Source organism: Lutra lutra, chromosome 13 (assembly GCF_902655055.1).
Source record: "Lutra lutra chromosome 13, mLutLut1.2, whole genome shotgun sequence".
In the NCBI taxonomy this organism is placed as follows: Eukaryota; Metazoa; Chordata; class Mammalia; order Carnivora; family Mustelidae; genus Lutra; species Lutra lutra.
In genome coordinates this window covers 7,921,030-8,065,208 of record NC_062290.1, presented here as the reverse complement: position 1 = coordinate 8,065,208, position 144,179 = coordinate 7,921,030, and the positions used below count along the sequence as shown (strand labels likewise).

At 45.0% G+C, this 144,179-nt stretch overlaps 2 protein-coding genes across 2 annotated transcripts in view; one reads left to right on the top strand and one right to left on the bottom strand.

Moving 5' to 3' along the window:
• KCNV2 (potassium voltage-gated channel modifier subfamily V member 2) overlaps window positions 1-18,527 on the top strand; it is a 19,035-nt gene extending 508 nt beyond the window's left edge. Inside the window, exons 1-3 of the mRNA XM_047700901.1 lie at window positions 1-890; window positions 11,093-11,370; window positions 18,442-18,527. The exon at window positions 1-890 is cut by the window's left edge and continues 508 nt beyond it. Coding sequence (XP_047556857.1) covers window positions 1-890; window positions 11,093-11,370; window positions 18,442-18,499 — 1,226 coding nt within the window. The 3' untranslated portion in view covers window positions 18,500-18,527. The remainder of the gene's footprint in view (window positions 891-11,092; window positions 11,371-18,441) is intronic.
• A 36,779-nt stretch (window positions 18,528-55,306) lies between these two features.
• Window positions 55,307-103,649, bottom strand: PUM3 (pumilio RNA binding family member 3). The gene is made up of 18 exons (XM_047700029.1): window positions 103,522-103,649; window positions 98,056-98,147; window positions 96,476-96,694; window positions 93,834-93,969; window positions 93,167-93,242; window positions 91,419-91,512; window positions 91,083-91,149; window positions 90,120-90,294; window positions 89,060-89,163; window positions 88,004-88,082; window positions 85,674-85,772; window positions 84,768-84,821; window positions 80,886-80,966; window positions 72,093-72,235; window positions 63,693-63,915; window positions 62,294-62,381; window positions 59,873-59,963; window positions 55,307-55,593 (listed from the first exon to the last, which is right to left on the bottom strand). Exons 2-18 carry the CDS (start codon window positions 98,138-98,140, stop codon window positions 55,461-55,463), a joined length of 1,947 nt encoding a protein of 648 aa, XP_047555985.1. The 5' UTR covers window positions 98,141-98,147; window positions 103,522-103,649; the 3' UTR covers window positions 55,307-55,460.
• Window positions 103,650-144,179: the final 40,530 nt, after the last annotated feature.

Below are 144,179 nucleotides of genomic sequence, written 5' to 3'. Positions count from 1 at the left end.
ACGCGTCCGGGGTGCTGCTGGTGCTGGACGAGCTGTGCCCGCGCGGCTTCCTGGAGGAGCTGGGCTACTGGGGCGTGCGCCTCAAGTACACGCCGCGCTGCTGCCGCATCTGCTTCGAGGAGCGGCGCGACGAGCTCAGCGAGCAGCTCAAGGTGCAGCGCGAGCTGCGCGCGCAGGCGCAGGCGGAGGAGGCCGAGGAGCTCTTCCGCGACATGCGCTTCTTCGGGCCGCAGCGCCGCCGCCTCTGGAACCTCATGGAGAAGCCCTTCTCGTCCGTCGCCGCCAAGGCCATCGGCGTGGCCTCCAGCCTCTTCGTGCTCATCTCGGTCGTGGCGCTGGCGCTCAACACGGTGGAGGAGATGCAGCAGCAGGCGGGGCCGGGCGCGGGCGGCGGCGACGCGCGGCCGGTCCTGGAGCACGTGGAGGTGCTGTGCATCGCCTTCTTCACGCTCGAGTTCCTGCTGCGCCTCGCCTCCACGCCCGACCTGCGGGGCTTCGCGCGCAGCGCCCTCAACGTGGTCGACCTGGTGGCCATCCTGCCGCTCTACCTGCAGCTGCTGCTCGAGGGCATCACGGGCGAGGACCAGCGGCAGGGCAAGGGCTCGCCGCGGGAGCACGACATCGAGGCGGTGGGCCGCGTGGGCAAGGTGGGCCAGGCGCTGCGCGTCATGCGCCTCCTGCGGGTCCTGCGCGTCCTCAAGCTGGCGCGCCACTCCACCGGCCTGCGCGCCTTCGGCTTCACGCTGCGCCGCTGCTACCAGCAGGTGGGCTGCCTCATGCTCTTCATCGCCATGGGCATCTTCACCTTCTCGGCCGCCGTCTACTCCGTGGAGCACGACATCCCCAACACCAACTTCACCAGCATCCCCCACGCCTGGTGGTGGGCCGCGGTGAGTACCCACGCTCCGGCTTCCCGCCCCCTTCCCCAGCCTGGAGGAGGCCAGTCGGCCCGGTCCTGGGCGATCAGCGGCCTGCCTTGCCTTGTTCCCCGACTTTGTCCCTGCCTGGGGTAGGGGCCCCTGCTCCCTCCAGGGCTCTGCTGCCTCCGGCAAACAGAACCAAGCTGGAAAGACAAAGTCCCGTAAGTAACTGAATTCAGCTCGGTCCTAGGAGCTTCCGAATCTAGATTTATTTTTTTTTTTAAGATTTTATTTATATATTTGAAAGACAGAGATCACAAGTAGGCAGGAAGCAGGCAGAGAGGAAGGGAGGCAGGCTCCCTGCCGAGCAGGGAGCCCGATGCAGGGCTCGGTCCCAGGACCCTGCGATCATGACCAGAGCTGAAGCTAGAGGCTTTAACCCACTGAGCCACCCAGGTGCCCCCCGAATCTAGATTTAGTCTTACGTCCCTGGACAGGCTGATTTTAAGAAGGATTCCTTGTTTATGTATGTGGGACCCATCCATCCTCCTCATTCTTATTCACCACTTACCGAACACCTGTTGCTGGTTTGTAAATTTTATCTGATTCAGTATGACAACCTGTGAAATGGTTAGGATCACGATTTTTTTTTTTTTTAAAGAGGACAAATTGGAACTGGCTTCAGATTCGAAGGAAAGTAAGTTTATGCAGGGAAGAAGTGAGACTCGGCTGACCCGTGTCCATCCTAACTGAGGTCCCACTGCTGCTAGCCAATCCTGAGTGTGGAGAGAAGCATCTACAACCCAAACTTGATCCAGGATCGCTGAAGTTCCTTTAGGGCCTGCTGTTCTTGCCCCATTCTACAGCTGGAGGAGTCGAGGTGCAGAGGGTTTGAGTGTAGACACCCACCTAAAGGTAGCAGAGTGAGGACCCAAACCTAAATTCATCCAAACTAAATCCATGCCCTTCCTACCCCCAGCAACTGCCTCTTTCAAGCTTCACGTTTAGGGCGTGCCTTGCCTAATTTGCAGTCTTTCAGTCATTTTTGTTGTTTTCTTTGGCATTTGCCTCTCTGTGGTAATATATGCCATTTGCTCAAATATCCACATTTCTGCTATGCTAAGCTAAATCCCTGGGAAATCCCTGAATCACTGGACATGCTGATGGATAAGCTGACATTTGTGCGTAGGAAAGAAATGGGTGTGTCATTTGTCTATTTTTAAAAGTAGATGGTTTGTAATGCTGTTAGAAACATTAAGCAAACACAACCAGTTTTTCCCATGTAAGGAACTGGTTATTTTCAGCATTAACACTGGGTTTGTTAGAACCTCGAGTCTGGTGTGGATTTCTGAGATGAACCAACCCAGGGCTACTAACAATGTAGTTCAGCGAGATGGAAGATTTAAATTTAGATTCTAGTCCCTGATCTGCTAATAATTAACTGTGACCCTGAATAATTGTGAAACCTCACTCTCTTACTCCCTGTCCTAAGTTTTCTTGTCCCTAAAAAAGGGTGGCTACAGAGCCCTATAATGCAGTTAGTCTTCTGTCAGGGAAAAGTAGAACTCCTATGTCAAATAGGATTTGTGGGCTTTCTTCAGTGATGGGATGACATTAGGCTCTTCCCCATGAGCTAGCCCAATGCCACACCTCCGATCACATTCCTGGTGACAAAAGGTCATCCCCATAGTAGATAAACCATGTGTACAGATGGAGCTGATAGAGGATGCTTTGTCCCCAGCAAGTGACATTTACTTTGGAGGTGAGTAAAGCAGTAAGGGAGAAGAACAAATCCGCATGCTGATGACACATTACCAAGTTCAAGAGTCAAGTTTCCATTTAACCAAGTATCTTAGAAGACCAGCGTGTATGTAGGTGGGGCCTAGGGGACATTCTATACTATACTTTCAACCCAGAAAACTTTTTAAAATGTTGTGTATTAATACAAAAATTGGTAAGAATTCTATTGCTAGTGAGGATTTTTCTTTTAAAAAATTTCTTGAAGTGAATGCCTATTGATTCCATTTAATTTTTTGATCTATGTAATGTACAATGACCCTCAAAACTTTGAAATTACCCCCTTTTTATGTTAACTAAAACAGTTTTAGTCAAAATCAGTTTTTTCCATAAGTTTTCCAATCAAAACTAAAATCACCATTTAATTTTTATCAGTAACACATTTTAACGATTACTGCTTTTGCCAAAGCGTGTTTTCTTTCGTGGACATTATCTCCATCAGGCACTATTTTCACAAGCCAAAATTTGCACACTTCTGCTTCACTGTTGACCAACCTCAACCTTTACCAGTGGACTTTGTCCATCTCATTCTGAGAATTTCAGAGACTAGTAAAAATCATTATGAACTAATCTATGTTTCTAAACTAATCTATGATAACAACAGGAGCAGATCCCCCCTTGAACATTCAAACACTGCTTTATGCCCCAGGACAACAGAGATTAAGAAAGTTCTTCCCCATCCTCCTGATGGCATGCCACACTGTGTACCAAGGGTCCATATTCTCATAGAGCAAAGAGAAGAGAATGTTGCCAAAATGATGCACACAGAACGCCTTGTTTCCCTATGTAGATGCCAAATAAAAGATACAAAACGTGAAGATGAATTCTTCATGAGAATCACAAAATCCATCTTACACATTCATTGAGCGAGAGTTCTTTGATCAATTCCAGGGCACCAAGTGGGTGATATAAACACTAGGGATATTGGGTTATCAATAGAACAAAACCCCCCAAAAGATGACTTTCTTTCTCTCACGCAGTTTACATTCTGATGGAGAAAGAGAATATATAGTTTCAGCTACTGGTGTGTCTCATATGAGATAACAGGATAGAGAGAGCTGGGTGTGGAATCCACCTTTAATAGGATGGCCGGAGAGACCTTCCTGGAGAAAATGACACTGAGCTGAAATTTTAAGGGTGAGAAGAAACCCATCTGTACAGACATGACTGAACAGAAATGAGAGTAAGAAGTGGAATCCCAAAACGAACTCCGACACAGCTGTCTCCACGTCTTTTACTGATCACACGCCTCGTAATTAAGATTTTTTTGAGCACACACCCATGATATATATGTGTCCAGCTATTCATAAATTATGTTATTTATTGCTATAATAATGATGCATCACGAACTACCCCAAAACTTAATCGCTTAAAATGTCAAGCACTGATTTAGTTATGAGTTTGCAAGTCAGCAGTTTGGGCTGTTTTCAACCAGAAGGTCCTTCTCATTTGGGCTGGTGCCAGTCACTCATATGTCTGATGATCAGCTGGGTGACAGCTGGGATGAAAGGGGGGACTAGGCCACATCTCCTCCATCCTCCAGCAGGCATTCACCCATGGCCATGGCAATGGGCAGGAGAGGGGATGCAGTTTCAACCATGTGAGCACTGTATAAGTTTCTGTTCATGTCATTTGCTCAACCCATTGGCCAAACCAAGTCACAAGGCCAAATTCAGAGTCCAAGAGCAGACTGATTAGCCCACCCAATCTAGGAAAGCACTGAAAGGTTTTATGGCAGAGACTTGGATGCAGGAAGATAGAAAGAATTAGGTCCACTGAATCGACATTTTTCCAAAGGAGATGCACATATGGCCAACATACACATGAAAAAAAAAAAATGCTCAACATCACACATCATCAGGAAAATTCAAATCAAAACTACAATGAGAGATCACCTCACACCTGTCAGAATAGCTAGAAAAAGACAAGAAATAACAAGAGTTGGCGAGGATGTGGAGAGAAAGGAATCCTCATGCACTGTTAGAAGAAATGCAAACAGGTACAGTCACTGTAGAAAACAGTATGGAGGTTCCTAAGAAAAAAAAAATTTTTAAATAGAAATACTGTACAATCTAGAAAATCCGCTACTGTGTATTTACCCAAAGAACATGAAGACAGTAATTTTGGAAAGATACATGCACCCCTGTGTTCACTGCAGCATTATTTACAATGGCGTAATTATGGAAGCAGCCCAAGTGTCCATCAGCAGATGAATGGATAAAGACAAGGCATGTGTGCACACGCATGCACACACACACACCCACACACAGGATATTACTCAGCCATAACAAAAGAATGGGATCTTGCCATTTGCAACAACATGGACAACAACAGAGGACATTATGCTACGTGAAATAAATCGGAGAAAGACAAATGCCACATGATTTCACTTATATGTGGAATCTGAAAAAAAAGTGAACAAACAAAAAAGCAGAAGCATATCCATAAATATAAAAAACCAGAGGTTGCCAGAGGGTAGGATGGTAGGGGGGGATGGGTGGGTAAAATGGGTGAAGGGCAGCGCGAGGTACAGGCTTCCAGTTACGGAATTCTAAATGACGGGGATGAAAGGGACAGCATGGAGAACGTAGTCAGTGGTGCTGTCATCAGGTTGTATGGTGACAGATGGTCGCGTAACAGAATGTGCAGACCTGTTGAATCACCATATTGTTCACCTGAAATTAATGTCACATCGTGTGTCCACTATATTTCTATTAAAAAAAATTAGGTAATACAATCATTCTACTGTAGTAAGCTGTTCCTGCTCACATATGTACACATCAGGAAACACATCCTCACACAGATTGGTAGTATCCCTGACTTCCGTGCTGTCTGCCTTGTACGCTCAGCCTCATTACAGACCGATTTTCCAAGCCGTTCTTCCGTGGGCTGCTGCACTTGCAGACAACCCCCGAATCCAGCTTGCTTTTCATCATCTTCCCTCTCTCTATGCCAAGGATCTTAAAACCTTCCTCTGTAATTCAGCTCAAGGTTTTAAGAGGAATACAGTAATTTTCATCAGGGTGAATACTTCTACAGCTGCAGAACAACCCCCTGTGGACATTCACGTCTGCAAATGCTCCCGCATTAGGATTTAAGAGCCCCGTCCTACTCGTCTGTCAAATGGAGATCATTTGTAAGTGCTAATGTAATAGGAAACATATGTAAAATGCTAGCCTGTAGTACATCCGCCATAAATAGAAGCTACCATATCTGTCTAGTTGATACTCTCTATCACGTGGAAGCCATAACCTTTGCTTTCAGATTCATTTGGGGGAAAATAAAAACAGAAGTGATTCCCTCTCTACTGGAAAAAGAGAGGCTGTAAGACATATGAAGGGGCCAGCGCTTCTCTCCTGGGAGAGCCTCTGAGTGCCCAGATGAATAGGTACGCACCCAGGGCAGCTCCAGTCATGTCGGGCGCCCCCTTTACCCCTCCCACCCCCCACCCCGGCTCCCGGGGGGTAGGAAATGCAGGGCCTAGCTCGGCAAGAACAATCAGCTCTGTGGAGACACCGTCATCACTGGCCGCCAGTGTGGCTCTGTTTTAAAGCAGAAAAGGGCAACTAGACTGTTTAACGGGCCATTTCCTTCTGAGCCTCAAGAGTGACTTAAAACTATAGAAACCAAAGAGAAAACTATGTCATGAACTCATTCCTGCAAAGACTAACAAAACTTTTCAAAAAGAAGATTTATCTCTAGCTGATTAGGCAGATAATTGTCCACAGAGACCTTGCTCCTATCTTTGTTTTCCCAAAGCATGTTATCATTTCCTTGCAAATAGGTGGCACTTAGGAGATCACCGAGATGTTATTTTATTTTAATGGATCGATGGCTTGCTTTAAGAAGACCCATTTAGGGGGCGCCTGGGTGGCTCAGTGGGTTAAAGCCTCTGCCTTCGGCTCAGGTCATGATCCCAGGGTCTGGGGATTGAGCCCCACATCGGGCTCTCTGCTCTGTGGGGCTCTCTCTCTGCCTGCCTCTCTGCCTGCTTGTATTCTCTGTCAAATAAATAAATAAAATCTTAAAAAAAAAAAAAGTCCCATTTAGAAGTTGCATCAGCCAAGTTAGGAAAACAGAAAAGAAAAGGTGGGGGGGATATTTTAAACAGAAGGAATGTGACACAGGGTTATTGATACACACGTGTTAGAGGGCTGGAAGAGCAGTAAGGGGAAACAGAGAACCCAGAGATCGGTTCCTGCGGGGAACAGTGGCCAACCTTAAAACTGGAGGAACAAATAGAAGGTCAAGTTACTGGAACCCACAAGAACAGAGAAGGAGCCTCTGAGGGGCTGTCACAGGAACTCCTTGGACGACATCATGAGATTAGTGTTCTCTGAGCCAAAAGACGCCTGAGCCACGGCTATCTGCTTACTGGAGGGCGGTGACAGCCAGCAGAAGTGGGAATCCAGACGCTTAGCTCCTCACCCACCTCCAGTGTCCCAACACTATCTTATTTGCCGAACACAACCAGAAACCAGTGAGCAAGGAGGTCTGGGAAATGTAGTTTGCACACTCCCAGCTGCGAGACTATAGGAAAGAGTGCAGAGGGTGTCTCGCTTGGGACTGAGAGACAGTGGGTCGATGTCTGACACACAGCAGTAAGGGAGGCGGCATCCTCTTAGATTCTTCAGAAATAGCAAAGGAGCCATGAAATGGGGCAAAGGCTCTTAGGCACTACTCTAACTTTTTGCTCCTGTGGACTCCTGACTCTGGAGTGGTCCCCTTTTAGAACTGTGGTCCTCCTGTGGGCCGGCAGGACTTGTGGGACATGACGGAGCTGTAGAGGACAGGGAAAGTACCAAGTAAACCGTGGGTGAGTTTATGGCATCATTACAGCATGCCTTTCTGCGGCTGGAGGAATAGATCCCACATTTGCCTTAGCTTCTGCTACCTTCTCCTTAATTGCACAATTTCCATGCACATCAGGACTTTAACATACAGATGAGGCAGGTTGGTTCTCGTAAGGTCCTGTCCTCACCCATGACCTCATTCTAACAGTGCTTCTACCCCTCAAAACATTCTTTGAATTCCACTGAGGAATTCTCTTTGGAGACTGTGATATGTCCATTTACTACTTTGTAATCGTGCCAAATCTTCACCTTTTGGAGGGAGGATTTGAAATTTTGAGATACAGTCAGGTCCCTTGAGCTTAAGACTGACATCTGGAGTTAACCCTTGAGGCGGCTAAGACTGCTTGTTCCAAGGTAATGCCACTGAATCCTCTGTGCAGATTAAAATTCAAAGAGGAATTCCTCAAATATTTGTATCCACAGCAACATGGATAGGCACGTATAGCCTTTGAAGATAAATCCTTTAAAGAACATGCATTAAGGTGTGTAATAATTTTAGCCAGAAATCACAAGTCTTCTACACCCCAAATTGTTTGGGAATGCTAGAAGAGGCGTTCATTATTTTGAAAAATCAGTTGTGTTCCCTGGGCTCCTACGTGCATGGATTTCTGGGTGCCAAGATTTCATCTATACCTCGCTCATTATGAAGGAAACAAACATTCCTTGCTGAAGGAGAAATTTCAGTATAGTCATTCTGAAGTTTGAGAGAAAAACTGGATGCTTGTCCTCCTTGTAATGTTTAGGAGGCCAAGATTTGCTGATTAATGGGTGAGCTCCTCGGGGAAGGTCACATTCTGGCTTTTGGGACCCAAAGGCTAGGGAAAATATGTAAGCCTTCCATGGAATGGGACATTTCCAGTTTATGGAGTGGCTGAGCGAGCCAGTGTTTTCAGGATATTAAGATGGATTGCAGGGATTCTGGTCATATTTCCAGACCCAGCCCCTCCTAATGTGAGAATGCACTCCGGGATCACATGTGTCAGTATAGGGCTTTCCATTTTTAATGTTCATGAAGGGAGAAATGGGTTTGGGCTGTGGAACATGGAGAAAAGATCCCTAAAGCCAAGGAATTCTGCATTCCTCGTGGAGCCAAGGAGCAAGAACCACGTCACTGGTTGAGTCAAACTGTCCACAGAACAGACAAGGCAATGATGAGCTGTGAGTTTTGAACAAATTCTTCAGGACCCGTCACACAGAGCCTCCTAGCAGAAGAGATCTTTTCTCTAAAAATAAAGACCCAAGATATACAAAAATATTTAGACCATATTATGAGCATCAAGTATGTCTTCTCCCTTAAGCCAACAACACTCTTTGCTTTTGACTCTCCAAAGTTCAGCCAAAAAAAAAAAAAAAAAGTCGAGTTGGGAATGCAGTAAACCCAGTGAGGGACTGATCAGAAGTTTAAAATAGGCACTTGGTCTCAGTTCTCTTCCTCTGGATCCTCCTAGCCTCCTGCCTCCCTTCTTCCTTTTGTGGAGGCTTCCTGAACTACTCCTTCCTGTCACTCATCCCTGTTCCCAGATTCCCCGTAGGCTCCTTCCGGGGCAAGCAGACGAGCGATTCAACATTCATCCAGAGATACGAGGGCTGTGCTTCGTGACCTGTGGAAGCCACGGTTCAGTTCAGTGTACGCGGACAGAGACCTGACTCAGGCTCTTTTTCTCTGGGTATGGACAGGGATGAGTGAGAGAGAGAGAGAGAGACACACACACACGGAGATTAACCCATGAGTGAGATCACTGTACCACTGCCTGTCATCATCCTTTGGTGCCAAAATCTGGAGCCAGAGTGTCCCCCACCCTATTCCCCTCCCGTTCAGCAGGATCCAAGCAGGGGCCCATTTCCACAGCCCATCGGGCTAATAAGCATGAGAACTACTAGCCTTATCACTCGGACCCTGCACCAAGCTCTCCTTCAATCCCTTAACACCCCTGTGGGGTAGGTACTGCTATTCTCCCTGTATTTCACAAGGAGAGACAGAGGGTATGCAGGAGACCTGCCCAAGTCACACAGCTGGGAGGGGGATTCAGAGCCAGGTACCCGGATGCCATCTGTCTCCTTAAGCTGGTGTCCGCCATCTTGCCTCTCTTAGGTGCTTGCGTGTTTTCTTCCCCCGGGGGAAGGGACAGCCCACCCTCAACAGGTCCCTCGCAGTCAGAGGTGGTGTCTCCCCCAACCCCGAGAGGACGTCAAGCTTTCAGTTTTTTATGGTCTGGGTGGAGCTGTGGTTCTTCTCAGCAACACCAGATTAGCCCAGCTGGCCTGCTTCTCCATTCCATCCTAACTAACCAACCACACTTATGTTCAAACCGACCCTTCCGTCAAAACAGAAGCGTTTACTAAGCTAAACACCACCTTGGTACAGGTCAACAGGCTAACTGTGCATTCTAGTACCATCTGCCAGAAATTTGTGGCAATGCCACAGATCGATGCAGCAAACAGTGCCCCCTGGAGTTGTGCAATGCACAGGGTTTTTTGGGGTTTTTTTGTTGTTGTTTTTTTCCAACTAAGCAACTAAGCCCTGCCTACAAGCCTTCTAGTCATTTAGCCACTAGTCTGAGGGCTGACGGGAGGCTCAATACATGAGGCTTAGAAAAACGGGCCCCAAGAGATTTTCCCAGGTTTTCTCTGGCTCCACTGACTGATAACTAGTCCCACGGGTATCTGCATTTTAAAACAGAAGCTTGTTAACCTAAATACATCTCTAATTAGTGGAATTCAAGGCAGTGTGCAAGAGTGATGGGAAAAATTTCATGCAGGATGAACATATTTTTGGTCTGTGATGTCTTACGGAAAAGTCCCTTTGCAAAATAATGAGTGTGTTTCTCCAGACATTTGCAATTAGAGCACCTTCATATACGATACCTCATTTGAATGACACAACAACTCCGAGAAGTATTATAATTGTCTCCATTTTAAAGATGAGAGAAGCACCACAGAAGAGGTTGCTCACTGCCTTTTGTGGGCCTGATCCTGGGTTAAGTGCTTTATACTCCTTTTCTTATTTAGTCTGCAGGAGAAGATGAAGAGTTGGCTATGATCCTCCAATTTTAGATGAGGAACCAAAGCTCAGAGACTGAACATTTTGCTCGTGGGTGTTCAGCGGCGAAGGGTCAGAATTAGGACTTGGACCCATGTATGGCTGGTTCCAAGCCCGAGCTCTTTCCGGTACACCTATTATATGGGCAAATCCAGGGTCCCTGGTCCTAAAGCCAGCCCCTCTGAGGGGAGACAGAAGCTAACATTTATTGAAGCCATGCTCCCCGGGAACTTTACACACTGCAGCTTATATGCTCTCCACAACCCCTTAAGCAGCTGTGATCTCCCCTGTATTGTGTGTAAGAAAATTTGTAATAGTCAGGATCCAAGCCCAGGACTCCCAGCCCTACAGCTTGTGTTCTTTCCATGACACAGATCCTGCAGGCAAACTTCTGGTTCCCCCTAAAGCTGGCTCTGTGGGAGCCGTTACCTGACCTACATGTACCTTCAGGGAGACAGAGGACACTTTCCTGCCTGGTTCTCTCCTTGTCTTCTCCCCTGTCACACTGCTAACAGTTCCGTCCCACTTTCTTTCCCACGCAGGTGAGCCTCTCCACTGTGGGATACGGAGACATGTACCCAGAGACCATCCTGGGCAGGCTTTTTGCCTTCCTCTGCATTGCTTTTGGAATTATCCTCAACGGGATGCCAATTTCCATCCTCTACAACAAGTTCTCTGATTACTACAGCAAGCTCAAAGCTTATGAGTATACTGCCATGAGAAGGGAAAGGGGAAAGGTAGAGTTCCTGCAAAGAGCCAGAAAGAAGATGACGGAGTGTTTTGCTAGAAGCGTCCTACAGCCCCAGCCAAGGCAAGCGAGGTGATGTTCCGGAGGACACATGGCTAGTAGACCCTGCGAACCTCAAGGTTTTAGTCCTCCTTTGTATTATCGGAATGGACAGTACAAGAACACAGGAGACCATCATACACAGCGGGCATCCAGCTCAGAGTTCTACTCCTGGAAATGTCCATTTTGGCCCAAACTGGGACTGCCTCCTTTGTTCTTTAACCATGTTGTGGGAGTCTGACCTCCCCAGTGACACTGGTAGCGAAAACTTGAGAGGAGCAACATCTTCTCATGGCTTCTCAGTAAGTATTTCTGAACTTGAGTTGACATGAGAAGAGTTTCTTGAAGAAATAAAACTCCTGTTTTTCAGAGAGAAAGAGAGGCTTTTGCAGCATGAGCTTTAGTTAGACCAAGCTGAAAGGCCCAGACCTACCGGATATAGGGTTTAGGGAAGTTGCTTTAACGGTCTCAGCCTCGATTTCTTCAATTGTAAAAAGTAGGTAATGAGACTGACCTTGTGAGATCAGCATGGGCATTGAAGATAATAAATATTCAATAAATGGTAGCAGTTAAAATTGTGAGTGGTTCTTGTCTAGTACTCTCCAGACAGGTGGCTCTCAGCCCAGGGGCATATGGCACCTCCAGAACCCCTTGCTCCTGGGACATCTGGCCATGTCTAGACATGTTTTTGACTGTCACCACCGTGAGGGAGGAGGAGAGTGGCGACAGGCATTTCCTAGGTGGAGACTTGGGTTCCTACTGCAGGTACCAGACAGCCCCCTAACAAAGAATCATCTGACCCAAAAAGTCAATGGAGCCGGGGCGCCTGTGCGGCTCAGTGGGTTAAAGCCTCTGCCTTCGGCTCAGGTCATGATCCCAGGGTCCTGGGATCAAGCCCCGCATCGGGCTCTCTGCTCGGCGGGGAGCCTGCTTCCTCCTCTCTCTCTCTCTGCCTGCCTCTCCACCTACTGTGATCTCTGTCTGTCAAATAAATAAATAAAATCTTTAAAAAAAAAAAAAAAAAGTCAATGGAGCCAAAGCTGAGAACCCTCATCTAGAATGACCCAAGGTGGCCCCAGACCCTCCCTGTGAAACACACCCAAGCGTGCCGATCACTCTCCCTGCATAGGCACCCTGACATGCCCTCCCCTCTCAGGCCTCCTCTCCCTCACCTTTCCAGGCAAAGAAAAAAAAAAATTTTTAAATCCTGCCCCTTGGACACATGTTCTGGACCAAGCACTGAAGGAAGGGAATTTAATCCATGTGGCTCTCTGCCCTGGGCTGGTCTGTGGGTCAGAAAACCAATCCCCACTGGGTCCTGGTACTTTCTTATCCTGTCCCTTCTCCTTCTAGTTCCTTCCTCCCTCCATGGGACTGCTGGAAATTGCATTTCTGGAAATTGCAGCTTTGTTTGAACTGAGCAGAGGTCACTCCTGTAACTAGGGCTTTTGCCGTGCCGGCCATCAAATTTGTCTCAGGGCACCAATGGGCCTCTCTGTATGAGGAAAGTGAGAGTAATTGTTCTGTGCATTCTTACTGTGACAGGCACTGTGGGTTTTACTTCATAATCTGTAACTTCATTTCATCCTAATACATCCCTAAATAAGGTATTATATTTCAGTTTGGTTAGGAAGACATGTGTAGGCTCAGAGAGGGTAAGTAATTCTGCTGACACAGTCAGTAAATGGTGGGACTGGGTTTCAAGCCCAGGACTGTCTGATTGCTCAGAGTCTAAACTTGTGGTTCTGTGTCTTGATAGTCAGAATGCTGAGCCCCACCGCCCAGAGTGTCAGATTCACAGGTCTGGGTGGGACATGACAATTTATTTGCATTTCTACCAAGTACCAGGTGATGCTGACATTTCAGGTCCAGGGACTGCATCTTGAGAACCGTGAGTCTGAATCACCTCACAAAGAGCTAGGACTACAAAACCAGATGTAAGTCTCCCACTTATTCCGAAGTGTCCTTAACACCATCATAAATGACCTGGAGTCTGAAGGGTGGGCAGAAGTCCAATCCTTGGAGGGTAGCTAGATAACTACAGGACATCCAGGTAAATTTGCTTTTCAGATAAATAAGTACTTTTAGTAGAAATATGTCCCAAATACTGTATCATATACACTTCCACTAAAAAATTATCTAGTGCTTCTCTGCAATTCAAATTTAACCAGGCATCTCATATTTTTATTATCCAGGCAACATTAATCTACTGTTTCTGAGATATGGAAGTTCCTCATAGGGATGGAAATTACCCTCGAGTCCTAGAACCCCACCAAAACAGCAAGACCCTCAGCCAGGGGACACTTCTCTCTCCTCTTGCTAAATAAAAAGAGGGAGGAGTTTTGAATCTGACCCCTTGCCTTGACATGAAAGCAGAGTCACAGCACGCAGGAGGTCGGGAGCAGAGCTTACAGAGCCACCTGACATGCTCAGGACAGCAGCAGCCCCTCTGGTCCACCTCCAGCCTTCCAGCTCTTTCTGAGGTCTCTGGTGGAGGGGTTTGTTGACGAAGTACATCTGCTGGGCTCTTCAGGGCACAGGGATGCCCTAATGGAAAGAAGTGGGGACTGGCCGGGGATATAGGCAGGGGAGCCTGGTGGAGCAGAGGAGCTATTCCAGGTCCCCGGAGGGATCCAGTAAATGGCAGTGTACCACCCCCCACCCTGCCTCACTAGGCACATCTGTTCAGAGAGCTGTGCTCCTACCTTCCAAGACAGCAACAAGAACAGAAGGGAGTTAAAACCCAAGAGACTAACATTCCAAAAGCCCCACTGTGTGCCAGGCACAGAACCAAAATTTTCACTGGACCCTTTGCAGCCCTAGGAAGTGGGTTTCAAGGTTGTCACTTACAGATGCTCGGCCACACTGACCCTGACATAATCCTTGGATCTAGATTTGAACCCTGGCTCTGTCATTTGCTAGGAGGTTGAATCAAAAACATCTGAGGGTTGGTGATTCCCTATGGTTCAAGCTAGTAGTTGTATGATCACTTGATTTCTCTGGGCCTCTGTTTCTGTATCATTCAAGGGGAGATCATAGTGCCTTTGTCGGGCTGTGTGGTCACCACACAACAATGTATTAGCAACATTTGCACACATATCAAGAACTAACTAAATGTTAGCTGCAATGATCACCAGCAATTTTCTGGCTGCACAAGGAAATGGTACGAGCCCAGAGAGGGTGACATCACCTGTTACCAAGGAAAGAACCCTGCAGGTGAAGACAGTTCAGTTTTTGAATCCTGTTTCCAGCCCCCTGCCCATCCAAGGCCCCCGAGAAGGATCTAGACCAGTTTGTCTGATGGGACTTTCTATAATGCTGGGAATGTTTCATGCTACGCAGCCCGTGGGACTGTTGAGCACTTGAAATGTGGCTACTGTGATTCAGAAGCTAAATTTTTAAATTTCATTTCATTGAAAAATTTTTTTTCCAGATTTTAAGTCTCCGCTCTACCCAGCATGGTGCTCAGACTCACAGCCCCAAGCAGCAAGGGTCACGTGCTCTACCGACTGAGCTACGGGTGCCCCTCACTTCTTGGAAACTGTAAATGGTCACACGGGGCTACAGTCCGCCATACTGGGCAATGCAGTCATGCACCTTTCTTCTGCCCGCATGGGGGCATCCACTCTGAGGCTAGAAGGGGCGTTTGGCTTTAGGGAGGGGAGTGGTCCTGGGAAAAGAAGAAAATGTGGGTCTCCTGTTCTGGCTCAGAGCTGGAATGGGTTTCCAGGACAATAAGGATAGCATTGGAAGTAGAAGCTGACAATCTGACTTGTGGTCTGGAAGGGCCTCTTGAAGAGTGAAGAAGAGAAATCCAGCAAAGCATGCACAACAGAGAGCGCTCTCGAAGGACCACGTCTGTCATTTAAGTGGGTCGCAGGCTTCACCCTGAGGAACTTCTGGGCTCCCTCACTTGGGTCAGCCCAAGACCATATACCATTTCCTTCAACTTCTAACCCAAACTGGATCAAAAACACTTCCCTTATTTTACCTCAGCTTCAAGGATATAAGCAGACATGTTCACAAGAGACCTTTCTTAAAAATAAGGGAAAATATCGGGGCACCTGGGTGGCTCAGTGGTTGAGCCTCTGCCTTCGGCTCAGGTCATGATCTCAGGGTCCTGGGATCAAGTCTCGCATCGGGCTTTCCCGTCTGCAGGGAGCCTGCTTCCTCCTCTCTCTCTCTCTGCTTGCCTCTCTGCCTGCTTGTGATCTCTCTCAGTCAAATAAATAAAATTTAAAAAAAAATAAGGGAAAATATTAAATTATCACCTTAAAACGACCATATTCCCCAGGAGGCTAGGTCCAGGAAAGTAGGTTTAAGTTTTGTTGAGCTTCAAATTTGCTTCTCTTAGGCAGATGCCCTGACTCCCTGAATCAAGATGAAGGTGGTTCCCTCTCACTCCTCCCTCTTTTCCCTCCCTGTTCCACTCCGATGGGACTTTACAGCTCATGAGTATTCTACCTTACATGTCTCTTCTTGTGTGCTGGGCCTTCTCCATTTGTTCTTCTAGACTCGTTATTCACCCTTGCTGCAGCGTCCAAGAGGACTGAATCCTGCATCTGTACCACCCAGGCTCCCTTGCCCTCTAGTAGAATATCAGCAGTTGAGATGAGAGAACATTCTGGGCATTACTCCCCACCCTGTGTGTGTGTGTGGGCACCAGTTTTCTGGGCAGCATCTGAGTTCCTACAGTCAGCCAGCAAGTGAAACAGCCCTCCTGTCCGGCCATAGCACTCACAGGTTCCAGGAACACCTTCCCCTCCAGTTGTCCCTTCAGGCCTATAAGTGCTAATGGCCTCTTGTTGTTGCTTGTCACTGAGTGTCTCACCATTCCTCATTGGTCCCCTTAATCCTTGACACACCTCTGTAAATAGAATACTATCTTTCTGAAAAACCCTTTGAGTGTGCCAACTATTTCCCATTGGAATCCTGATTGGCGTCTCTTGAGAAAAATATATTGCTCTATTCTTCCAGTCACTACTGTAAAGATGACTCCCAGGACATCATTCCAGACTGAGAAGCACAGCCCTTGGATGTACAGACGAGGAGCCTTTCCAGCTCACAGTTGTTTGTAAGGCAGTGATGACTGGCATCCTTAAGTGCCAATAAATGATTCATGCTTCCTGCCAAAGGCCTCCAGTTCTGCTCTCCTTGGGAGTTTTCAATGACAGCCTGTGGAGCTCCCTTCCCCAGCCCCATCCCATACATACTAATGGATTTTCATGACTCCATGACGGAACACTGTGCATAAGATAAATGAGAATATACGCACCTACACACAGACGTGTTGGTGTCCTCTGAAGACATCAAGAAACCATCTTGCCCAGGCTCCTATCTTTACTTTAGTAAGTTTTTATTAACCTTGTTTTGTAAGTGATAGAACTGAAACCCAGAGAAGCTAAGAAAAATGCCCAAAGATGGCAAACATTTGTTTGCCATGCTGCCACCCCCTTTCTATGCCCACAGCAGACATTCTTAATCAATCACATCCCTCCTTCCCATTAGGAAAGCTTCTCATCATGGTTCTCTAGCAGCCAACTTGGATCTGTCAGAGCTGACACTCAAGACCTATTTGCCATCCTAGCACATGCTCGATTTCCAAAAATTAAGAAATCCATCTCTGTAGCCTTCTAGTGCATTCTTCTTTTTGAAGGATTTCCCTACAAATCCAGAAAAACTGCAGACCATGCTCATGCTATCCTTGATACTATTAAGCCTTGGTAAATGAAATTCCCTGAGTCCCAGTTTCCTCATCACAATACAGAGATTATCAAGACCTTCTGGGGAGGATTAACTGCTATATGAATGATAAGCACCCAAAACAAAACTCATCCTATAGTAGGTGCTCGGTTCATGGTAGCTTTCATCATTCACTTTCCATAAACAGAATGTCAGCGATGTTCATCGGCCAGAACACGCCCCTCTGTGGTGATTATTAGTGTCGGCGGTCACTGGGCTGACCACAAATATTTGAGCTCTCCTTGAATATGAGCATAGTAGATTGCATCCCTCCACCACATTCAACTTATATGGGGCCAAGTGGCTTGCCTTGGCCAAACAAATGTGAGCAAAAGAGATGCATTTTACTTCTGCATAGTTACCAGTCTTGCTTTTTTCTGTGTTGCTAACTATGGAAACATGTTAAGCTAAAACATCCATCTGCCAAGGTCTGTGAATAACTACGATCAGCAGAACCCCAGGTTGACCCCACTGGATGTGTAGTTTAAAAGAACTATGCCTCCTTTGGGTCAAGTCACAGATTCTGGATTGGTTCTTTCTGCAGCCATAACTCATCCATTTGGTGAATACTTGTCTTTTGTATCAATATTCTAGGGAAGCTGAAATTTCTCCATCTTACTCTAGAGAAGGGACTTGAAATATTCATGTGTTTAAATGTTCATGTCTCCCCAAGTCATTTTCTACAAAGGGCTGGATGGTAAGTCAACTTAAGATTTATCAATTACACACGATGGGCCAAGCATCATTCTGGTCACTCTATGTGAGCTAACGTGCACACTTCACACAATGTCTGTCCCATAATAAATATCCAAATTCACGTTAATCATCATGTCATCATGGTTGTCACTATTATGCATCATCTCCAGTCCTTACGACCACTCAGTGAGGCAGAGACTGGTATCTCCACTTGACAGAAAAAGAAACTAAGGCACAAAGCAGTTGAGCCATATTTGAAGCCACAAGGCTTCAAAGGTAGAAAATAACGTAGCGAGGATGAGAATTCAAGTATGCCTGAAACCAGAGTCTTTGTTCTTCCCACCTGCTCCATACACTGCCCAGTGAAGACTACCCATTGTTTGCAGAGCACTTCCCTGACACCTCTACTTCCCATTGGTGGGGTGGGTACTCACCATCAGACCTATCCTTTGATTTTACCAAATACAACTATTATAGGTTAATTCATCGAGGATAGAGAGAAATTGGCCTCCCCTAGGTCAGCTCAGGCATGGAAATTAAAACTTGGCATGCGGAAAAGAATTGTTTTTCTGCCAGCTTCAGAATTCACTATCAAGAGGAGTTTCTCCCTCCCTCTTCCTTCAAATTTCTTTGGAATATCTAGGCTGTCACTTATTTCTACTTCAGACATGGCACAGGGCAAGGGACCAGTGAGAAGTTTGCCCTATCCTGCCCGTCCCCCTAGAGCTGAGGCCAAATAGGGAGGAAGAGAGAGAACCCAAACACGGGCAGACCCACCAACAGACCTCAACTCACTACATCTTCCTTCAGGCCATTTATTTCATTAAAGCACAGGATGCTCAAGGGAACCTCAGGAAAGGGGACAATTTCATTTTCCCCACACCTTGGAAATTAAAATTCTTTCCAAAAAATAATTTGCTTTGTTCTTCAAATAAGCTAAGGAGAGGAGAAAAGGGGTCAAGGAGTGAGAAGAAAATGAGAGCAGGAAGGAATGGAGGGAGGGAGGGTGGGAAGGAAAATAGATACATAAAACAGGGGAAGAGAGGGACATTAAGATGGGAAAGAACAAGGACACAGTCGAAGAGCAACAGGACTGATTCATGGTTTCATGAGATCAGTAACCCATCTAAATTTCCATCTTTTTTCAAAATTTTAATTGGTTATATATTGCCTGCCAATCTCTCATATCTGGAGTGCTTCTTGGGGTTCCCTTCCCTGAGCTCCCACCCACGCCCTCAGAAAAGGCTCAATGGCTCTCACAGTCTAGTTCATAACTGTGATTCATCTTGAAAGGACACAAAATAATGGGAAGGAGTAACCTTCCAGTCCAACTGACTTGGGTTCAAAATGCAGCCCTAGCGTTTACTGTAGTTTACTATAGCCCTAGCGTCTCTTTTCCAACAACAAACATTGATAAGCATGCATGGGCCAAGCACTGTTCTAGATACTGGGCTATAGTAAACTAGATTCCCTGCCCTCATAAAGCTTCCATTCCACAGAAATAAGAAGGAAAATAAGTGATATTTTAGTGATAAGTACATTGAGGTAAATAATCCATAGAGAACAACAATATCAGGGGAGGGTCGCTTTTAAATGAAAGATCGTGGCAAAGCATGATGCTGGGGCAAAGCCTTGGAGTGGAGGAGTGAACACTGCAGCTATTTGGGGGGACAGAGCAAACGCCAAGTATAAACACTGGGCCAAGATCATATACTTAGCTGAGCCTCAGGATCGACGGATTGTAGGTCCTGATGCTGTAGAATTTTCGCAGTTCAGACATAACAGTGAACTGGAAAAATAGGAAGTGATGAACAAAATGTACGACATTGGACATTGACTTTAAGGTACAGCTTTAGTTCCCTTAGCGACATGTTGTAGAGTAAAAGGACGTGCCTGAAGATCTGAAGTAGAAGATAAAACCATTGGAGGAATTCAGAAACCAGCACATTCGAAGGGTCATCTGTGTAGGTGTTACCATCACCAAGAACTGAACCAGAGTGGTGTTGAAGAGAATAAAGGGGAAACTGGGTCCTACTCTTCAAGGAATTCGAGGGAGGGCCCGGAGATCACTAGAAGGTTATAGTAAGAAGGGAGAGGGATCTGAAGATTAGCAATGCCAATCTGGTTTGGAACAGAATGACCTGGAGGCAGCAGAAAGGAGCAACGAGGACACCTATCTTACCCCACGTCTACTAGGTAACGGCTGTTGGAATGGAAACCACCACCACCACCGCTTGAGAGGACTGCAAGGAACAGGGTCCTCAGGGGAGAGCCAGATACCAGTGAGCATCACCATGTCCCCGGAGGGAACCACGGGTACTTAATGGGCAAACGGCCCACGGACACTAAACAATGTACATGGCATAGAATAGCCCATAGCTGACTGGCCCACCCAATGGTGCCTGCATTACAAAACATGGAATACATTTAGGAAATGAGTGCATTCAAAATTCAAAGAAGAGGTTAAGGGTACAGAGGGAATTACTGACGATTGACGCTAGTTCCAAGGCCCCCAGGGGAAGTGTTGTAGAATTTGGGAAGGGTAACAGTTGGGTCAGAACAGGGCGTGTCGGAGTAAAAGTTCAGGCACTGATCCCGGACGCCCAGGCTTCACACAGTAACTCTCATAAACATGGATGAGGTGGCAGTGAGACTGTCTGGCTGTCTCAGGGCAGGTGGTAGTGGAGCTGTGGGTACAGAAGGTGGGGGGGCGGGCATGAAGTCCTGGATCCACCGCGGGCTCACACTGATGGGAGCATGGCGTGGGGGCAAGAGAGAATCTGATCTGGAGCCTCCAGTGCTTAGAATTCCCTCTTGGCCCTGGAGACTGGCGGAAGGCAGACCCTACATTCCAAACTCCTCTGGACTCCTGCCCTGTCTAAGCTCTGTGTCCTTGGGCCAGTTACTTAACCTTGCTGAGCCAGTTTCATAATCCATAAAGTGCCCAGGAATACCTACCTCACAGGGTTGTTGCAAGGCTTAAAATGAGACAATGTACATCTAGAAGATAGAGTCTAGCATGTGATGGGTGCTCACTGATATCAGGCCCATGGCCTGTGGCTCAGGTTACACATATCTGAGTTCAGATCCTGACTCTGCCTCTCACCAAGGGTATGACCTGGGGCTACTTAACCTGCCTGAGTCTGTCTTTCTTTCTTTTTAAGATTTTATTTATTTGACAGACAGAGATCACAAGTAGGCAGAGAGGCAGGCAGAGAGGGAGGGGGGGAAGCAGGCTCCCTGTTGAGCAGAGAGCCTGATGCAGGGATCGATCCAAGGACCCTGAGATCATGACCTGAGCCGAAGGCAGAGGCTTTAACCCACTGAGCCACCCAGGCACCCTTGAGCCTCACTTTCTTGCCTGTAAGATCAGGAGAGTGATACCAGGTACGCTGGTCTCCTGTAAGGAATACATGGAAGGATGATAGAAAGAGCTGGAAGGCCTTGACTTCTCCTTGCTAGAAGAGACCCCAAAGCACAAGAAAGCAATTTCCTTCTTTTCACCCCTATTTCTCAAGTGAGTCCCCAGGCCTCTGTGTTCTGGGCTCCCCTGTCCCAGGGAGAATTAGGAACTTCTTAAGCTGTTTTTGGTGCTTCTACCCGGGCCTTTGTGTGGGAGGCTCAGCGCACGAAGGGTTAAGGTGGGATCATACTAAACTGGAGGGCAGCAGAGCCTGGAGTCAGCGGTTGACACTGCATTATCAGGAGCCCAAACCCAGGACAAGGGAGGGGAGTTTTCTGGGATGAGGGACAGAAGCAGCCTGGGTCTGCAAGGAGAGGACAGAGGCCCAGATGGCTCCTAAGGCAGACATGGAGAGGTATGGGACTACTCCTGGGATAGAGTCTTCAATCTTTATTTTGCCCCCAGCCCCGCCACACTGGTGGCCGTTTCCGTAGCCTGGAAGTCAAGGGCACCCTGTCATGGGTAGAGCAAGCATGCTGCCTATTTCTTTCCATCTTGTTCTTTGCTCAGAGCACAGCAGCCCTTCTGCTCCAGATGCCATTCGATAGTTAGGAGTCAAGGTCGCTCTGCCCACAGGTGGCCCTGGAGATCATTTACCGTTTCAGCATGGGGTGGGGCCACTGCCTTGCCAGACATCCTGGGTGGCTGCAATGAAGTCATCCTCCCTCTAGGGTGGCCTACTTTTCAGTTTGCCCTCAACCCAGCCTCCGAATTTCAAGCTCTTGCTTTCCACTCTTTTCTTGGTGCCTTAGAATCACTCATCCAGATAAAACTCACTGAGGATTAGTTTGTTCCCCCCTGTAAAATGGGAAGAATTCCTATGACATAGGATGGTTTTGACTCATACGGATAATACAAACTCTTGAGACAGATCCTAAATGAATGGCAGAGGTGGTTGTGGCGAGTAGAGCCAGTAGAACTGGTGGTAACAGTAACCACCATGACAACAGGTAAAGTGCCAGCCGGCCCAGATTTAACCAGTACCATGCTCCTTGGTATTCAGCTCCCTGCTCCCAGCTTCGCCAGAGAGTACCTTGGGTGACTTGTGTTAATGCCCTAACTCTCTGCCTTTGCTTCCCTATCTGTCAAATGCAGAGAGTTCCATTGATTTCAGAAAATGCCCTTGCAGTTATAATGGTCCCTAGAGAACATCTGGTCTCCTCTTTTCTCCTCGGGCCCCCCATATTACAGAGGCAAAATTTGAGGCCAAGGACACAGGCAGCCTGCCTCATTCATTAACCGAACACTCTTTCCAAACCCACATGAGCTTAGTCTATCTTTGCTCTGTTTTGTTTTCTGGTGTGGGCTGGGAGGGTAGGGGTTGGGGGACGAGCCAGCGATCTGGAAATGTAGCATTCTCTTTCCTTGAGAGGCTTTTGATTTATTAAGACAGCAAGATAAATCCATGCAAAAAGAAAAACAAAAATACAAAAAACTCCAAAAGCGAAGTTTAAAAATGAGATAAAGTATGAGAAGTTCTCTGAAAAAATGTAAGGTATTTGTATAGACAAATTGTGGTCATTTCCCTACAAGATGGTTCAGTGACCCCACTTCTGGCTCTTCACATCCTTGCATAGTCTCCTCCACATGGTACCAGGGCTCATCGGGGTGATGAACAGACTCTAGCAGGAGTAACGGTGGGCTGCACCAGACCTTAGGTAACGGAAGACCGCAGCTTCTGTCTTGGGATCTCTCTGAGCCACCTGCTCTCGAGGAAGCAAACTGCCATGTCGGGAGGACATTCAGGAAGTGGCCGAGAAGCCCATGTGGGTGACCCAATCAAAGCTAGAGAAGAACTGAGTCCTACTAATAATCCCACCCTTTTGACTGAGCAGATCCACCAGCCCTTGGTGCACGCCTAGGTGACAGCCTGACAGCAACGTTATGAGAGATCCTAAGCTAGAACCCTAATCTTGCCTGGATTCCTATTGCACAGGAACTATGAGATAATACATATGTGTTGTCTCAAGCTATTAAATTTGGGATAATTTGTTACGCAGCAATAGAATGCTAATACACGAGCACAGACCACCATCATTCTGCATCAAGTACCTACTGTGTGCCAGCCCTGTGCTCCCCAAAGAAAACATATCAAAGACTCAAGACAGAAGGTCCAGCTAGGAATTATTACAGCATTGGGCTGAGCCTGCCCTCGGACTGGTCCCTTGGGAAAGGGTGGGCCACACTGATGGAAAGAAAGCAGATTCCCCAAGAGAGCTTATCAAAGGAAAGCCATGGTTTCTTCCCCCAGATGAGATCACAAGGTTCCTATGTGTGCCTGTATATGAAAGAAAACGACACCTGAGGATCATGATGGGGTGGGGCTCCAAGACATGGCTGCCTTCTATATGGCCCTTAGAAGGAGGCAGATTCTAAAAAGTTCCCAAAAAGGCAGAAATAAAACAGCTCCTGTGGAGCAGAACTTTTAGCTGCTCCCATGGAAAAGTCTGGCTGCTTCTGTGAACTAGGTCTGAGCTCTACCTACATCCCTTAGGTCACTTGCCCATCCCCGAAATGGGAATAGAACCTTTTCTACCATCTCAAAAGGATGCAATGAAGGTGAGACAAGAAAATGCTTTGCCAACTATAGAACAGCAAGTATGATAATGACAACAGAGTGAGATCTTGTATATATAGATCCCAAAACAGGGCCTGGCTCACCATACTGAGTCAACAAACGGTAGGGTGCTTTCCTCTTAATAGGCTCACTTCCAGGAAAAATATCAAGTAAAATCATGGTGGAAGGTATTTTCTGTTTGTGCCTAAGTGTCACTTTCCTCCCAGGAAGCCATCAGTTCCCTGAAGCATCCCCACATGTCCTGTCCCTCCTCCACCCAGGACTCACCCAGTGAAAAGCAGAGGCCTCTCGGGACCTCTGCTGTGCTGAGAACAGGCAGGATTTGGATCCCAAAGCAGGGAGCCACAGGGCAGAGGAGGGCCGGACAATTTTGTCTCACTAGGATCTGAGGACGTTCAGACTGCCTAAAGGCATGGGATGGAGTGATAAGGACCAGTAAGACAGAATGGGTAGGAAAAGAAATACAAAGTCTTTTTTTTTTTTTTTAAATCCCTCTGTCTAGGGCCTGGGTACGGATTTCAACTTCCAACTCTAGGATCAACGGGGCAAGGCAATGCCCATCGGCACACAGCCCTGCTTGTCTTGCGAGAACACGAGTTGAGGTCTACTACAGGCTGAACTGTGTCCTCCCAAAAGGTGCTGAAGTCTTTACCCACAGAGTCTGTGAATGTGTGTGACAGAGGAAGTCTCCTGTTTGCATTAAAAGTCTTCCAAGGATGGAATGGTTGGGCGGAGGCCAAGTGTGCCATTTAGCACAAGACATCTCTGCAAGTCACAGAATTTGAGTTTTGTGTATCAGCTTCTTCCAACTTCCCTAGGGGTGAGCAGAGGATACAAGTCAGTAGGTACATTTCTACAGGGGCCAAGACACTGTGTTCCAGACACAGTTCTCTTTGGATAGGCCTGTCTAGCTCCAAAGCTCAAGTCTAGACTATCTGTCTTCAAGAAAAATGAATGGAATTTTTTTTTTTTGTCTAAATATGCCCAAGTATGTATATGGGGAGGGGAGTATTTTCTCGTGCTTGACCACTGGACAGTGGGTAGCTGATAATGACTACATTCTCTGCCAAGCTCTTGGTGTACAGAATTTTGCCTTGCAGATTCTAAATCCATACAATTTAAATCTGTCAGGAAAAATAGTGAAAAATTTTTTTAATGGGCAAAAAGGTGATGAAGTGTCCTTTTGAAAGAATGTTAGGTATTCAGAGGAACTTTCCAGGGTTATCTGATTCTGAAGAAGTCTGTCCCTTTTATGGACTGTTTTGCAAGTCTGTAGAGCTAGAAGCTAACTTCTGGAGGTCTAACAGGATGCAGATGCTTCTTGTTTACAGAAATGCAAAAAACTGGAGATGAAAATACAATGGATTGTTACCTTATGGGTACTCAACATTTGGATCTTCTTGTAGCATATTTTGGTAACATTTCATTCTATCGAGAAAAAGAATAAGCCTCTCTCCCCATTATTCCTTGAAGAAAAATAAAGATTTTTCCCTTCAAAGAAAAGGAACGGGGCCTTGAGATATACTGCTAGCTAAGGAAGGGAACCACAGTCACCGAGGAAGGATGGAGGTGAACCTTTGCTCAGAACAGGCGAGAACAGGGTGATCCTTCACCGGCAGCCTTTACCAGGAACACAGGAACACATAAAATTCTACACTGCCAGTATGAGACAGCAGAATGAAGCCATAAGGGAAACCTCTCTCTCTTGTTCTAAAATTACAAACAAATCCAAACTTTAGACCTAACATAGCTGGAGCACTAGTCATCATAATACAAAGTAGTCTTTTTTGGAAGAAGTTCTTCTTTGATAGGTGAAAGATTCAAAAATACCTGTATCAGGAATTTAGAGTCACTTTAAATTGATATTTTCTCATAAATTTGGAAGTCCTTTGATATAAAATGTACCCAAAGTATTAATTGACTAGTATCTTTTATAGCACATGACTCCTATAAAGCTAAAGAAAAGTACATTTTTCAAATTTTGAATTGATTTTCTATATTAGTTACGAGGTCTTGTATTTTATGGGCAATTCTTTGCTTTATTCAAGATCTTTTTCCTTTTGTAGAGTATTTTTAGGCTTCCCCTAATTTTTAAACAAAGTTTCCATAACTGCAGTGTTTTTTTTAAACAATTTCTCCATGGAAAAATATTTGTCAAGTCTCTACCAAAAACTATAAGAATAAATGAATTCATTGAAGTTGCAGGATACAAAATTAATATACAGAAATCTGTTGCATTCTATACACTAATAACAAACTAGCAAAAGGAGTAATTAAGAAAATAACCCCATTTACAACTGCATCAAAAAGAATCAAATATCAATGAATAAATTTAACCAAGGAGGTAAAAGATCTAAATTCTGAAAACTGTAAGACACTGAAGAAAATAACTGAAGACACCACAAATAAATTGAAAGATATTCCATGCTCACGGATTAGAAGGATTAATATTGTTAAAAGGTCCACGGTAATCTATAGATGCAATGCAATCCCTATGAAAATACCAACAGTATTGGGGCACCTGGGTGGCGCAGTCAGTTGACATTCAACTCTTGGTTTCGGCTCAGGCTACGATCTTGGGGTGGTGAGACTGAGCCCTGCGTTGGGCCCCATACTCGGCACACAGTCTGCTTGAGTTTCTCTCTCCCTCTCCCTCCACCCCACCCCGCCGTGCACTCTCTAAAATAAATATATAGAGGGGGGACAAAAACCATAGTATATTTCAGAAAACTAGAATGCTAAAATGTGTATGAAACCACAAAAGACCCCAAATAGCCAAAGCAATCTTGAAAAAGACCAAAGCTGGTGCTACCACATTCCATGAGTTCAAGGTATACTACTGAAGCTACAGTAAACCAAACAGGCACAAAAATAGATCAATGGGACAGAACAAGATCCCAGAAACGAACCCAAGGTATATGGTCCATTCCTCTACAATAGAGTGGGGGCTAACAGTCTCTGGACTAAATGCTGGACAGCTATGTTCACTGCACAAAAATGGAAACTGGCGGGTCCCATGGGAGTAACACAGGGAGGCATGGACAGGGGCCACACACGGTGCATTTGGGTCAGGTTGAGAAAGCCAAAGCTCATCATGGGGGACAGGGAAATCTGCTTGACTCTTACCCTCAAAGGAGGTATTTTTCTTATGCTACATGATAAAAACATTTTCCTTTTGACTTAGAGATGCTCTATTTAACAAGGCTGTCTACTACTCAAACACTGACAAGTGTACCTGAAAAGCCTTTGGTATTTTTGTCCCAAGATGTGCAGAAATCCACGTGACCCAAAGAACTGTCCCCTTGTGATCACGATATACGTCTAAATATGTCAGCACATATAATCTTGTGTATACCTATCCCATCATTATCACAAATATGAAAGCTGACACTGATTCCATAATTTCATAATTCCAACAAGTCTTTAATACCAAGCCTATATTAAAACTTCTCCCATTACCCCAATAATCTTTTTTATGGATTTTTTTTTTTTTTTTAAGTGCAAACCAGAAACCTTTCAAGTTTAACAACTACTTTGGTTGTTTGATCTCTTTTATCTCTGTCGGGTAGAGCATCCCCCCCCTTTTTTTTTTTGCAAAAACAAAACAAAAAACAAACAAACCCTCACATTTTGAATTTGTCTGATCACTTTCCTAGAAGATCATTTAACCTGCTCCTCTCTCCCATGTGTTGCTGGTAAGTTAGAAATTAAGTCTAGACCCTCAGTTCTATACAGTGGCTAAGTGAACACAATAATGAAAAAAAAAAAAAAGATACTGAGTCTAGAGATCAGCTTCAGATTAATCCATTTGGACATTCATTTTAAGTGCAGTGAGAATGCATCAGATCAGAAGGCACAGAGTGTCAGGGTGTCTTGTTACTAGTGATACTAAGTTTGACTACTTGGATAAGATGACAACTGCACAATCTGTCCTTCAAAGTTACCATTTTCCCTTAGAAACCTGTAAGAAATCTGAGCTCTAATTCTTTTGGCATCAAGAAAACCTCCTATTCCCTTAACACCTCTTGATGTTTAATATCTATTGATGATTTACCCCTGAATGAATTCTTACACTGGGGTTAGGCTTTGCTACTAATTATCAAAGCCAAGCTTTTAACATTAAAAGAATGCAAGAATAAAAAGAAGGGATGGAAGAATCGGCAACAAGTCTCTCTACCTATAAAAATGCTAGCCTCTTACATCTGACCACTGTGGCTTTCAAGATCTCATTTTGGAACACTAAGTCAAGAATTTTACTTTGTCATTAAAGGTCTCTAGCCTCCATCCTTGGTCACCAGTGGAAAGAAGACACAACCAAGAGGAAGAAAAGAAGGAAAAGAAATCAAGAAGGAGGGGCGCCTGGGTGGCTCAGTGGGTTAAATCCTCTGCCTTCTGCTCAGGTCATGATCTCAGGGTCTTGGGATCGAGCCCCGCATTGGGCTCTCTGCTCAGTGGGGAGCCTGCTTCTTCCTCTCTCTCTGCCTGCCTCTCTACCTACTTGTGATTTGTCAAATAAATAAATAAAATCTTAAAAAAAAAAAGAAAAAAGAAATCAAGAAGGAAAAATACATCAGGGAGTACTTCAAATTGAAGAACAGCCCTTTGTATGGTAGAAGTAGAAAGTAATTAATGGATACTAACACTACTAAGCAAATGTTTGAAGAGAAACCCAGTATTTACATAGTCTCAGCATGCACCACCGTTATCAAATTATTTATTAATTTAATATGAAAAAAGGAGCTTTGAAGTTGACAACAGACCCTCCTTAACCAATCGAAGGCAACACCAGCAGCAGGACAAACCGAAGGTGATGCCCCCGGGACACAGCCTCACTTCCCAGCTCATCTCACCCAAGATGCAAACTCCGGATTGCATTACACAAACCCAAGTGGAAAGGCATGCTGGAGTAGCTCTTCTGTGCTCTTTAAAAATGGAGGACAAAGAAATGCTGAAGGACGATTCCAGATTAAGGACACTAAAGAGGTACCACAACTAAATGCAGTCTGTGATCCTGGACTGGACCCTGAGCCGGGGAAAAAAAGAAAAAAAAAAAAAAAGGAGCCATCAAGATCATTACTGGAACAACTGACAAAATTGGAGTATGGGCTGTGGATCAGGAAACAGTTTTATAGCCATGCTAAGTTTTCTGGTTTTGAGAATCGTACTTTGTGTGTGAAAATGTCCTTGTCTAAGGAAAGACCCACCTACATAGTTAGGGACAAAGGGAGATCTAATTTACCCTCAAATAGTTCTAAAATATACATAATATGCACACACATCAATATAGTAAAAGAAAGAAAGAATGGAGCAAATATAAACAATTGGTGATTCTGGGTAAGGAATGGATGTAGGATTCTTACAACTTTGCTGTGGGTTTTCAAATTTTATTCTCTTCACCAAAATAAAGCAACTCTTGTTTCTCTCACTTTCCTTGCTTTCTGCTTTAAAGTTCCCGTGGGGGAGAGAGAACTGGACCAGAGACAGGAAACCCGGTTATAATCATCACATTCAACCAGACCTTGTGGGGGGATACCTTGGTCTAGACCCTCTCTCTCTCTAGGTTTTTTTTTTTTTTTAAACATTTATTTATTTGAGAGAAGAGAGAGACAGTGAGAGAGAGCATGAGCGAGGAGAAGGTCAGAGGGAGAAGCAGACTCCCTGTGGAGCTGGGAGCCTGATGCGGGACTCGATCCCGGGACTCCAGGATCATGACCTGAGCTGAAGGCAGTCGCTTAACCAACTGAGCCACCCAGGCGCCCGTCTCTCTCTAGGTTTTAAATTTTGCATCTGCATAAACATGAAGTCAGCCTCCAAGGTTCAAGGATTCCAGGACAGGCTGCCAAAATGGGAAGCCCTGCATGTTTGTTCTCTTTCTGGGATTTTGCTACCCATGCTTCCAGATACAGCCTTCGTCTCCAATTCCCATCTATTTTTCCAGCTGCCTGTGAAGCTCCCCAAGTAGGTCTAGCCAGCTGCTCTTGAGTTTTTCATCTCAAGACGGATCAGGCAGACTGATGTTTCTTGTCTCAAGAGACAATGTCCCTAAGAGGACAGTTTTGTGCCTCAATTGTCCAAGATATGTCAGAATTCCCAGGACTTACTGCTTTCTGTGGGGTGGGTTGGGGCTCAGACAGAAGATGGAGGTTACTTGCTCAAGGGAGCTACCAACTGCAAAGCATCTCTCAGATTGCTGCTCCCATCTCAGAGTATCCAGGTAAATTTCACCTACACAGTTTTCTTTAAATTTCCGGGCTGAGCATGTCTGAATATAATTGAGAAATTAAACTCCCAAAGTTTAACATCATTGACCATGGCTGTAATACTGTTGAGCTAGGAAGGTGGGGGGAAAAAAAAGAAAGATTAAGAATAAGACTTCTAGGGATGCCTGAGTAGCTCAGGCGGTTGAGCGTCCAACTCTTGATTCTGTCTCAGGTCATGATCTCAGGGTCCTGGGATGGAGCCTTGCAATGACCTCTGCACATACCGTGGAGTCTGTTTGAGATTTTCTCTCCCAGTCTCCCTCTGTACCTTCCCCTACTTGTGCACACACACTCTCTCTCTCTCTCAAATGAATAAAATCTTAAAAAAAAAGAAAAGAAAAGAAAAAGAAGACTTCTAATTGCTCTCTCACTTTTCCCATTCTGAACTTTTTCTGTTAAAAAAATTAAACCTATGGGGGCGCCTGGGTGGCTCAGTGGGTTAAGCCGCTGCCTTCGGCTCAGGTCATGATCCCAGGTCCTGGGTTCGAGCCCCACATCGGGCTTTCTGCTCAGCAGGGAGCCTGCTTCCTCCTCTCTCTCTGCCTGCCTCTCTGCCTACTTGTGATTTCTCTCTGTCAAATAAATAAATAAAATCTTAAAAAAAAAATTAAACCTATGGAGTCTGGAAATTTAGCATAATTAGAAATTAGCTAAATATTAATAATAGTTAAAAATTAGTTTGAGTAGGGGTGGAAATTGCTACACCTAAACGAAAGCACCGTGTCCTAGACCAATCTCACCCTGTGCACATGATTTCCTAAGGACACTCACACTCAACTTCAAGTCATCAAATACTCCCATGGTATTTGAGAGAGTGATAATTTGAAGAACTACACATTAACTTCATAGTGGAGAAAGTTAAGCTCTATAGTCTAGACTATGATATTAAGGTATCTGAATCTAGTTTCTGAGGGGTTCTTGTTAAGAGAACAGACCCAAATAGCATTATGAATATTCCCTCCCCAAGTAAACTTAATAAGCAAAAAAGAGGGCTACCCCAACCAAAACAAATAAACAGCTCTCTAATAAGAAAAGGTACTTTTTAAATATATAATAAAACTTACAAATGAGGAGACAATTAACATAAAAAGGTAAAATCTGGAAAGAAACAAGTGAGAGGCATATTAATTTCTTTTTTCTTTTATTTTAAGATTTTATTTATTGGAAAACAGTGTGGAGATTCCTCAAAAAATTAAAAATAGAGATACCCTATGACCTGGCAATTGCACTACTGGGTATTTATCCCAAAGATACAGATGTAGTGAAAAGAAGGGCTATATGTAGCCTGATGTTCATAGCAGCAATGGCCACAATAGTCAGACTGTGGAAAGAGCCAAGATGCCCTTCAATAGATGAATGGATAAAGGAAGATGTGGTCCATATACACAATGGAATATTACTGATCTGTAAGAAAGGATGAACACCCAACTTATGCATCAACATGGATGGGACTGGAGGAGATTATGCTGAGTGGAATAAGTCAAGCAGAGAGAGTAAATTATCATATGGTTTCACTTACTTGTGGAGCATAAGGAATAACATGGAGGATATTGGGAGAAGGAAAGGAAAAGTGAGTTGGGGCAAATCAGAGGGGGAGATGAACCATGAGAGACTGTGGACTCTGGGAAACAAACTGAGGGTTTTGGAGGGGAGGGGATGGGGGATGGGTGAGCCTGGTGACAGGCATTCAGAAGGGCACGTACTGCATGGAGCACTGGGTGTTGTACATAAACAATGAATCCTGGAACACCGCATCAAAAAGTAATGATGTATTTTACGGTGACTAACATAACACAATAAAAAAAAGATTAGAGAGAGAGAAAGACTGCACATATGTGTGAAGGAGGTGGGGTGGGGAAAGGATATGAACAGACTCCCAGCTGAGCACAGACCCCAACATGGGACTCAATCCCACCACCCTGATATCATGACCTGAGCTGAAATCAAGAGTCAGATAATCCCCGACTGACCCGGCATATGAATATCTTAATACTGTTGAGAAGTTACTGCAAATTTAGTGGCTTAGAACAGCATAAACTAATCATCATACAGTGCTCAAGGTCAGAAGTCTGCCATAGGTTTCACTGGGCTAAGAGCAGGGTGTTCATAGTGCTGTGTCCCTGCTGGAGGCTCTAGAGGCGAATCCATTTCCTCATCTTTATGCAGGTGAATAAATGTTTGTAAAGTTACTTATTTATTCACCTGCGTCAGAGCCCAAAGCGGGATTCTAAAAATTAGGTAAGGGGACGGGGTGCCTGGGTGGCTCAGTGGGTTAAAGCCTCTGCCTTCAGCTCAGGTCATAGTCTCAGGGTCCTGGGATGGAGCCCAGCATCGGGCTCTCTGCTCAGCGGGGAGTCTGATTCCCCCCACCACCGCCGCCCTGCCTGCCTCTCTGCCTACTTGTGATCTCTGTCAAATAAATAAAATCTTTTTAAAAAATTGGGTAAAGGGTATGAAGAGCAAGATTATAAGAATTAGGGATAAGATAATAAAACAAACCAACTACAAAACTAATGAATCAGGAATACCAAGGAATTGAAAGGACCACACCACACTGACAATGAGAGGGAAGTCTTGAGCTAAGCATGAGCACCTATTACAAAGAAAGGAATTACTTCAGTAAGTGAAGGTACTGACAAAGAGAAAGGTGATCCAAGATCAAAATGACTGGTTTTCTGAAATGGAAAATCCAAAACATGGACAGAAGATGGGTTAAAAAATATAAAAAAGTCATCTTCAGATCCATGGGCACGCTGTAATTAAAGAAACTCTGGATGAAGCTCCCTCTTAAGCTACTGAATACACAAAATAAAGAAGGCAAGCAGAGAGGCAGAAAAACAAACCCCTGCAAGGGTTGAAATTCAACCTGTCTCCAGACTCCTCCGCAGCTCCATTTTAATGCTGGAAAGGAGCAAAGCAGTTTTTACAAAGTGTGGGGGGGAAAGAAAGTATAACTCGGTGATATTATACCCAGCCCAGATATTCTCCAAAAAACAAAGACCGCAAACAAAATACCTTAATAAATGAAAGATGTCAGCCAATACAGAGCCAGTATCCAGCTACTTAAGAACAAATCCAGAACTGAGCAGTGAGGATGCAAAGACAAAAGTGGGGACTAAATAATGAATCACACAAAATATGCAGCTAATCCCAGAGGGCACAGGAGTGGCCACGACAGACGGCTGAGCATCACGAAGCCAGGTGTTAAAAGCATCCATTCATTCCTACGTAAACCAACAAATGTAACAAAGTCAGGGGTTTGAAGAATGGGCAATAGAAGGAAGAATCAATGTTCCAAAGTTCTGTTTCAAACAGGGAAGCAATCAACATGGTATAAAATTGGCTCATGGACTTAGAAAACACCTCTGAATTCTTAGTGCTTCTCGCAACTGGTTTTTAAAGAACTATCTTTCAAGAAATACTCTCTCTCATACTTAAGAATAACTTTTTTTCACTTGTTTCTGTTAATTTAGGCAAACTTCCATTTAATTATTCTCATCTAAAAATAACACCCTGAGCAGGACATCATTTTTAAGTAAGTGTTGTTTCCACACAGTCTGCCCCCATTTCTCTCAGACTGTGTGTGTTCATGGGCGGTTGTTCAAGTAACACCAGTGATGGGTATTTCTGGGTGGGACACTTGGATGGCTGTTCATTCATATCTATGCACTTCTCTGAATTATTGAGCACACTATTTTTAAAAAACCAATATAATGACTTTCTTTCAAAAGACTGAAAATAAATTGGTCAAGCGGTTCATCTCAGTATGGACGATGATGATCACTTTATCTCTGAAATTTTAAAACATATTCTTATTTTTTTTTTAAAGAAAAATTCTCAGTGGAGTTAATAAAAAAAGATTCAGGACCCCAAATCAGATACTGTTGCAAGCATCTTCCAGAGGAAGGGGTCTGGACCCACAGACCCATATTTGGACAGACATACCCTCTAGGACTACGAGAGTAGGACGATCAAGGTGCCACTAGCTATTCCGGGTCACTGACCTTACTACCTCTGCTCTGATTTCGGGCTCCCAAGCAGCTTTCCAATCACAAATTCACTTTGGGTGTCGCTTTCCTACAGAGAGAGAGTGAACAGACCAACGATAGAGTCTAACCACACAAGGACAGCGACCCTGTGTGTCACGTTCACTGCTGTATTTACAACACTTGGTACCCAGCAGACACTTGATGAATCTTCATTAACTGACCTTACACAAGCTTTGATCTGCTTGACAGTCATAGGTTCATAATACAAATCAGTGAGTTGACATTCTGGCTTATGCACTGGGCTCTGGGAGCTTGGTTAACAGTCTAAGAAATCAATCATCCACTAGATAATGACAGAATTACGATTCAGAGTTTACAAGGCTGACCACTTGTGAACTTTCATGACATCACTGTCCTTTCCCGAGGGCCCCGTCCTGGCCACAAACCAGCTTCTCCCAACAGTTTTTTCACCTTGCTGCATTTCTCAAACCAAGGCAAGGCAACAAAGGTTACATCTACATTTTTTACATTTATTTGTATATGACAGAGTAATTTATTTTGGTGACTTTTGTTGTTAAAACTTATTTTTGCTAACATAGGAGACGCTTAGATTGAACTCCATGCTCTCCAGTTTGTTATACTGCTATTGTGCTTTAAATGTTGGTGGTCTATCCAGTGAAATCACGTATGCGGGTCAAGAAGATCTGATGGCAGGGACGCCTGGGTGGCTCAGTTGGTTAAGCAGCTGCCTTCGGCTCAGGTCATGATCCCGGCGTCCTGGGATCAAGTCCCGCATCGGGCTCTTTGCTTGGCGGGGAGCCTGCTTCTCCCTCAGCCTCTGCCTGCCACTCTGTCTGCCTGTTCTCACTCTCGCTTCTCTATGACAAATAAATAAATAAAATCTTTAAAAAAAAAAAAAAAGAAGAAGATCTGATGGCAGATCCATGGTTCATCGTTCAGGGGCGCTGAGGCACCTTTGGCCAAGCATGGGGCTGGGGAGGGGTGGCAAGGATGCAGGGTCTGGGGGGTGCTGCTGGGAAACACATTCCCTATTCCTTATGTCTTCACAGTCATTTGTCTTTCTGAATATTACTCACAAAATAATATTCCCATGTAATCCAGGTCATTTCAGTTACTTTATCTTGTAAGTTCCTTGTGAAAGCCTGATTCCTAGTCTTCATTTCAAATTGGTACGGAATTATAGCACAGACCAGGCCCAGACCTGGCACCTCTCCCTTCCTTGAGACTTTGTGAGTAGCCAGTGGATCTTAAACAAACCTTCTCGACAACCCAGTAAGAGGGACAACAATTAATTTTATCAGCTACAAGTTATTAAATAAATTACCAACACGAAAACAAGCTAGTATTTTTGGCTCTCCCTCTTCTCCCACTCCTGTCCCCAGAGGCCAGGAATGGAGAGAAGGTTTATTTCAAGTGGTAGGAAGCAGTTCAATTGCAGTGCTCATCAGTGGGCACGGTTTCATTTAGGCTTGTTTACAATGAAAATCACCCCACCAGTCCCAAGCCTGCCTTGCTTCGTGTTCAGTGGGGAGATGCCAACGAAAGATCGGATGAAGATTCATGAGTTCAGCAAACTGGTAAATCTCGCTTCTCCTTCCACTGTGATGTTCAATCAGGGATACAGGACCTCCTGATCGTGAGGGGTCAAAATGATGAAACTCCATAAATCTGGCTCAATTTCATATCCTGTACTTTGCAAGACACCTTGATGATGTCACCTGTCCCCTGTGTGTAATGCTCAACTCATCATCTCTTCCATGTCCATCTTCTCGTTTCACTCTAAATGTGACTCTGAGATCTGGGCAGAGCAGACTTTTCCTTGTTCACCCATCAGATGAGAAAAGCAAAGCCCAGAGCTTGTCCAAGGTCCCAGAGTCAGCAGCCAGCAAGTGTGGAACAAGAACCCAGGAACAATGAATGATTCCCTTCTGAATGTTACAGCCATTATGCCATTACTGCTTCTTGGTTTGGTGTCAGAGGGACTCGGTGACATAGGTCTTACTTTTATGCCCCACCCAGCCCCCCGCCCCCTGACAGCTGGAGTAAGGAGGCTTTAGGAGGTGAAGGGTTAGCTGCATAGACGGTGTCCAGGAACAGCATTTTGGCTATGAAGGCTGTTAACAAGGCCCTGAGAAAACTGGCTCAGGCCAGGCACACAGGTGCATCACCATCATCAGAGAATCAGCAAGAACACATTTGCCAGCTCGTGACATCTAAACTGAGAAAGAGTTCCTTCAACTGAAAGATGAAAATACAAAATGAAAATGATGAGATGAAATGGCAGTAATTCTAACTAGGAAACAGGGCATGGGTTTAGCTATGGTGATGATGACCTCAGAGGTCTTTATATGGACGCACAAAACATGTAGGAATGACCATGGAATTTCAAGCCACGATGAGAACTACGGCCTTATGGGTATCGTGAAAACTTGGTGGGTTGAGAATCTCATCTTATGGTGACAGACGATGGAAATTTGAATCATTCAAAAGAAATACCTAGTGGAAGGGAAAGGGGAGTTGCGTGAAATGGTTAGAGAGTGCGGTCTTATCTGGAGATCCATAAACACGAAACAGATGGTGAAAAGCATGGAGGTAAAGCACGGGAGAGAGAAATCAAAGTTCAACCAGTGGGAGTACGCTTCTGATCAAAAAGACTACAGCAAACATTACCGAGAGAGATGTAGATCTCACGACTGGAGAACAGATTAGAAGAGAACACCAATTTCTTTATATAAGGCAGGCCTCTAAACCCCTAAGAAAGGGCCGATCTGTTGGAAGGAAAACAGATGTTGGCAAAATTACAAAAATGAAGATGACAAATGTTAGAAAACATTCCAACTCTAATCATTTCTGATTTCTCCCATGGCACATACCCAAAATAATCTGTAAAAGTGAGAAATGACTGGACACAGGCAATGTTCATGTTTTCCAAGGGGGGGAGAAGGACAGATTCCAGAAACAATAGACCACTGGCTAGCAGTAAGAATCCTACCAGAGCATTTAGCAGGTGGTTTGCCATTTAGAATGGAAAGCAGTTATCTTCAGGAGGCAGCATGGGTCATTAAGAACAAGTTGAGGGGCGCCTGGGTGGCTCAGTGGGTTAAGCCTCTGCCTTCCGCTCAGGTCATGATCTCAGGGTCCTAGGATGGAGCCCTGCATCAGGCTCTCTGCTCAGCAGGGAGCCTGCTTCCCCCTGACTCTCTGCCTCCTGCTCTGCCTACTTGTGATCTCTGTCAAATAAACAAATCTTTAAAAAAAAAAAAAAAGAACAAGTCATGATACTGTGACTTTATTTCTCATGGTGACTGAACCGACAGAGGACAGGGATCCAAGGATGTAGAAGACCGGTCATTGGTAAAATCCCCAACACTTTCTCATGATAATGGACAAAGTAGAAAGATGGGCTGGATGTTAGTAAAAAGAGCTAAATTTGAGCCTGTTGGACTTGCCCAGAGTGTTGATTGCTGTGTCCATGTCAGGTTGGGCAATAGAGGAAAGTTCTCTAGTTGGCTTCTGAACTTAATCTTTGACTTAGTCTTGATCAATTTTCTATTAATAACTTGAGTACAAACACAGAAGCAATAGTGTGCTGAAGCTACCTTGTGAGAGCTGATCGCTAAGTTTTCTAAAAACTTAGGAGGTTGCTGACATCATGTTGTTAGCTTGTAATTGTTCATGGGGGGTATTTCAACTACAAATTAGGGCCTTTCCTTTCTCTTCCCCGCAAGAACTGGTTGTTAAACATTTACTTCTGAACTACTGAATGGAAAATAGGTGTATTAGTTAAGACTTTTTTTTTTAGATTTTATTTATTTGTCAGAGAGAGGGAGAGAGAGCAAGCACAGGCAGAGAGAATGGCAGGCAGAGGCAGAGGGAGAAGCAGGCTCCCCGACGAGCAAGGAGCCCGATGTGGGACTCGATCCCAGGACGCTGGGATCATGACCTGAGCCGAAGGCAGCTGCTTAACCAACTGAGCCACCCAGGCGTCCCAAGTTAAGACTCTTGACTAAAAATAAGATCCCTGGGGTTTCTGCTTGTTTGCTTAAACCAATTTCAAGAAACTGTCAAGTCCACATTAGATCTGGCTTCAGGCAGAGTCAGAAGCTGGACTCCTGGTGTCACAAGACTCAGTCTCTCTCCCTCTGTTGCAATCCTGCTCTTGTGCTTTCCACCATGGTGGCTTTATCCAGTAGTAATGCAAGGTTCTTCTATCAGTATGGCAACCCCAGTGGAAAGAGAGACCCTCTTTCCTAAGACCTTGAGCAACAGATCCAGTCACTTTGGCAAGGGGAACAGAACGCGCTGATTGCTTAGTTGGGTTACACTCTCATCTCCGAGTATGGTGACTAAGAATGGGGAAGTGGCTGGCTGGCCCAAGGAAAATCATGATGATGCTACCAGCAGAAAGGGAGATGGGTGCTAGGCATTCCAGACACATGTGTTTACCAAGTACATTTACTTCATCTATGAAAAGGCAGAGAAATTTTAATTAAAGCTAGAAATGTGTAACTGCAGGATGATTGAATTAATGAACTAGAATGTCATATCAGGAAATAAAAGAGCTATGCTATAAATGATTAACCACTCAGAGTATTGTATTCAGTACTTGGCACTGCATTTTACAAGAGACAGGAAATATCTACAGGAAGGCTGATGAGGTTGTCCTAAAACTGTCTATGTAGAAGAACATACAAAAAATAGTTGAAGAAACCTGAGAATGTTTGCTTTGGGGAAAATTAAAAAAAAAAAAGACGACTTTTTAGCACACAGGATATCAGTCTTTAAATATTTGAAGGCATCCTCTAACAACGTCCTCTGTGTGACTGTAGAGAGTAGAGTCCGGGGAGCAGGGGGCAGACCTGGCTCAACATAAGAAACTACTATCTGACCATGACGCTATCCAACATGGAATGGATCAACCCTTAAATCAGGCAGCTCTTTGTTACCAGAAATGCGCAAACAGGATTCAGGTGACCCAACTTCTGGAAAGCTATGGAAGAATTGCCCTGGGACACTGCACAGAATAGTGTTCTACATGGAAGTTGGGTTCTAGAGTCAGGAGTTAAGGCAAAAAGAACATCTAGCCAAAATCTCCTTGAAAATTCCCTATAGTGCATGTTAACATAGATCAGGGGTTGGTACATGTGACACACATGTATAAATACATGAATTTACTGACACACAGTGTAACAAAGGGTACAATCATTTAACCAGCATCGCAACACTTTGTGAAAGAAGTGACCAAATAAAGTAATTCTCCCACGTCACATCCACTTTGGGACACATGCTGATGGATGGCAATAGTGGGGACATGGTCAACAGTGCACCCCACTCTTCCCTCCCTCTAAATCTCACTTGGTTGACTCAGTCCATTGTCTAATAAAAAGTCTGACCAGCCATCATTCCTAGTTCCTAGGAGAAAATAAAAATCTTGGAATTTCCCAAATAACAGAGTGTTTTTGTTTTTCATGAGCCTCGTGGATCACACCTGAGTTCAGGCTAAGAGATGCAATGAGCCAGGATGGGGCTGGTCACCAGTAAGACAGGTGATTAGAGGGTTGGGGCTTTGAGCCACCCCAACACCCAGGGAGGGAAGGCAGACTGAGATCAAGTCACATGCCCAATAACCCCACACATAATGCCTACATAAGAAAATCCCAATAAGAGCTCTAGGCATGTAGAAATAGGACTCCTGATTGGTGAACATGCAGATGGATAGATGATGGTGTGCCCTGATTTCACTGGGAAAGGGCAAGGAAGCTCTGCATTCAGGCCCTCTCAAGCCTTGCCCTATGCAACTCTTCATTTGGCTAGTCCTAAGGTCTATTCTTTGTAATAAAACTGTAGTCACAAGAACAGTGCTTTCCTGAGTTTGTGCACCATTCCTGTGAACTGTCAAACCTGAGGGTGCTGTGGGAACCTCTGAATTTGTGGCCAGTTGTTAGAAATGCAGTGGTCTACAGACTCCCCATGTGTGGCTGGCATCTGAAGAAAGGGCACTCTTGTTGGGGACCATGCCCTTGAACCCATGGAGCCCAACTCTTACTGGGTGATTAGCCTCAAAGTTGTACACCAGTTGGTGTCAGAGCAATCAAAACTTAAAGAAACACAGGATAGGACTACAGTACCTCGTCTTTTAATTCCCAAAAACACTGTTTCAAAGTGGACAGCAAGTGAAATTAATACTTTGACTTTTGCCCACAGAAAAGCTATTAGATGATGGTCTTTTACTATCTCACTTTATGAAATTCACACTTAAAAGATGCAAGAAGACGGTCACCTAAGAGTCTGTAACTCCTGCCATCTCACGTTACCATAAAGTGGCTAAGGTCTAGTGATGGAACAGAGGGTCTTCAGTGGGGTCTGGCCAGTTAGAGCAAGTAGGCAGAGTCCCGGTTTCCAAATCAAAATAGGACTAGGGAGACACTAACACCATATTCACAAGGTAGGCATACCGATGGCCCAATGACTTCAAGTTTGGCAAGGTTGTTCCTTTCCCTTTTTCTTTCAGAAAAATGTGAAATCAAACCTATTCACTGCCCATTTCACAGAAATGGAAGGGGAGGGGCAATCCGCTCCCAGCTCTTTCAGGACCGCGAGGACAATGCACTCTTTCCCAGGTCCTGCCAGTCAGAGGCTAACAGCAGCAGTATTCATCCCAAACACAACATCTATTCAAACCCCTTGGGGCACCCAGAGATGTTGCCCTGCGCCCCTGGCACTGAGGGGCAGGGAATGAATTCCCACAGAGCACTGGGACCGAGGGGACAAGTGACGGGGGTACTGCCTCAGCGAGAGCCTAAGGAAGGACTTTCCGAGTGGAGGGGGCTCCTCAGGAGACTGAGAATGAGCCCGTTGTGAGCGTGAGCAGCTTGCTCCAAGCCGAGGGTCACGGCCATATCACAAGGACAAGCTGGCGAGGAAATGTGCGCACCTGATATGGGGCAAGGACACCAAACCAGCATGTGAACCCTGGCAGCTTGGCCGGTGCCTGGTGCTACCCGGACCGTCTGTACACAGTAAAACTGGTGAGAACAATCCCAGGCAAGGAAACCTTTCAGCTGTGTCCTTAGCACAGCAATTTCTCAGCAATAAATCCCACTAGAGCACCTCCTGCATGGTGTTATTTAGGGCAGTTAAGGGAGATTTTGGAATTACTTCAATGCCATTTAAATTCATTATCTAATGCTAATTAAAATGATTTGTTTTGCTGTCACCAAGGAAAATCTTGTTAGGGAAACTGATGAGCTGCCGCAAGCTCTGTCACCGAGCCGGGAGCAGATGCGTGCTTACAGCTCTGCACGTCCTGCGTCATTAACAATAGCGGGTGAGGGACAATCACCCTGGCGGTGCACGCAACTTGGGCAGGTCCTGAGGGCCAGCCAAGCCTCTGCAAAGCCCTCCACTGGGTAGCAGGAGACCTGCCTCTGACCCTCTGTATCACCTGGGGGCAGTCATCTCACCTTTCTGAATTAGTTTAGAGCCATGGCTTCCAACATGACAATCACTAGGGGAACTTTCCAATGATCCAGATACCCAGGCTCCACCACAGACCCAAGAAATCAGATTTCAGGGAGACTGGGCCAGGCAGCAGGATTTTTAAGCTCCTCGGTGATTTCAATGTGTGGGTGAGGTTGATTACCACTGCATCTGGTAGTCGTCAGGACCCCTACAGGCCTGTGCCTGTGTCTATCTCTCCCCCCTATCTCCAGACTAACTGAGTGACAGGACATTGTTGGCTTAGCTCATCACTCTCTTGCAGACCCTGGTTAAAATGATTCTGACTCAACTGAATTCCACAGGAGTATCAGGGAGAAGGTACCTGTTGTTAAATCATTGTCCCGTTCTTCAAGTTGTTTTGGTATATGCCTAGCGCATACTAGGTTCTCAGGACTCATTTGATGAATGCACAGCACAGAAGCTACAAATTCAATCTGCAATTCACCCCATGTCTCTGTTTCACTTTGAGGAGCATTTTAATCAGTCCGCTGCTCTTTATCACTTAGCAGAGCAAGGAGAGTTAGCTACTGAAGTTAATGTATTAGACACCTCTTTAATAGAATACCCCAAAATAGGAGTGGTTCAAACAACAAAGGGTGTGTTTCCCTAACACATAAAACCCTGGCTTTCAAAACAAGGTCCTGGGACCACCATAATCCACATCACCTGGAAATTCGCTAAAAATGAAGGCTCTTAGACTCCAAAACATGCCTACTGAATTGGAAATTCTGGGAGTGGGGCCCAGAAATCTCTAACAAGTCATACTGGTGACTTGCGAATTCTGCCTTGATAAAACAACCTGAGAGTTGGCAGTCCAAGGCTAAAATAGCGACTCCATGAAGTCTTCAGGGACCCAAGTTCCCTTCTGCTTCCGTTCCTCCATCCCAAGAGTAAAAACCTTGTCCACATGATTCAATATGGCTGCTGGAGTACCAGCCATCACATCGGAGCTCGAAAAGAGTAGGATGGGGAAAAGACCAAAGAAGGGTGATCATGTTTCCTAAGGCTTTCTCTCCCTGGCAAAAAACTTTTCTGTGATGAAGGGTTGAAATGTGAATTGGGCACAGACCCTCTACCTAAAAATTGGGGCTGTTTCTGAGGACTGATTGGGGAAACTAGCTGCTTCTGCCTTAATCACTCAACAACGTAATAAGAAAAACCAAAACTTAGGAGTGCTTCCTATAGGTCCAGGTGTTGCAGTTCCACAGGGAATTATCTTTTTGTTGATGCAGAAGCTAGAGCTCGAAGAAGTGGGCTCATGTGCCCTGACATCACGCAACTAGGAAGTGGTGAAGAATCCCAACGGAGGCCGTTTATCTGCAGAGCGTGTGTTCTTAGCCTCAGAGCTGTGCTGCTCTGATAAAAGCGCTGGTGGAGAAGATGAAAGCCGAGTCGTAACTGTTATTTCACATCCATTCCTCATTAGCAGGAATAACACAGCGCTGGTGTTGCCAGTTTTTAATGAGGTTGAGCTTGCAAAGCAACCCTCACCCCGCTGCAAATGGCTGCTTTGTTCTTCTGAAGACCGAACTTGCAGTTCACTAGGACAGGTCCGCAGTGGTATCTGCTCATTAAGAAGCTGAAGCCTTATGTGAAGGAGGATCCAGGGTTTGTGGGGCCCAAAGCCTGTAAAATTGAGGATTTCCCCCTGAAGATTCGGAATACAAAGTTAGGTAGCAGGCGCCAGAATGTCCAACGATCAGGGGACTCCGATGCTCCAGCCCCCACCGGCCCCACAGGTCCCTTTGGGTGCCACAGGCTGAGAGCATAGGGCAGGGACACAGCCACGGGGCGGCAAGCAGGCACTTCATTTCGAAGAGCCATTGGAGAGGATTTACACCGGTGGTTTCCCAACTTTTTTTTTTTTTTTTAAAGATTTATTATTTCTTTTAGGGAGAGAGTGTGAGTATGAGGGAGCGCATGAGTGTGGGGGTGGGGACGTGGAGGGAGAGGGGGAGAATCTTTAAGCAGACTCCCCGCTCAGTGCAGGGCCCGACTCGGGACTCAATCCCAGTGCACCAAGATCATGACCCGAGCCAAAATCAAGAGTCAGGTGCTTAACTGACTGAGCCACCCAGGTGCCCCACCGACTGAGCCACCCAGGTGCCCCACATTGTTTTATGACAGCTAAACCCTGTTACCAAAGGAAATCTTGCTCCAGATTTGTACACATTAAAGAGATGTAAATGGGGTTGCCCCAACTGGAGTCTAGGCAGTTGGGCAGGAACCCCCACATCTGCTCTGCCCCCACCTCCCACCACATTCTAGCTCTCAAGGCATCTCAGGGCACCTGGAGTCTCCAAGGATCCAACCAGAAAACGTCTGTTTGGAGCCCCTCTTCCTCCTGAGGGCAGAGCTAAGATCCAGAAGGTTTCAATGGCACAGTCTGGGTCACACACCTGGTTTCTGGCAAGTTGGGTACTAGAATTCATACCTGTCCGCAGATATTTTCACTCTACCATGATAGTCCTTTGAGTCCTAGGCCAGCCCTCAAACTCTCGTGTAGTGAGCGCTCTCACCTTATCCCAAAGGCAGTATTTATTGTACTTTAGAATCAAAGGGGTTGCCTGCTTCTATGACGACACAGAATGTCCCCCACTCTGTGAGGTCCTGGTGGAGGAGGGCCGGGTCCTTCCGCGGAAGCTCCTAGAGACTGTTCCCCTGGACCTACTGGTCCCCCACCCCTGCCCCGCACACCCAAGGGAAGGCAAGAGACAGGCGACGGCACCAGTGGGCAGTTTAACCAGTGAGAGGGAAAAAGCAGGAAGCCCCTGGGTTGCAGGAACATGAACTGTTATTTATAAATCGAGCATAGACAGAAGCTATCACAACACCACGGAAAAAGAAAAGATTCAAGGACATCTTGCATGTAGGCCCCACAGATGTTTTGTCTTTTTTATTGCGGATGGACTTAAATACAGCTGCACACACATCCTCTTCATTTGCTGGGATTTCCAGTCCTGCTGACCGCGCTTCCAGTCTGGGCAGGACCTTGAGAAACAAACTTCTCCCGAGAACTTTCGTGTGGAGGAGCTCGTTCCCACGGAGAACTGCGCTGTAGCCTTCCCCACTGCGGGCTCACAGTCAACTTTGCCATCACGCGGTACCTTTTCTTCCACAGAGTCCCTTGGCTCAAACACTTCTCACGTGAATTCTGTGGGGGGTCGGACTCCCCAACTTAGGTCTTCTCATCAGCAGGGGGGAATTCTCAGCAGGCCCTTCTCTTCTCAATTATCCTGTCTCCCTTACAACACTCAAGCTGGTGTAAACTCTTAATCGTCTTCTGTAACCACAACTGTGAATCTCTAAAGCTCTCTTTAAAACAAATTACACTTATAATGCCACCCGAATCGAACAGAGTTCCGGAGAATAGCTGTGTTGTGACTGTGGTTGACAAAATGGGTGCGCCGAAGTGCAGGGATCCTGCGCTTTTCCCAAGTTCACGTTACACCACTTCGTTTTTCTGAAGGATCTAGATCAGCACCTGCTTTTGCTCACTGAGAGAAACATGAAAGGGATTTTCACCTTTAGGGAGGGGGGAAAAAAGGGGAAGGCGAAAAGCTTGATGTGTTCAGTGTCTGTTTTGCACTGACTGAGCCTCTATGGGAGTAGCCAGCCCCGAGCAGGGACAGGGGCCCTGCCAAGCCCCGTCCCCGGGAGCGACAGCCAGCCCATCTCAGGGGCAGGCCGCCCTAGCTTTACGCTGCGTCCGGGAGCCGGTGTGCTTATCTGGATCTAGTTTGCACATCCATCAGCAAGAAAGGGCCTAGGGTAGCAGAGAAGCCCAAGAGAGGTTATTTGTTTGAGATCTGGGAACACTGAAAAAAATTTCCATATTACATTAAGGCTAATGGCTTTCTCCGTTTTACCCCACTTCAGCTTACAGAAGGACTGACTGCCTCACTTCCGGAGAGCGGGGGAGACCCGCAGTCCGCTTCTCCTATCTGGAAACAAACCTCAACTGGCTGATACCTTTTAGAAAGAATCAATCAGTCTCCGAGGGTTTTAGGCATTAAAAGGGTGCGAATAACAGGTAATGACACCTACAGTGCCATACGGAAAAGAGAAGCTAGTCTGTAATGTCAGAAGCACTTTCCGAACGGTACAAACACGACTCTCCTACAAAAGCAAGGTGGTAAAGCTCGAGAGCGCGCGACGGGGCTCAGGACGTACACAGCGAACCTGAAAGCGGAAGGAACCGGAGAACCTACAGGTACAAGAGGGCTCCGTGATCTCCCCCTGAAGCCAGTCCTAAGACCCTCCGGTGCGAGGCGCCCTCCGACATTTGAGGGGAAAGGAGCGACCTTACCTCCCAAGCAGAGGGACAGCAAGAGAAATCTGATGGAGCAGGCTTCGCCCCCCCGCCCCAGTTTACTATGCTGTCCCGTTTGTGCTCTACTTTCCTCTGACTCTCCTCTCATCGAGCCGAGCATACAAATGCTCAGCTTTAACAGCTTTTCAGTCCTCATTCGCTCCTGAAGGCTCCCATGTCATGCAGAACTTAAGGAAATTTGTGTGCTTTTCTCCGGTTAATCGGTCTTTTTCTACAGGAGCTCCAGCGTAGAAGGGTAACTTAAAAGAACTCAGAAGGCTAAAGGAAAAAATTTTCCCCCTCTAGCACAAAAACACATATACACACATATATACTCAGTGAACGACCAGTAGAATAAGTTGGCACAGTTAGTCAATACCGATATGGTCTCCATTTTGGACAGAAATTGTTTGCAGCATGTTGATTTCGACTTTTTATGACCCAACTTTGCAGAAACTGAGCTGTGGTCAAATAGTATGTCAAACACAGTTACATCTCCCTGAAAAAGTCAAAACCTCCTGCGGTTTTGTAGAGAATGCTCTAGTAGGTCTTTAAGTGTGGCAAATCTTTTTGTGCTATTTCTAGGCTTTTGATAATTACACGTAATGTAGTTTTTGGCTCTGTGTACTGCAGTCACGAGACTAGGCAAGGAATGTCTCATCAGGGGAATCCTAACCTCCTACATGCACCTTCAACACGCAGAATCTCACACGCTGCTGACCGCGGGCCCCTGAGATTCTCCGCTATCTTTCATTCTTGCAGGTAAGCAAACAATGGTTCATAAAGATTGTGACTTACCCAAGTTCTTGGTCAGAGCTGAAACCCAGCCTCAACGCCTGCTCTTCTGAAACCAAACCCCAAGCCTGTTCCTCTGTGGTACTGCCCTCCACATCCCCTCCCACTGGTAGAGGGTCTTTGGTCTTGTTTTAAAGTCTTTGTGAATTGAGGGAACAGGAGGCAGGTGGCCTGTGTTATGGATGAGACACTGCGAACCGAGATCACCTGCTCTCAAATGGCCGCACCCGAACAGGACCCAGGTGATCTACACAAGCTCCTCAAGTCAGCCACGCCGTCTCCTGGCGCGGACCTACACCCCAACTCTGGATGCCAAGACCACTAGACAAGTTGAAATCCCCGTCTCTGCTCTACTACCCAAGCCTAATGGCCTTGCTGTGTGACCTCGGATTACTCCTTCCCCAAGCAAACTCTCTTTCCAACGTGTCTAGCTCTTAGCCTCCTCCAGGGGCAGGCTGATAGGCTGGAAGGCGTGGGTCACTGCCACAGCTAAAGCTGCTGCTCCTACCACGGTGATTTGCATTTTAAAAGGAGCTGATGGGAACTCGGCTTTCTTACCCTCTGCCTAACTGGTGGGCCTAAGAGATGACTAAGGGCCCTGCAGACCCTCTCACCCCAGGCACTAGCTATAAATTGGACAATGGCTTACACCTTTGACTGCTTTCCCTTTTTTGTTTTTTTAAGATTTAATTTAAGAGAGAACGAGCGGGCATGAGCAGGGGGAAGGGCAGAGGGAGAAGCAGCCTCCCTGCCAAGCAAGGAGCCTGCATAGGGCTCCATCCCAGCACCCTGGGATCTCGAGCCAAGCCAAAGGCAGATACTTAGCCCACTGAGCCAGCCAGGTGCCCCCCTCTGGCTACTTTTCTACTGTACATCGCTGTTTTAAATGATAAAATATGAACTAAAAACGGTAATGAATTCATGGAAGTTCCTATGTGATTTCTTAGCCAATATATAAGTCAAAAGTACAAGTATTACTCTGCATTTTGAGGCAAGGATTGCTGAAATGTTTAATGTTGAAAATGTCAAACATGGGAACTTTGATTTCCAGAGTCCTCACAGGGGTTTTCCAGCAATCCCCAAACACCATGATCCCACCTCCCCGTGCAGAAGCCTGACCCTGAGTGGGCCCAGCTGTGTGGCCCAGCTGTAAGTCCTTCACCAAATGTAAGCTCATTTTCAGGACTTAACTACCAGTTTCAAGTTCCTGTATTTAAACAACATTGATCCTATTTCCCAACCTCCCAGCCCCTCGTAACCACCATTCTACTTGTTTTTACAAGGGTGGCTATTGCTGATTTCACGTGATAGCGTAACAGTATTTCTTTGCTGACATTATCTTATTTGGCATTAATGCCTTACAAGACTCGTTTGCACTGTTGCAAATGGTAGGATTTTCTTCTCTCCAGTGGTGGAATGATATTCCAATGTGTTTATGTATACATACGTATGCATATGATACTGTGTGTGTGTATATTTATGTATGTATCTTTTTTCTTTAAAAGATTTTTTATTTATTTATTTGACAGAGAGAGATCACAAGTAGATGGAGAGGCAGGCAGAGAGAGAGAGAGGGAAGCAGGCTCCCTGCTGAGCAGAGAGCCCGATGCGGGGCTCCATCCCAGGACCCTGAGATCATGACCTGAGCCGAAGGCAGCGGCTTAACCCACTGAGCCACCCAGGCGCCCTGTATGTATCTTCTTTATATATTGGACACTTAGTTGGGTTCTGTGTCTTGGCTAATGCAAATACAGCTGCAACGAACTAAAAATACAGTGCAGTGATATGGGCAACGGTACAGTATTATGAGCGTCCAATGTGCTGAGACGAGATACTGCTCACCACAAAAAAGGAACTGTGTGACTGACAGGGAGGGCTTAGCTAGTGCTACAATGGCATTCACACTGCAACATACACATCTGTCAGCTGACATGTATACACTTTAAACTTATACAACACTACATGTCCATTTAAAATTTTTTACATGTTTTAAGGCAAAAAGAAAAAAAAAGCCCACATGCATAAGCTCATTTAATGCTCACAGTGACCCATGACGTGTGCATCAGCTTTCTCGGAAATGAAGCTGAAGTCTGCCGGCTACGGCTCTCTCCTAAGGACGCCGGCGGAGAGACAGGCTTCAAATCGCAGTGTGATTCTGGCCTGGTGCCCCTGCCCCTATGCCGTCCCGCCTCTCATTTTACTGGATTTTCATTTTCAAAAGGGGTGTGCTTTGTGTGCAAACATAGAGCGGAAGACACCTCGTCCTAACTCTGTTCACCTATAGGAGTCCAGCAATCAACACAAGTTTGGAAGGAAGTGAAAAGCTACTAGAGAAGCGAAGCAGGGGGCGCCTGGGTGGCTCAATGGGTTAAGTGTCTGCCTTCAGCTCAGGTCATGATCTCGGGGTCCTGGGATTGAGCCCCATGTGGGCTCCGCGCTCAGCTCCTCCCCACTGCTCGTGCTCACTCTCTAACAATAAATAAAATCTTAAAAAAAAAAAAAAAAGGAGAGGGGGCACCTGGGTGGCTCAGTGGGTTAAAGCCTCTGCCTTCAGCTCAGGTCATGATCCCAGGGTCCTAGGATCGAACCCCACATTGGACTCTCTGCTCAGCAGGGAGCCTGTTTCCTCCTCTCTCTCTCTCTCTGCCTGCCTCTCTGCCTACTTGTGATCTCTGTCCGTCAAATAAATAAATAAAATCTTTAAAAAAAAAAGGAGAGAAAAAGAAAAGCAGGCTTACACAGAGAGAGAGGAAAAGACGGAACACTGTATTTAACCATCCATACTAGGCCCTGATGCTAAGACCCACCATTATTTTATGTAGCACCGGGAAAGCAAGCTGCCTGTTAAAAACGACCAGACTATGATGCCATCAACTGTAAGATGCATCCTTTTGGGTTTGTTCAACTGTGAACAGAATGTGCACTGTTAGAACTGAAGAAACAGAGTAAGATTGGGGGGGGGGGGGAGCAGCAGCACCAGCTGGCAGACTAAGGAGCCTGAGATCCCAGAGGTGGGGGCAGTAGCTTCCACAGTTTCTCACAAAGGCCCAGAAGGCTCAAGGGGCTGGTTTCACTCCCACCCCAGATTTTAACTAGATGCTACTTTATGAGTATCGGTGCCCATTAACCAGTCATTGTGGCCAACGGGACGGTGGTGATTTGGCAGACCTGGGTCATGTGCACCTGGTAGAGGCAGGACTGTGAAATGTGGGAGGGGAGCCCCAGGGGTGCCAGACAAAAACGTTACTTCCGCAAGGTTATTAACACAAGCAGACACGGCGGATTCGGCGGATTCCAACGGTTCGATATCTGGAACTAGACTTAGGCATTAAGCAACAAGGCTGGAGCAGAATCGCTGACTTGGCAAGAAAAATAGAACCCAACTTGTCTTTCTCCCCCACGCGGCTTTCTTGCTGTCGCACATCCGTCTTTAAGACAACGGTTCTCTCTTTCCACCACCGCACTGCTGACCGTCACAGCGAGTCAACCACGTGTCTTTACTGATAGATGTATCCATAACAATGCTATGCATTCCAAATGCAAGAGGATTTCTATCTGAAAGTCAAGTCTGTTTTCAAGCATCTGTTAGTCATTTACAATATCTGAATTATTCATCATGCTTAATTACAGCCCCCAAGAGCATGCAGTCAGAGGACTCTCGCAACCCACCAGATCCCTTCCACCTTCCACTCAAGGGGTCGTCACCCAGCGGGCACAACGAAGCGCTAATTATTCTCCCTCAAGACACAATTAATTCCCCTCGGAACAAGAGACCACGAACGAAACATTTCTCCTCACCACATTTCTGCAGCTCTGTCCACTGGGCAGCGGCCATGAATCCATGTTTAAAAACTGGATAAACCATTTTGATACAAGATTCCAAACACTATCCCTCTGTAGGGATGGGAATGGAGACGCAGCCTCTCACAGGCACCGTCTGGGCCCGCACATGTGCACACAGCAGCATACCGCGGAATGCACACAGAGCGGCCGTCGGGCTCCTGTTCACAACAGTCGTGGGAGCTATGGGACCCACAGAGCAAGCTCTACCTTCTGGGTAAGAATGCTCGCTTAAAAGCTGTAAGAACTCACTGGGGAAAAGGTTAGGGAATTTGGTGCACTTTGGTAGTGGTGGTGGTTTTAAGCTGAGGGGAGAAAAAAAGATGGGCTTGATGGCTCCGGCGGCCATAATAAATACCACACAATGGGTGCTTCAGTGGCCAACTTTATCTCCTCTCGGTACTGGAGGCCAGAGGTCCAAGATCAAGGCGTCAGCAAGGTGGGTTGCGCTCGGAGGCTTCCCTACCCAGAGAAGACACCTTCTCTGTCTTCCTGTGGGCTGTGTCCTCATCCCTTTGCAAGGACACCGGTCATACTGGACTGGGTTTCACCCCGTGTCTTCATTCTACCTGACTTAACCTTTTTAAAGGTTCTGTCTCCAAATACGGCACCTTCGGAGCCCCTGGGGGAGGGAGGGGAGGGGGTTAGAATTCCAACACACCAACTGTAAGGAGCAAAATTCACCCTGTACCAGGTGCAGATTATTATCGACTTAGTTTCCTTAGGTTGAGCGGATCAGACGTGAGCAAAGAGCTCAAGCAACAGATTTTTACATTTGTTTCGTTCTTTAGTTTTGGTATAGAACGTTTATGGTTAGTGGCTCAGTATTAACCGCTGTCTTTGAGACCTTGTGCTCTTAGTCTAAAAATACACGCACACCCTCATCTTTCCAAGACTTGAGTGATTAACTTGCTATAATTAAGATGTAATCTTTTCAAAACTTCTTTGAAAATAGTAACACAAGTGCTATCTCATGTCAGAGCCAATCTTCTGAAAGCAAACATGCAGGAAGCCATTTCCTGCAAGGGTCCTTATTCCATTATGCAAACGCACAGCACCCCAGGCTCAAAGGAAAAACAAAGTTCTTCCTTGTAGGCAAGGTCTGACCCCGGGGGGAAAGCATGGGGTTGATGCAATCTGTAAACTGCAAAACGCTGTATTTGGAGATTAAAGACACTGTCCAATTAGACTCTTGCCCCGGAAAATAAATCCTCCAGCCAGCCTGGTTGCTTTTGGTTTGGTTAAGACCATTTGTAGATTTTTGTTAAGAATAAAAATGGTCCAAACTCACCAGAACAGAGTAAAGAGGAGAAAAGCTATCGGTGAATGGGCACTAACAAAAAATAACCTGGGAGATCAGAGTGCAGTGAAGAAAGCGCAGGGCAGGGAACGGTGAATGCCGGGGAGCGAGCGAATTCTCACCACGACACACACGAAACGCCAGCGGTCTGAAGTTCTATGTTCTGGGAGGAGGCCTGGGCTGGAAAACAGGGACACTGCCCCAAACTGGTACACCACCACTCTGTACCTTGGCAAAAGGCTGACAGTGTATCTTCTGGAACTGCATTGGTTCAATCCCTCCCGGTTCGGGGCCCAGGAACAAGAGCGCACGAGGGAGCGGCACTCGCCTTCCCAGAAGTCAGTGGGTTAACTCGCACCTGCGCACCGAGTGCCGGGCAACGAGAACACGGGCTGCCAGGTGGGCTTCCCTCCAGAGGCACTGACGGCCCCACAGGAGGGGCCTACGGAGCCTGGCGTTTGGAGGACTTTGGTCGAACGTCAGCTGCCACACCTGTGCAGCGAGCCCTCAACAGGGGAGAAGAGGCCTGCCCCTTTCTCATCGGCTTCCAGTATCTGAAGGAAAGAGAGCGCCAAAGATCTCTCTAGCAAAGCCTCAAACATAGGAAAGAGACCAAGATAAACACAAGAGCACATAAAAGAGACAAAGCGAAGTAAAGCAAAGCGAAGTAAAATAAACATAAGACGCAACATCCCATGACATAAGAGAGAGTTCATCCAAGGCACAAAAAAAAAAGAAAAAAGAAAAAAAAAAAGGACACTTGAGCGGAAGGGCTGGCAGACGAAGAACAGGAAACGCAGCACTCGTCTCTGGGCAAAACAAGAAGCCAAAGAAGGAAAAATTAGAGGATCAAACCAAAGACTCAAAATTGCACTTACAGGAGTTTCAAAGAAGGAAAAAACACAGGAAAAAAAAAAAAAGAAGTCAGAAGAACAATGCAAATACAACTCCCAGACTGGAAGAGCTTGAGTCTTTTTAAACGCTCGCAAGTGCCCAGCGTGAAGCCTGGGAAACAGACACGTGTCACTCGCCAACGCAGTTTCCTGCCGGGTAAGGCAGCTTCCCCAGAAGCCCTGCCCTCCGTAAAAGGCCACATATTAAAAACAAAAACTAAGAATAAGGATGGCATTCGGCTTCCAAAGCAACTCTACATCCAAGAAAATAGTGACCAATGTCCTTAAAATTCTGAGGCAAAATTGATTTCAAACCAGAATTCTATAACCAGCTAAACTAGGTGCCCAGATGTGAAAGGGTGTGAATGAAGACGTGTGGCCTTTAACGTTTTACCTCCTTTGCATTCTTTCATAGGAAGTGTTTAGAGATTGTGCCTCTTTCAAGAGGGTGTTAAGTAAGAAAAAGAAATGCATGGGATCCTGGAAATGGGCTTTCTATAGGCAAAATGGAGGGAGGCCCGGGATGAGGGTGGCGGTTGCACAGCAGCTCCTCTGGGCATGCACAAAGCCAGCGGCTCCGGGAGGGGTGTCTGCGGGAAAAATGGGAATGCCCCTGACTCAACGGGTTAGCGTGGAGAGTCAGATAGTCGGGTTGGCACACTTTCAGCCGCCAGTTTCTGAAGATCCAATTCATAAAGGCCTGATAAACGTCTCACAGAGCCGCAAAGCCTGTCGTAGAGCAGCTCCGGGAGTTACTTATCCCACAGCTAGACTTCCCTCCCACCTCGGGCTCAGGCGCCATCGGCGTGCTCTCTTCTACCACGGCCCCGGAGGGCGCGCCCGCTCCACGCATCCAGTCTGCACGTCCAAGGCTGACCGGGACCATGGGGGACTCTTCCTGCGGGGGGGGGGGGGGGGGGGGTCCTATGGTCTAAGAAACCTTTCCCAGGAAGACCATTTCCCAGGTTCCGTGGCCAGGCTCCTTAAACTCCACCACTGACTTAAAGATATTATTTATTTATTGGAAGGAGATGAAGAGCGGGAGTGGGAGGGAGGCAGAGGGAGAGTGAAAAGCAGCCCTCCTGCCGATGTGAGGCTGAGGCTGATCCCAGGACCCTGAGAAAATGACCCGCGCTGAAGGCAGCTGCTCACCCAACTGAGCCACCCAGGCACCTCCCCTGCCCGCCCCCGCGGTGAAGTGTCTTAATCTATATTTTCCTATAAGAGAAAGTCAAAGAAAGCCTACAACTAATAGATTAAACAAATAAAAACCCACAACAAAACCCAAATCTGCATTTTAAAACTAAGCAGAGCTGAAAAGAACTGGAAGACATTACTTCTGGGCAGGGCAAAGCAAGGGTGTGGAGGAATGGAGTGGAGGAAGGGCTGCAGCTTTGGTTCCGCTCTAATTTTATAAAGATGTATGGTACTTTGTGTAGTCTCCTGGATGGAACAAAAGCAGGGCTTTTTCTCTGCTTTCCGAACGCGCCCTTTACATGGACAACACACAATGTATTTGTCAAACAAAAGCAAGCTCTGATGTGGCCTTTCCCCCATTCACCTCCTCACCCCATCCTACCTCCAGCCTGAGACCGGGCGGGAGGATCCCAGCCAAAGGCCAGTTACAAGTATGGGCTCTTAGGTTCCCTGGGCAGGTTCCACGTTCCCAGCAGGACAGCGGGAGGGTGGGATGCTGGCATCTGGTATGTGTGGGGCCGTCTCGGGCCCCCGCGGTCGGGTCAGGTAAGGCCCGGCAGTCCTCTGGCAGGTGGATCGCAGAGGCAGACCGGAGGGGGTGTCCTGTCCTGCAGGCTACTTAGAGAAAAGCTCCCAGGCTCGGTGTCCAAGCCGGCGCGGCTACAGGGGCCCCGAGGGGTCTACCAACCCTTCCACACGGGGCTGCTAACACCAAGCACAGTCTGAAAATGCCAACATCCTCCTCACACTTAAACTTCAACAGCACTGTAAACAAATGCATACCTCCTATCTGCGAGCGCGGACTCTAACGGCTTCAACTATTTCAGGGACAGTCTTTCAAGGGCGCACATCTTATCACAAGGAGTGATCCCCCTGGAAGGTCCAGAGACAGGGAGGTTCTCCCAAGAACCTGGACCTTCACTCGTTACCTTGGTGATGCCCTCATTTCTGCAACACATTTTCCCCAGGAGCCTTACCTTACTCCAGACCCTTCCTTGCAAACACAAACCCAGAGCCCCACCCCTAAGGCATCGGGGGAGAGGGCCACTCTGGCTGCAGAGGACCTTCTCTCCCTGGAGCCATCAAGGCCCCAAGTTTACCAGAAGTTCCTCTCTGTTCCCACCACAGACTACCCTGGGCTCCTTCTGGCTACGCCCCTCCTTCCTTCAAGGTCCCCAAGCCCCACCTCCTCCATGAAGCCTTCTCAGACTCCTGCTTCTGAAGACGTCTTCTCTTCAATCAACGCCTGCTCCTCCATGGCACATACTGGGCTGGTCCCACCGTCTGGGACGGTTAGACCTCCTACGTTACCACCTCACCTCTGATTTCCTCACTACTCAGTACGATAGAGGACATGGCTGGGGTTTAAAAAAAAAAAAGCAATTTTTAGAAATTGTTTTATAAATAGACTCTTATACCAAAAAAAACCCATATACAGAGCACCCCGATTCCCAGGGAGGTAGACCCGCACACTTCTTGTCCGCACTGGGAAAAGAGGGCAGGAAAAACGATTCTCTCTTGTTCTTAACCGTGTCCACTATGCGGCCAGTTTTTCAAGTAGCATTTCTACTCCTTTGCTGGCGTTCTTGTTTTTCTCCAATGTGGGAATGAGGCCCTTCAGTCCAGCCTTGACTTTCTGCACAACTTCTTGATCGGAACTCTGGAGAAGGCTGAAGCCAGAAGACAAAGATTAACAAACAAAAAGCAATCATGTTTCATAAAAACCCCTAATCATCTGCAATTACTATCGCCATGTGACGTATAAACAGTTCACTGATTTGTGAGACAAGTCCTCTACTGAGAAGTCCATCTTTTGAATCCAGCAGCTGAACGATGGGGACTGGTAGCCTATGTTGGGAAACCACATCAACAGAACACGTTTTCTAATCCTTTTTTTTTTTTTTTCAAATATTTTATTTATTTGTCAGAGAGAGAGGAGAGCGAGCGAGCACAGGCAGACAGAATGGCAGGCAGAGGCAGAGGGAGAAGCAGGCTCCCCGCCAAGCAAGGAGCCCGATGTGGGACTCGATCCCAGGACGCTGGGATCATGACCTGAGCCGAAGGCAGCTGCTTAACCAACTGAGCCACCCAGGCGTCCCACGTTTTCTAATCTTGCTGGGCGAGTCGCTCCCATGTGGGAGCACCTCCGCCCCGTACAGAACTGGTCCCACCTCAGCTGTGACCAATCATCTCAGGAAAACACCCTGCCTTACAGATAGCTCTGGCATGTACTCTATCTTCCCTCCCCCACCCAGGTGAGCTCAAGAACAGAAACCCTGGCTGTTACTTCGTGGTTTCTCAGCAGCACACGTGCAGAGCAGATGGCTGAGAAGCGCCGAGGGACCGAATGAGCAGGAGCGGAGGGGTGCACAGAGGAAAGGCAGGGGACCCTCCAGGGAAGCAGGGAAGAGCCAGTCTCCTCATCTCTGTAGCTAGAACATGGGAAGGGGTAAGCAGCTTTACCTCGGAGCCTAATGGCTTAGACTCGAAAGCGACCTCTGCCACTCCGTAACCATACAGGCAGGGGCATGCTGTTTAAATTCTCTAGGACTGTCTCCTGACCTATAAATGGGATCAACAACACAAGCCACCTGCCATCAGAGAGGGTTTCTGAGGCTCAAATGATCTCATACCTAAAGCACCTAGACAGAGCCTGACACTTAGGAAGCACTCAATGCTTACTCAACATGAGCCATTAAAATAAACAAACAAGGGGCACCTGGGTGGCTCAGTGGGTTAAGCCGCTGCCTTCGGCTCAGGTCATGATCCCAGGGTCCTGGGATCGAGCCCCGCATCGGGCTCTCTGCTCAGCGGGGAGCCTGCTTCCCTTCCTCTCTCTCTGCCTGCCTCTCTGTCTACTTGTGATCTCTGTCAAATAAATAAATAAAATCTTAAAAAAAAATAAACAAGTCCGCTCTGCTTTCTGAAACCTTGCTAGAAGGCTCTGTCCCCAAAAGTGAATGGAGTCTTGGAGGCTGGTGACAGGAAGGCCCCTTTCTCTGCAAACAGGGGCCTGACTGCAGAATGGAGGGCTCAGTCTCCCGGTTTCCTCCTTCTTCACGACCACATTTTAATGCTGACCTCTGAAACACATCCCAGAACCAAATTGCTTGCCGTTTCCCAAAGTCCCTGGTGCTAAGAACTTCCATCACTTGCACCGAGAGGACGGTGAGCCAGCACCACCGGGCAGCATCCTGCTGGGTGCGGGAGACCAGCAACAAGCACAGCCTGCCACCTGGGAAGCCGAGAAAGTTGGTAAAAGTCCCTTTTAACAGGCTGGTGACTCACTAGGTAGTTTTTATTTTCTATACTGACCTGAAGCACAAAGTCTGTATTTGCTGAGCACATGCATAATGCAAAGCATGGGACCTCCACCGTCTCATGCAGCCCAATGATGACCTGTGATGATCCCGAATCCAGTTTTACAACCAAGAAAATGAAGTTTCAGAGAAGCTGAATAATTTGCCTAAGACTACACAGTGAGCTGGGCCTGGAACCCAGGCAGGAAGCCTAGAGCCCACAATGATCTAAATGCTAGAGAATTCTGCTTCCCTGAAGCATTTTCAGGCTGTATACAAGGCTGAAAGTGGTTTTTTTTTTTTTTTTTTTAAATACCCAGGATGCCTTTTCACTTACTGTAAAAAAGATTTCTGGGGGAAAAACACTGCACGAGTTTGAAGTAAAATATAAAGCAGCAGAGAATTTCACCAAACGAGTTGAGCGCGTAACAGTATTCTAAAACCACGTAACACTGATATTGTATTAATCAAGCATTAGGTCATCGGTAATTCAACTTCCCTTCAGAACCTCGAGCACTGCACGGACTAGTGGTCCACCTCTAAGCAGCGTCTATAATAAGCCTGCAGCAGCCTTCCGAGGTCTGCAACCCACCCACACGCAGCTATGATCGATGAGCGAGCTCTACAAATTAATTGCGTGGCATGGCTGAAATTTTTAGTTAATCGAGTGTTAATGAAAGGATATGTCAGAAGTACGTGTTAACACTCTTAAATGCCTGGTAAAAAACCTCCCATTAAATAAGTCCACGCTTCAGCTAAAGGATTCTGGCTCTTTGACGTCCACTAGAAAATCGGCTAATTTCAATGAGAAATGAACAAAAATGATCTGCACCACCTACGTATTTGGAGACCCTGATCCACCCAAAGAAATGAATGCCCCAAAGGACTGTGTCTGTGAGCCCGTGTGTTCCAAGTCAAATTATATACCGAATAAAGGCCCAACATTTACAAACAACGTAGATTAAATTGCACAGTGTGCTGCACGTGCAACACTGTGGGAAATTCAAATTTAAGATTGGTATCTCTTTCTCCAAACCTCACTAACATGGGAAGGAGAAAAAGAATCGACAGTGATTGCTTCACAACAACAAACAAATCTATTTTAAATGGATGTGGTTAATGGAAGGGTTTCGCATCCAGCAACAGAACGCAGGGAAGCTGAAGTCTCAATGACCTGTGAATTATAAACTTGACACGACTCTGTCTAGAGAATAATAAACAGGTGGAACGCACGCCTCGATGTACCAATCATCAATTTTCTACCATTTTAATTAGAAACAAACAATCAGCTTGCAGACTTCACTAGCAAATGTCTCCAGAATCCTTTTAAGAATACTTGAAAATCAGGAAAGAAAATTACATGTAAAGTGAGTCGTGGTTTAAAAAGCAACTCTGTCACAGTTTTCAGAGGGACAAGTCTAATCCATTAAAAAGAACGCAATTACAATTTGGTCAAAACCTTAACTGTAGTAAGACCATCAAATGATATAAATACTGTATAATCTCTCTTAGATGTGGAATCTTTTTTTAAATATTATTTATTTATTTGAGAGAGACAGGGAACACGAGTGGGGAGAGAGGCAGTGGGAGAGGGAGAAGCAGACTCCCCACTGAGCAGGGAACCTAACATGGGGCTTGATCCCAGAACCCTAGGATCACAATCTGAGCTGAAGGCAGGTGCTTAACCGAATGAGGCACCCTGGTGCCCCTCTTATATGTGGAATCTAATGAAAAAAAAAAAAAAAAAGAAAGAAAGAAAGAAAGAAAGAAAAAAACCCAAAAAAACAAAACCAAACAAGCTCATAAATATAGAGAAGAGATCTGTAGGTGCCAGAGGCAGGAAGTATGTGTGTTTGTGGGAGCGTGGAGGGGGGCAGGGGAGGTGTGGATAGGGATAAAGGAGATCAAAAGGTGGTAAAACAATAATAAGACAAAATTTTAAAGAGAAAAAAACAAAACAAAAAGTGATGCGGTCTCTTCTGCATCTCTCAGGATGGCGGAAGTGGGTTGGTTACAACAGGCTTACAGGAAAGAGGACCAGGCAAGGAGTTATGATATTAGATAAACTAACGGCTTATTATATCATAATGTGAATTTTAAGACAAACAAATACTAATGCAACAGGTGAGCGAGTTGCTATGGATGTCTATTTTTGAGATAAGTAATTAATAATAGCAAGAATAAAGCTCCAGAACACATGGGCTTGGCAAGTCCTCCGACTTATATAATTTATAATAACTGGGTGTTGGAGGGCTCCCTAATCTGGGGGGAAAAGAAGGGAATGAAAGGGATCTCTACAAATTTATCAAATGTAAAGAGCTTTCCTGAGAGTGAGAGAGAGAGGAGAGAGAGAGAGAGAATACAATCACATTTGGTTGAAACCCTAAATGGGGTGAAACCCCCGAATGAGACCTTGTGACAACTTTACAATTCTTGAAGCCGGAACAGTGCAGGTGAGTAAGGACTGACGGGAAGAGGTAGGCTTGATTTCCACTATTTGGTACACTTGTCTAGACCCTGAGTGACTGTGAGGAACACTGAACAATTAGAACAAAGCTCGGAACCGAGAAGGAAGGTGAAGAAAGCGTCTTCTGCGGAAACGGGCATTCAGGAGGAGGGCCCTACGCAGAAAGGCACAGATCATACGTACCTAGACAGGACAATCGCCCCACGGTTTACACTAGCCCAGGCGTTCAGTTTCTTCACACCAACATGCTCGACAAGTGTTTTTGCAAAACAAGCTGAAAAACAGACTGAAACTCAGTGACAGCATACAAGATTTAAAACCCCCTTTCTGTCCCTAACGCTCTTAAATTTGCAAAAGCATGTTTTAATAAAAAAGTGAATAAAAAGAGTTCTCACTCAACCTTCCTTAACACTGTAAGTTCCAGCTCCTATTTATTAAATGTCTTTTTAATACAGCCATTTCTTTCAACTCTGGTCCAAGTCTCATGCTATGTTTACTGTAATTACTCAAGACAAAACTTGAATTCTTATAAAAAGCTCACTTGCTCGTGTCTGCATCTCTTTGTACTCTTTAATGATTTAACCCTGACCTGAAAGGTATTCAGGAAGTCAATGTTTGACAGCAGTACCTCACGCTTGGATGGAATCAAGTTCTCCCTCATGAAAAATGCTCACTGGGAAGGTGCCACGAGGAACACTAGCGGTCAGGAGACTGTTCCAGCTGACACCTGGTAATTCCTCTCCACAAAGCTAGACATACCCCCATCAAGAAGATTATTCATCTTTTATTATTATTTCGTGTGTTATTACCAGACTTCTAAGTTCTTGGTATATCATCTTTAACTCACTGTGCCATCTAAGCGTAACCAATTCTTGGACAACGGAAAAACTCTGAAAGCTAGGACTTGGTGCAGATGGAAGTATGGGCAGCCTATCTTGAAGGCAAGTATCTTGGGTATGCAGCATGCATAATTCCCCCAAAGATACCCAAGTGTGAGGCTCCTTTAAAAGCCAAGAGGCCTATGGCTACGTAGCTCTTCATGGCACACGTTAAGGAAGGACTGTAATCAACTCGCAAGACCGACAATGTTTTTGAAACGTGAGCACAAGAGCACTCACTGCTAGAATGCTGTACACCCGCACCCCCAGCCGTGGGGGAATTGATGTCTTCTCCTGAATTCCAGCGGCCTGTGACGGACTTAGCCAAGAGAGTGTGGGAAGAGTTATGTGTGATAACTTCTGAGGCTAAATCAAAAAAGCACTCCGCGCTGCTTTCTTCTCTTAAAACCCAACCACGGGCTGGGGACTGAGGCTGCTGGACTGAGCCACTGCCAGCCACCATCCAAACGGACACTCCTACCCCAAACAGAGCAGCCCCAGAGGACTGTGAGCAAAGCCAAGCTCCACCGAGTCCTGACAGGATGTTGTACAAGAGCCACCAAGCTTTGAGGTGGCCTATTACACAGCAACAGATAACGGAGACAGCCGCACTGGTTCAGAGTTACGTGCACCTGATACACACACGAGGCCCATGCAGGCGTGTTTCATGGCTGTCAGTGTAAATGAATTAAGGAAAAGTATCACTAGGAAATTCTTTGGATTTTAAAAGCAAGCCAGACAACGTTTCGGACAGGAACTCAGCTCAACAGTGCACCAACTCCTTAATAATAAAAAATGACTCAGTATGTTATTTTTTGTTCAAACTTTGTTACAAGAAGCTTTCTCCTTCACAGAAAGTTTGCAGTGGCAAACACCCCTAAGTCTCTATTCTTCAAGGCAGAGTGAGAAGTGACAGTTCGACTGTGTATCGATTGCCTCGCCAGCCATCAGAACTACAACTTGCCCCAAGACATAAATTCATGATCTGTCACATTTTTTCAGACACAACGATAGAATGCCCAAACTGTTCAAACTCGGTGGGGGGAGATCTCCTTAGTGGCTAAAACGCTGGATGGAGCTCGAATTTAGTAATAGAAGGTCTGGTCAAAGACGGGGCTGAGAAAGGAATGGTATGCGACTTTTCAATTAGATTAAAAGATGCTGTCCTTCTTTTGAAAGCGGAGTTTCTACAGAGCAGCTGTGAGAGTTGTGAAAAGCCACAAAGGCCAAGACTGGCCTGCTCTGTGGTCGCATGTATTTCAGTGCCCAAACAGGCGTTCAGTTCAAAATTCTGATGAGGACTATTTTCCTTTGCTTTTCCCTTCCTCCAAACTAGAGATAGATATCCTGCTTTTCAACTGTACCCCAGTGACACTCACAAATGTCCCCCCTCCCAACTCTCACCAACCCCAACTCCCACCCCAAGGAACATAATGGCATTTTTAGGGCCCTGGGAGAACCAGATAAGAAGACTGAGGTAGCACGGGAGGAGAGGCAGTGAGGGAGGACAGGAAAGAGAAAGGAAAACAAAGGATTCCAGGACATAAATTTCCAGTATTTACCAAAGCATTATCTGCAAGCACTGAATCATTTCTTGTCCACAGACACCATTTCTAAACACTCAACAAATTTCATGTGAACATAAACGGCGGGCATCGAGTTCAGGGCTGCCGGGGGTTAGGAAATTCCAAAGACGATTCAGCAAAATCCATGTTTTACAGCCTACCTTCTCTTCCACTTTTCTTCATCTTCTCATCTTGTTCTATTAACCACTTCAGAACGAGGTGTCCTGCGGGATGCTCTGCAGCGTGCAGCTGGAAGGAAAACATAAAAGCTGTTTTCAGCCACGCCGAGGCCTACCATGTGTTCTCTACCACGCACAGGTGAGGACGTGGCCACGTGGAAAGTTCCATAGTGCTGCGAAGGTCAAGTCACCGAGAATGGACCATGAGCAGCCGGAGGACCAGCGATCTAGTCTAATCCCCGCAATGACAGACGGATATTCAAAGGAGCCGCTAAAAAGCTCTGAGGCTCCGCGTCAGGTGCTCCCAGCTGAACGGCCCCAGCACAGTGCGCACCTCAGATCACGCCAAGTGCCGTCCGGGTGGCAGTACGAAGTGCTGAGGTACAAAGAAACCTTTGGGACAAAACGTGACAGCAGAGAAGCACGGAAAGCTGGCACTGCTGGTCCCACATACCTAAGATCTCTCCTTATGGAGCAGGGGAGACACTAGGTCTCCTAAGGGGGGAATCATTATGCGTCATTATCTTCCCACCTGCTCATCTGTGCGGCTCCGGGCGGACAGATCCAGGGCTTCTCTAAGGCCCAGGGGCCACATCAGGACTCAGCAGGCTCCGCACACGCGTCAGCTTACGATCCAGTGCAGAACAAAGCCCGCACCGTCGGCTTTCTGCCCTCCTCTCTTCCCTCGGCCAACCCATCTCCTACCCTGAGCCCCTGAGCCTTCTGTTCTCAGCCAAGCCGAGCCCCTTTCTCCCTTCGGACTGCTGCGTATGTCTTCCCCCCGCCTACGATCTTCTTTGAGGGGCGGGGGACGGTGCTGGCCCTGCCTCGCACAGATCAGGTCTGTGAATCAACGAACTGCGGACGCAAGGCAGAATTACTCAGGGGCCAAGTAACACAGGCGGGAGCTATCAGAAAGAGAGGGAATTGGGAACAACGTCCATGAGAAGGATGCTGGGGACCTTGCAGGAGGACGAACAGGGCCTTCTACAGCGGCAGCACAGCAAAATGGAAACACAGGGAGCATCTAGGCCCACGGAAGAAACGTGCAAATGCAGATAGGTGCAAAAGTCCAAAGCAAATCCAAAATAGAATTAAGAACACAGAATATGCTAGAAAGGCAGCCTGGGGCCAATCGTGAACATCAGAGAGCCACAGTACAAGATTCTGTTTCTCCTCCTCTGTAGGTCATGTGAAGTCAGGGGAAGACTTTAAGAAAGACAGGGTTATAACAGCACTGGTATTTTGAAATCGCAATGATCAACTGTGCTGTCAGCATGCGCAGAGTTGAGACAATTAGCATTCGAATTCTCTCTACGTTCTCAGTGACTGGGGTTATGCAACACTGCTGCTTTCCACCTGTCTGATGGTAGCACGTTACCTCTCCATCCTTGCCACCGGGATGGAGCTCGGCCACTGCCAAGCTGGCAACGGCATTCATGGCAGGCTGAACGTCTCCAACGGCGGCTCCCAGAATGTTGGCCACCAACACACACGCAGACTTATCCAACACCAATTCTTGGGCGTGTCCTTGCAGGTAGCTTAACAAAGCAGGAGAGATGGCCTCTAAGAGCTCACGTCGGCGGATCGCTGTATCTTTCTTACTGTGGGAACACGGTGAATGAGGTGTTAAGGTAAGATGAATAGCAAAGGGAATACAGCAATCTTATTAGCACAAAAACCTCTAAGGGCTTAAAAGAGTCTCTGTCTAACTTATTGTAATTGTCTGTCTCTGTTGTGCATGCAAGTAATAAGCAATTTAAGGGTGGGATACCCGTCTGCCATCTTCATGCCCCGGTATGTGAACTGTGCCTGGCACAGAACAAGCACTTACATAATAACAAACAGCTCAAACCAATCCAAAACCCAAACAACAGCAACAACAAATTAGAAGACAGAAGTAGACCACTTTATGGACACTACTCTCTAGAATACTTCATTATGTGATGCCAGTCGCTTTAAAAATAAAGAAACCGACTTCCAGGGTGCCTGGGTGGCTCAGTGGGTTAAAGCCTCTGCCTTCAGCTCAGGTCGTGACCCCAAGGTCCTGGGATCAAGACCCAAGTCGGGCTCTCTGCTCCACGGGGAGCCTGCTTCCTCCTCTCTCTACCTGCCTCTCTGCCTACTTGTGATCTTTGTCTGTCAAACAAATAAATAAAATCTTAAAAAAAAGAAAGAAAGAAAGAAAGAAAGAAAGAAAGAAAGAAAGAAACCGACTTCCAGGGAGGACAGTGGAGCAGGAGGACCCCTCCTCCCATGAACACTAGGTAACACCCGCATCAGTGTAAATAACCCCAAGAATGACCATGGGATTGGCAGAACAGACTCTCCATAGCTAAATGTAGACAAGAGGCCATATCAAAGAGGGTAGGAAAGGTAGAGGCATGTCGGAGAGCGAAAAGGAGCTCCATGACTGACTGCAGGAGGGAGGGATACAGTGGGCGTGGAGAAGGGAGGGAAACAGACCCTCACGTCGGGTACCTCATGCACAGGGTGCCTGTGTGGGGAAGACAAATCCCTGTAATATCCGGCTTTGAAATTCAGCAGGGCCAAAAAAAAAAAAAAGAAAGAAGTTAATTAATTCAGCGGGGCGTAATTTCATGAGTTCTTACAATCAGTGGGGCTTAATGCCTGGAATTTTAAAAAATTAGTGTGCTTGGCTTGGGAGAACTGGAAGGGTGAGAGAAAATGGGAGTCCCTGCCTTTTTTGTGGGGTGGGGGGGGGAGTTCCTGCCTTAAGGACACGGCACAACAAACAGCCCCGTGGAGACACGGCATAGAAGTCAGCAGTTTAAAAAGCATCTGGGGCACAACAGGAGGGAAATCTGTTTACTAATCTCACAGCCCGTGATGGAAGGTCAGGGATCCTTGGGAGACTTCCATAGGAACCAAGAAGAGTGGACATTTCCCTTCCTTGTCCTCTAGCCAAAATACATGGACACCTGCAGGAACCAGTGCCTGGACAACACTGTCCACCCGGTTTGGTAATAGCATGCCCTGGTCCTGAGCACTTCTGCCAGCACAACCCCTCCCCAGCCGGCCTCCGCTCGGGGCCCCTCCCACAGCAGACCAGCACAAACCTTGCTCACACCTCAGCTCCACACTGCCTTGTCCTGCAGACCTCCCTCCTCCAAACCCCCCCCCTTGGGCAGAGACCATCCAAAGGAGCTCTGCAAGCTAACAGGGGCCAGCCCACTCCAAAGTAACTCCTGCCCTGGCAAGAGGGGAAGTTAACCACACACACCAGTCCAGTCCAGCTCCAGCAGTGCCTGGGGACAGATTCTGGTCTAACTGCAAACCTCGCCCACCAAAGAAAGCTGCTCAGGGGACAACAGGGCAGTTCGGTGCTACTACATCTCTGGCAAATGCCTGGTCTGACTCAAATCAAGTCCAAGGTGGGCCCCCACTGGCCCACTAACAACACAGGGACCAAACACTGCCCACAACAGGAAAAGAGAGCCATTGTACATAATGACAATGAAGGAAAAAGTAGCTCAGCCACAACTGTTAGGTGCACACAATATACACACTAGATACCCCTGAGTGCCAGCTTCTGGTGAATAGGGGACACTGCACTGCGGAGCGCTCCAGGATTTCTTCTTCGTAAGAACACTACCTTTAAGAGCAGGAGACACAGCTGACTTTCTTAACACACAAAAACAGACACAGAGTTAGACAAAATGAGGAGACAGAGGAATATGTCTCAAATGAAAGAATAAGACCAAAAGAGACCTAAATGAAACAAAGATAAGAAATACGCCTGATAATTTATAGTAATGGTTATAAAGATACTCACTGTACTTGAGAAAAGAGTAGAGGACCTCAGTAAGACCCTCAACAAAAAGAGAAAACAAAAAGGAACCGATCAGATACGAAGAATATAACTAAAATTAACAATACACTAGATGGAATGAGTAGTAGACTACAGGAAGCAGAACAGATCAGTGACCTGGAGGACAGAATAATGGAAAGCAATCAAGCTGAAGCAGGAGAAAAAATAAAAAATGAAAACAGATTTAAGGGAACTCAGTGATAACACCAAGTGTATTAATATTCACATAATAGGGATCCCTGAAAAAGGAGAAAGGGGGCAGAAGACTTACTTGAAGAAATAACAGCTCAAAATTTCCCAAATCTAGGAAAGAAAAAAGATACCAAGTCCAGGAGTACAGACAGCCTCCAACAAAATCAAACCAAGGAGGTCCACACCAAGACAAGTAATAATTCAAATGACAAAATCTAGTGATAAAGAGAGAATTTAAAAGCAGCAAAAGAAAACATTTATATACAAGGGCAACCCCTAAGACTATCAGCAGATTTTTCAGTAGAAACTTTACGGGCCAGGAGAGAGTGGCTTGATACATACAAAGTGCACAGAGGAACACCCGCAAACAAAAAAACTACTCAACAAGGTTATAATTCAGAACAGAAGGACAAAGAGTTTCCCAGACAAACAGAAGTTAAAGAAACTCATCACCATTAAACCAGGCCTACAAGAAATGTTAAAGTGAACTCTAAGAAGAAAGGAAAGACCATAGCAGAATTAAGAAAAGCAGGAAGCATAAAAGCAGTAAAATTAAGTAAATATATAAAGATCAGTCATTAGTCACAAAATAAAAGGATGTAAAGTGTAACACCATATACCTAAAATGGGGGTGAAATGAGGAGAAAATGAGGAGAACTCTAACAAATTTAGCACTTTTGGAATGGGTTCAAACTTAAGTGACCATCAACTTAACACAGACTGTTATATGCAGAAGATGTCTGACATCTTGATGTTACTATTGTTAATACTATTAATGATATTATTACTACGATTATTAATATTATTACTACGATTCCTATTAATGATATTACTATTAATAACCACAATTAAAAAACCAGCAATAGATATGAAAAGAATAAAGAAAAAGGAATCCAAGTACATCACTGAACGAAACCAGCAAACTGTGAAAGAGAAGAGCAAGGAACTGAGAAACACACACACACACACACACACACACAAACAACAAAACCCCATAAAACAAGTAAGAAAAGGCAATACATACATATCCTTCAATATGTACTTTGAACGTAAATGGACTGAACACTCCAATCAAAAGACACAGGCTGACGGAATGTATTACAGAGCACCCATGTAAATATTGCCTACAAGAATTACTTCAGACCTTAAGACACACACAATCCAAGCGAAAGGGTGGAAAAACATTTATTATGAAAATGAAAGTAAAAAGATGGCTGGGTACCGATACTCATAAGCAACAAAACAGACTTTAAAACAAAGCTGCAACAAAAGACAAGTGAGGGTACCACATTATCATTAAGGGGACAATCCAACAAGAGGCTGTAACAGTTGTAAATATTCATGCACCCAACACGGGAGCACCCTAATACCTAAAGTTGCTCATAACAGACATAAAGGAAGCAATCGACACTAATACAAAAACAGTAGGGGACCTAATACCCCACTGACATCAAGGGACAGATCAACTGAACAGAAAATTAACAAGGGAACAGTGGCTCCGAATGACACACTGCACCAGAGGGATTTAAGAGATATATTCAGAACATTCTATCCTAAAACAGTAGAATACACATTTTTTGCAAGTTCATATGGAATATTTTCCAGAACAGATCACATATTAGGCCACAAAACAAGTCAACAAATTCAAAAAGAACCGTGTCACACTACATATCTTTTCTGACTGCAAAGCTAGGAAACTAGGAATCAACCACAAGAAAAGATCTGGAAAGAACACAAACACATGAAAGTGAAATAGCTAATATGCTATTAAACAATGGGTCAACGAAGAAGTCAAAGAGGAAATCAAAAACTGCTAGAAGACAATGAAAATGAAGACACAACACCTCCCAATCTTTGGGATGCAACAAAAATGGTGCTAAGATGTAAATACACAGCAATAGTGGCCTACCTCAAGAAGCGAGAGACATCTCAAAATAGACAACCTAACCTTACACCTAAAGAGAGCTGGAAAAAGAACAACGAAACCCAAAACCAGCAGAAGGAAGGAAATAATAAAGATCTGAGCAGAAATAAACAAAATAGAAACAACAACAACAACAAAAAACAGATCAACAGATCAATGAAACCAGAAGCTCGTTCTTTGAAAAGATAAACAAATTGATAAACTTTCAGCCAGACTCCTCAAAAAGAGAGCTCAAATAAAACCAGATATTAAAGAGGAGAAAAAACCATCCACACCACAGAAATACAAAGGATTACAAGAGAATCTTACGAAAAATTAAATGCCCATAAACTGTACCACCTGTACAAAATGGATAAATTCCTAAAAACATAAAACCTCCCAAAACTAAATCCGGAAGAAACAGAAAACGTGAACAGGCTGACTACCAGCATTGACACTGAAAGAGTAGTCAAAAGATTTCCAACAAACAGAAGCCCAGGACCAGATGGCTTCACCAGTGAATTCTCCCAAACATTTAATGAAGAGTTAACAACTGTTCTTTTCAAAGTATTCCAAAAAATAGAAGGAAAGCTTCTAAACTCATTCTAGAAGGCCAGCATTACCCTGATACCGAATCATATAAAGGCAACTACAAAAAAGAAGAAGAATCACAGGCCATTATCTCTGACAAACACAGATGCAAAACCCTCAACAAAATATCAGCAAACCAAACCCATTAATACATTTAAAGAAAATCATTCACCACAATCAAGTGGAATCTATTCTTGGGATGCAAGAGTGGTTCAATATTCACAAATCAATCAACATAATACATCGGAGCAGTAAGAGGAAGGGTAAGAACCGTAAGAGCATTTCCATAAATGCAGAAAAAGCATCTGGGAAAGTGCGACATCCATTCGTGATAGAAACCAACAAGGCAGGTTTAGAGGGAACATATTCCAACATAATAAAGCCCATCTACTCACAGCTGACAGCATCTTCAGTGATGAAAAACTGAGCTTTCCCCTAAGATCAGGAACCAGACAAGGACGTCCACTTTCACTACTTTTGTTCAACAGAGCACAGGAAGTGCTAGCCACTGCAATCAGACAACATAACGAAACAAAAGGAATCCAAAAAAGTAAGGAAGAAGAAAAACTTCCGCTATTTGCAGATGACATGATACTATATAGAGTAAACTCTGAAGATGCCACGAGAAAACTACCAGACCTGATCAATGAATTCAGTAAGGCTGCAGGACACAAAATCAATGCATAGAAATCCACTGCATTTCTATACAGTAATAATGAAGTAACGGAAAGAAAAATTAAGTATCAATTCCACTTGCAATTGCACCAAAGAAAATACCTAGGAATCAACTTAAACAAGGAAGCCAAAGACCTGTACTCTGAAAACTATAAAACACTAATGAAAGAAAATGAAGGTGACACAAACAAATGGAAAGATATTCTGTGCTCATGGATTGGAAGAATATTGTTAAAATGTCCATACTACCAAAGCAATCTACAGACTTAATGCAATCCCAATCAAAATACCAACCGCATTTTCCCAGAACTTGAACAAATAATTCTCCAATTTGTATGGAATTACCAAAGAGCCTGAATAGCTAAAGCAAAGAGCACAACGGGCTATACTGCAATCCCAGATTTCAAGATATACTACAAAGCCGTAGTGATCCAAACAGTAAGATACTGGGACAAAAACAGACACATAGGTCAATGGAAAAGAACAGAGAGCTCGGAAATAAACCCACAATTATAGGGTCAATTAATCCTCAAAAAAGATTGTGAGGCAAGACTATGCAATGGGAAAAGGAAGGTATTTTCAACAAAGCTGCTGGGAAACTAGACAGCTACATTTTGCAAAAGAATGCAGTTGAACCACTTTCTTCCACCATACGCAAAAATAAACTCAAAACAGATTAAGGACCTAAATGAGAGACCTGAAGTCATAAAAATCCAAGAAGAGAATACAGGCAGTAATTTCTCTGACATCGGCCGTAGCAACTTTTTTCTAGATAGATCTCCTGAGGCAAGGGAAAGGAAAGCAAAAATAAACTGAAAATAAGAAGTTTCTGCACAGCAAAGGAAATAATCAACAAAACTAAAAGACAAGCTACAGAGTGAGAGAAGATATTTTCAAGTGACACATCTGATAATGGGTCAGTATCCAAAATATATAAAGAACTTGCACAACTCGACACCAGAAAAACAAAGAATCTAAATACAAATGGACAGAAGATATGAACAGATATTTCTCCAAAGAAGCCATCCAGAGGGCCAACAGACACATGAAAAGATGCTCAACATCACTCCTTATCAGGAAAAAGCAAATCAAAACCACAACGAGATACCACCTCGTATCTGCCAAGATCATTAACAAGAAACTACAAGTGCTGGTGAGGATGTGGTGGAAAAGGAGCCCTCATGCACTGTCGGTGGGAATAGACTGGGGCAGCCACTGGAAAACAGTGTAGACATTTCTCAAAAAATTACAAACAGGGGGCACCTGGGTGGCTCAGTGGGTTAAAGCCTCTGCCTTCGGCTCGGGTCATGATCCCAGGGTCCTGGGATCGAGCCCCACATCGGGCTCTCTGCTCCGCAGAGGACCTGCTTCCTCCTCTCTCTCTGCCTGCCTCCCTGCTTACTTGTGATCTCTCTCTCTGTCAAATGAATAAATAAAATCTTTAAAAAAAAAATTACAAACAGAAATACCTTATGATCCAGTAATTTCACTACTAGGTATTTACCCGAAGAATATGAAACACTAATTTGAAAAGATACATGCATCCTTACGCTTCCTGCAGCATTATTTACGACAACCAAATTATGAAGGCAGCCCGAGTGCCCACTGATTGAGGATTGGATAAAGAAGAGCTGGTGTGTGGATAATGGGGTATTATTTGGGCACAGAGAAAGGATGAGAGCTTGGCATCTGCAACAACATGGATGGGTCTACAGGGTAGAAGGCTAAGTGAAATCAGTCAGTCAGAGAAAGATAAATTCTGTATGATTTCGTTCACATGTAGAATTTAAGAAACCGAATCAACATAGAAAAAAGGGAAACAAACTGAAAACCAGACTCTCAACTCTAGAGAACAAAATAGTGTTACCGGAGGGGAAGGGGTGGTAGGGGATGGGTGAAACAGGGGAAGAGGATTACAAAGCACCCTTAACGAGACAAGCACTGAGTTATCCCAGACCTGCTCAATCACGACACCGTACACCCGCAGCTAACACAACACTGTATGTTACTATACTGGAGTCAAAAACCAACCAACCAAACAAACAAACAGGCCTTAAAAAAGTTGCTATAAACTAAACAAATGAATAGAGCAAAATCAAACCACACCACATACACTGAGCATCTACTATGTGCCAGACACTCAGAGGTATTCTTTTGGCATGATTCTTTTATTTCCTTTTCCAGATAAAAACCTTAAGAATCTGTCAAAACTACAGGCTTAAAAATGGGATTTACCTTCCAAGGGTGTTTTTCTGTTTTTTTAAAGATTTTACTTCTTTATTTGACAGAGAAAGATCACAAGTAGGCAGAGAGGCAGCAGAGAGAGAGAGAGAGGAGGAAGCAGGGTCCGTGCCGAGCGGACAGCCTGATGCAAGACTCGACCCCAGGACCCTGAGCTCAAAACCTGAGCCGAAGGCAGAGGCTTAACCCACTGAGCCACCCAGGTGCCCTCACCTTCTGAGTTTTAAAGAAGAAGCACGATAGAGGGTATGAGTGCATGAGCACGTTTCTGGAAACACAAGCTCCTCAAAACTAAGAAGCAGGCAGAGCGGAGGAGCAAAGCGCTCCCGCGACTCGGCTCGTCTTACCTGTGTGCGTTGCCGTCTCCTTTCTGCAGAACCTCAATGATCTCTCGCACCGTATGTGCAGGGTCTCTGGGGCTCAGTAAATACAACAGGACCTTCCTTCCGTATTTGTCATTTACTATGTTGGGCAAAGAACTAATAATTTCCTGGAAAATTATAGAAACAAAAAATGAACATATGTGCTTAAGACAAGGTACGCTTGCAATCTGAAGGGTACAGAAGGAGCCATGAGTGACACTTTTCTCCCATGTGCTTCGCAGAAAACGTGGAGCTGATTTTGAAATTTCACCCTCAAAGCACAAAGCCGGACGCTCAGAACACAGAACGGCTTCTGGACTGTGACCAGCATTACTGAACAAGCCGTTTATATGGCTGACCGAGCTCAAGGACTTAAAAAAAATTCTTTAAAAGCGTTCTCCTCCTTCACTATGACCAAGAGTTCTCAGGCCACTCTTACTAGGAACATGGCTTGCTGGGGTCACCGAGCAGATACAGTTAATCTGCAGCTGCTTTACATGTAGAATCGACATCGATGAAGGACATTCTTACTAGAATTTCCCCACTGAGATGTATGTGAAGGGAGATAAAGGAACTCTGTTACATCGAACAAGTGAATAAAGGCTTTTAAAGTTAGTTGCTTATTCATGGCAAATGAAGGCTGTTTAAGGACTGCATTGAAAACAGAAACAGGGGGAAGGGGAATGAATGCAGAGAGAGTCCACGGAGCGGTTACAAACAGTTACACTCTATGACATTTCCAATCAACTTCCCAAGAACAATAATCTCCTTTTTCTAGTTGTTTGAATTGAAGTAACAAAGGCAATGTCATCCCCACCCCGGCTAAGCTCCTGTGTCAATGTGCTGATGTTTCCAGACAGCGAAGTTACGGTTTAAAAATTCCTCTATTCTTAACAGAGAATCTGCAACAGAAAAAAACTATGTTTTTTCCCCTTTAACATTCCTAATTCTTGCAACAAGCCTAATAGGTGTTCGCAGCCATACGTGTTTGTGCAGCGCAGGTCCTGCACAACTGGCTGGGGCCACCGAAACAGCTCTGCGCAGGTCTTCGGGTTTACCAGTGAGGACCCATGGAGGGGAGAAGGGACCTGCCAGAGGACACAGCGTGTCAGTGGTGGGCCTCTGACTAGTCTTGGTCCCCCAACTCCACGGAAAGGAATTCTCCATGGGAAAATCTACTCAGATGGGCTATGTTCTTAAATAACTGTTACCTTCAATGAGATTTGAGATTCATAACTCAATGCAAGGATCCGAGCTAAAAATGAAGCTGGTCAGGGAGGACATCCCAATACGACCAAATCTGTGCCCCCAAGGTCGGTGATCCAACTGCAGAACCCACACACCACAGTTCTCTTTTAAAAATGTCAACCTTCCCTGTCTACACAAAAATATATTGTGCTTCCTAAAACTCGTAATAGCAGCTAACAATTGAAGGGCACTCGGAGAAGCCAGACCAATGCGGAGAGCACTACGCCCATGATCCTAAACACTCTTGCCAACACCAGGACAGAGGGACTACAGTCACTTCCATTTTACTAAGAAGAAGCCCGAGGCTTAGGTAAGTGACTTGTGGTAGATGCGTAAAGGTCACTCACCAGGACGTGGCCGACCCAAGACCATGGGTTTCCATGATTTTAAACCCTGTTGCATTCTTACTTTTGAAGATGGTTAGGATGACATATGAATATCTCTTTGTACAAGATAAAGGTCTGCAGAGAACAGGTGCAAAAGATCTAACCACATCCAAATGGTTATGAATTTCAACCACCCAGGAAGCAAAAAAGTTAAAATTTCAGTCAGAAAAGGAAGATGGAAATGTTCATACCTTATCATGAGGGAGGGAGCGCCTTTGTAATTTCAAGGTAAACATGTCCCAGAGTGGGCTCAGAATATGTATTTTTTATAATGAAGCATTTAGTACCACAAACAGAGGATACCTTCAGAGTGGCTTTTCCAATTTAAGGCTTAACCAACTCAAAAAAGACAGATGCTTTAATTTGTTGAAAGAAGAGGAGTGAAAATGATACCTAGCTTAGGCCAATTTCTATGATCATTAACCCACCCCCGCTAAATCTACTGTCCTAAAGAAAACCAATCTGGGGTATAGTATCTTCACAGCAAATGCTTTTTTTTTTTTTAAATGATGGTGGTAGTGATTGTTTCATTTTATTTATTTTTATAATAAGGTTGTAGTCTTTATACTCCACACACACAAAATAAAACAAGTGCTTATGAAAGAGTCCCTGCCCCCACCCCCCTTTCCAAAACATCCTGAACATAGCAATTCAATAGAACAGAAAAATCAAGACATGTTTGATTTCAAAATTTCAATAAAAAAAGCAAAATAGGTAATACAATAGCTGTTCAACTTCCACCTCTAAATAGGCACCGTAAAACAAAACAAAAACTCTCAGTATTTAAATTTCTCCAGCACACTTTCCAGTATAAATGCTCTGTAACCAGCTAGTAATAAATGGGAACAGAACCTTAGAACAGAAGTTATATTGCTTCCCTGCTCCCCCTTTCTCTGATAATTAGAGGGTGGAGGTATTAGGGGATACAAAAGTCAAAGGAAGAAGAATTAAAAAGAAAAATTCTGAAAGCTGTTGGGGTAACAGTGAGCAGTTCCAGACTCCGATCCAAATGGGCTAGATGCGCAGTATCTAACTTGATCTGAACTGAATATTTCCCTGATGAAGCCTAAAACTACATCCATAGTTTCTGGTGAACCTGTAATGCGATTCTAAAAGTACAGTTTTATATAATAAGATGCTGATATCTTTATTCTTTCTGGTAGGAGTGATAGTGAACGAACTGTGTTGCTTGCCTTGGGATTTTTTGAACATTTATAAAATGCTGTCTTTCTTTCTAGTCCACAAACAACAGCAAATGCTTTTCTGAAAAACAAAAAACCAAAAAAATCAAAAACCAAAATAAAACCAACAAAACAAAACCCTAGGGGAGTATGCAATAAAGAGTTATAAATAGCTGCTCTTTATTTCTAATTAATGGTTTTTCCTTTGGTGTGAAGAGGAAAAGAGGAGGCATGAACCTGACAATGTACTCCTCAACCTACTTAACTTTCTCTGCGGAGGCTACACTTAAGGGCTAGTACAACGCACAGGGTTTGGGAAACGCACATGCTTCTCAACACAATAAGCTAGGGCTTCCAAAATAACACACAAAACCCAAGCACAAATATTACTTAGGACTAGTCCCCAATCTCACTGAACTTTTCCTTCCTTTCAGTTTGTCATTAAGAAACTCAGAGTCTAAATTTAAGGTTTTTCAGAGAGTGTAATGTTTATAAACTGTCATATGAAACTAAAAAAAACCTTTACTTAAAAATGTGGTATCATTAAGAGGACCTGCGGGGCTCGGTTGGTGAAGCTGACTCTTGATTTTGGCTCCGGTCATGATCTCAGGGGCGTGGGGTCCAGCCCCATGTCGAGCTCCCAGTGGAGCTCTGTGCTGGGTGTGGAGCCTGCTTGGGATTCCTGCTCTCCCTCTGCCCCTCCCCATTTTAAAAAACTGCGGTACCATTTAATTCTCCCCATCTCACGCTCATCCAAGCATTCCTACCATCAAAAACATTCATCTTGGAAAAAATAAAATACTACGAGCATGGCTGTATATTCAGGAGTACTAATTCATTTCTCTTCAGCGTGGATTACAGAGAAAGCAGAGAGAAATTTCTAGATGATCCTCCCAAAACACTTCTGACTACTGGAAGAGGTAGAAGTAGGTGAGGGGTAGCTATGATACAGCTGTGTGCTGGGTTCGATCTCTGGGTTCAAGCTGAGTAGCCTTTGGCAAATCAGTTAACCTCTCTGCCTATCAACTCCCTCATCCGTACAAGGAAAGGATATACCCACCTCCCTTGTGGGTCGTTACCAAGAACAAAGGAGAAAATTCGCGCTGCAAACTGAAAAATGCTATAAAGTAATTATGTCCATATTAAAAACACACCTCTCAGTTTACAGGCTCTTAAACTGGGGGAGATTAAGTAAAGTTGCTGGGGTCATGAATTTGGCATCCTCAAGACAGAGAGAACCCCAACAATGAAGGTTCAATTTTAAAAGTTTTCGACTCAACTATCCCTTCTCAATAAAACTGACAGAGAAAATCCCAAGACCCATTTGTGGTAACTTCTTTGTGTGCTTTACTCTGGAGCAGGCGCGCGGACCGAAGCAGAGTGCGGGAAGGATAAAACCCCTCCCTCCGAAGACATGCTTGCCCAATTCTGACCTCCCCGTGTTGGACCCTTATGAGATTCACGGGCCTTCTTGTTTCGCCGAGCCTCTTTTAAAACGGAAAAGTAAAGGTCCCAATAAAGGGTACACCCCAGAAGCAGGGTCAGAGCGCACGTCTCGCACTTTCAGTCGCAGGAGGACATACAGAAAGCAGCACACCATACCGAGAACGGAGCCTCTGGTCCACACACCTCTCTGCGGGGCTCCGTGTGGGGCCAGAAAGAGATGTACATTGGCTTTAACCCCACAGAGCCAAAATCTAGTGGAAGAGGCATGGGAAATGTAATAAAGGTGAAAAATACCAGTAAGAGGTAAAGGATGGGTAGGTATAAAAGGAAGATCACGAGGCAAGGATGGCAGCCCTGTTAAGTGTTTTCTTTTAAGAACTACAGTAATTCCATCCAGAAGTACACCTCCTTGTGATCAAACAACTGGAAGACGGAGTTTAATGAGTGTCATTTCAGTTCTGCAAGAAGAAAAAGTTCTGGAGGTTGGTTCCAGAACAGTGTGCATAAGCTTAATACTACTGAACCTAAAAATATTGGGAATTTCTCTCTCCATCCCCTTCACCAAGGTCGATTATCACTCCCCACACCCAACCTGTTGCAACCACCAGTCTGTTCTCTGTATTTACGAGTGTATTTTTTATATTTCTTTTGTGTTACAAAATGAGTACGTCACAGGCTGTAAAGTACAGCACAGGGAAGTCAGCAATCCTGTAATATCTTTGTGTGGTGACGCATGGGGACTGCTACTTACCGTGTAAGCACACAGGAATATATGTAATTGTCCGATCGCTACGCTGTGTACCTGAAACTCAGTGTATGCCAACTTAACTTCAATAAAAAAAGAAAGTGTGCAAAAAAGGGGGAAAAGGTTAAGATGACAAATTTTACATTATGCGTGTTTTACCACAATTAAAAGTAATCAAAAACAGAACCAGGAAAATCTATCCCCGTGGAGCTCAGATTCCCAGAAGCTGGCAGCTACCACCCTGGACAGGCAGCTCCAGCCTCTCCTTCCCCCACAGCTCACCCCCCACACCTGGCTGCCTCCTCCTTTTACCTGCCCGGAGCCTGGGGCACAGCACCATCAACTGCTAACTGCACAGATGGCAAAGACAAACTCGAGGAGTTGTGAGGACGGGGAGACCAGGGCTGGCTGGGAGATCAGAAAACCACCTAGAGACAGAACTGGTGCTGCTTCTTAAATGAGAGAAGGTGGAGTGTTTATTAGACTATGATTTCAACCTGACATTTCAGGAAACCCAGTTACTCTGAGCCGAATGCTTAGCAACACTAAGCCAGCTTGGCTATTTTTAAAAGCACTGCGCGATGCAACAGGTTTTGTAGTGGCTGGGTGGGAAATACGGCGTGTGACTCTATGAACATATGAGCAGTGTAGCTGGCAGCCCACTGACTGTGCTAAGTAAATGCCTTAGAAAAACAAGGAGACAGGGGCGCCTGGGTGGCTCAGTGGGTTAAGCCGCTGCCTTCGGCTCAGGTCATGATCTCAGAGTCCTGGGATCGAGCCCCGCATCGGGCTCTCTGCTCAGCAGGGAGCCTGCTTCCTCCTCTCTCTCTGCCTGCCTCTCTGCCTGCTTATGATCTCTGTCTGTCAAACAAATAAATAAAATCTTTAAAAAAAAAAAAAAAAAGAAAGAAAAACAAGGAGACATACAAGAATGCTCCTAAAATTTGAACAGCAAAAAATAATGAAAACTCTAATGTTCTAAAAACTGCCAACAGGAAAAGGGAAAACTAATTTATGGTATTCTCATAGTACAATACTCTTTGGTGCTGAGAGTGATTTAGAACAGGGTGGGCAAACCATGGCTCATGGGTCAAATCCAACCTGTGGCTTGTTTTCACACATCCTGTGAGGTAAGAATGGTTTCCATATTTTAAAGGGTCGCTAAAAACAAACAACGTAAAAACCAAGAATAGACAACCCCTAAAATAGTTACAACCTGGCCTTGTACTAAAAAAAGACTTGCCAAGCCCGATGAAATCTCACAACCTAACACCAAAAGAGAAAAGCGCGGCGTGGGAGAAAACATGCTAGACATGCTTACAGAGCATCTATAAACATGCAAACAGGGCCATATTCATCTACACGCAGCCGAAGGATAAGGGAGCGCATGCAAACAATACGGAGCGCATGCAAACAATACGGAGCGCATGCAAACAATACGGAGCGCATGCAAACAATACGTAACAAAATTTCTTACAGTGGGTGTACGGGGGAGAAGCAATCAGGGACAGGTGCACAGAAGGCTTGAACGTCAAGTGTCAAGTTTTACTTCTTTCTCAGATGGTGGGAGGCTGGGTGTTTGCTGCATTAGTCTTAGTACTTCTCTGTATATTTAGAAAATAGTAGTATTTTAAAGGGACACAGCAATGCTTATTCCTTTCAAACAGCAACTGGTCAGGGTACTTCTCTCCTTTTCAGACGAACGCGGCTGTCAAAGCAGCTGCATCATACCAACAATTCCAGGGGAAAATGGATCAAATTTTATAAGCATGTTTATTCTGGAAAGTCAAGCGGGTGGGAAAAGATGAGGGCTCAGCTGACCCGGCTGTGATTCCGACCTGACATTTCAGGAAGCCTGGTTACCCTGATCAGGATGCTTATTAGCCACGCTATGTTTCCTTGGGTATTTTTTTTTAAAAAGCACTGAATGCTGCAACAGGTTTTGTGGTGGTGGGAAAAACACAAGAGCAATTAGCATTCCCGGATCTTATCGCTAGCTATATAGTTTAATGATACCCAGAACCTGCTGAGCCTCCCGTCAGTTAGGAGCGAGAGTTCATCACGCCATTCTCAGGAAAAGCTGCCCTAAGTATGAGAAAGGCATGAGGAATGTAGCTCAAGTAGTTGTGGGAATCAAACCGATAAGCACGAGGAATTAAAACTGTTTCAACGGCAACTTGAAGAGGGACGACAGTTTGGAAGAAACTAATCTAGCAGACAATGGTGGCCAATCCTGGTTTCTCTTGAAACCCATTTGGAGCCCTTATGCAAATTTTAGTTGTTATGAAAATATTAAACAAAGCAATTTTCAATAGCCCAGCCTGTTTCCATTTTCATGAAACAACTTTGTTCATTTTGCCAATTTATGGCCTCACATCTCTGTCCCCAGAATGAAAAACAATCATGATTGATTGGAGTCAAAAGGGTAACACAGTCACAAGGAACATGCCAACATACTCCGTCTGTGACATGCAAGGCTTGCCGACTCATTTCTTCCCACAATCCCATCCCAAAGAAAGTCATCGCAATCTTCAAACAGTTGAGGGGAAAGTCAGAACATGACAGCAAGGGCATGAGAAATTCACACACACTGGGGCCCTCCGCTGGCACCTAACCTTGCCCTCACCGGCCTGTTTTCCCACTACGCCAGCTCTGCACTTCCAGAAGGGCTGCAGAGAGAGGCCACAGCACCCCCACATGCCAAAAGTTAAAGTCTCTTTCTGCACATCCACACGGCTCCTCCCTGCTCACGGTGGGAAAGTAGCTTTGGTCACTAAGATTTCCCGAAGGGCCCCATCTGAGTGTATCCAGCAAAGGTCTGTGTAATACCTTGATGAATAATCCAGGTCTGTACAGATCATATGGTTTTAAGAATGTTTCTAAATGTGGTCACTGTTACCAACATGGCAACGGCTGATCCTCACCCCTGGAACCTCTACCACAAAGCGCCCCCCCCGCCCCCCCGCACACCAGAAAGAGAGGAAGGGAAGAAAGGATCACATATTCAGAAGTCAGGAAAAGAGGCAAGCATTGAAGAAGGTAGATGTTACTCTGAATTGCTTTTACCAAAGGACCACAGCTTTTCTGAGGACCATCTTAGGGTTAAATGAACTGCATTTAATTATTACCACTCTGTGGTCACTGTACCACACTCAGAAGGAACTGCTGAAATGAAAAAAGGAAGCTGGTCTGTTAATTTTAGTAAAGATTTTCAATAGGACTCTGAAAAAGCTTTCCTGAACGCTCTAAGGAGTATCACAACTGCAGGAGTTTTATCGGTTTCTTCTCCAGCCCTGCCCAGCAACGGAGGCAATGATAAACCAGGTCCCTGTGCCGAGGTAGTTTCTGCAAAGGGAGGAGAGAAAGGACATCGATGCTCCGCCCATGAGTCCCTGAAAAATTAACTGCAGAACTACTACAGCAATGAACTTCTCATCACATCTGAATACAGAACTGCTGACTCATTTTTCATTTAACAAATCATGTGGTCAAAAAGCCATGATGCGATCCTAATGTAACCAGTCCCTTGCAAATCCAAAATAATATTAATATCAAGCTCCAAGATCGTGGTTTACACAGGAAAAAAAGCAAATGCCACAAAACAGAACTGAGACAACAGAAAAAAAAAAAGAAAGAAAGAAAACAAAAAACCCAAAATACCAGTAGAAAGCACACTTCAACATCTTCACACACACAGGTGTAAAATCGAACTGACATCATTGCAAACGATGTATCAATTTAACTTATGCTCAAGATCATGAGAATTACTTACGGATATGATTATCTGCTTCACAAGCTTAGTGTCATCGACACAATCAAATGCCGCTAGTAAGACCAAATGGGAGTACTGGCCCTGTAAGAAACGGAAGCTAGGAAGGTTAGAACAAGCACAGCTCCTCCTCTCATTCTCCCCACGGAGGTACTTTATAAGGTTACCAGCCTGACAACGGTCTAATATAACACCAAGACAGATAAAAGCCATTCAAAGGAACTTCCTCTCTTATCAGGACCTAGTTAATTATATTCTAGGTTGATTTAAAAAAAAAAAAGAAAAACAAAAGCACATTCTTCAATATCAAGTAGCCGAGTCTCATTTTTCTTAACTAACCAGGATATAACACCTCTCAAAAACAGGTATCCTGTTAATAAATAACTACTTGAAAATTACACTAAAAAATGCAAGTGTAAGTTGGGGGGGTAGGGAACCAACACCCAAGAATGTAAAACTATATATATACATACGTATGTATGCATATATCTATGTATAGATATACATCAGTATTTTAATCATGAAAAATATAGCAAATAAACTCAGATCTAATACAAAATATACATAATACGTGCACAAAGAAAATCAGGGAAGGAAAAACACTGTAATGTAATGGTCCCTGCTAGGTTAAAGGATTATAAATGATTTTTCATTTTCTTTTGTATACTGTCTAATTTCCGTAAAATAATCCTACATAGGGGCTCCTGGGTGGCTCAGTGGGTTAAGCCGCTGCCTTCGGCTCAGGTCATGATCCCAGGTCCTGGGTTCGAGCCCCACATCGGGCTTTCTGCTCAGCAGGGAGCCTGCTTCCTCCTCTCTCTCTGCCTGCCTCTCTGCCTACTTGTGATTTCTCTCTGTCAAATAAATAAATAAAATCTTTAAAAAAAAATAATCCTACATAATCAGAAGAGAAATACTAAATAGTAAAATAAAAGAATATACTTAGATACTATGAGAATTAAAGTAACCACTTTTAAAAAGTATAGCAGCACAAGGTTAAAAAATGTATGTTGTGACTTTCACAATGGTCATTTCTTAAAATAACAATTACTTCTGTGATGCTGACATGGTTTCCAAAGTCTAAGAACTTCTACCTCATGACAAAAGAGGGGAAAAAAAGTGTTTTCAGAGCTGGTAGCATATTCTTTTTGTATCCTACATAAGGATAGCAACTTCTACCTTGAGAAGGTTATCTGACTTCTGGTAACACTCATTTAGAACCTGGTCTAAAGAACAGGGCAGGTAATAATGTTTCAATTAGAAATAAAATAGAAAAAAATAACAAAGGTCTAACGTCTTTACCATATAAAAACCAACCCTCTACTAAAAATGGGCGAAGAACCCAAAGAGTCAGTTCACAGAAAAAAAGGGACAAGTGGCTTTAAGCATATGAAATAGGGGCACCTGGATGGCTCAGTGGGTTAAGCGTCTGCCTTCAGCTCAGGCCATGGTCTCAGGGTCCTAGGATCAAGCCCCGCATCAGGCTCTCTGCTCAGCAGGGAGCCTGCTTCCCCCTCTCTCTGCCTGCCTCTCTGCCTACTTGTGATCTCTCTCTCTCTCTCTCTCTGTCAAATAAATAAATAAAATTTAAAAAAAAGCATATGAAATAATACTTGCTTTAAGGACAATAATTAAAGCAATGAAATGCCATTTTCCACCTATCATCTATGCAAAAGGGAAAACCCCTGCTAATGTATTAACTTGGCAAAGGTCTGGGAAAAAGCAGGCACGTTTCTTTATTGTTGGTGAGAATGTACAATGCTTCAACTTCTTTAAAGAGCAACTGACATTTATAAAAATTTAAAGTGCATGTATTTTCTGATCTAACAATTTCATTTCTAGGGATTTACCTTACAGACGTGCTTCCGCAAATGCGCAGAAGAGTACCCGAGTACTGTCTAAAATAACAAAAAACTAGAAACTACTCAAGTGCCCAACAGTAGGGACTGGTTAAGTGAATTATGTGTCATATAATAAAACATTATCAGGTCATTTAAAAGAATGAGGCAGATAAAATGTATATATATTAAAATAAAATGACCCCCGAGGTGGACTGAGCGGAGAACACGAAGTAGAGAACAATATGCAGAGGGTACACAAGCCCCGGTCTCTGATTTTTTTAAGTCCCACATGTAGAAAGATGCCCAAACACAAAACCAACCTCTGGGCAAAAACAAGAGAAGCTGGGACAAAAATTAAGTGAGAAAAAGACAATCCTACAATTTCAGTTGGAGCTTTTAATATTTTTCAGCAACTGAGAGAACTAGCCGGTGGAGAAATCAGTAAAAACACTGATGCTTTGAACAACACTATCGACCACCTTGATTTAATTGACATTTGCAGAGAACCACACCCACTAACTCCACAAAAGAAGTTCTCCTCAAGATACTGAGAGAGACTGTATGTTGGGCCACAAAATCAGTCTTTAAAATTTTAAAAGGATCGAAATAATAAAGTATGTCAAGAATCCCCAATATTTGGAAATGTACACGCTTCTAAATAACCATAAATCGAACCCATGGGCTGTTACTAGTTTCTCTCCCCTCTGTAGAGGCAACTCCTCGAGATGCAAAAGGCACTGCACTGTTAATCTCTCCTTCTCATGGTGCCTGGTTGGGATTAGGGTCTCAAAGACAAAAAGTAAAAACAAAAACTGTTTTTACCACTAAACTGTAAAATTAAAACAATCTAATTTTCTTATTTAATGATGTCTTTTACTATTAATGCTTTCCAGAATTTTCTATTAACATTCTATGTTTATTTATTTCTAATTTAAAATATTCAAATTAAAATGTTATACAGAAGATTTACTTAATGGTGAATAATGACTAATAAAATCTTGTCATACTCTGGAAACCACTCCCTAAAGAATCTCTTCTTTCATTTCATTATAGAAAAGTGAGCTGCCCTCCACACGGCTTTCCGTGCTCCGGCTAGTCTCCAGCCCTACAGAAGATGACAGGTATGTATGTGGTCACACAGCACCAACTCAGGTGTGTGTGTGCAGCATCACTGGCCACTCCCCAGATGCTAGCAGCTCTCATTGGACTTTTCAAAGGAAATAGTTGTTACCAACCAATTTTAGTTCCCCAGTAAATTAGAAGTTTAAAGTAACTCAAAAATAAAAAAGTGCTTACTATTATATATATTCCAGAAATACTATGGAAAACCACTTAGTATTTAAATACATACAAATACTTTTTTTTGAGGCAGCTAATCCCTCAGAAAAATCTTTTCATATCCTCTATAATTTCACCTGGAGAGCTGTTACAGCATCTCCAAGGATCCCAAAGAACTATAAAACTTAACTAGAATTTTCTCTGCTGACTTTACAAATTTATTCTAGGCACTAATTTCCATGTTTAATAAGATAATTGGACAAATTCATTAAAGAAGTAAATACCAGGCCTTCAAAAAATATCTACTAAAAATGGAAAACTGTCACAAGAGGATGTTAAATGAAAAAAGGAGAAATCTTATTTAGTGTAAATTTAGTATCATTAAAATACAAACATATGCACAGAAAAAGTAAACAACGAACAATTTTCTTCTTGGCAATTTTCTGCAGTTTTCAAATTTTCTGCAATAGACGTGATTTCATTTTATTATTAAAAATAACTTAAAGAGGGGCGTCTGGTGGCTCGGTGGGTTGGGCCTCTGCCTTCAGCTCAGGTCATGATCTCGGGGTCCTGGGATGGAGCCCCTCCACCTCAGGCTCTCTGCTCAGCAGAGGGCCTGCTTCTCCCCTCCCACCCCCCCCCCCCCCGCCTGCCTCTCCGCCTACTTGTGATCTGTCAAATAAATAAATAAAATCTTAAAAAAAAAACTTAAAGAGAAGCCAAAACCAAACAAAAACCTAATAAACTGTGGTTTTATTATACTTACATTGGCCACCTTTTCAATATAAGTCTTCATTGTTTTCACAATCACTTTCCTGTCCTTAAAAAAGAATTAACTTTTGTTATAGCTTTCAGTGATCGCTTAAAAATTACAGCCAAAAATTTTATGTAATACTAAAATTCCCACCAGTCTGGCATACTCTTCACTACTGAAAACAGTTATGAGCCAACCCCCCCCCCAAAAAAGGCAAAATGCTTTAAGTCCTTTCAGAACTATTACAACCTTAGACCCGTTCGTGACAATGCACTGAGACCGAAATACAGAAGCACAGAATTATTAGCTATAAGACAAACTTAGTGAAACTACCTTCTTTTAAAACAGTGAGAATGGAGAGAACTCATTCAGCGTCTGAACTCCTACAAATGCCTGAGAGCACAGTGTAGATAGTATTCTATACTTACTTGCTGAACAGAAATTAAATCTGTATTCATTTAAAAAGTGGGCAAAATACAACTCTTTTAAAGGCAAAATTATACTATCAAGGAAGTACGGGTCACACCTCTGTGAAACTTCTGTATCTAACGTGGATCTTTACCTTCTCCCTGCAAGCATGAACACCCAACGTGAGCCAACCTAGCTGCTCATTAGGACCTCCTGCCTCTCCTACTCCCATGAAGATCATTAAATGAGGAATCGAAGGACTGGAGAGGTACCAAAACTTCTATAAAGGTAAGCTTGGCATAAACATTGTTGACTTGCTCCACGGGTCCCTTCCCAAATAAAGACAACTCCAGCTTTGCATACTTAAATGAAAATTCCAACAAAGAAACACCAGGCCTTAAGAAAATCCCATTCGTGGGAGGCCCCGAGGTGCAACTACGCAAAGACAATGCTGCTTGCACACGTCAGGGCAAAGCCGGTGGGAGAGGGCAGGTCTCTGGGACCACTCACCTTGGGTGTGCCGTGCCACAGGCAGTGCATGGCCACTCTAGCGCCATCGTGTGTGTGCGCCAGGTAGATCACGGCTTCGCGGATGGCTTCGATCGTTTCCTACGGGACAAATGCCACCGGGGCTTTATTTTATTCTTCCTGTCTTTTTAAAATCTGTCTACTGAGGGGCAGTTATGCACGGAGGATGAAAGAAAGTACAGGGAGTTAACAATTTAAGTTTTCATTCTGTAGAGAAGCATGCAGAAACAACTTTTGTCTAAACATTTTTTTCCCCATCAACAGCAGCAAGTAGTGGTAGCAATTTCTATTAAGATATCTGAGGAGTTTACCAATTATCTATTCAAAAAGGTATATAGATGTGTAGTATATTCCAAAAGATTTTTCAAGAAAAAGAAATCTAGGAAGTGACTGTGGTAAGAAGGGAGTTTTTAACGATAAAATAAATAAAATGCTCTTTCCTAAGAGAATAGTGTATATAATGAACAAAAAACCAAACACTAACTTTGAAAAGAGTTTCTCTTTTTTTCAGCTTATCATTGGGTTATTTCTAGAAATCATTTTAACAATTCACCATAAAAACACTTAATAGTTCCCTAAGAAAAATGAGTCTATGAGACTAGGTCCTCATTTATCAACAACCCCTTAGTAAAAACCTAGTCATTAATTTCTTACAAGGTAGTTCAGTTTATTTATAAACTTCCTTCTTCATTGTCAATGTACATAATTTCATAATTATATCTGGGAAGTCTGGCCTACAGAGGTACATGAGTTCTGACAGCCAAAAGCTGCAGGACCCCACTTGAGTCTGTTCCCAATTTAAAAATTTATCTCAAATCAATAAAATAAAAACAAAGTCTCAGACCTTGAAAGAGAAAGGTGGGTGCTTAGTTTCATCAGTAAGGATCAAGTGATTTCATCTTTAACTATTGTTATCCTTTCCCAGGATGGGTCTCAAAGACACAGCTCTCAGCTTACATATCTCAACTTGCGAATCTATTCAGAGCCACCCAGCTGGAGAGTGAATGCCCCAGGGCCAGGGAAGATGTGTCTCATTAATGTATATTCACACAAAGTCCCCAATGAGTTTTGTGTTATTAATACATTCAACGCTAAAAAAAATATTTTCTACCACTAAATATACCCAAGTGCTCATATTCTCACTCCCAAAATACAGTCCTGCCTTAATAAATCCAGACCTGTCAGAAACTGTGCTCTGCAGAGAAGAGAGAGAAATCCCCAAAAGAGAAGCAGCAGCTGCTATGTTCACGGGACCATACGCTTAGGTGAGCAGCTACTCTCGGGAAGGTCTTTTCTCGTGTCAGTTGTTTTTTTTTTTTTAAGATTTTATTTATTTACTTGACAGAGAGAGATCACAAGTAGGCAGAGAGGCAGGCAGAGAGAGGGGGAAGCAGGCTCCCTGCTGAGCAGAGAGCCCGATGCGGGGCTCGATCCCAGGACCCTGAGATCATGACCTGAGCTGAAGGCAGCGGCTTAACCCACGGAGCCACCCAGGCGCCCCTTCCCTATGTCAATTTTGAGAGGGTCAAAATTCCTATGAATGTTTAATCCGGCATATTTGTTAACGAGAAGTCAGGGTCATTATTTCAGTTACCCCTTACTACTGCAATGAGGACAAACGGGCAATGAGTTCGGTTTGATGAGGCAAGCAAAGTTCGGGGGACTAAATGATGAGTTCTCATTTGTATTCCTACCAATGACTTGAAGGGCAGTACAAATTATTTTTACTCTGTGTTCCTTATCCTTCCAGCGTATAAGGTCCAGGTGTTCATGGTCCATTTAGTTTTACAGAAGTGTCCTCCCCTAGCCTTTTAACGCTGACATGATTTTTTATCAGCACAGGGGAATTTCAAACCCCTGGTATGCCGAACATCTATTTGTGAGTTAATTTTCAGTATGGTTAGCTGGAGGACAGTTTCAGCTAATAATTAAAATATAAAAATCCAACAAGATTGATAAAATTATGGTCAATTCCACTGTCTTCTGGCAAATATCTAAATGGAATTAGTAGAAACTTGTTCAAAAGATGTTTAGTGGCTTACCTTCTTTAAATAAGGAAACAGGGGTGCCTGGGTGGCTCAGTCGGCCAAGCATCTGACTCTCGATCTTGACTCAGGTCATGATTCTGGGGTCATGAGATGGAGGCCACACTGGGCTCCATGCTGGGCGTGGAGGCTGCTTAAGGTACCCTCCGTCTCTCCCAAATAAATTAATAAACTATTTAAAATTTCCAAAATTTTCAAAGCAGTGTTTTACATTTTAACATGGCTCTTCCTCTATGTTTGCTTGAAAAACCCACAGCAAGAACTTACTGATCTTAGCTTTGGGGGCGCATAGGTGAAAAAGTCCAGGAATACTTTGTGCACCAGTGAGTGCTTAATCACAGCTTCCCTGAAAAGAGAGAAAAGGGAAGACAGACTGTGTCAGATCTAGCACTCCATACAGTAACAGAGACTGAGGCAGCCTCAGTTGTCCTAAGATAATCAAAGCCAATGAAATGGCTTAGCAACTGTAACGTCGTAAGACAGAATACATCCTTCAGCAATATACTAGGAATTAAGAAAAAAAAAAACCACTTTCCAGACTCTAAGTCTTTTAGTAGCCTCTACAATCAAAACCAGCATACAAATTTCTAGTATCTAGTTGGCCAAGACCTATCATCATTCCAAGTACTCTACCATCTTCAGTAAAGACGTCTATGCTTTTACCCAACAACGGACATGTGATTAGAAATCCCTATGTGCACCGGCTTTTTTATGGTTATTTTCTTCCTGTCAAGTACCCTTCACAATGCTTCGTTTCATAAAATAATTTTAGCCCAATTAAAACATGAACAGAACGAAACAGCACCAGCAACCGCAACAGGCCCGAACTGACGCAAGCTTCCCCACGTAACACTTGCGGGATACAGACGTACAGTGGAGGCGACCATCACGGCACGAAGATGTCAGGCTGACATGGACCATCTCAGTAGCCAGCAGACACCGGCTGCCTTTATGGGCAAAGCACTGTTTCTGAGTGTTTTGGAAACATTAACCCTTTTAATCTCTATAAACTTCCATGGAACACGTACTACTAGTATCCCAATCTTATAGATGTGGAAGCTGAGGTTACGTCGCCCGGCTGTCATAGTTGGTAAGTGAGGGGGCACCAGGATTCCCACCTGGGCAGTTTGGGTCCCAAAGGCTACACCTTAACCACTCCAGTACGGTGCAAATGCTTAAGAAGGCCACATGCCTGAGCATCTAAGCTTCAGGACCCAATGTAAGTAGCACAATCTATTTGGGAAACCATCTACCTTTTCTATGCAAGGGTTATATAACATTTCCTTCTAAAATGCTAAGAAAAGACAAAAACAGGTTTCTTACTTTTGGGCCATTGGAGTTAGAATCTGCTTCATTTCATCCATGATAAGCTGTAGTTTTTCTGGCTGTACCTCTAATACTTTGTCCAGGGTTGGATGATCTGCTGACTACAACGAGAAAAATCAAACCCCTCTAGGTTTAATCAGGTTTCTTCGACATAATTATTTCAAATAAGCTTAATACAAGTTTTAGATTTCCCCTATTTATATAATGAAAGCCCTGCTGTAGATACACTCATGGAGTAACTCGATTGTCTGATTTTTACTCTACACACCCATCAATGTATTTAAAGAGCAGCCCAAACAGCTGACCAATCCGACCAGTCGACAGGTGCTAGCACGTCTTACTCGTAAGATCAAGTAGTCAGCTCACAAATTCTTGCCACCATACGCTTTGTAATTAGGAGGATATTCCTACTGTGGGAGTCACAAAAGCAGTAAAGCACTCAGTTCAAAGCAGGAGCTGAACCTGACTAGTGGAGGCAAGCCCGGAAATAATCCGTATCCCTGGAGACAGAGGAGTGTGTTTATGTCACAGGGTCTGAAACAGACCCTTTAACTGTCCTAGTCCCCTTCCTGGCCTCTTTCTGATTCAATCCCTGTACTATATCCAAGGCTGGTTCTCTGTGCTCCCTTTCCTCCCTGGATACAACCTGGAGAAGCACAGTCCACACCATGAAGACACTCGGAAGGCAGCGATGGGGAGCCCGAGGCACTTCGTCCAGAGCCGGGGGCGGGTACAAAACTTTGCTACCTATTAAGAGTCATCCCCCTCAGTCTGTCAGAAAACGGACACACCGAAGCACTACACAGAGCACTGGGGAGGGAGTAACAATGTAGTTTAATTTAAAGGGGATTTAGAGATGGTGCTCTGGGAGGAAGAGAAATCTGTCTGATCACTTGGCTCAACACACCAGCAAAACCGTCCAAGACAACAAAGAGTGGGAGACAGTGTCTTAACGGACCAGCCAAAGCAAAACTACTTTCTGAGAACAGGGCACTGCAGAGTCAGGCACAGCACACGGAGAAAGAGCGAGCGCTCACAGAACGTCTTGGGCTGTCACCTTGTAAAGCTGAAACGTGTTGCCGTAGAGCTCCTCGGCCAGCATGTTCCTCTGCTCCAAGATGGCCTTGTCGTTGTAGGCGTACTCCACGATGGCGGACGCCTCTGCGTGCCGCAGCATCTTCCTCACGTGGCCTTTGAAACTGCTCATGATCGCTGCGATCTGTGGCTTACTCCTAAGCCCAATGCGACAGTGGGAAAAGCTCAGTGACGGGAGAAGAAAGCTGGGGAGCAACAAAACCTAACTGCCCTAAGCCCAACCCATCAAAATGCCGGGTGGTGCGCCCCAGAGAAACGCAAGGCAGAAGGCCACCTCCAGCTTGCCAGCTTCCGCGGCAGCCAGCCAGCTACTGGCGTCTGAGACCTAACTCTGCTGGGCAGCTGAGGGATCCGGAGCAAGTTACTGGAATTCTCTGGGATGCAGCTTCTTCGCTCACAGAACACAAAAAATGTGGCTGAGGCGAGGGCCGCGTGACCTCGGGTGCATAGGGCACTGGGACTGGCACACAGTACGTGCCTGGTGTCCCTTCCCTGTATTACACTGTTCAATTACAGCCGGAAATACTTGGAAATTTTGTTCACTATTGGTGAGCACATTATGGCACCTTATGCTCAAAAAAAAGAAGTCAGGACAAGTAGCAATTCCTGCTAATTTAGGAAACCCTCCTGTCTTGACATTTTCTAACCATAACCCCACTGATTCTCCTCCCCTTACCCCTCCCAGCCCTCCACCTTCTAAATACTGGTCACCTCCTCTTCCAGGGCATCAAAATACACTCACTAGAGTGTTGAAGGCCAGGCCGTTGTTTACGTCACTTCAATAACTGCTTTTAAGACCACGCGCCCCAGAAACATCACAAGCATCTGCCTCGGGCCATTATTAGGATCCCAGACCACGTGCACAACTGGTATCCCCACCTTTAAAAAACTAATGACAATATATCTTATAAATAAAACAACTCACCCATACATGAGGAATTTCTTCACAATATTTCTGGAATACTTAGCTTTACTTAACTGGACCAAGTCATCTGAAAAACAAAATACATTTACGAAGATTTGCTAGCCTCACTACAGTCCCCCAGAAGCAAAGAACTACAAAATGCACAATCCTGGGAACACAGACAACTCTCCTAACTTGTCTCACGCAATGAACAAATAAAACAAAAAAAGGTCCTACAGAGAACACACGGCTTTCCCTCAGTAAGAATTATCTTCCAGGGCAGTCTTGGGTATTTCAAGAGAAAAACAGTGACTTCGTGTGAATAATCACGATTAATCTCCCACATCAAAGAAATACCTCGAAGCTCTTCAAATGCCTGTTTTCGCTGCTCTTCAGTCCCGTACTGAATGTAACACTGGATCACACGGGTGGAATCGTGAGCAAACGCGATCTGCAGGAAAGACCAGTTTGGGCCTTTACACTGATTCTCTCTGAAGATGGGCGTCTTTATCACAGTATTATGTCTTATTGCTACCACTCTTATTATTCCTTGCTAGTCAAAAGGTAGGGTCCTCATGGATAAAATCAAACCGAGGTAGATCGGGAGAAGAAATGCTTGTTTCAATTGTACGAGATGACATTCTTCGGTTTTGCCACCTACCATACATACCATGCATTTCCGAAGAATTTCCTTAAGGGACATTTACAGAGATATTTTTGATAAAACTAAAAGTTTTTAAAAAGATGGCTGTTTTGTACATACTGATCACTTATTATATAACCAGGATTGATGCTTCAAGTACATTTTCCTCATTTCAATGTTAAAGGAACCTTAAGAATGTGCTGTTGCAGGGCGCCTGGGTGGCTCACTGGGTTAAGCCTCTGCCTTCAGCTCTGGTCATGATCTCAGGGTCCTGGGATCGAGCCACGCATCAGGCTCTCTGCTCAGCAGGGAGCCTGCTTCCCCCTCTCTCTCTGCCTACTTGTGATTTCTGTCTGTCAAATAAATAAATAAAATCTTAAAAAAAAAAAAAAAAGAATGTGCTGTTGCTATGCCCATTTTATAGATGAGAAAAGCAAGTTTATGAGAAGTTAAGGAGCAGACTATCCCTGTGACCCTGGGGATGAAAGTTAACTTCTTTGAATCCCAGATGTATCAAATGTCCATCAGAGACAAAGACATTAAGTTAAAGGAGACAAAGTATGCAATGGTTACCACAACCCCTAGCACACAGTAATCGATACAGAGGTTGTCACCGCCCAAAGGCATACACATTTTAAGCTGCAGAGTGAGGATCTGAACACCACGTTCACTCCCAAGGCCATGCAGTATTAACTAAAGGGTAGTTGGGAAAGTTGAGTGTAAAATACTCATGAATCAAGGATAACATACTACTGCTGGAACTGAGAAGTTCTAGCCTAAAAAGACTTCTTCCTGAATAAAGAAGAAAGCAATTGCTGGGAACTTGCGTAGTTCAAGACTTCAAACTGCAAAACAGCATCTGGTTAGACCTACGTATGTGGTCTGGCAAAGGCTACCCCCCCAGGGTCCCCAAAACTACTAAGTCTGTTGTCTCACAAGTGAACAGTCAGCTAAGTATTTACCCAAATACACAAGCATCAACAGAGGTTTATTATAAAATACAATTTAGGAGCAACAATGAAAATTAGTTTAGAACTCCCAAATCTGTATTTCAAAGATCTCTGTATGATGTTTGTAAAAGCAATGATGAAAGAAGTAATCCTCTGTTAACATCATATATTCAAAAAACCAGCAATTTAGAACATATGGAAGCATACGGAGTTCAGAGAAAGACTCCCTAACTAATAAATTCCTCAAGGCAACTTTAAAGAACACTGATTTACCGTAAGTAAATTTTTGAAAAAAGTGACAAGAGCCAAATACTTGATATTTTACTCATTTCCCAGCAGTAAGGTGCCAACTATCAAATTTTTTATTTAGTCAATATTGTAACAGGTACTTGAAATCTGTGGCCAAATACATTTAAAACAACTTCACAGATCATGAATGGTCACGCAGCCCTTCCTGACAGTGAGCCGATTTCAACTGTTAACATAGGCAACTGTGAGCCTGCCCTACTTACAGTTTTAATTTTCCCTTGAATCAGCTTCTGCAAATCACTCATCAATTTCACTCTCTTTTCTTTGTCACAGTCTTTTCTATAAATGAGAATAAAGGGGGAAACAGAGCTTAAGTAAAGACATTATTTTAAACAGGAGAAACTAAAAACCCTACCAGTGTACATTCACCCAGGTAGAGGTATGATTTTCTCTTTGGAGGCAGCAAACCTCTGACATTAAAATTACTATTCCAGAGCAGCCAGAGAAAAGCAATTTTCTCAAAGACAAGAACTCATCTCACAAGGTGTAATTTTATGCATCAATTTAAATCTTCGCAGCCAGAACCTTGGAAGTAAGGAAAGTGTCCACGATACCAAACACTTAAGTATCTCAAAACTGAGCAGATAAGAAACTATCCTCCTTTTTCTCAGAACTCTGTCAGAAAGCATTTCCTATCCATTTTCATTCTCATCCATTTCCATAAGCATGTCTGACCCCATCCACACCATTCCACACACTACTGCCACGCACAGACGTCCCACACCAATGGGGCCTAGCACAGTGCTGAGGGCTCCGGGAATAATGCCAGCGCTGTGCAGGTCCGGGTAGGACAGCTCACTACCTACGAGGGGCACCAGCAGCCCTCCGTGCTCTCCAAGGACTAATAATGATGCCACGAGGTAGCATTACCTTCGTAAGATCTCCCAAATCTGTTTCGCCCGAACAACAATGTCATAGTTGGTTTTGTCACTGAGTTGCCTGCTTTGCTTTAGTTCTTTCTTCAGCTTTTTGAAGTCGTCCCATTTAGGTTTCTTGGCTGCTGATTCTAGTCATTTGAGAAATTATTCTGGTCATTATAGAAATTACATTTAACATTCTGAACACCGCAAACCAGTACGAATGAGGTACACAGGGCAATCACTTATCAGGACCAACATTTGTTGTAAAAATATCATTTCCTATAAACTCAGACTTTATTTCATTTTCTGAGCAGTTTATACATTCTCAATTTGGTTGAAAACAACCACTCATTCATTCACCAGGTACATATCGACTCTTAACAGAGTGCACCTGAGTGGCTCAGTGGGTTAAAGCCTCTGCCTTTGGCTCAGGTCATGGTCTCAGGGTCCGGGATAGAGCCCTGCATCAGGCTCTCTGCTTAGCGGGGAGCCTCCTTTCTCCTCTCCCTGCCTGACTCTCTGACTACTTGTGATCTCTATCAAATAATAAATAAAATCTTTAAAAAAAAAAAAAAGATTGTAAAAGCAACTGAAAAATGTTAAGCTTCCTTTTTTTTTTTTTTAAAGATTTTATTTATTTATTTGACAGACAGAGATCACAAGTAGGCAGAGAGGCAGGCAGAGAGAGAGGGGGAAGCAGGCTCCCTGCTGAGCAGCGAGCCCGATGCGGGGCTCGATCCCAGGACCCTGGGATCATGACCTGAGCTGAAGGCAGAGGCTTAACCCACTGAGCCACCCAGGCGCCCCTTAAGCTTCCTTTTCATTTATGAAATAAAAATTCTACTGTAAAACATTACAGTCCTCAGACTTTAGGTATAATCAGTTCTTACTGTAAACAAAATCAGTTCTTAATGTAAACAAAAATCAGTCCAAACTAAAACAGGGAAAAATGTATGAAAATTTTCAGTATCCTGAGTGTTGTTATCTATCATTTAATTCTCACAACAACCCTATTAACATGCCCTTTCTCACAAAGGCACTAAGAAGTTCCTTCTGTTCCTTGTCCAAGGTCACAGAAGTCCTCAATTGTGGAACCAGGGCTGAAACCCAGAGACAACTCCGAAACTTCGTGCTCTGCTCCCTCTTACTCACGACAGTACCCAGTCCAAATTTCTCAGTTTTCTACAGAGTAATGCTCTGGAAGTCCAGTATCTTTCCATTAGAGCTTTTTGGTCTTCAAAAGCTAAGTATCTTACCAAATGAATCAAAAAACCCACTTAAGGCTAAACAAAGAACAACTTAATAAAATAGGTATTATTTATCTGAGTGTCCTTCGAGAAACCCTTTGGGGAATTACTGCCTTCTAAACATCTCCCTCCTCAGATTAGAAAACACATGCATTATAAACAAACCTAGAAAATGCAAAAAACAAAATTCCCCTATCATCTCAAAACCTACACAGAAGTAGTAATATTTTATTTTCTTCCTGCCACTTCCCTATGTATGTTTTATATTAATCTTTAAAAATTCAGAATCTCACTGCTTCACTGAAACATTATTCTACTGTAAGCGTTCTTCCACAAAACTAAATTATTTCTCAAGAACGTAATTTCTAATGGCTATACGCTTTACTACAACGTACTTCATTATTCCCCTTACTTATCTGTTCCTGGTGGTAACCAGAGACTGCCCGAACAGAGGGCGTATTTCCTATTCGCATCAGGGCATCTTGTACCACACAGAACAGAAGGGCTGACCCTGACCAGCTTCTGGGCGCCCTGACATCTGCCACGGCGGGCTGCAGTACACACGACAGCTTCGGGGACCTCCAGTATCCAATTCCCCTCAGTGCCAACACGCAAATATAAGAAAATAAAGGCAGAGATCCATCCTGACATGTCAGGAACATCACTCCCACAGAAAAGGAACCGGGGCTACCTCATGACGGGTTTTCACGTGAGAACGTGTGTGTGTGTGTGTGTGTGTGTGTGTGTGTGTGTGTGTTTAAAATGCCGTGCCAATGGGGCACCTGGGTGGCTCAGTGGGTTAAAGCCTCTGCCTTCGGCTCAGGTCATAATCCCAGGGTTCTGGGCTCTCGTTGGGCTCTCTGCTCAGCAGGGAGCCTGCCCCCCCCCCCGCCTGCCTCTCTGCCTACTTGTGATCTCTGTCAAATAAATAAATAAAATCTTTAAAAAAATAAATAAATAAAATGCCATGCCAAGAGCTCCAGCTGACGTGGCACCTGTACCCCTACGGGTTGTGACAATTTTTCTTTCCCATCTACTGGCAAAATGCACAGAAAACTCAAATATTTGTTCGTTGAATCATTCAATTGACCAATAAAATTTGGCCTCCAGAAAGGGATGTTTCGCTGATGTTCTACTGCACAAAGCCGCGCCAGCTCAGCTGAACTCCACAGCGCGGAGAGTCCAGCAAGGGTCTGGGAAGGAAGGCACTCCAGATAGCAGAAGACAATTCTGACCAATGGAAGGTGCTTTCTGGGGCTTACTTATTCTCACCACCCCAAATGCGGTCTGTCAAGGAACAAGAATGGGGCTCCTCTACCAGACCTCCAGAGCACCCTACCACCACCCCACAGTTTGGGCGCAACAAGGCTTCCACAAAGATTAAGTTGAAGGAATCAGTGCTTACCATCACTTTTGCCGTCCGTCTGGAATTTTCTCTTCCTGTTGAATTTATTTGCCTGCTGGACTTTGTTCTTTGCTGTTTTATCCCCTCGAGGCTTATTTCTGAACTGCCTGACACCCTTTTTCCCAGGTTTTACGGCACATTTCTCGAAGTTCTTAGATGTGATCTTAGGTCCACCTTCCTTGCCAGCTTTCCTTGGAAACGTCTTTGACAAGCCAGAATCTAGGGATAATAATCACCACCACCGTTCAGTGATCCTGCGTTGGCGTCTCTTTTATTCACTGGGCTCTATTTGTGACACAAAATTACACACTCTTTAGGGAAACCTACTGTGTCCTACTCTCAAATATGGAGAACAGGATTTTAAAAAGTAAAAACAAAATTTAAAATTCCTGGTTTAGGGACACCTCAGTGACTCAATCAGTTGAGTGAGTGTCTCTTGATTCTGGCTCGGGTCACACTCTCAGGGTCATGAGACCGAGCCCCGGGTCCAGCTCTGTGCTGGCCGTGGAGCCTGCTTAAGATTCTCTCTCTTCGTCTGCAACCCCTTGTCCCTCCCCTACCACCTGCATGTGGGTGCTCTCTCTCGCTCTCAAATAAATTTCTGATTTATAAAATCATAATACAGATTCACTATAGAAAATCAACAAACTAGAGAAATGCATAATAAAAACTATCCATAATGCTTTGGTTAACTGTTATTGTCAGTCAGGTGTATTTCTGTTTTAAGCATGTTAACATCACTTAATAAGATAAATTATTACTTATATAACTTGTATTCTACTTTAATGACTTCTTGTTCAAGTCTTCATACATAATTTTCAATTATTCAATAACAACAAATCTAAAAATAAAATGAACGCCTAAAACTTAGAAATGCCATTTTAAATCACATATCAAATTAAAATTAAAGATGTTAATTTATTTTAAAATGTTAAGGATGTTATTATTTTATTAAATATCGTATCAAATTAGAGACCTTAGTTTTTCTCAGAATTGATAGTTTTGGAAAAATTTCCTCAAAGCCTATAGTACAGTTATTTGATAAAAATCATTAGCTAATTCAAGCTTGCAAATGAAGTAGCTAACAAATGAGAAGAAAACTGTAATAGCTAAGCCCTACGACTGTTTCGAGAAAAAAAACTGAAGATGCCTTAGGAATCATTTAGGCCATTTACGAGTCTCTGACTTTTCAGCTCTGCAAGAGTGACACCTGATGGAATAATAGAGACTGCACAATTAGAACCACTGACGATGAAAGCTGGTTTACCAGTAGTCTGCATTCATCAGGCACAATTTATCGAACACAGCAAATTAATAAAGAAAATGTGGCAGCAGCATTCCCAGCTAAGATGAGAGGTCTTCCCTGAGTATAACATCCTCTGATTGTCCCGGCAATTTCTAAAATGTCTTAGTTTTATGGGGAACATGCAAACTGGGACACAGTTAACTCTTGCTTTTTCCTAATCCTAACCCAGGAAAACAGACTGGCATCTGCTCTACGCCTCCTCATCCCGCCACCCACTCCCTCCAACTATAGGGCCACGTCCTATAGGAAGCATGGTTTGGTATGGCTCTCTTACCATTGTTTTTATGAACTCTGTTTTTTTCTCGTGATGTCTTTGCACCTTTTCCTGTGAATTTTTTTTTCCCTTTAACTTCCATCATAGCAGTTCTGGAAGACAAAAACAAAACCCCAAAGGGATCACTGGGTTGTTCTCAGCCAGGAAGTGGCATCAACCAGGGTCACACTTAGTCCAGGGCCTTCACAGATGCAGGACAAACCACCCGCGTCCACCATGGGCCCTTGAGTCCAGGAACTACACAATCCATGCTTCGAAGATTTTAAAAATGAAAAAAACAAGACAGCAACACAAAATCTAAGAACACACACACCTTGGCTAGTGTGTGATGTATTTGGGGACAACAATTCAACAACAGCTCTGGGTAAAAACAGACCATTATTTAACTATGATTCGGTGTTGTGTTTCCTATAATCTAGGACCGCTTTGTGATGAGAAACCAACGATATATCACCATTTGATTTCTTGGTTTCCATCCTAAAAAGTCCAGAACAAAAAAATAGGTTGCACTTACCAATATTCAAGTTAACGAAAGAAAATCAAAGACTGCCTACAAGTCCCCTATGTAACCCAGTGTAGCTAAAACAAAAACTTCTAATGTTCAATTGGCTATTTTTTTTAGAGGTGACCAGTAATTTTAAGTGGCTTCCAAAGTAAGATTATGTTGGAATATTTCATATTTCATTTAGAGGAAATCTAACAAGTCACTTCTGGGTATAGAGACCTCACCGTGCACGGGGCACACAACAGAAAGCCCCTTAATTAACCAAGGTTCCTGAAAGCAGAGACTACATCAAGAGCAAATGCCATCTGGCTATTTCTCTACCTTCCAAAGTTGTACATTCAACTGATTTCTAAAGTTCTAAAGTTGACCCCCTAAAGAAATTCCTAGATAATACTGGATATTTCTAAAACAAGAATTTTCCAAGATTTCCCAAGACTTGGAAATTTTCCAAGAACAACTAATTTTTGGCAAGATTATTAGTGGCTATAAGGAAAAAAGAAGGGTTCAAAGACGGCATAGATTTGAGAAATAGTGAATTAAATGAAAATAATTAACTAGGCTTTTTAAAGAAAGGTTTTTCAGATTCTTTTCATTTGGTACTCAAATACCTGGAAAACGAAGCACAGGCTAAAGTACGCAAGATTTTCCAACCCCAGCTGACTCACTTTTCCTTGAAACATCTCAAGGGACCAGTAAGATTCCAAAGAACTCTCTGGAAAAGTGCAGCTTAGTGTAGGCTTCACTGTTATAACTCTTCACCATGGATGGCCCCAGAATCACTCCCTTTCCTTCAGTCACTGGTAACCGTAGGGTCATTTTATCACTTGGCTGCTTTATCATAACTACACCTGCGTTTCTTAGTTCTTCTGTGCTTGTCTTCAACTAAAAACACAATCATTTACAGATTTTCTCTGTACATTTGTTTTTTAACTGTTTATTTTGAAATAATTTTAGTTTTACAGAGGAGTTTGGAGAGAGAAACAGAAGGAAAGCTCCAGCACCCTTCTCAGCTTCCTCTAAAGTTAACATCCCACCCCAAGAGATGACATAAGTACAATACTTTGGTACCATTAACTCTGGATTTTGCCAGTCCTTTTCTGTTCCAGGATATACTGCGTTTAGTCATCAAGGGACAGTTTCTTGGTCTTCTTTCTCACGACCGAGATACTTTTGAATAGTACTGGTCACGCAATTGGCAGAAAAATCATTTGGGGTTTGCCTGAGATTCTCTCACCATCGGACTGGTGTGATGGACATTTTTGAAGAGCATCGCAGACATACACTGCCCGCACTGGTGATATTAACTCTGATCCCTTGGATAAGGCAGTGTTTGCCAGATTTTTTTTTTTAAACATTTTATTTATTTATTTGAGAGAGAGAGAGACAGTGAGAGAGAGCATGAGCGAGGAGAAGGTCAGAGGGAGAAGCAGACTCCCCGTGGAGCTGGGAGCCTGATGCGGGACTCGATCCTGGGACTCCAGGATCATGACCTGAGCCGAAGGCAGTCACTCAACCAACTGAGCCACCCAGGCGCCCCAGATTTTTCTACTGTGAAGTTACCATCTCTCCCTTTCCATACTTATTAGAAGCAAGTCACCAAGTTCAGCCCATACCAGGAGAGGGGAATTAACCTCCACTTCTGGGGGATGCGGGGGGGGGGGGAGTCCTAAAGAATTTCACTAAAAATCTGTATGTTAAAATCACCGGAGCAACTGATAAATATTTGGGGTGACACATTTTGAGATTATGCAAATATCCTAATTGTCACCCTCTGATTTTAGTGTTCTCCAGTGGATCCTGCCTGTAGCAATTACTGTGGTGTTTTCATGGTGATTTTCTCCTCTCATTATGTCTACCTCTAGTATTTTTAATTTTTCTGTAGGGAAAGTTTGTCGTTTCTCCGTTTATTTATTCAATCAGTTATTTACATCAGTATAGTCTCACACATATTTTGCTACTTGGTGCAGAACCTAATCCTATAGTGACTTTGCTGCTCAAACCGTTCCAGCTTTGGCCAGTGGGAAGTCTCCCAGGTCGCTCTGTGTCTTGGTGACATGACCCGTCCTATTTTCCTTGTCCTTACTTCCTAGCACTAGTTCTAAGTTCATCTTCTATCTTCCCTGACTAGCCCTGAAATTAGCCATTTCTCCAAGGAACCCGGTTCTCTTTACTGAGAACGGTACGATCTGAGTGCTAGGTGTGCTTGCTGTCACTGCTTCTAGCTATTTCCACTGGAAAGAGCTGGTAATACGCATCTGTACACTAACCAATGTGGACACAGGACCCTGTATTTCTTTATGAAATAAGTTTCTCCTAATGTATCCAACTCTAATTTACTCTAGTCTCCCCTCTTGCTTTACTTGTAACTTGTCTTGACAGTGAGAAACTTGCCTCCCAGGATCACCACCGATTTGTGTAGCAGATTCAGAAGGCGCAACTGTAGGGCTATGGGAAACAAACTTACCCACCGGAGTTTAGTTACAGCTTTTTTTCCTTTCCCTCACAATAGTAATTCAAAATACTATTTTTCAAAATTACTTAGGTCAAATCCCCCCACCACCCTGTTGAGTGAAGTTATTTTATATGTTTGTACCAGTTAGATTTATTTTTTGCAGTCCACATTCCGTTTCCAGACATGCTGGCTGACTTTCTTTTCATCTGCGGTGAGGTGCACTCTCTGGCGTACAGTGTTGATTCTGACAAATGCAGTCACCTCTCCTCCACCACAGTACCTTGGAGAACGGTTTCCTAACTCCAAAAAGTCCCCAGTGGAGGCCTTTTGCAATCACCCTGTCCTGGCTCTTCTACGAAGTCAGTGATCTGTTTTCCACCCCTCTAGTTTTGCCTCTTTTCAAATATGTCATATAAATGAAACCAAACTGTGTACGGCCTGTTGAGTCTTGTTTCTTTCATTTAACAAAATATATCTGCTTGGGGACTCTGTACCATCATATCTGACCATCACATTCCTGTGGCTCTCACAACTGTCTCCTCTTTTTTCCTTCTATTTTTCTATTTTCCTTCTCTCTATTCCTGATTCAGGCTGTATCTCGTACTCAGATTGTTTTTTGCTGTGGATCTCCTCTGCTGTGACCACACGCAGCTGCCTGATCAATCTTCCACAAAGTCACCAATTTCACATCATCTTCCTGCTCCAGCACCTTCAAAAGTTTCCCACTGACTCCACGAAACACTTCAAACTCACACAGGCATTCAAAGCCAATCAAGTTTAGGGCCAAACTTCCTCAGTTCTCTTTCAGGATCCAAACTTTAAAGCCATTCTATTAATATTAATCCTACCCATTCTTTGAATCTAGCTTAAATGACAATTTCTTATAATTTCTCTTCCATATGCCTCCTTTCCCAAATGATTCTCCTTCTTAATCCTTTTTGGAACACCTGGATGGCCTTCTTAGAACTTGACACCATGGACCTTCACACCAGGCATACAAACACACTATGTGATAGAAAGCTACTAGGTTGAAAAAAATACATGAAAAACAAATTCAAAGTGGTGGAATACAAGCAAACAAAATTAAAATACAGCACACTTCAGTGTTACCGCTGAATTATACATAAAGTGTTCAAAACCATACAGCCCAATTTTGCCTTCTGAGATGAAATAGCAGAGACTTCCCGGACATGGAAGGACAGGTGACTGATCCCACCCCCTCAGCAGGACCAGCACTGTACTTTGAAAGAGGTACACAGTTGATATCTAACCTCTGAACAGTGGCATGTCTCAAGTCTTCCCCTCTCTCTCCACATTTCTCCCTAAGTGATCTCGTCCAATCCCGCGGCTTTCTATGCTGAGGACTCCCAAACTGTCTCCCACTAGGAACTTCTGCATTTCTAACTGCCTATCTGACACCTCGTCTGCCTCTCTTACAAGCACTTAGCCCTTAATAAGTCCAGAATGAAATTTTTGACTGTATCTCCACTGCAAAACACCCTCAAACAACTACATCCTCATCTGTCATACCCCATCCTATGCTTCCCCTTCTCAGGCGGTGGCACACCATCCACTCCACTGCTCGGGGAGAAACCCAAGATTTACCCTTCACATTTTTCTCTCCCTTGTCGGCTATGTTCAATCCTTCCATAAGTTCTTTCGAATCCCTTTAAAAATACCGCTAACTCTCCAACTTGCACCTGCACTACCACCACCCTAATCCAAACCATCAAAACTTTCCTTATATACTCAGTAATAATCAGAATCACACACAATTCCAAAATAGAACCTGTGCCTATCATGTTCCTTCCTTCCTTAGAAGCCTCCAATGCTTCCCACAGATGAGAAGAGAAACGGGCCCGTTTCCCCACTGTATGGAAATAAAATCTCAACCACTCATCGTGGTGCCCACAGAACCTCCCTACCCCTCTAACTTAATCAGTACCCCTACCTCACACCGGTCCCCTTTCCACAGCTCCCACCGCAGGAGCTTAGCCCAAGGCACTGCCTCTGCTTAAAGTAGCCTTCCCTGGGCTTCCAGATTTCAGAGTTGCCTCTCGTCCTGCTTTAGGTCTCAGCTTAAAGACCACTTCAGATTCCCCTATCCTCGTCTCAGGCCCCAGTTCGTTTCCTTCCCAGCGCGGAAAACTTGCAACTGAACATTCATTCAGGTTGTAAACTCGACACCCAGCACGCACAGGGCGGAGGGCAGGTCCGCGGAACGCACGACAGAGAGGCGGACCGCAGGCAGCACCCGCCGGGACTATACAAAGCGAAAGGATTTCAGCCCAACCAAGCACTGCGAGGTCGAAGCCGTAGGAAGAGCAGTCGCCAAGCTCCCGTCCACCCCCAAACTCCCAGAACGGGAAAGGCCACAGAAGACCGTCCAGCAGGTGAGAGGCGTGAGCACCTGCACCCGCTCTGCCCACTCGGAGCGACCGTCCCCTGCAGCACCGGGCAGGGGCGAGCGAACCCCTCCAGGAGCGGCCGCCGATCCCGCCGCACTCACCGCGCACATGGGGCCCAGGCAGGCGTGGGGCCGAGGCCGGCGCGGGGACACGCGCCGAAGCGCCGCTTCCGCTTCCTCGACTTGCTCCGCCCCCGGGCCCGCCTTTTCCTTCTTCCGCAGCGGAGCGGGGGTTAAAGGATAAGAATTCGCCGGGAAAACGGAAATTGAGCATTTCTATTGGTCCGCTTCAATGACCTCATCTATAGGCGCCATGCGCGAGTTTTGGCCCTTGAAAGGATCCGTCGGGCAACCGCGTATCACAGGCCCCTGAAAGTGACGTCATTAACCCTGTCGTTCCCCGGCCGGGGGAAGGAGGGCGGTATCTCGGCCAGTGGTGGGTTCTTGAAGTAGAGTCGTGTGGCGCCTGAGCTAATGCCGGAATAATTGACTTTGCTAGAGGGCTTTCATTTGTATCCTCTCTGGCAGTCTAGCGTGGAGGATAAATTCTCGGAAGTCGCCCCCCCCCACCCCGCTTGCTAGCTGTGTGGTTTTGGGCAAATTACTGTATTTCGCTGAGCCTTGGTTACCAGATCAGTAAAACGGAGATCGCTAAGTCATTCGCGAAAGGGCTTAGCACGGTGCATGAGAATGGCAGCGCTGAGTGAATGTCATTTCTAAGGCCTGCTCGCTTCTCCAGACTGCAGTGACCCCATGGCCCACCCCAGGAAATGACACCGCAGTTAGGATATTATCCCCACTTTACAGGTGAAGAACCGAACACAATTTGGTGATGATCCTTGTCACTGGACTTAAGGCCCATTGGGATAATACAGGATGGTCTCATCTGAAGGTCCTTACTTAAGGACATCTGCACAGATCTTTTCCCAAATCAAGTCACTTTCACAGGTTCTGGGGGTTTGGACACTCACATGTCTTTTGACCACCTGAAAAGTTGAGGAATTGGGGACATGATCTCAGGTGTGTCAAACATCGGATTTTACTGCCTTGCAGACGGCACCGTTTCCTGTTCCTTAAGGCTTTAGACTGGTAATTCACTAGACTGAGGCGGGGGCCGTCGTTACCTCTCAGGCACCCATCCCTCCACTCAACACATAGATGTTTACTAAGTACTTACTGTTTGCCTTAAGTATTGTAAGTATGTTTGCATTTCAGCTCACTTAAGTAGGTCTTCTCCCTTCGTTTTAGAGAAATAAGGGGAAACACAGTAGAGTTGCTGGGATGAGCCTGACTCCAAAGGCAACATGGCTGCCTCCGGAGTGCTTTCCCTAACCCATCAGTTCCCTAGTAAAGGCTCGAGAGCAGAGATACAGCGTACCACACGATACCTGGAACAGATACATCTTTCTTTCTTTCTTTCTTTCTTTCTTTCTCTCTCTCTCTTTTTTTTTTTTTTTAAGATTTTATTTGAGAGACAGCACAGCAGGGGGAGGGGCAGAGGGAGAGGGACAAGCTGACTCCCAGCTCAGCAGGGAAACAATACATTTTCCTTTGTAAGGCCAGCACCCCATATCTTCTCAGACATATCCATGTAAACCCTACTGTTCATTTGTCTTTTCACAAGGGAGAGAAAAAAAATCACATACCTAAGCCCTGGATGATTGTTAATAATGCAATTGATCAAGTCCTTTGTGCTGCCAAGAAATGAATCGACTTGAGTGTTTTTGTTTGGAATGAGTTGAACGTGTCTCATAGTTTTGCAGAATAGTAACAAAGAAAGCTTATCTTGTAATTTTGCAGTTAGCCAAGTTAAGCCCATTAATTCTTCAAATACCTAATGGTCTCAATGTGGAGCATTAGGAATATGTGTATTCCTAGAAGCATAAACTGCTCTCCTTAAATGATACAGCATAGAACTTAATCAGAGCAGCTAGACTTCTACACGGCTAAGAGGTTCTAGAGCACTGTAATTAGGATGATTGGCATTGGAACCAAATGAATCTGGCTTAGAATGCCAGCTCTGTAGGACCACGGACAAGATAGTTAATTTGTATGAACCCCAGTTCCTGCATAGATAAAATGGGAACAGTAGCACTTACCTTTTGGGGTTGCTGCATGACTCAAAGATAATAACTGTAGTTATTAACCAGGAATAAATGTTGAGTGATGCATAGCTTTAGAAAGGAGAAAGACACAGAGAACTGAGCTGTAGCCGTTGGAAATGCTTTTGGCTGCAAGTAATGGAAATTCAAGCTATTAGAGGCTTAAGCAGTAATTCTTCACACAACAAAAATTCTAAAGTTAGTTAGTTTCCTAAGTTTCAATGACACAATGATGTCGTCACAGACCGAAGCTCCTTCACAGTTTCTGGGCTCCGCAAGGCTCAGTGTGTTGACTTTCAGTGTTCACACTTGTTGCTTTTATTTATTTTCTGTTTCCCCCTCTGTACCTGTTGATCACCCTCACCTAGCCTCCCTTGTCCCCCTCACTCTGGCAACCACCAATCTGTTCTTTCTGAGTTTCAATTTTTTAGATTCCACATATAAGTGAAAGCATACAGTAATAGTTTTTCTCTGACTTATTTCACTGTTGCTTTATGAGGCCAGATGTATTCAGTTACAGGATTCACATCAGAGTTTAGGACTAGGGGAATGAGGAAAGGGATGAAATTCACTTTTCACTTTTTCCACCCAATAGGACTCGGTCTTTTGATCCTAGAAAGGATCCAGCAGGATCTGCCTTCTATTTCAGTGCCTGGAACTGAGCTACATGGCCACCCTCAGGATCAGAAGCCCATCACACACAATGTTAATCATGGTATTCGGATTTAATTATTTTTCCAGTACTCCAGGAAAATGAAAGCCCCTTGGCAAATATGCTTCCATCCCACAGTAGGGATTTAATCTGCAATTTAAACTAATCTGGTTTAAAACTTAAAATAACTGTGATAAGCTAAAACTTAAAATAATTGTAGTATTCAAGGTTGCAGATCCCAGTCTTGGCCACTCATCAGAATCGCCTGTAAACAAAACAAAGCAAAACCAAACCAAACCGTAATGCTGATTTAATTAATCTGAAGTGGGACCTGGGCTTTCAGGATTTGGAGAGTTCCCCCAAACTACCATGTGGCTAAAATTAAGAGCCACTTGTTTCAAGAATAGATTTCTAGTTGTTGATTTGATTTTCTAGTTAACTGAGGATTACGCCCTGTAACCCTCTTGACCCTCCTTTTCTGCCACCAGAATTAAAGAATCAAACGTATAATACACTTGTTTCTTTAGGTAGAATGTCTTGGACATAACTGTATCTTTCTTGCTGCTTGATGTGTCCATTAGTTATTTAATATTATGTTATACTGAAAATGGTTTAAATTTGAAATATATACTTTCAAATGTATTCTGGAAAATGTTTGCTTTTTTTTTTTCAACTCTTCATAAGTTTGTGCAGTTTTTCTCTTTTTCATAAAAATAAAGTGTTAGGTGTTAGCTCCCACACATCTCCCCTTTCCTAAAATCAGTTTTTTAGAGTTCTAATTAATGGATTTTTAACTAATTGGTGTTGTTTCTCTGTTTCCCAAATGTGTAAGCAGGGATAAAGGGCATGTTATTGATATAAAGCATAAGTGAGATTTTGGCAAAGATTGAGTTTTATTTTCAGGGCCTATTAGAATCACAAATCCATGGAAACGGAGCAGTTGCCAACACATTTTCTTTTAGTAAAAAAGAACGGCTTCTGAGTAGGGTAGATTATGTTTTTCAATACCATAAATTTGCTACAAAGTGTACTGATATCGTCTAAACATTAATTGTGCATTCATAATGTCCTGGTTGCTGTCTCATAAACACAAAATCGATCTTGGCCCTAATTTACTTTCTTTGATTCTATGCTCAGGGGTAGAAGAAAAAAAACACGACCGAAATGAATGTTTATCTGGTTGTAGTATAAAGCGCCACTTTTAATGAAAGATCATGTCTGCATGTGATGGAGAAATAAAGACCAAGGTTAATTAATGTCACATAAAGCTCACAAATGATCATTTATATAGAGAGCACTTACAATGCTCTATGGTTTTATAAGACAAAACTCCGCAAACAACATGTACCAGTTTTGGGTTTTGGTTGAATAAGAACAATTAACATGTTTTTGAGTTTTTGTTTAAATTTTGTTTAAAGGCTTGATAAGAGGTATTTCCTTTGGACAGTAGTGACTGGTTTTAGCCTCTGATTTCCTTACTTTATGAGCAATAAAGTCTTAAAACCAAGCATATTGATAATTATACATTTCCAAATTGTTCCCTCCATTTAACTTTTTACAACTATAGAAAGTTTACATCAAGAATTACAGTGATGATCTACTTCTACCTACCCAAATTTCCTCCTCCTTTCGAGATACAGAAATAAATTAACTGACTGGACTATGTCCATCGTGTCAGTGTGAACTCTCCAGGAAGCCGATGCCAAGATAGAATTAGGAGGCCAAGAAATTTTTGGTGGAAAAGCCTGCAAGGGATGAGAAGACAGGGGAAAGCAGTAAGTGGGAAGAACATCAGACTACAGTGCTGATCTGACACCCGTAAAGGGAGAGATGGTGAGGCCAAGGATGTGGTGGGATGATGTTCAGACTGTAGGTGAGCTCTGAGGATCTGAGCCCTCACAGGGCTGCAGAGCAAAGCTTGTCCAGTAAAGGAAACTGAAATGTGTAGCTCTAGTACCCCTCTGTGCACAGTCCTTGTTTGGGCAACCAGGGAGAGCATGGTCCCAGTGTGGATGCTGTGGGAGAGCCTGAAGTTGTGGCCTCTGGGGGCTGTCAGCTCACCGTACCTCTCAGAGCATGTTCTCTCTTGAAAGGCGGTTAGAGCAGTTCATTCCCATGGCTGCCAGGGTCCACTCCTTGCACACGTGCACACAGACATGCTTCTCCATCCATGTTAGGGGAGCAGCTCCTTTATCACTCCCATGGCTCTGTTCTCCGAGGGGAGGAAAGCTACGAGAGACGGATGATAGGTGAAGTGTAATCTCCTTGGGGCTACAAGAGATACTCATCATCTCCTCTACACCGTCCATCCTGTTCTTACTTCACCCTCAGCTACTAACTTGCCAGGTCTTGGCGGGTTACCTGCTTGTGCCTCAGCCCTTACTCAGGGGATCAGAAACCCAGGGATTTCTTTCTAAGGTGAGGGTTGCTACACAGGTCCATTTACAGTTCTGGTGGGAGCTGAGGAGTGCTGAGAGGCACTAAGTGGGTCACGTGGGCTATACTGATCCCTCCAGCCCCAGTGTGTAAAAGCAGCCTTAGCTCCACCTAATGATCCGAATCAATAGTCCCAGCCAAGACACTGACTCCTCTTCACACTATTGGTCCTGCACACAAGGAATCCAGTAGGTCCAGATGGCATCCATAGTTCAGTGGAACTCTGGCTCTGTCTCCTGGAAAGAATGCCCTCCCTCTGGGAACAAGGGCCTCTAATCCCACAGTCCAAAGTGTTGGGGGCAGGAAACACAATCCCCCCGCACACAGAGTTTCACTGAAAACAACAGTAAGCAGGATCATTCTTCCTTCTACCCCTTGGTTCCCAGACCCACGTCCTTCTTACAGCACCATGGAGAGATCTTGGGTTTGCAGGGGTTCTGCATTCTGGAGGGGGAGCCCCCATGTCTGTGGATTATGGCCTCTGTGGTGGTGCCTCAGCTGTGCCCTCAGTAGGCCATTGCAATACCCTAAAAGGCTGACTGCCTCTGGCTTGTACAGTGTGTAATAGGACTTGGGGATCGCAGGTCTTCTTTGACTTGAAGTGCATCCCCCATTCATGTGCTATGTTATGTAGGGTTCCGTACCTATGGACCAGGCACTTTGAAAGCTTTGAGAGAGCGATGCTGGCAGAAGCTCTGTGGGCAGGAAAGGCCAGCCCATACTTGGACTAGGACTCTGTTCCTATGAAGTGAATCTGTTGGCCATTTAGGAAGGAAGGGAAGCCAGCGTCACCAATTCACCACCAGTGGGCTTGTTGGTCTCTTTGGGAAATAAAGTCACATCAGGGGCTCAGCATTGGTCTGTTGCTGGCAGGTTCTACACTCAGAGGAAGCCGTAGCTGGGCTGGCATCGGTGAGTGGAAATGATACTGCTGGGGCCGTGCGTGGCCTCCATCTCTGACAGCATGGCCACTCCACTCATGCACCCATCGTGCTGGTTCCAGGGCACTCCATGCTGAAAACTTATGTCAGCGGCTGAGTCATTTTGTCCACCTAGTTGTTCGGTGTTCAGGGTGGATGTCTTCTGGTAATATTAATGTGTGAAATGTACGTATTTTGTGTCTATTCCCACCCATCCGTCGATCCACATGCTTTCACCCTGGACCTTATTTCCCATCGTCCTTTTCCTTCCAGGCTCTGACCAGCTGGTTGGGCTGCCGGCCAGTGATTAGGAATCTCTGTACGTTCCCGTCTTGGGCCAGTTTTCTACCCCATAAAGTGGATGATGGGGTGCACTGCCTGCCCTTTAAGAAGTTTTGCCCTCTCTGCCTGCTTCCAGCCTGTATAAGGCTATAATGCTGCTATCCAGTTTCAGTCTCCATCCACAAACGGAGCCAACTCATCTGTAAACTATGCTTGGGCTCTCTCCTCCCCCATCAGCTACATCAGACCCTGGAGGGGAGCTGGGCGGGGGGCTGGTACAATCATGCGGGTGACATGGAGGTCTGTGCGCCCTGTTCACGTAACTAACTCGTGCCCTCTGGTCTTACTTGGGCTCAGTTCCCGGTCTATCATTTCTGTCTTACATTGCTGGGCCCCTCTGGCTTTTTGAATGGACAGACAAGACAGAACTGGCTCGTAACGCACGGATCCGGATGGAGGCTCCTTGGTATGCTAGAGTCAAGTCTCCCCTCTCCGTTGGGCTCAGTAACATGCCAGGGGCTCTTTTTTGGAGATGTGTATGCATGCCATGTGCAATGGCATGACCTTGAGCCACAACCCCAAGCTCCTGTGACGCGACCTTCCTAAATGGGTTACCATGAACTCAGCACTGCATTTTTTTCTCACCACTGACACCCTCACACCACAGGGTCTGTCAGATGATCTGGTCTAAGTGGGAAACCCATGTTCACTACAGCCTGGACATGCTGAGCAGCTCCTTCCTGAGCCAGCCCCCCTTAGAGCTGGCACCCTTCCATGTCCTCTGGGGTATGCACTGGAGCAGGGTTCCTACATGTGGAATATGTGCCTTCCAGAACCAGAGGAAGCCCACCAGGCACAGTACTTTCTATTCTGTAGCAGGAACGTACAATAATGTGTCCTTACTGTGGAGTGGACCTCCTGACACATCCCTGACCTTAAAAACATGTGCCTCCTTTTTAGTCTCAGCTTTTAGGATTCCTGAAAGCTTTCCTGCAGTAGCTCATCCCTGAATCTTTGCAGGGCTTGTCCTCTACCTTCTGGAGCACACGTTCCTTACCAAGGTCTCTAGCACACTAGCCATGGATTTATTTTATTGACGTGATGGATCAATGTGATGTTCTGCAGGTTGTCCAGATGGTCCAGATCTCTTCGGACTATATTAAGACAGGAGGTGGGCGAGCGAACATGGCCCTGGCACAGAACTGCAAATGAATATTGCTGTTCATTCCAACGAACATGAACTGCTTCTGATCCTCTTCTCCGTCTATTTTTTCCCCGTCCTCTTTCACCATCTGCTACGGCAAACTCAGGCATTTCACCTTTGCTCTCCAGGCTTTGGAAGCCACACGGCAATGTGTTCGTCCCATTCCCTGGGTCCTTGCCAGGGTGTTAAATCCCATGTCCTGAGAGAGCGACTCCAAGTCAATGTCTCTCTGCTTGTTCACTTTTACCTTCCAATGCTTGGTCACGCACCCTCAGAATCCACTCCCAGCTTCTCCTCGGCTCCTGACAGTGTGTGCTGCCTGATTCTTGTAAGTCTCCTGGGGTATACTCTCTTTTCTCAGTCCTCAGGCGCAGCATGTCCCCAGTCGGTTACCCTGGGATTTAACTCCAAGAAGGGGCAGCTAAGGCAGATCCAAGGGGTAGTGAATGGGGAGGGGAGCAGGTGTGGTCTTGTAGGGAGAGGTGTCCTCAGCGTCTTCCTGTACAAGAGAACGTTAGCTCTTAAGAAGGCACGGACCACCTCTGTGAGTTGCCAAAGAGGCCTCTGGCTCTCCCACTAGCCTTTAACTACCTAACTGCTTTCAGTTTCTCATTATCCCTCTGCAAGGAACCCTCCAACTGCCCTCTCCTTCAATACATTGTACCCCCTTCACTTTCAAATGCCTCAACCAATGTATCGGCAGTTCCATTCCACCCGATGTCCCCCCGGTCATCAGAGAGTTTCTGTTTGTTGTTTTAAGCAACTGAGTGACCGTCTCATGCCAAGGACTAGCTGTGCCTCACATGCCACTTGGGTTGTGATGCTCCTTGCCAGCCATGGTGAACAGTCCAGTCTCCAAACCCCATCGGAGCACCAGCTTTCTGGAGTCGTCCTGGTACCATGTTTGTTACCTCGTGTTTTCTGGGAAGCAAAAGCAAAGGCAGACTTAGACATGCAAGAGAGTCACGCAGGGAATATAAAGGAACATGGGAACAGGACAAGTGGGAGAACCACCAACTGCAATGTGGGAAGGAGGCATTGATGGGAGGAGACCCCGAGAAAGGCTGAGAAAGTTTCGGCCAAGGTGGAGGGCAGCCCCAAAGTTAAGTGCCATTGGAAGAATCCCAGTTGGGCGGGACTGTGGCTCTTGCATCCTGGGGCTGGGGCTCTGAGTCTGGCTGGCAGTAGCCCTGGGGGACGGTGGCCTTGGTTTGTATACCATGGTGGACCTGGGGTAGGAGAGCTGGAGGCTTTCAGCCAACCAAGCCTCCTACTGCTCTCAGCAGGCTCGTTCTTGTCAGGAGACGGGAGACTCTCTGCTTGCCTCAGTCATGGGATTAGTTCAGTGGCAAGACGAGGACCAAAACCAGAGTCATCACTAGCGTCTGAAAAGACTAATTCTTTGCTCTTTTTTTTTTTTTGACAAGATTAATTTCTGCCACATAGTCTTCAATGAATCATCTAGTATTTAGCAACTCAAAGCAATAAACCCTCAAAAAAACCTCCTTGGACAAAAAATACTATAAACCATTGAACAAAAATACCTCCCACCATTGAAAGTAGAGGCTAGGTTTTGGGGAGCTGTACAATCCAGGGTTTGTCTTGATACGTCTTGTTGCAATTTAGTAAATAGAAGGCAGGGTGCTCGGTCTACAAAACTGGGACACCAACATAACAATCAAGAATTTAACTTTCGGGGGCCAAGAACTTTACATAAATGAATATTTGTTCTTTCAAACATCACTGTATCATTTCAGAAGAATGTGCCATATGAGAGCCAGGAAATTGTCTTGTTTCCTGTAACATCCCCAGGGCTTAGAAGATGGTCTAGCACGTATTTGCTTGGCAGAGTATTTGCTAAATAAGTGTTGTGGCTCCAACAATGCCAACTATCAATTCCCGAGTGTAGGGACCAAAGTCAATGTATTCTCTGGCACACAGTAAAAACTCAACGGCAACAAATTCAGCCACTAGGTTTATGCAGTGGTTACTGTATCCCAGGCACTGTTCTAGGCACTAGGGATGTATCAGCCAACAAAACTATGACTCCCTGCCAACAGACATCAAAGAGCATCACACCAGAGCTGGGTACATTGTAGGATATGTTAGAAGTACCACCGTGAAAAGAACAGAGCTGGGTACTGTGGGGTCATCTTGGGGGGACAGATTGTGGTAGTAAATAGAGCGGTCAGAGGAGGTCCCATTGAGGAAGAGAGATTTGAGGGAAGGCTTGGGAGTTTGCCAAACATTTCTGGGAGGGGAGACTTCCAGGCAGAGGAAAGAGCTAGAACAAAGGACCCAAGGTGGGAGCCATCATCACACATGACCAGTGTCTTCGAGGAAGAGGGAGGAGGCCAGTGTGGCTGGTGTGGGCCAAGGGAAAAGCGTAGCAGAAGTCAAGGTCAGAAGGTGAATAGGAGTGCTTGGCAGGAAATGAAAGGATTTGGGGCCATTGTAAGAACTTAGTTTTACTTTGAGTGAAAAGAGGAACCACCTTAGGGTTATGATCAGTGGAGAAAAATGACCCGACTTATAACAAATCAATAAACTTGGCAGAATTAATGAGTATGTGAAGTAGATATGATCATCCAATTCTCTTGCCCAAGAATGGGCTCTAGAAAACTCGATGTAAGGATATATATTTTTCTGATTTTTCCTGATAGTCACATTCTCCATCTCCAGGGAGCCACTGGTCTTAATGCCGCGGCATCATTCCTGCTTTCCACAGTGGCAGGGGGAATTGCTGGCCAACCACGTAATCCCGACGAACTTCTGGACACCCCTTGATAGTTCCTAGAGCATTTTTAGTATTTATTAGGTCACCCAAATTATCATGACAACTATATGTGACAGGCATTAGATCACAAATACAGAACAAACAGAAAAACAGGAGTTCAGAGGGGTGATATATATACATACATTTCATATGACACATATGTCATTTGTATCATATGATATATATGTATATATCACATGTATCATATGATACAAACACACACACACACACACATCCCATCGTCACACAGTTAGTAAATGCCAGAGTCTGAATTTTGCCTCTTCATCTAGTGTTCACGGGGCCACATTCTAGGTCTGAAAGATGCAAAATGGTTTTCCTTCCCTAGGCAGGGTTCACGGTACAGGTGGGAGGCCAGGATGGGAATAAACAAAACTGAGGTATATATCAGAATAAAGAAGTAGAGACAAGGTGCCAAAGTCATGGTGTGTTTAGCAAAAAGGTCCACAAAGGGGATGATGGTTGTAATTGTTGGTAGTCTGGGTACACTGAAATGGGGGCATGTAGGCGAGGGGAGAAGGAGGGTTCAGGCAGTGGGAATAGCACCAGGAAATGCCTGGGGGTCAGGATGAACACTGGGTCTCCTGGGAATGGGGGCATAGACCAAACTATTGGAATCTCCATTCTGAATGGGAGTTATAGGAAACGGAATCACAGCAGGTAAAAAAGGCTGTGTTACAGAGTCCCAGGCCATAGACTAAAGACTATTTGAACTCGATCCAAGGGAAGTGGCCAGTAATTTCTGCGTGGAGATGGTGATGTTTGCGAAGTTTTTTTTTTTTCTTTTAATCTCTTTGAACTTATTAAGAAAACTCAATGTAACAACAGTGTGCCCACATAGTTCAGTCCGGGTAACCATGACAGACAGTGTCTTAGAGTGAGTTCCTCCTGAAGTCAACCCCAAAACAAAGATTCAAGTGAAAATAACTAATTTTGGAGGGGACGTCAGGAGATACCCATAAAAGACTAGAAGAGAGGGGTGCCTGGGTGGCTCAGTCAGTTAAGCATCTGCCTTCGGCTCAGGTCATGATCCCAGGGTCCTGGGATCAAGCCCCGCATGGGGCTCCCTGCTCAGCGGGGAGCCTGCTTCTCCCTCTCCCTCTGCTGCTCCCCCTACTTGTGCACGCTCCCTCTCTATGTCAAATAAATAAATAAAGTCTTTAAAAAGAGAGAGAGACTAGGAGAGAAAGAAAAAGAAGGCTGCCAACCAAGTGTTCCTTGTCAAGCTGTTTACCACTGTGGTAACTGGCGAATCCTCTTGTTGGGGAACCCTGGGAGACAATGTAGAACACACACTTCGGTAGTTCCTCCCCACCAAGAGGTGTAGGAGCTGGGGTGTTTACACATGAGCTCCCACCAGTTATTGGCTGAGGGTTGCTCCTGGGGGCAGCGGCTAAACATCCCCGTTACTCAGCCTGCCACAGGGACAATAACATGTCATCTGGCAGCCTCGGAGAAACCCTTCAAGATGCATCCGCCAGCGCAGGGCGGCAGTGGGGGGTGGGGATGGAGAGTGTGCAGTGAACAGGTGAGGGAGGAAGGTACGGACCAGCTCCTGGCAGGATCTGCTACAGGGAGGTGTGACTGAGGACTACGCCAGTCCCCTGGACAGAGTGACACCGGTCCAGACCAATATGCTAACAGCGGGGCAGGGCGTAAAAAGAAGGAACAGGTTTTAAGAGCTTTTACGAAGGAGGAATTGCAAGCTTGGTCTTACAGACTCTTACCTTATAAGGTGACAACTCAAGACACTTAATGACTTTGGAATTAAACTCGGAGAAAAGTCGGCCTGGCCCCACATGCCTTCTTGTAATACATCTGGGGAAATACGTACTCATAAGAGGAATTTAAAAATACCTGCAGATGACACGTATTAGAACAGGACGTGGAGAAGGGCATCCTAACGCTCATAAACACACTCATGGGAGAGCAGGGAGGCATGTGACCCAATTCCAGGCTCGTTCATTTCAGCCACTCTGCCTTTTTCATAGGAACAAAAGAAAAAAACGATGAAGAAATAATGCGACTCAAGGAGGATTACCTAGAATAACTGAGATTAAAAAGAAAAAGAAGTAAGGTAAGTACGAGCTAATAGTGGGCTCAACTATTTCAAGCAAGAGCTTTTGAGAAAACTCACCAAAGTCTGAAAATCAGATAATAGAAGCACTGGAGAATAATTTCCTGGGGCATTAATTCCACCTCATTCTCATGGTTATAACTAAAGGAATGAGACGCATTTCCCCTTTTTCTCACCCCCATGCTCCTTAGCAGGACAGAAAGACTTTAAAAAAAAGACAGAGAGAGAAGAGAAGGGAAGAAAAAGAAAAAAAAAAAAAAGGGAAAGGGAAAGGGAGAAGAAAAAGAAAAAGAAACAGTCAGGATTCTGGAAGAACAGAATGGCAATGGAAGGTAACCACTGCAGGTGTAAGGAGGGTAGAATGAGGCAGGGAAGCGGAGGAGGGTGCTAAAGGCTGGAGGTGGGGTCAGGGTTGATGGGGCTCCTGGAATGTGAAGGAATCGGAGGGAGGCTGGGAAGGAGGCGGAGCACAAGGACCTTCTCTGAAGGTCATGGGACTTGGGGACTGGGCATTTCCTTGGTGATCGTAATGAACTAAACATTAAAGGTCGCACTCCTCGGGCGCCTGGGTGGCTCAGTGGGTTAGGCCACTGCCTTTGGCTCAGGTCATGGTCTCAGGGTCCTGGGATCGAGTCCCACATCAGGCTCTCTGCTCAGCAGGGAGCCTGCTTCCCTCCCTCTCTCTGCCTGCCTCTCCGCCTGCTTGTGATCTCTGTCTGTCAAATAAATAAATAAATAAAATCTTTAAAAAAAAAAAAAGTTCCACTCCTCAAGTTTACAGGTAGGATGAGCCCCCGAGGACCCCATGATCCATGAACAAGGGTACTCTGAATACCTCAGGTGAGTGGGAGTGTAGCTACACCAATCTGATTTAAAAATTTAAAAAATGTTGCTTTTAGCAGCAAAATCACACCTGCAACAGAAGGAATAACTGAGATATAACCTCTACTTCTCTTTTTCCCGTTTGCTTTGTTGGAATTACCCACCGGGTAGCCCTGTTTTGAGATTCATGTGGTGTGGGTGGGGCAGTGGTGACAGTTTGCCAAGTGTTCGGCTGCAAGCACCGTCTGCATGACCTTTCTCAGACCCCGTCCGTCTGCATAGGCTCCTCGGCACCAACACCCCCCAGTGACAGAACAGAAATTGTTCCCCGTCCTCTTTTGAATTCTTCTCTTCCCTCCATCAGGATTCGATACATGAACAAGAAGGGGTACAAATGCCCAAGGGGTTTGAAAGGTACAGACCCGAGACGCAGGAGGACCAAAGAGGGAGAGGAAACAAAGCAAGGACCACAAAGAGACAGAGTGAAGCAGACAGGGAGGCTGGGAAGAAAGGCAGAGTAGAAAAGCAGAGGGAGGAGAGGGAGAAGGAAGAGGGGACTGTTGAACCCCTGATCCTTCCGCTGTAGCAAAGGCTTCATGTGCCTGAAAATTCAGGGCTCAGTGCTCCTTCCTTGGTCAAGGAGGGAATTCCCCAAAGTGCCTCTGCGCCAAGTTGCTCGTTCAACGTTCATGGTCACAGGCGCCTTGGCCAGATGTCTCCTGCTCATACTTCATTTACTGAGAGGCAGGCACACCTTTAAAGCCACATTTAAAATCATAGCAAACGTGGGGCTCTTGTTTGCTCTTACTCTCCTGTTTGACTTAATGAAGTCCCCCTATTCATTTTCCGGTGGGAGCACCCTTCTCATCAAGGGATGCTCTTTGGAAGTCACCCAATACTCATATTCAGAAAGGAATTAGAACATTAAACTTTAAGAAGTAATGATTATATAAGTTTTTTTTTTGCCTTTTTTTTTTTAACAAATTCTTTTAGGTGCTCTCCATTAGCATCCACGATCCGTATTAACAGAGCTAGTTAAGGGCTCATCTACTCCCAGCAATACTGTGTTGTCCAACAGAAAGTAATTGAGAGAGAGTCCTGTAAATGAGAACATTTGCAAGGACTGTATTCAAAGGCGATTCCCTTTTCTATTTCTTAGAAGAATTCAGGCAAATAGGATACAGTTTTTCTAGAAGAGAGAGCGTGATGGCTCACGGCTAAGGCTGATTAGTTTTAACTTAAGAGAGTCCGGAGTTTTCTGAGACCTCTGCTGTCAGGCCGGGCTTGGGACAAACTTCAACCAAATTATACAGAGAGAACACATCCCTGAAGCTATTTCAGCTTCCAGTAGGTTCTAGAGTATTCTGTCCAGGTCAGCCTCTCTAGAAACTGTGCCCTGAGAGAACGTTAGCCTCATCTCCCGCCCCGGGGTCACGGGGCGATGTCTGAAGACAGTTGGGGTTGTTACTATGGGGGCTGTATCAGTCAGAGTTCTCCAGAGAAACAGAATCAGGGAGATCTGAGTGTACACACATAGAGAGACTGATTTTAAAGAATTGGCTCACACAGCTATGTTCAAAATTGGTAGTCAAAAAGCCACCAGGCTGCTGACCTGGGGGAGAGCTGGTAGTGCAGTTCAAGTACAAAGGCGATCTCCCGGCGGAAGTCCCTCTTGCTTTGGGGACGTGAGTCTTTTGTTCTTCTCGGGCTTTTGACTGAGGGGAGGAGGCCCGTCCACTTCATCTGCTTTACTCCAAGTCCACCAGTTTCAACGGCAATCTCATCCCAAACCACGCTCACAGAAAGAGCCAGGATAGTCTTTGACACCAGAGCTGGGCACTGTGCCCCAGCCACGTTGACACAAAGTGAGCCTCATGTTCCTGGCATCTGGCAGCTGGAATGCTGCTACAATCCCACAGTGCCCAGGAGAGCCCCCGCAACAGAGAATTATCCAGCTGCAAATGTCAGCAGTGCCCAGGTTGAGAAAGCCCGGATCACAGGCTCCGGTCACGCACCTGGTAACATGACTCTGACATCGCTGACTGGAAGGTGACGGGTGTTTCTCAGTTTGTGGGGCTCCGTTAGGTTCATCTGGAAAGCAATCGGTGACAACATCTTAATGAGGATCATTCTTCCCACTCTGACTTGCTGGGAAAGAGAATTATTCCACCGAGACCGACTTATGACAAGCCCGCTGCTTTGGGATTTCTGAGCAGACATAAATTTAATTTCTTCATGCCGAAGCTTCAGTCAATCTTTCAGCGGCAGAAATGCTCTGGAGAGAAAGAAAGGAAAGAGGGGTCCTCTGACCTGGGGAAAATGTGAGCTCTGATGTGCCTGGAGTAAAACCGCCTGGGGTCTAACGTTTTACTGGGCAGCAGAGCAGCTCGGAAGCAGGACAGACACACACAGACTTGACAATGAATTTGCCGAGAACAAGAGAGCCGATGGGTCGAGGGCACAAGGGTTACATTTGTTCATTCGCTCATTCATTCACTCACTTACCTCGCGGACGGCCTAGAATGTGCTGGAGGCTGGGCAAAAAAGGAGAAGACAATGAAACGCAGTTGGAAGAACGTCACCAGGAGAAGGTGAGGTTACGTATGGGTAGACAACATCTAGTAGAGGTGACTTTTGCTGTCCTCCGGAGGGAAGGAGTCCTGGATTTGGGGCCAGAACCGGGTTCAATTCCTAGCTCTGACACTTCCTGGCTGGCCCAGTCAGGCATCCTCTTGGGTCTTCTATAAGATGGGAACAAAAACACCCACCATCCCACCTGTCACATGGGCTTGTGGCAAGAAGAAACACCAGTAAGGTCTGGCTCTGTTATGTCAGTCGTAAACCACTCAACTAGTTCTCTCAACCCAACTTGTACATTACAATCAGTGGGGAGCTTTATAAACTACCCATCATGTCCCCCGCAGCTCAGACTGATGGCATCAGAATCCCTTAGTGGAGGGGCTCTAAGCACTGGTATATTTAAAAAGCTCCCAAGGAGAAACTAAATCACAGCCCTCCTAGGTGAGCATTCTCCGTTCATATACTGTAACTTTTCCCAAGTAACTGAAAACGTCTCATTGAGTGACCCTCATGTCCCAAGGTTGGTTCAAATGTGACATGAAAGGTAGATTTGGGCCATTCTGCTATTTGAGGGTTTGCTTTCGGTGAGTCTGGGGTCAGGGGTGGGGACCAATCCCACTGCAGGCAATGAAAGAGGGTCCGTCTTCCAGGCAGAGTGTGATTCCCTGATGGCAGGAAACAGGGGTCTTCAATCCAACAGACACTGGATTTTCTGCTTGGTGACTGGCACTTTTTAGACACAGGGGATGTGGCAATAAACCAAAGAGACAATAGTCAGTGCTGCCATGGAAATCATGTTCCAGCAGGAGAAGGAAGACAATGAAAAGTTAATAAGTAAAAGACGTAAAATGTTAGATGGTAATAAATACTACAGGGGAAAATGAAACAAAGAAAGGGCACGGGTGCCTCTGATCCTGTGGGAGGAGTGAGAGAATGAGCCTTGTTGGCACCTGAAGGTACCCTGTTTTAGGCAGAGGGGAAAGCAAGTGCAAATGTCCTGAGGCAGAGACATGCCGCATTTGATTTGAGGAACTACCACGAAGCCAGTATTGTTGATGAGAGTGAGTGTAGTAGGAGAGAGGATCAGAGAGTTGTCTGCAGGCCTGATTACAGGGTCTTGTAGGGTAGCGTGAAGGCTTTTATCTTTACTTAGAGTGAGAAGGATTTTTGGACAGAGGAGTGGAGGATGGGACTTTGTCTTTGCTGGATCATCTGCTCTGCTATGTGGAGAATGAACTCAGGGGGACAAAGGTAGATGAAGAGAGACCAGATAGGACACTGTCCTGATAATCTGAGAGGGAAGGATGGGACCTAAGACAGGGAGGGAGCAGGGGAAGCCAGGAGAAGTGTTGGGGGAGGTGCGGAGAAGTACCAGCCTTCACGAAAGACTCTGGCATCAAAACTGATGATTCAAGGACAAGTTGACCGAAGCACGGGAGCCAGTCCAGTGTCCATGTATCAGAAAGCCAGAGTCCATCCACTCAGGTCAATGCCACCTGAAGCCTCTGGATAGACAGAAACCCCTTCCCCTGCAGCCCTCCGACCTCCTTGTGCACCTGGCACTGGAAATGCTCCAGGTGCTACCACAAATAAGAAAATGAAAATGCTTTCTTGATGGGGGAGAGACCTTCATTCACCATTACTGAAACCCTGTGAGATTGGGACTTCAAGTACTGCCAATCACTGGCCCTGCCTGAACATTTCTAAAGAGGAGACCTAAGATGTGATTCTGCAGAACCTTCCTCGACCAATACCATGCATTGCACCTGTTAGAGTGGGAACTGGCAGGACGGGACAGATGTGATGCAGGGAAACAGGGTAGAGCCCTGTGTACTGACCCCTCTGCCAAAGCCGTCTGCCCTGAACGTTCCTAACTGCGAGACAAATACAAGCACGCGTCCGAGGACGAACACCTGCCACCAGATGGCGCCATTTGCCCTGAACTGCCCGACTGCTCAGACCCAGGGAATAGCTTCCAGGATTCTTAGCAAGTGATCATTAATTTCTCCTGAAGTCGAGCGCCTGGAGCCCCATAGCGAAGGGGTGAACGTAGTCCTGTCGCTTCCTCAGCAGTTCTGCAGGCTCCCCTGGCACTTCAAGTCCTCCCCTTCAAGTGACTTGAAGATTTTGTTCTTCCCAGTCAAGCTCTCTATAGGGACCAATACAGGGCTTCTTTGTTCCTTTGGCAGCTTCTCAACTCTCCACGGCATCCTGCTTTTAAGTGCATGAAACAGAAGGCACAGGGTGGCAAAGGCAGCCAATTCTGCTGCAATGCGGTTATTGGAATATCTAAGAAAATGTGAGAGATAATATATGTGCTTCTTAATGCCGCAAAGAATAAGGTCCAGGGGCAGGCTTCCTGTCAGTGTGCTTTTGACACAATAATGCACAAAAACGTACCCCAAGCTATCTTCAACAAGCGTGATGGGACGTTGGTGGCCTACAGTCGTATTTGATGAAACTGCTTAATTTTAGTAAGAATTTAATGAAAGCAAAGACTATTTCTCCTTCCTTTCTTCTTCTCCTTCCCTGTCTCCTCCTCCTCCTCCCTCCCCCTCCTCTCTCTCCTTCTTTTTTTTTAAGATTTAAAAAAAAATTTATTTGACAGACAGAGATCACAAGTAGGCAGAGAGGCAGGCAAGAGAGAAGGGGAAGCAGGCTCCTTGCCGAGCAGAGAGCCCGATGCGGGGCTCGATCCCAGGACTCTGGGATCATGACCTGAGCTGAAGGCAGAGGTTTTAATCCACTGAGCCACCCAGGTACCCCCTTCTTCTTTTTTAAACTAGTCCATGAACCTCTTGAATTCTATCCAGGGACCTCCTGAGGACTGCAAGACCCTAGGCTAATAATCTTTGGCTCAATGTCTCTTGAATACATCTAGCGCACATTTGCCAACTGAAGGAAGCAAAACTTCACTCCAGCTAGCCAGGCTCAAGTTAAAGAAGGAACGGTTGAGATGGGGATCCAACACGCCTTTTTCCTCCCCGCTCTCCCTGTGTTACCCTGCCCTAGAGTTCTTCCTCTCCTCATCCTTTCTTGTCATACCTCTTTTTAAAGATTTTAAAATTTATTTATTTGAGAGAAAGAGAAGGAGAGCATGAGTGGGGGGAAAGGCGGGGGTAGGGAGAGGGACAAGCAGATTCTCTGCTGAGCTCAGAGCCCAGCGGGGGGCTCAATCTCAGGACCCCTTGGGATCATGACCTGAGCCAAAACTAAGAGTTGGACGCTTAATGGACTGAGCCACCCAGGTGTCCCTCTTGTCACACTTCTGAAGCTCTAAGATTTCTTTACCATCTTCTCATCCTGGAGTTTATTATCTCTCCTTCAGCAACTGCAGCCAAAGCCACTTTGGGGGACCTCTTTGCTCCTCTCCTTATTTCTTTATCCAAAGAAAAGATTAGTCTCCCTCTGTCCCAGAAATAACACTCAGTCATTTGTCCTTTGCTTTTCCTTCCCCTTCTACTCTCCCTGGAGAGAGGTGAAGGAGGAAGAGGGAGGACATGGTAACTGATGAAAGTCGGCAAAGCCCATTCATTAGAGTAACAGAAAGTATGGCAGCAGGAGCTTTTCTAGATCATTCTACCTCAAATCCCCTCATTAGTCTGCATCCTCTACCCTGCTTTATCTCCCTCATAGCTCTGATCCTTACCCGAAGTTATTTGTGTATTTACTTTGTGATCTTCCGTTTCCCACAGGAAAATGCGGGCCTCACAGGGAAAGGATGGCTTCTTCATGACGATGTCTCAAGTGCCTAGAACAGAGCTAAGTGCAGAGTAGATGTTCACTATCTGTAGATGCATAATTTGTTAAAGGAGTGAACCAGTTTGGAATGGAATGGGAATGCAAATAATTCAGCATTTCAGATTTTCAGTCTTTTCCCCTGCCACTGTGTTTTATAGACTCTACAAGTAGAAAAACACCCTGAGGGAGTTGTGCAGGGTAATATTAATGGAGTGGAATGGCGCTCTGGAAAGAAGGTGACTTCTTAAGAATTAAAGGAATAAAATAGAGGATGAGCTTTGATAATTACAAGTGATATGAACATAAATATCTTCATTTTATATAATGCAAATACATTTTTGCCTTGTTAGATAGGCTAGGAAATATTTATTTAAAACAAATGTTTTTCTCCTCTTTTTTTGAAGTACGAAGAAAGAAATCCTATATTTCATACTCTGTCAAATGTTTGTGAATTTCTATTGTGTGAATTTCTTTTAAATATGAAATTGAATATATATGTATATCATAAGGAGTTACATACACATTGCAAAATATTACAGGCTGGGATATATATATATATATATACACACACACATACATATATATATGTATGTGTATATATATACACAAAAAATACGTAATCTTTTAGTAGTCCAAATGCAAGTTGGCATTTTTACTACTGATAATTTCTTTGCAAATTGTCGTACTTTCTCATCAGGCCAAGACAGACAAGGATATTTAATCATCTTACCTTCATTCGTGTTGCGTCTCTGTCCAGGCAAATCCAGGTGTAGTTTGCTGAGACTTGAGATGTTCCTTTTGGAACTTAACGGATAATGTGAGTAACACAAGAGACTACGTGAAAAACCCACGTCATTTAAATTTCCTAAGAGGCAAAAAAGGAGGTTCCGTAAATCACAGACTGGGAGGCCAAGTCTCAGTGTCCCCAGGAGAGCCAGCCCGCCGGGAGAAGCTGTGACAGACTCTGGTGCCAGGAGGGGGAGCCAGCGAGCAGTTACCCGGGACAGGCGGCGGCTCAGTGACTTTGCAGAGGGAGCCACAGTGGCCCCGCGCGACTCCTCTACAAGGCGCCGGAGGGCAGCACTCATGGTGATGTGTTTTCTGACAAATGGAAAGATGCAGGCTAAGCACAAATGAGGCGAATTCAGAGCATTTAAAAATAAATCACCGGGGGCGCCTGGGTGGCTCAGCGGGTTAAGCCGCTGCCTTCGGCTCAGGTCATGATCCCAGGGTTCTGGGATCGAGCCCCGCATCGGGCTCTCTGCTCAGCAAGAGACCTGCTTCCTCCTCTTTCTCTCTGCCTGCCTCTCTGCCTGCTTGTGATCTCTGTCTGTGAAATAAATAAAAAAAAAATCTTAAAAAAAAATAAATAAATCACCGGCCATTCTCCTATCTCCCAGATTCTGAGATCTGTTATTCTCCCCTTTGTTTTTATCACCAGCCAATCCTAGACTCACGCGGCACAGGAGCTTGTTTTCATCCAGGGGGTTATCAGGCACGGAGGGTTGATCCGGGTGATTCCAGGCTGCGCTGAGAGACGTCTAATATCCAGAGTAAGGGAGAGGACGGGTTTACGCTGCGTTGGGCGAGGCGGACCACCAGGAAAGTGGCGCCCAGTTTGGAATGCCGTGTTTTTAAAGGATGGGGCAAATTGGAACACTGTAAGCGGAGTGACAAGGCTGCTGAGGACTTGAGATGTGTATATGAACTACAGAGAGAAGGCCTGGGGCGTTGAAAGATGAGGGCAGCAAGAGCCAGAGGGAGATAAACCGCCGAGATGCTGAGGAGGGCGGCGCGAGAAAGCGGAGTCTGCACAGGATGCGCCGCTGCTGGGCTAGGACCGGTAAGAGGAAAAGAACGAGCTGGAATTAGGTCCAGCAAACAGAAGAACATTCAAATAGTCACAGACGTTCAGAGAGGAAGACATGTCGTTAGGAAGGAGTGAGTTCTCACGCCCCGAGGTCTTCAAGCGTGGATAGGCTCTAGCAGTGCTCCTCAAGGACCGCGGGGCGAAGGCTCGGGTATCAGATGGGTGCTAGACGAGGTCAGGGTGCACCGTAGGCTAGTCTAGGTATGGATGAGAGGCCAGTATAACATTTGTACAAAGTCCCTAGAAAAGACAGAGGCAACGCGCATCATTAACCTTAACTTACTCCACTTAAAGGACTATTACTTATTCTGATATTTTTTGGTTCTTGCTTTATCTTCCTTTGTAAGGGCAAAAGGCCATCTTTTACAAACTAATGGTAATGATAATAGTGGCCAGTTTTTAAATAGACTTTACCTAGGGGCACCGGGTGGTGCAATCAGTTAAGCATCTGACACTTGGGTTCAGCTTAGGTCATGATCTCAGGTCATGGGATCGAGCCCCACACCAGGCTCTGTGCTCAGCATGGAGTCTGCTTGAGGCTCTCTCTCCCTCTCCTTCTGCCCCTCCCAGGGCTCTCTCTCCCAAATAAATAAATCTTTAAAAAAAATAAAAATACATATCCAACAACATAAAAAGTTTGACAACCCTCTATTGAAGTCTCTTACCTGTTTTGAAATACAATAATAAAAATTGAAATAAGAAAATCAAAGGGTTGGGCGCCTGGGTGGCTCAGTGGGTTAAGCCTCTGCCTTTGGCTCTGGTCATGATCTCAGGGTCCTGGGATCGAGCCCCGCATCGGGCTCTTGGCTCAGCAGGGAGCCTGTTTCCCCCCTCTCCCTCTGCCTGCCTCTCTGCCTACCTGTGATCTCTCTGTGTCAAATAAATAAACAAAATTTTTTAAAAATCGAAGGGTTATTTTGCTTAGTGATCTGTAAGGTTCCTTCCAATCCTGAGACACTCCCGTTCTAGAAATTTATTATTGAGCATTGTTAGGGAAGGAGAGTCTAGGCTTGCTCTATCTCCTGAGTCTAGAACAGTGTTAGCACACGTCAGGCCCTCCTCTGCCTGGCCCACGCTCATTACTTCCTGGTTTTTCTTCACAGTTCTTCCATGTAAGTGTGTACCTCTGAACATGATCATTTAGACGTTGCATGTATCTAGACTTGATGAAAATGGGATCATAGAAAATGAATCCTTTTTCATTTTTCCTCTTTTGTTCAACATTTTTAGAAAAGCCTGATGAAGCTTGTTGGATATAGCCTTTATTTTGTGGCTGTACACACACTCCGACAGGCTATATCAATTTCACTTTGAGGGAGGCCTTCTCCAGTTTTTTCCTATTCTGAATAATGCTGCTCTGGACATTCTTAGTCATGTCTCCTCGTGCAAAGAGAAGAATTGATGTGAGCTGACTATTTTGTATGAAATACAAATACTGTGAAAATCAGATACGCTTTCCATGCACGATCACTTGACACAGTCGTTACTGCCCAGGAGGGACATATGATGAAAAACAATGTATTAACACAACTGGGAAACTAACACCAAAAGTATTAGGTATGCTGTTGGAAGTGTGGTCATTTATCAATTTGCCATCCCCCACCATTCTCCCGATTCAGAGAGCTGCCTGAAGAAGTAAGTCTTTTCCATTCCTTTCCTTTCTTTTAAACTTATTTGGAAAAAATTTTACGCATATACAAAAATTCACAAAAAATGAATATGCAGCTTAATGAATGAATGTAAAGTAACTACTGTTTGTGTCAAGAAATACAACATTTCTAGCAGTGGAAAGGTCCCTCCGGGCCACATTTGCCTCCCCCACCCCCTTTATTTTCATCACTTCCCTATTTTGCTTCTTTGCTTTTCTTCACTTTGACCAAATAAATGTGAATCCATCAACACCATCTCTTAGTTCTTGCCATTCTTGACCTTCAGAAAAATGGAATCGTAGGGAATGTAGTGGATTGAGTGTTTGTGTTCTCCCTGAATTTCTATGTTGAAACCCTGACGGTATCAGAAGGTGGGGACTTTTATGGGGGTATCTGAGATTAGATGATGACACAAAGGTGAGGCCTCTTGAATGGGATTAGGGCCCTTCTTAGAGTCACAAAAGAGTTGGCCTCCTTGTGTGCTCTCTGCCATGTGGCAGACAACAAGAAGTAATTCGAAGAGGGATCCTACCAGAACCCTGCTGTGTAGGCTCCCTGATCTGCACTCCAGCTCCCAGACTGTGAGAAATAAATTTCTGTTCCTTATAAGCCATCTGGTCTGTGGCGTTTTGTTATAGCAACCTCAACGGATGAAGCAAGATTAATTTTGTGTCTACTTTCCTTTGCCCAACGTAAAAAAAAAAAATTATTCATATTGTGACTGTTTTAAATTCCAGTTCATTAACATTCAGTGTTATATTAGTTTCAGGTGGACAGTACAGTGATTCAACATTTCCATACGTCACCCAGTGGTCTCCTGTCATCTCCTGACAAGTGTCCTCCTCAGTCCCCATCACCTATTTCTGCATCCCTCCCTTACCTCCCCTCTGGTAACCATCAGTTTGTTCTCTCTAGTTAAGAATCTGTCTTGCTTTGTCTCTCTTTTTTTCCCCTTTGCTCCTTTGTTTTGTTTCTTAAATTCTACATATGAGTGAAATCATATGGTGTTTGTCTTTCTCTGACTTATTTCACTTAGCATAATACTCTCTTAGTTTCATCCATGTCATTGCAAATGGCAAGATTTCATTCTTTTCTAAGGCTGAGTAATATTCCATTATATATATAAATGTATGTATAATGGAATATTATGGAGATATCTCACATCTTCTTTATCATTCATTGTTACTTCTGTTCTGTTCTGTTCACTGTTACTATAATTTGGCTACTGTAGATAATGCTGGTATAAATGTCAGGGTGCCTGTATCCCTCTGAGTCAGTATTTTGTATCTTTGGGTAAATATCCAGTAGTGCAGCTGCTCGGTCGTAGGGTAGCTCTGTTTTACAACTTTTGAGGCACCTCCATACTGTTTTCCTGAGTGGCCACACCACTTTGCATTCCCACCCACAGTGCAAGAGGGTTCCCCTTTCTCCACATTGTCACCAACACCTGTTGTGTTGGTGATTTGATTTTTGTTGCTATATGGAATACCACTGTATAAAAATTCCACAACTTATCCATTTTGATTAAGTGACTCTGGTGGTCATTTTTTTCTGGATTTGCCATTATGACTACCATGGCTCTGGGTAGTCTACAGGTCTCCTAATGCGCTTATGCAAACATTTTCTAGGGTATCTAGAAGTAAGACTATGAGATCAAGAGGAGGATGCATAGCTCGAGTTTCATGGAATAGTGCCAAACTATTTTCCAATGTGGAAATGCAAACTCACGTTCCCATCAACGATGCACGTGAAGTTTTGTGCACCGCTCCATGCTCTCACCGACAATTGACATTGTTAGACTTTTTAATTCAGCCAGTCTGGAGCATGTGCAATGACGCCTCATTGTGCCTTTGATTTATGTGGCCTCTGTGTTAACAAAGGTGAGTACATTTTTATTTGGATTCCCACATTTGTTAAGTGCTTAAGCCTTCTGCTCATGTTTTCTACAGAGTTGTTTTATTGCCTGTAAGAATTCTTCACTTATTCTGAATAATGTGTTGCAAATATATTTTTCCACTCTGCGGTTTGCATTTTCATTCTTTAATGGTAACCTTTGGTGAACCAGTGTTAATTTTAATATAGTCCAATTTATTAGTATGTTCCTTCAATGGCACCTTCTGTGTTCTGGTTAATATTTTTGTACTCTGTGATTACAAAGATATTCTACTACATTGTCTTGTAAAAGATTCATTGTTTTGCCTCTCACTTTTAGAGCCTTAATTCCCTAGAGCTGATTTTTCTGAACAGTTTGAAGTAAAAATCAAGGCTTTTCCTTCCTTCCTTCCTTCCCTCCTTCCTTCTTTCCCTCCTTCCTCCTTTTCTCACTTAAGGATATTCTATTGTTATAACACCATTTATTTAAAATGGCATTCTTCCCCTAGGACTTTTCAGTGGCTCTTTAGTTATAAATTAAGTGATAATTTATGTATGAATCTGTATCTGGGTTTTCTATTTTGTGCCACCATCTACTTGTCTGTTCCTGCACCAGGACCTCGGTCTTGTGTCTTTGCTTTTGTGCTGAATCTTCAGTAATGAAAACGGAGATGTATTTGGCTTCATTTCGTTCTTCCCTCCCTCTTCCCACTCACTGTCCCTAGGAAATATTTCCATCCAAATCCATTTCATAACAACACGCTTGCTTATGCAACTCTTGTTGCTTTCTTTTAGATGCAGAAGATTTGAATTAAAAGAGAATTACCCTCTCCTACTTTTCCAGTAAAACAATAATTTTTTCTACATATCTATTAGAGCAGGAATGAGATCAGAGATGAATTCTCTTTAATGCCTTCACGTCTCACTCACAAATGATCCTCGGAGGATCATTCAGACCAACATTACAGTTCGTGTGACTTGAGAAACCAGATAACATAAAACAGCAAAGTGCCTGGGCACCAGGGTACCTTCACCCTTGTCACTCCAATGCTGGCCTCTCTGGGGGTTCCTGTCACCTCCCTTGCTCCTCCCAGCCCTTCCCTCTCCTCCTTGGTGATGTTCGGCCTCATCTTTCCAGGCACCCAGGGCACTCATGTTCTTCCTCCTAACTTTTTATTGAGTCTCCATTTCAAGAATATTTGTATTGCCTGCAAAACTCCTATCTTCCCCAGTGATATCTGTATCTAAACAATAACCAAAGACATCTAACGGAATTTCACAAGCTCTAACTACATTTGTATGCTGTCTCTATGTAAGAACATTGACGTAACTTAGCATTAGGAAAACTGGGGTAAAATTTGCAGGAGAAAGGGTCTGCATCTGTGCGGAGAGTCAATCTGTTAGAACGCTACAGAGCGATATACAACTTGACCATCCCCCCGGAGATCTTGGTAGGGAAAAGGAATATGGAGAGAGAGCATCTTATTTTCTCAGACAATATCCCAAAAGACAAGATGGAAATCTCTGAGGCACAAGAGACCCTGCTAGGCCAACTGGTAAGGAAGCTTTAAACACACACTAATGAACTTGATTCTGTAAACATTCCTAGTAATCGGGAGGTGGGAGTGAGGAGGATCTACCAATGGAAAAGATCTGGTTAATGGTATGTTGATGATGTCACAAGGGATATGTTAGAAGGTTAGAAGCCATGAATTTCAGAGCTGCAGCTTTTTGATTAAAAATACAGTCCGTTCCAAATTCCTCAGACATCTGGAATAAGTTCTAATAATGAAATTATTCTCCCTGCCCATTCTTAGCAATTCAATCCTTTCCCTTCTAGTCTCTTCTCAACAAGGTTCTAAATAAAGTGACAAAAATTCATGGAAGAAAGTCTAGGTTCCAGCCTGAGATGCTTGAGAGGAAGCAAGAATCTTCTTGGTGTTGTGGAAACCACATCACACAGGCCCTGCTCCCCAGGGCCACTTGCCTCACCTCTTCTGTTTCGGCAGCCCACCCATCTTTGGCCACTGAGGTTGGTCAGGCTGATCTTTTACCAGTTCCCTCACATAAATATGGAGGCCACTAAGAGTCATTAGGGGGAGGTTGGGTTACATGTGGAAAACTGGAGGAAATGTATTTTACAGATGTTCTATCCGGTTCAACTGTGAAAGCCCCCATCTGCTCACTCTTGTGTATTACTTGGATAAGACCTCTCCACGCGTCATCGACCATCTGCTCCGGAGCTGCCACAGAACATCTGGATTTGAAAAATCCATCTAGAAAATAAACTACTTGATGATTCATGTAAGTTTCACAGTATTTCAGGAAATGGCTGTAACCCAAATACCTGTAACCTGAGAGAAATTTATGGCAAGCGTGCTCATGAGTGCAGCTAAGCTCAAAAACTTTATTAAAAGCCTTCAACTTTTAATTGTGTTTGATGGTGCATTTCTATACCCTAATGATGAAGTAGCGGAAAGAGAAGTTATGAGAACAATCCTGTTTACAATTTCATCAAAAATAATAAAATACCTAGGAAAAAATTTAACCAAGGAGGTGAAAACATTGACAAAAGAAACTCTGAAAACATTGCACTATACTCTGAAAACATTCATGAAAGAAATTGAAGGTGACACAAATAAATGGAAAGATAGTCCAGGATCATGGGCTGGAAGAACAAATATTGCTAAAATGTCCATTATATCCAAAGCAATCTACAGAGTTAATGCAATCCCTATCAAAATACCAACAGTAATTTTCAAAGAACTGGAACAAATAATCCTAAAGTTTGTATAGAACCACGAAAGATTGCAAATAGCCAAAGCAATCTTGAAAGATAAAAAACTGGAGGTATCATTTCGAGATATATACTTGATATAGATATATACAGTATATACAGATATACTACAAAGATATACTACAAAGCTGTAGTAATTAAAACAGTATGGTATTGGCACAGAAAGACACACAGATCAATAGAACAAAACAGAGAGCCCAGAAATAAACCCATGATTATATGGTCAATTAATTTCCAACAAGGGAGGCAAGAATAGGCAATGGGAAAAAGAACGTTTCCTCAACAAAGGTGTTGGGAAAACTGGACAGCTACATACAAAAGAATGAAAACAGACCACTTTCTTACACCACACACAAAATTAAACTCAAAATAGATTAAGGACCAGGATACCTGGGCCGCTCAGTTGGTTAAGCAGGTGACTTCAGCTCAGGTTATGATCCCAGGGTCCTGGGATCGAGTCCCACATCAGGCTCCCTGCTCATTGGAGAGCCTGCTTCTCCCTCTGCCTGCTGCTCCCCCTGCTTGTGAACACAGACACTCTGTCTCTCTTTCTGAAAAATAAGTAAAATCTTGAAAAAAAAATAGATTAAGGACCTAGATGTGAGACCTGAAACCATAAAAATCCTAGAAGAGAGTATAGGCATTGATTTCCCTGACGTCAGCTGTTACATCTTTCTGGATATGTCTCTGAAGGCAAGAGAAACAAAAGCAAAAATAAACTATTGGGGCTACATCAAAATAAAAAGCTTCTACACAGTAAAGGAAAAAAAATCAACAAAATTAAAAGACAACCTACTGAATGGGAGAAGATATTTGTAAATGACATATCTAATAAAGGGTTATATCCAAAATACGTAAAGAACTGATACAATTCAACAAAGAACAACTCAACAAAAAAAAATGAAGAATACAATTTAAAAATGGGCAAAAGACATGAACAGACATTTCTCCAAGAAGCAAGCCAGATGGCCAACAGACACAAGAAAAGATGCTCAATATCACTCACAATCAGGAAAATGAAAATCAAAACCATGAGAAACCACCTCACCTTACATCTGTCAGAAAGGCCAAAATCAAAAACACAAGAACCGGGGGCGCCTGGGCGGCTCAGTGGGTTAAGCCGCTGCCTTCGGCTCGGGTCATGATCCCAGGTCCTGGGTTCGAGCCCCACATCGGGCTTTCTGCTCAGCGGGGAGCCTGCTTCCTCCTCTCTGCCTGCCTCTCTGTTTACTTGTGATTTCTCTCTGTCAAATAAATAAATAAAATCTTTGAAACAAAACAAAACAAAACACAAGAACCAACAAGTGTGGGCGAGGATGTGGAGAAAAAGGAACCCTCATGCAGTGTTGGTGGGAATGCAAACTTGTGCAGCCACCATGGAAAACAGTATGGCGGTTCCTCGAAAAATGACAAATAGAATCACCTCATGATCCAGTAACTCCACTACTAGGTATTTACCGAAAGAACACAAAAGCACTAATTTGAAAAGACATCTGCATCCCTATGTTTACTGCACCATTATTTACAATAGCCCAATTATGGAAGCAGCCCAAGTGTCCACTGATAGATGAATAAAGAAGATGTGGTGTACACACACACACACACACACACACACACACAGAGGAATAGCATTCAACCATATAAAAGAATGAAATCTTGCCATCTGCATAACATGGATGGATCCACAGAGTACAACGCTAACAGATCAGTCAGTCAGAGAAGGGCAAATGCCGTATGATTTCACTCATATGTGGAATTTAAGAAACAAAACCAACACACAAAGAAAAAAAGACACAAACAGAAAAACAGACTCTTAAATACAAAGAACAAACTAGTGGTTCCCAGAAGGGAAGTGGCGGGGGGATGGGTGGAATAGGTGAAGGGGATGGAAGGACACTAATCACGGTGAACACCGACTCACATACAGAATTGTTAAGATGCTATATTGTACACCCGACACTAGAATAACACTGTTAACTTTACTGCAATTAAAAAAAGAAAAAGACCTAGAGGTAGTCAGGACAAGGCTGGTAAGGCAAGTCACTGCCACCAGGAATAAAGGCATCTTCCTTCCTCAGCCTCACCACCCTGGGCCATGGCTGGTCCCCTCAAGCTTGCTTCATCATGCAATATGGCTGCCAGAAGGCAACCCTCATCGGGCAGTTTAGCAAAGCCTGAGCAAAGTGAACAGGTTACAGGAAGTCCCAGAATGGGAGGATGGAGAGGCTTTGCCTTTGAGGGCCAGAAGAGAAAACAGGGAAGGAAGTTTCCCCTAACAGAGCAGAGGTCAGAAGTCAAAAGGTGTCACAAGTCTTTGCTCGCCTCTCTGTCTAGATCTCAGATCGTAAGTAAGCCAAGAAGATCTCAATTCCTGTGTGAAAGTTGTTCTCCAGGGAAGCTATGAACCCGCAGCTTAAGAACAGAACCTACCTGTCGGCCCACCCTGCCCCCCATGCTTGGCCTCATCTCCAGCCCCCAGTGCAGTCACGCTCTTTTCCAAGTTCCTCCCAAGCCCTGCCTTCAGGTAGGACAAGAAAGTCTGTATGACCCGTGAAGCCCTTGACTCTGCCAGGGATCACTCCATTTAAACCCTCATCAAAGACACTGAAAACGGATCACTGTAATCGCTTTACACTTTTTACCATTTGGGAGTAAAACAGTATTTTACTGGTTTATCTTAGATGTATTTTATTTCTAGTAAGCTTGGATTTTGTTCATGTTTCTTGGCCCTTTTTTTTCTATTTCTGTTGGGAATTTTTGCTCCTCTCCTTCACATGTTTAAAAACTGGAGTGTTAAGGGGTTTTGTTGTCGATTTCCACAGGTTCTTCCAACAGTGAGGTTATCAACCCACTGTCGGTCTTTGTTATTGTTACAGCCCGATGGAACCCACTGCTCTATTCTTCAGCTGTCTTATTTATTCCATCTGTTATATTCTGTCTTCAAAATACGAGTTTTCACCTGTTTTTTGTTTGTTTTTGTTTTTGTTGTTTGTTTTTATTTCTTATTGTCTCATGTATCTATTTTCTGCTATGATAGGAATTTTTCACGTTCACTTTAGGGGCCTGTTCCAGCGCTCCTGCTTTGGATGGCATCTACAGGGCCTGGGAGTTCCCACGAGTTTGAGGAGAGGAGGATGCTGAGCCCAATGGGGGAGCCGCAGGCACCCCAGAACCATGGTCGGTATTTTCCATTTGCTGTCAAATGAGGTGACCCCTCTGGTCAGGAAGACATCTTTAAAAACTTGGGGGAAGCAGCAGGGGGCAAGGAGCCTCCCAACCCCAGCTGTAAGCAACAGCTCTGGGATTGAGGAGGAGAAGCAGAGTGGGCACTCTGAGATTTCTCAATACTGAGCCCCCTCTCATTCCCCACCCACCCCTGCAAGGCTCTGGTGTCTGTCTCCCTACTGGGCAGAGAAAATCGGAAGGGTCAGTCAGCACTTTCTCCAGTGACCTGGAGGAGAGGGGGGTGCCAGATTTCACCCGCTTACCTCCACCTTCCCTCATGGCTGTTACTGCCGCTGCCCACCTGTCCCACCTCGACCCAAGACAACCTTCGGTCTCCTTCCTCACATTTAGTGGCCACTGGTTTCTAGAACCCATGTTTCCTCTTGGTTCTTGAATTTCTCCATGGTTCCTTGTGGAGGAAAGAGCCAGCCGCCCTAGTATGGGTCATTTCGTTGGTCTCTTAGGGCTGCTGAAAACGAATCACCACAGGCTTGGTGGCTTAAAAAAACAGAAATGTATTCCCTTACAGTTCTAGAGGCCAGAAGTCCAAAATTAAGCTCTCGACAGGACTGGCTCCTTCTGGAGATTCTGCGGGAGGCTCGGTTTGGCACCTCTCACCTAGAGTCCTCGGGGCTCACTGGCTACAGCGCATCCCCGAACCTTTGCCTTCAACTTCCCCTCGCCTCTCCCCGTCTGTGTCTTCACCTCTTATAAGGAGACTTGTCCTTGCATTTAAGGTCCGCTCAGATAATCCAGGAAGGTCTCAGCTGGAGACCCTTAATTACATCAGCAAAGAACCCCTTCCACATTCTCAGATTCTGGGACCACCACCCAACTCCCCGTAGACATCTTGGCAGATGCTGGAAACCCCCAGAGCAGCTGGTTCACCTCTGTCTGTCTCCAGGAACGCGTGTAAGCTGGGCACCTGCGCTGCTGCCCTCACGCGGCCCTGTGGGGCAGCGTGCGTCCTTGCACTCAGGGCCCGGATTCCTCCAGTGCCCCCCAAACGGGTGGCTAGACTTTGCTGTTAAGGAGTCCTTTCTCGCTCAGCCTTGAAGGAAAGCCACACACGTGTCCCAGTTCCTTTGACCTTCTCTCCTCTCTGTCAACCTTAATAGAGACTTAAGCGCCATGCGTAGCGGGGCCAGACTACGTAAAAATCTATAAGCCATTAGCCATAGGTATATGAACCCAATAAGAATCAATCCCTCAGTTGCCTTCAAAGCGAACTAGGCTTCAGAAGGGACCGGAAAAGTCCCAGTCTGCGGCCGGGGCTTGCGATCGGAAGGGGCTGGCCCGGAACAGTCCGCTCCTCCGAGGTTACAAACGGTCCGGCCATCAGGAGAAGGTTCTCCGACGTCCTCTCGGGGGGATAATCCATCAGGAGTTTCGAAGGCCATTCCTTAACATGGCAAGGGAATGGAGGCCCAGGAAGGATTTAACAGGGAATTAGTAATGGCCAAGCTCCTGAAATAATTGGGCTTTGAAAATCCCGAGTTTTGCTTTTCTAAATGACTCCGGGCTGCATTATGCCTATTGATCTCCCCGAATGCTCGCAGCCTGTAAATGATGAGCCTTTTACCGCACTCCATGACTGACGGGCACACAACTGTGAGAACAGCTCATTTCATTTTTTTCGATTTATACAAAAGTGCTGTGGCCCAAGCCCTCTAGGTACCCATCTCAATACATAAATATGCCAATTAAGCTAAATGGAAATCCTGCAGGTTAAAAGTGCCTCATAAAAGAAGGAGGCTTTTCCCAAAGCCAGGAAGTTTATCCACAGAGGAAATACCAAATCAACAAAGGTAGGTGTGTGCCAAACCATGAAGGGAGGGGGAAAAAAAACGTCAAGAACTCTGGGATCCAAAAAAGAAGAAAAAACATTTTCCTCCCAAAGCAAACAGAGAAGAAATACCTCTAAGCTGTGAACTCAGAATTCTAAGCAACTCAATTTCTGTGTATTGCATTTTTCTAGCAGGGATTGGTGGTGGGTTGGGACAGGGAAGGAAGCCAGTCCCAGAACTGAACTGACACCAAGAGTGCGTTAGGTCCCCATCATATGTCACAAAGGTGGGTGTGGGCAAACCGGTGTCAGACACACTGTAGCTTGCTTCTCAAAGCAGGGTCCTTTGTGCTGATGCCCAGCAGTCTAAGAATCAGCGTCACCTGGGAGCTGGTTAAATACGGACTCTCAGCAACCTCATCTGCCCACCCCCATTAGTTGAGGCAGAATCCTCATTTTGGCAAGACCCCCAGTTGGGGGGGGGGTGGGATTCTCATGCACATTAAAGTGGAAGAAGCCCTGATTGGTGGTTGACGGCCAGTTGGGTACTCACCGCCCAGCCCTGCGCAGCTTGGGCTAATTCTGCCAGCCACTAGCATTCAAGCACTGGGGCCCTGGCTCTAGGTAAGGAGCTGAGAGGAACAGAGAAGGGTTTTCTCCCGTCTCAGTCAATGTGAGCATATGGATCTCAGGAGGTGCCCCGGATGGGTTCAAATGTTTAACTCACATTTACCCATCTCCAAGTCCTTGATGACCAGCTTCCAACCCAAAACTCATATTTCCGAGTCGTTTCTGACGCCTTATTTCAGATCCCATGCAGCTGGAGGACACCAGGAAAAAGCCTGGCAGTTTAGAGAGCCTCAGATGGTTGCAGGTAGAAGGATTTTGACCTAATGTCGTGTTTTAAATGGGGGGGAGGGTGGTGGCTGAAAAGTATTGCATGATCTTCCCACGTTTCCTCCCACCATTAGCAAAAAGGCATGAGGGTGACACACGGAATGATATTAACATTATCAAAATCATTTCGTGAAACCCCAAGCATCACTCGCTCGTTCCCTCCCTCAGATGCTCCCTCTGCCACGGGTTCAGGGAGCTCTTCTCCACCATGTACTTGACAAAACCCACTGCCCTTGGATTGCTGCTCGTCTCCTCCTCCTGCCGACCCTTCCAGATAGCAATAATTTGCTATTGCAAAAAGCAATAGCCTTTTCCCTTAAGCCCTTGCTCGGTTTCTCCAGCATGTGTCTCTATCTCCACTTTTCTACAGAGCAAGACTTGGAAGTCACAGCAGAGATAGGGACTCATGAACGCCCACCAGGGAATAGGAACCCGGAAGAACACTCTTTCTGTGGCTTCCATGAAACTGCATTTTACATGTTCTCACCCTGACTTTGCTCTCCATTTGCTCCCTCTCTTTCCCCTCATCGTTCATCCCCCTCAGTGACAACAATGATGGCAGATTTTTCCATTTCCCACCAGGCTGAGGATGGCAACCTGAGCGGCTCCGGTGTGCGGCAGGCACCGTACTGGACACCTGACTCACTTCTCAATCACACCAGACCATTGGGTCTTATTCCCTTTTTAACAGTAAGAAACACAAGGCTCCAAGGAGTTAAGTGATCACCTAAGGTTAAGGAGTGGTTAGTGGAGATCCAGTTACACCCCAAATACGGCCAGCAGGAGCCTGCGGCTCTCTGGGGGAAGCCGGAACAGAACAGAACTCGGGGAGCTGGAAATACCTGTAGGACAGCAGGAGTCCTGTGAGGCTGGGGCCTTCCCGGGAGGGCTGGCAGGAGGCAGTGCTGCCAGTGGGTTCAGGTAGCAGGTGCTGTGGGAACGGCTAAGCTGACGGAATAAAGCTGGAAGGAGAAGGGTTTGCCGGATGCTGGCGCTGAGATCAGGAAGTGTCAGTAGGGTCGACAGGGAAGAAACCTGGTTCCGGAGACCATTACTTGTTTCGTCTACAAGCCCCACGCCCCACAAATGACCAGTTTTCAGGTAGGTATTATCACAGTTTGGTTCCTCGCAGTGGACACTAATGTAGGGTTTTTCTTGTTTTCCCTATGGCTGTTGTTGTCTACAGACAAAACAGGGGGAATCACGTTGGTTTAAGCGCCCCAGCTCTGAGAGCCAGGAGACGTGGACCCCAAGTGGGGCTCTTCCAAACATGTGCTATGGGGCTTCGTGCAAGTTACGCGTCTCCTTGAGCCTCAGGTCCCTCATCTGTAAGTGGGTGGGTAGTGCTGTCTAGCTCACTTGTTGATGTGATGTCTGAAGAGATCATGCCTTCCTGAACGGTGTGACAGGCTGGAGGCCGGGGCGGAAGAGGGGTAAAACACAGCCTCTGCTCTCCAGGGAGAAAAGAGGGGAGGGGAGAGGAGGTATAGACTCTGAATTGGGTGAATGAACCATGTAGCCAGCTTTGTCTCGTGGGATTCTCACGGGGAAGCCCTCATAGGGTAAATGTGGGGGGTGAGCGTCCATATCACACAGAACAGCAGAATGATAAAAATGAGGGGTACGTGGGGGGAGCAGATCCCAGCTCACCTGAAGTAGTAACTTTCTCACAATGAACAACATAAAAAAAAAAAAAAATTCTCGACAACGAAGGAATGAGTTTCCCAACACTGGGATCATACAAGCCGGAGATGGATGGCTCTGTGTCAAAAGTATTCATTCAGAGGAATGAGCTGCTTTGCTCCCACCCATCTCCCCGACCTTGATGTCTGAAAGACTCTCAAAAGGAGGGCATCCCCTTCTCCTCTCCTCTATCATCCTCTCCCCACAGCCACTCTGCCACTCCTTGCATTGTCTGAGGCCCCTCTTCTGAGCTCTGGACATCATGTCCTGTTGCTGACGGTACTCCGACGGCCCGGTTCCCCAAGTCCCAAACAGAACCTATGATCTTCTCCCTTGTCCCCTCCAATCTGTGAGCAAGGACACAAAACTATTTCATGGGCGTCTCACTTTCAAAAGACGACCCTGCTGGGTTGCCTGGGAAAAGAGAGAGAAGGTCCTGTCAGTAGAGGGAGACGTCAGACAAGAAAAGAATCTCATAGGCCCTGTCACTGTGATTTTAAATTCCAGGGTTTTTGGTTGTTGTTGTTTGTTTCTTTGGGTTATTGTTTTGTTTTGTTTTGTTTTGCCTTAACTAAAAAAAATAAGATTTTAAGATTTGCTAGTTTTTGAGATCTGAAAAAAAATTAATATTTTATAACTTCTGACAGTGTATTTTCTCTAGTTGGGCGGGTTCTCTCTGTCCATATGTCTTATGCAGGTGAAGCAATATTTGCATTTGGGTCTTAACAGCTGCAACCCTCAGAATCCCAGATACTTAGCTCTGCCCTCTCCCTGCCACCCACAGAGCCCAGCTGGGTATGCTTGTCTGGGCCATACACAGCCAGAGAGGCAGGTCTGAAGAGGAAGACCTATCTCACAGGCCAGAGCCCTGTGTTTAGTAAGATGCTCTCTGTGGTTCTGGGTACCACTATCTCCCTCTGCCACAGGCCAGGTTCCAGTCCAGCAAGCGTGTGTGGCCAGCGCACCTCCTAGCTCCATTTTGTCCCCATCCTAGTATTTCTTTGTTATTCTGCCCAATTAGGTTTTTTTTTTAGTTTTTTTTTCAGTGTTCCAAAATTCATTGTTTATGCACCACACCCAATGCTCCATGCAATCCATGCCCTCCTTAATACCCACCACCAGGCTCACCCAATCCCCACCCCCTCCCCTCCAAAACCCTCAGTTTGTTTCTCAGAGTTCACAGTCTCTCATGGTTTATATTATATTATCATCTACAATGTAACCTTGAAAACTAACGTAAATCCTTTGAGAAAAAGGCAGGATGCCTAGATACATGGATGGGCCGAGAGGCAGAGATAGAAAGGTAAATAGATCCATTTCCACCTAGGAAAAGAGCTATTGATAAATCTTGACTATTTCGATTGATTCCATTTTTAGATCCCCTCTCTGCTCTCCCTCTAATTAAACTTCTTGCATTCATTCTCCTTTCCTGCCTCTTGTCTCCCATCCTTGCTCCTCTCCTCATCTCTAAGCCAGGTTAGGGTTTAGGGTGATTACAGACTATGCACTATTAGAACTTTCCAGAAAAAAAAAAAAAGCTCCTCAAATGTGTACCAGTATTGCTAGGCCAGTGTTGATCTCACTGACAGTCTTCCTGCTCTTGTTCCATTCTCTGGTCCATCCCTGGTCCTCATTTTGGAGAGCTAACCTCTACCTTGCATCCTGCCCAGCATGGCCTGTCTGGTTTTCTCCAAGAAATAAGGTCAGTTTTTACCTGGAGCATTTGGGTGTGACTGTATTAAGATGGATGAGCATACCGGAGCAAGGGGAGCCTGGAGGACAGAACTGTCAGAGGAGAAAGAAGTCCTCGTGCTAGCTTCTGGTGAAAAGAGTCACGTGCTGGGAACTTCCTACAGACCTGGAATAAAGTCCTAATGTCTGTGGGCACACACACAACCAGGCTGGTCACATTCTAGCCATGCATGCCATCAACACTCACACATGTCCTTACGTTTACCCCCAAGGAGTGGAGAAATCAGACCTCTCAACAATTCTGCTCTTGTCTGCTCCCCAGGACAATGGTTTCCTACGGGAGGAGTTCATGCGAAAGCCAAGCCTACTGTGTCAGTTCAACAGTGGAGCCTCATCACATTCCAACTAAGAAAACCTCCATTCAGTAAACGTCTATCGAGCGCCTGCTGTATGCAAGGGAATCTGATAGGCAGCGGCAGTGCGGCTGGAGAGCAGAGACACAAAGCTGTGTTCGAGCCAGTTCTGTAGGACTCTTTGTGGAAAGTCCCAGCAAGAAAATATTTATTCAGAATTGGCAAATCAAGGTCACTAGATGTGCTGAATCATGATTTTGCCTGGCATTCATTGCCATGACATTAATCAAGCAGAATTCTTCCCCAGTTTGTATGAGCACACTGTGCATTTCAGCCTCGGAGACAAAGAGAACCATGAGTACCAATTCTCCAGGAAATGCAATTCTCATCAATGAAGCCATTACTGAGTCATCAACAGCTAGGAAGATAATTATTCCCGAACCAGTGGATGAGAGAGCAGGTTGGACAGGGAACCGATTAGTGCTTTTCCAGGAAAGGGGGGGAAGAAGCAGCAAAATGGGGGGGTGGGCATCAGGCATCTCTCTCCAAGAATGGGGTCATAAGAGAGACTAGGCAGGGAGGCCTCGGCCCACTATGTCTTTTCTTCTGGTTTCTCTGTGGTCATGATATTTTGATCCAAAGCTATGGATTTCCAGTGAAAGAAGGAACAACCTCTTCTGGCCAAACAGCTGCTCAGCAGCCCTCAGTCTTGAACACGTTGGTACATGTTCAAGGACGTGTTCAAGGACCGCGGTTTGCCTGGACCGTCCTCCACGGAGCATCTCTCTCGAGCAGGTGACATTTCCAGCCGGTGACATTTCGGCACAGGTAATGCTCATTCAGTCATGCTTAGCATCGTGGTCTGCCTTTGCTCTTTCCTTTTGTGAGAACCTGTCTGTTTCCTTCCTGTTTCCAAGCTGAGGAAAGAAAATTGTTCGGGTCCTGTTCCCTCCTTAAAGCTACCATCACTCCTAACATACTATGACAGCGCACATAAAAAAGGGCTTTATAAACAGGAAAGCAACGTACAAATGTTAATTAAAATGATCCTAAGGAGCTCTTCTAAGTATCTCAAGTTGATATCCTACCACAATTCCTGTTATCAGGTGGGATATGACATCAAGGTGCCCTCCTTGCTTCTGTGAAGACAGCCGTCCAGGCAGGACGCTATTATGGCAACTGGGGATCATTTGAAAATGAGCTTTACTTCACTTGGCATATCAGATGATAATTTTAAAAAGTGGGTCCTCTTCCCCCACCCCAAGTATTAGAATTGGTTCACATTCAAAAGGCACATGCCCCCTGCAGAAGAGGGGCTCAGACACGCAGCTGGCAACGGGACATCAAACCAGGAGCAGGAGATCTGGTTCCACGGTAAATCCTGATGGAGCGCGAGGATGGTCAGCCAGGAGGGAGGCCTGGGCAATTCAAGGCCAATTCTGACAGGGGACAGGTGGTGATCTTGCCATCGGATGGACTTCTGAGAGAGCCAGCCAAGGACCCCTGGAGGTGTGCTGGGAGGAGGGCAGAGCCTTCCCAGAAGGGCTGGGAGGGACGGGGAGGGATGCAGACACATCAGTGATGACTAGGTTCTGTGACAGTCCCTGGGAACTTGTATAAGGATGCTTAGGCACAAATGTCACATTTCCTATTTTTGTTCTCCTGGGAACCTTCCCCCTCCTCACAGGTTCACCCCATTCAACAGATGCTCCCAGACATATGAGAACTCAATTTAGATTCCATTTACCATGCCTACTACCTAATAAAAAAAATTCCCTAAAAATATTTAGCATGAATTCAGTAGCTGTCAGGGAAGCTGCAAAAATCCACTTCTTCCCGTGGTGCCCGACTTCCGGCTTGTAGATGCGGGGAGTACGGGGTGCAGCAGCATTTCAGCCAAAAGATGGAGAGCGGGAGGGATGCTGGTGTATTTGCACGGGTGTGTGGAAGAAGGGCGAGGAACTTAGTTGACTCGGCAGACGTGGGTGGGAAGGCTGGGGGGACAGGGGTTGGATGCAGACCTCACTGTACATCCTTTTCACATTCTGAGTTTTGAACCACGTGACTGTGTTGACAATTCAAAAATTAAATTTTACTCATTCTCAGCATTGTGACCATCTGTCGCCTTGGTTTTTATTGCTGTTCACGTGAGGCGTTTGATGTCCTCACCATCACCACTCATCTTGATGGCCAGGCCTTTTGGAGACATCACAGCATTGTCGCTGACCGCTGTGAAGCACACAGGACTTTTCTGATTTTGTGAAAAGATTAAATGGTTTTTCTTTTCTCTTTTGGTCTCTCCCTCTTTTGTCTTTCCAGGGCATGCAGTTTAGTCTTACTTTAAGTGAAAATTCTAGTAGGCAGCAAGGTGTCCTCAGGTCAGTCTGGCAGACAGTTGGTTCCGAGATGAGAGGGCAAAGATTCAGGAGAAGACTTCAGCCCATATAAGAGCAAGATGGGGCTCCAGCCCAATCAGAGAGGGAGGATGTGAGGTCATGCACGTTGTCAAGGCAGATCGGGATGCAGGGACCCAGCTCTCACCCTCCTGCTGTTCTGCACACCCAAACTCCAGGGGAGAGCCACCTTGACCAGCTTTCTCCACTTCGTCCCTGCTCCCTTCGCTCTTCACTATTGCAGTGGCCTTAATCAATGTCCATGTTATCCTTTCCAGTGACCAAATCTCCGCTCCCATCCTATTTGACCTGGTGGCCACATTCAACACAAACGGTTCCTCCCTCCTCCTTGAAGCAAATTCTTCTCTTGTCCCATGTCACTCTACCGCTCTGACCTTATGGGGCCAACCTCGAAGCAAATTCTTCTCTTGTCCCATGTCACTCTACCGCTCTGACCTTATGGGGCCAACTGCTCAGTGTCTCCTGATGACCCTTTCTTCTCCGGGTTTTACATATTAGAGTTCCCTGCTCTTGGTTTTCTTCTCCTCTCCACACCACCTTCCAAGGGACCACATCTGAGTCTGGGCTTTAATTACCAGCTGTATGCTCCATGACTCTCCAACCCCAACTCCAGACTCTGTCCTCCTGGGTCCATGCACACAGTTAGCCACCTCCTGATCACTCTGCTTCGACATCGAGTGGCCATCTCCACCCCACAAACTCAAAACAGAACTTCTGATTTTCCCTCCCAGACTTGCTCCCCTCCTACTCTTCTTGGTCTTAGTTAACAGCAACCAGCTGCTCAGACCAAAACCCTGGGAGTTGATCTTGACTCTTCTTTTCCTCTCCAACCACCACCCATCAATCTATCAGTGAGTTCTGTTATGGTCATCTCCAAAAGAGATCCTGAATCTCATCCCTGTCCGCCTTCCG

What these genes read in the sequence shown, in the direction of transcription:
- PUM3 (XM_047700029.1), bottom strand. Translation starts at nt 98,140, where the DNA reads ATGATGGAAGTTAAAGGGAAAAAAAAATTCACAGGAAAAGGTGCAAAG. An exon ending in GGAGACGGCAACGCACACAG is followed by an intron (nt 63,916 to 72,092) that starts GTAAGACGAGCC and finishes GTGTTCCCACAG; the next exon opens with TAAGAAAGATACAGCGATCC. An exon ending in CCGGTGGCAAGGATGGAGAG is followed by an intron (nt 62,382 to 63,692) that starts GTAACGTGCTAC and finishes TTTTCCTTCCAG; the next exon opens with CTGCACGCTGCAGAGCATCC.